This window comes from Dama dama, chromosome 17, assembly GCF_033118175.1.
Source record: "Dama dama isolate Ldn47 chromosome 17, ASM3311817v1, whole genome shotgun sequence".
Taxonomy (NCBI): domain Eukaryota; kingdom Metazoa; phylum Chordata; class Mammalia; order Artiodactyla; family Cervidae; genus Dama; species Dama dama.
Window position 1 is genome coordinate 42607317 of NC_083697.1, and position 144179 is coordinate 42751495.

Here is a 144179-nt window from a genome sequence, read left to right on the forward strand (position 1 = left end):
GTATGTGGACTCCTTAATAGCTTTAGGTTGGCATATGTGTTGGTAGAGGAATAAGAGATAGAAGAGAGGAAAGGAGCAATATAATGGTCAAGGGCAAGCAGGGACTTCCCAGACATAGTTTGGAAACTTCCCAAGTTGTATAGTTAAAAATAAATAATGGTTTTTGTAAATTTCTTTTTCCCAGTTGTGCATTGTCTGATGTGATCATGACCTTGTCAGCAAGTTCTATTTTCACTGTGACTGGAAAACCTTTTACCTCATGCTCACTTTGGGGAAATTTTAGTCCTTACTGTTAAAACTTCTTCCTTCTCTTTGCCTGTTCTCTGTCTGAGAAGAGTCATGGAAAATTCAACTCATTTCTCTAAGAGGTTTCCTCCTCAGGATCATTCTAAGATTTCATTTTATTATATAGATTATATTTTAATAATTACTATTTCCCTTAAAACAAATATTGTTCATTATCGCTTAAACCTAAGTTGTGAGGTAGTATAGTTATGTGAAGCAGTATAGTTGTGATACCAACCTTGATTCGGATGGTATCAATATGATTGAAGTGATAGAAGAATTATATGGAAGTGGAAAAAAATACCTGATATTTTAAAAATGGATTTTATGATATCCCCAGTTTTTCCTATACTATTAGGTGGTTAATATTAATAGCAATTAAAGTTTGCTTTGTTTAGAAACTTTTTCAAGAATTTCAGAAAGTATTTTGAAATGATTTATGGAAATCTGTGCTGTACCACAAATGGGTCCAGAAATGAATGGGTTTGAAATATGGTAACCTCATGCTGATACTCTCAACATGTACATATACCAGATTTGAGTAACAGTGTGAATTACCTTATACTAATTAGGAAAGTGCATCAAAATCAAGATTTACATCTAAAATTGGCTTCATTTAGGGGGAAGATGGGGACATTTGTATATAACTTTTGCACATTATGATATATAGTTAAGCTCTATTCAATATGTAATTAATTCCATGCTTAGTTGTTCAGTCACTTAATTGTGTTTAACCCTTTGTGACCCCGTGAATGGCAGCATGCTGGGCTTCCCTGTCCTTTATCTCCAGGCTATGTGCTTAGTCACTCAGTTGTGTCTGACTCTTTGGAACCACATGGAGTGTAGCCCTCCAGGCTCCTCTGTTCATGGGGATTCTCCAGGCAAGAATACTGGAGTGGGTTGCCATGCCCTCCTCCAGGGGAATCTTCCCAACCCAGGGATCACACCCAGGTCTCCCTCTTTGCTGGCAGATTCTTACCATCTGAGCCACCAGGGAAGCCCAAGCATACTGGAGTGGGTAGCCTATCCCTTCTCCAGAGGATCTTCCCTACCCAGGAATTGAACCAGGGTCTCCTACATTGCAGGCAGATTCTTTACCAGCGGAGCCCTTATCTCCAGGAGTTTGCTCAAATTCATGTCCATTGAGTCGGTGATGTCATCGACATCACCGTTATCTCATCCTCTGTTGCCCCCTTCTGCTTCTGCCCTCAGTCTTCCCCAGCATCAGGGTCTTTTCCAATGAGTCAGCTCTTCACATCAGGTGGCCAAATTATATAATAAAGAATATAGGGCATATAATTAACTAAGTGGTTTTCTCCCAGGGAGAAAATTATCATTGAAAAGATAAGAAAGTACTCACATGAAATGCTTCAGGGAATTAAAGGAACTTAGTTTCAGAGCTAGTATACTCCTTCAATTCACCCATGTGTATTTTGGCAAAAACCTAAAACATGATGAAAAAATAAATTAACCTCAAGTTGTTTAATAGGCAGCTTTTTTGTGACTGTCTACTGAATTAGACATGGCAGCCACAGGAAGCATAGGAAATGAGGTGGGATGGGATGGTGTGTTGGGAGAGAGTGGGTTGGGATGATGTTAGTTCTGTCTTACTGTGTTTCCATGAAGTTTTGTATAAAGTGGGCTTTAGGATGTTTACTGAAACCCACCTACATGGGAAATGTTGTTTGGTTTAAACTTGAGGTAAAATAATCTGCCATGTCCTAGAATGACTGGCTGACCTCAGTAAGCTAGCCAGAAAGACACTATCTCCAGGAGCCTTCCTGCCTCTCACCCCACTTAAAATGTCTTACTTTTATGCCCAACTAATACACCTCTTCTTAGCATCCTTGATCACGTCTTACTCTGTCTACAGCCATGCTGCCATGAATGCACCCGATCTCATCTAAATCTTCTTCTATTTTATCTATAAGGAAACAGCTATTTAAAATATAAGAAGTTTTTCACCAATACAGTATATTAATGCATATATATGGAATTTAGAAAGATGGTAACAATGACTCTATATACGAGACAGCAAAAGTGACACAGATGTAAAGAACAAATTTTTGGACTTGGTGGGAGAAGGCGAGGGTGGAATGATTTGAGAGAATAACATTGAAACATGTATATTAACATATGTGAAATAGATCGCCAGTCCAGGTTGGATGCATGAGACAGGGTGCTCAGGGGTGGTGCACTGGCATGACCCTGAGGAATGGGATGGGGAGGGAGGAGGGAGGGGGGTACAGGATGGGGAACACATGTACACCCATGGCTGATTCATGTCAATGTATGGCAAAAACCACTACAACATTGTAAAGTAATTAGCCTCCAATTAAAATTAATTAATTAATTAAAAAAACAAAACATAAGAAGTTTTTATAGAAAAAAAAAGAAGAAATAAAGACAAAGTCTCTAGCTTTTATATGCATCAGTAGAACCTAGTAGTATCTGAATGGCAATGATCTCTTGCAGGGCTTGCTCCACGGGCATATGGGTGGGCTGTGCTGTCACATAGACCCATACTTAAAAGGGAGACACACTTGATTTTAATGCACTGATGTTGCCTTCTTGAAATTCTTTTTTTTTTTTTTTTTAAGTTTAGTTCTGTATGTGTGTGTCTGTGTGTTAATATAGCAAATGGAACAGAAGCAATGATGAAAACCTTAAAAAAAAAAAAAGAACATTTAAATTCTTCCCTGGAAAAATTTAAATCTGCAAATAAAAATGCTTTACCTATTTTCTTTTTTTTGGGTGTGTGTGTGTTTTTTTTTTTTTTTTTTATTAGTTGGAGGCTAATTACTTCACAACATTTCAGTGGGTTTTGTCATACATTGATATGAATCAGCCATGGATTTACACGTATTCCCCATCCCGATCCCCGCTTCCACCTCCCTCTCCACCCGATTCCTCTGGGTCTTCCCAGTACACCAGGCCCGAGCACTTGTCTCATGCATCCCACCTGGGCTGGTGATGTGTTTCACCATAGATAGTATACATGCTGTTCTTTTGAAATATCCCACCCTCACATTCTCCCACAGAGTTCAAAAGTCTGTTCTGTATTTCTGTGTCTCTTTTTCTGTTTTGCATATAGGGTTATCTTAATAATTATCTTTGAACTTGTGTTTTTAAAGTCAAGTCTGATGGGAAAATGCAGCATGCTCTTGAGCAGATGATGTGTACAGGAGAAAAGAAGGTTTTTTCTAGTTTATTACCTTTTTTTTCCATTTATTTTTATTAGTTGGAGGCTAATTACTTTACAGTGTTGTAGTGGTTTTTGCCATATATTGACATGAATCAGCCATGGATTTACATGTGTTCCCTATCCTGATCCCCACTCCCGCCTCCCTCTCCATCCCATCCCTCTGGTTAGTACCTTTAATAGCAATTTCCCCTGCTTTCTGAATGAGAAGCCTTGCATTTTCATTTATACTGGGCCTCACAAATTATATAGCTGGGTCTTGTCTCTGTAGATCTTTACAGTTTTTATTCTACTGATTGTACCACATCTTTTGAGAGTTTTCTCCTGTAAATGGTCATGTTCACCTATTAAACTTGTATCAAAATGTTTTGTTGCAAACATTCTTCAGACTACTCTGTAGGAGTAAGTTTATGATGGTCATTGTCTTAGTCTGTTTGAGCCACTATAAAAAAGTATCATAGACTGGGTAGCTTAAACAACAAACATTTATTTCTCACACTTCTAGAGGCTTGGAGGTCCAAGATCAAGGCACCTGCAGATTCAGTGCCTAGTAACAGCCCACTTCTGATTCATAGGCAGCCGTCTTGCTGTAACTTCACATGGCAAAAGAGGCAAGGGAGCTGTCTGGGGTCTCATTTATAAGGGCACTAAGTTCCATTCTTGAGGGTACTTAATTGCCTTCTGAAGGTCCCACCTCCTAATGCCATGACACTGGGGATTAGGTTTCAACATATATGATAGGCTCACTGGTCTCTTAGACTCTTTCCACTTTTTTTCTCTTTCTCTCTGTATTCCCTGATTGTTTCCTCTGTCCCTTCTATTCTTCTATTGAGCTCATCCACTGAGTTTTTTTACTTCAATTATTATACTGTTTAGTTCTAAAAGTTCTATTTGGGTTCTTTATATCTTCTATTTCTTTTCTGAGACTTTCTGTTTTTCATTTGTGCAAAGTGTTGATTAAATTGGTCATTGAAGCATTTTATGATAGTTGCTTTAAAGTTATTTGTTAGGTTATTCTAACATGTCTGTCATCTCATTGTTGCCATCTATTGTTTCGTGGCATGTATTTTTTCATTCTGTTCAGGATCTTTTGGTTGAGTCCTAGATATTTTCATAATATATTATCGAACCCTAGATCTCATTTAATTTCTGTTTTAGCTGACCTTCTATGGCTCCACACCAACCAGTGAGTGGTATGCCCTACCTCATCAGGGTCAGGTAGAGATGGAAGCCCAGTTTTCTCACATGGGCTCTGTTAACATTAAATGTTGTGTGTCTGTGGTTCAGCATTACTCCAGGCAGGAGTGAAATTTCTGGCTCCCCAAGTGGTCTCCACTGGCACCCTGGGTGGGTAGCATGATCACTACTGGGTGTAGTGAATGTCTTAACCCTTTAGTAAATCTCCCCTATATTACCTCAGCAGGAAGGGGCTGGGTGGGAGTGGACCCAGGCTTCCCACTTGGTCTCCATTGACACCACAGGACCAGCTCCCCACAGGCTGGCTGAAATGAAAGTTTCAGCTCCCTTTCTAGATTTCTCTGACTCCATCCTGCGGTGGGGTTAGGGACTGGGGCACCTCGTTATAGCCTCTTGAGCGTAGAAATCTGGGCTCCCTTGGCTTGTATGTGTGACACGTGGGGCAGAAGTATAGCCATTAAGGGTTCCCTGGTGACTCTGGTAAAGAATCCTCCTGCCAATGCAGGACACACTGGTTTGATCCCTGATCTGGGAAGATCCCACATGCCATGGGGCAACTAAGCTGATGCATTACAACTACCGAGCCTGTGCTCTAGGGACTGGGAGCCGCAGCTGCTGAAGCCCGAGAGCCCTAGAGCCTGTACTTCACAAGAGAGACAGTTTTGTTACTCAGTTGTGCCTGACTCTTTGCGATCCCATGGACTGTAGCCCACCGGGCTACTTTGTCTGTAGGATTTCCCAGGCAAGAATACCAGAGTGAGTAGCCATTTCCTTCTCCAGAGGACCTTCCCGACCCAGGGACCAAACACAGGTCTCCTGCTTTGCAAGCAGATTCTTTACTATGTGAGCAACCAGGAAAGCCACCACCAACTGCAATGTGGAGTAGCCCCTGTTCCTGACAACTAGAGAAAACCCACACAGCAACGAAGACCCAGAACAACCAAAACTAGTAAATAAATAAATAAGAAGTATAGCCATTATTGTCTAAAATTTTCAGTCTTGCCAGGTGACCCCATTCCTGTTCCTTTGACCAGAGAGTATAGGCTTCAGTTGGGGCTTTCTTGTCTACTCTGGTTGGCATTGCTAGGTTGTCAATATCTTCAGCTCCAAGTCAGAGATATAGGAAGCAAAAAGAAAACCCAGGGAATTTAATAATTTGTCATTCCTTGGGTCCCATGGTTCCTGACTAGTCTGCCTAATTCTCTCCACCTTTCAGCTTTTTCACTGGTTTGTTTTATATGTATGTCCATTATATTTGTAACATATGTCCATATATATTAGTTGTGCTTAGCAAGAGGAATAGGGAAAAGTACCTCTAAACTATCTTCACTGAAGTAGAAGTCATCTATTATTGTTATTTTTAAAATAATTTTAAAAGAGCAACTTTAGGTTCACAACAAAATTGAGAGGAAATTACTGAGATTTCCCTTACACTCCCTCCACCTACATGCATAGTTTCCCCCATTATCAACATCACTCACCAGATGGTACATTTGTTACCAAGGATCAACATACATTGACATATCATTCAAAGTGTATGATAGGTTTCAACCTTGGTGTTATATATTCTATGGGTTTGGACAACTGTCTAATGATGTGTTTTCATAATTATAACATTATACAAAATATTTACACCACCCTAAAAATCCTCTTTGCTCTGCCTATTCATTCCCTCCTTCCCAACTGATCTTGTTGTTCCCCAACTGATCTTGTTGTTGCCATAGTTTTGCCTTTTCTAGAATGTCATATAGTTGGGATCATACATAGATAGCTTTTTCAGATTGGCTTCTTTCACTTAGTAATATGAACTTAAGTTTCCTTCACATATTTTTATGGCTTGAGAGCTCATTTCCTTTTAGTGCTAAATAACATTGCACTGTCTGGGTATATTGCCTTTTATATATCCTTTCAAGCTGAAGGACATCTTGGTTGCTTCCCACTTTGGGAAATTATGAATAAAACTACTATAAACATCCATGTGCAGGTTTTTGTGTGAACATATTTTCAGCTCCTTTGGATAAATTTCAAGGAAAGTGACTGCTGGGTCATATAAGAATATGTTTGGTTGTAAGACTCTGCTAAGCTGTCTTCCAAAGTGGCTGTACCATATTGCCTTCTCATCAGCAAGTCCCTGTTGCTACACATCCTGGCTGGCATGGTATTGTCAGTGTTTTGGATTGTGGCCACTCTAATAGAAGAATGTACTGGTAATTCATGTAGCTTTATTTTGCATTTCCTGATGACATGTGATGTGGAACACCTTTTCATATGTTTATTTATCATTTGGATATCTTCTGTGATGGGGCATCTGTTAAGGTCTTTGACCAATTTTTTGATTAGGTTCTTGTTTTCTCATGTTGAATTTTAAGAGTTCTTTGTATATTTTGGATAATTGTCCTTTATCAGGCATATCTTTTGCAAATATTTTCTCCCAGTCTGTAGCTTGTTTTTCAAGTCTCTTGACATTATCTTTCACATACCATAAGTTTTCAGTTTTAATGAAGTCCAGTTTATGAATTATTTCTTTCATGGACTATGTTCGATGTTGTATCTAAATAGCCATTGCTATCCCCAAGGTCTTCTTAGTTTTCTCCTATTGATCTTCTAGCAATTATATAGTTTTGCATTTTACACTTAGGTTTATGATCCAGTTTGAGTTAATGGTGTAAAGTCTGTATCTAGATTCAGTTTTTTGCATGTGGATGTTTCATTTTCCGTCACCACTTGTTCAAGAGACTATCTTTGCTATATTGCTACATATTATTTTGTTTTTGTTCCTTTGTCAAAGATCAGTTGACTGTGTTTATGTGGGTCTATTTCTGGGCTCTCTATTCTGTTCCGTTGATCTATTTGTCTAGTTTTTCACCAGGACAATACTGTCTTGGCTACTATAGCTTTTTAGTAAGTCTTGAAGTCAGGTGGATGGGCTTTCTTCATGGCTCAGTGGAAAGAATCCATCTGCCAGTGCAGGAGATGCAGGATACTCAGGCTCAATTCCTGGGCCAGGAAGATTCCCCTAGAGTAGGATATGACAACCTACTTCAGTATTCTTGCCTGGGAAATCCCATGGTCAGAGGAGACTGGGGGGGCCACAGTCCATGGCATTGCAAAAGAGTCAGACATGACTTGGAGACTAAACAACAACAATATAAGTGGTATTATATTTTTAACTTCAAATTCTACTTGTTCATTTCTGATATACAGTAAAGCAGTTGATTTTTGTATATTAACTTGTTTCCTGCAACCTCTCTATCATTACTTATTAGTTCCAGGAGTTTACTATTGTTGATTCTTTCAGGTTTTCTGTATAGACAATCATGTCACCTATGAAAAAAAACAATTTTATGCCCTCCTTCTCAATATGGATACCTTCCCCCCAACTTCTGTTGCCTTAGCAAGAACTTCCTACATGACGTTGAAAAGGAGTGGTGAAATAGGGTATTATTTCTTTTAAATGTACACATCACATTTTTTGTATAGTTTTTGTCATTGTTCTGATTTTAGTAGTATTACTGGTGGAAGTAGTGACAGATTTCCTCTTCTTGGGTTCTAAAATCACTGTGGATGGTTACTGCAGCTATGAAATCAGATGATTATGTCTTGTTAGGGAAGTTATGACAAACCTAGACAGTGTATTGAAAAGCAGAGGCATTACTCTGCTGACAAAGGTCTCCATAGTCAAGTTTATCATGTTCCCAGTGATCACAAATGGTTGTGAGGGTTGAACCATAAAGAAGGCAGGGCGCCAAAGAATTGATGACTTCGAACTGTGTTGCTGAAGAAGACGCCTCGAGAGTCCCTTGGACAGCAAGGAGATCAAACCAGTCAATCTTAAGGGAAATCAACCCTGAATACTCATTGGAAGGACTGATGTTGAATCTGAAGCTCTAGTATTTTGGTCACCTGAAACGAACAGCTGACTCATTGGGAAAGTCCTGGATAATGGGAAAGATTAAGGGCAGAAGGAGAAGAGGGCATCAAAGGATGAGATGGCTGGATGGCATCACCGATGCCATAGACATGAACTGGGGCAAACTTCGGGAGGTGGTGAGGGACAGAGAGGTCTCAGGTGCTACAGTTCATGGGGTCGCAAAGAGTTGGATGTGACTGGGCGACTGAACATTAACACATCGACAACAACAACAACAACTGGTTTTATAGGTTAGTATATACTGAAGAGCATAGGGGAGCCAACATCATTATGCACCGGGGCACTGTCCTACCCTCTACCCTGTTCAAAATTCTTGCAAATAGCTGAGATGAATTCCTAAAGGTAACGATATATTTGCATCTCAAAAAACTGGTAGGACCCATGAGCCATCTGGGAAGTCTGGATAGTTAATATATAAGATCATAAAATCAAGGCCCCTGCAATATTGATAAATCAGTACAGCTCCTCTGCCCATGGAATTCTCGGGGCAAGAATACTGGAGTGGGTAGCCATTCCCTTCTCCAGGAGATCTTCCCAACCCAGGTCTCCCATATTACAGGTGGATTCTTACCAATCTGAGCCACCAGGGGAGCCCAAGAAAACTGGAGCGGGTAGCCTATCCTTTCTCCAGGAGATCTTCCTGACCCAGGAATTGAACTGGGGTCGCCTACATTGCAGGCGAATTCTTTACCTGTTGAGTTACCTATGAAATATTACATTAGGCATTTTGTTTCTGAAAATAAATTGTATAATATGGTATATAATTATATACAATAAATTGTATAATATGGTATACAGAGCTTGTCTGATATTGGTTCTAATGGAGCAAGCAACAAGTAAACAAAAAACAAAAAGAGGGTGGTACTTATATAATTAGGAATTAAAGAAGAAGCAAAGGAAACTGATATTAATTCAGCCTGTTTGTTGGGTCAAGCACTGGAACAGGCATTTTTGTAGGTGTCAGGGAATCTAACACAATCCTAGACTATATTAACAGGAGTGAGTGGCCAGAGTAAGGGAGGTCATGATCACACTGTGTGCTGAGATGTGTAGGTGACTTGTGGACACAGTGGGAAGTGAGGAGCGTGCTGACAGGTCATATGAAAGGTTATTGAAAAAAGTTTAATTTGAAAGATGTCAGGTGGAAAGAAATGATTATTCTGCCTAGAACCAGAAGTGCAAGATAGTATGTTCCCTGTTTATGTAAGTATTTAAGCAATGGCAAAATAACCAGCTATTAGGGATGAAAGAAAGTGATCTTTAGCTTTAGGTGAGCATTGGACTAGATGACCTCTGAGATCCCTTTCAAGTATCTAAGTTCCTGTATAGGCCAAGTTAGAGGAAGAATGGCAGACTATTCATGTCAGGGTGCTGGGGGTGAGTTCAGTTCAGTTCAGTTAAGTCGCTCAGTCATGTCTGACTCTGCGACCCCATGACTGCAACACGCCAGGCTTTCCTGTCCATCACCAACTCCCGGAGCTTGCTCAAACTCATGTCCATTGAGTCGGTGATGCCATCCAACGATCTCATCCTCTGTTGCCCTCTTCTCTTCCTGCCCTCAATTTTTCCCATCATCAGGGTCTTTTCCAATGAGTCAGTTCTTTGCATCAAGTGGCCAAAGTATTGGAGTTTCAGCTTCAACATCAGTCCTTCCAATGAATATTCAGGACTGATTTCCTTTAAGATGGAGTAGTTGGATCTCCTTACTGTCCAACGGCCTCTGAAGATTCTTCTCCAACAAAAGCATCAATTCTTCGGTGCTCAGCTTTCTTTATAGTCCAACTCTCACATCCATACATGACTACTGGAAAAACCATAACTTTGACTAGATGGACCTTTGTTGCCAAAACAATGTCTCTGCTTTTTAATATGCTGTCTAGGGTGGTCATAGCTTTTCTTCCAAGGATCAAGTGTCTTTTAATTTCATGGCTGCAGTCACCATCTGCAGTGATTTTGGAGCCCAAAAAAATAAAGTCTCTCACTGTTTCCATTGTTTCCCCAATTATTTGCCATGAAGTGATGGGACCAGATGCCATGATCTTAGTTTTCTGATTGTTGAGTTTTAAGCCAACTTTTTCACTCTCCTCTTTCACTTTCATCAAGAGGGTCTTTAGTTCTTCTTCACTTTCTGCCATAAGGGTGGTGTCATCTGCATATCTGAGGTTATTGATATTTATCCCGGCAATCTTGATTCTAACTTGTGCTTCATCCAGCCCAGCATTTCTCATGATGTGCTCTGTATATAAGTTAAATAAGCAGGGCAACAATATACAGCCTTGACATACTCCTTTCCTGATTTGGAACCAGTCTGTTGTTCCATGTCCAGTTCTAACTGTTGCCTCTTGACCTGCATGCAGATGTCTCAGGAGGCAGGTGAGGTGGCCTGGTATTCTCATCTCTTGAACAATTTTCCACACTTTGTTGTGATTCACACAGTCAAAGGCTTTGGCAGAGTTAATAAAACAGAAGTAGATGTTTTTCTGGGACTCTCTTGCTTTTTCGATGATCCAACAGATGTTGGCAGTTTGATCTCTGGTTCCTAAGCTTTTCTAAATCCAGCTTGAACATCTGGAAGTTCATGGTTCACAGACTGTTGAAGCCTGGCTTGGAGAATTTTGAGCATTACTTTGCTAGCATGTGAGATGAGTGCAATTGCTCAGTAGCTTGAGCATTCTTTGGCATTGCCTTTCTTTGGGATTGGAATGAAAACTGACCTTTTCCAGTCCTGTGGCCACTGCTGAGTGTTCCAAATTTGCTGACATATTGAGTGCAGCACTTTCACAGCATCATCTTTCAGGATTTGAAATAGCTCAACTAGAATTCCATCACCTCCACTTGCTTTATTCATAGTGATGCTTCCTAAGGCCCACTTGACTTTGCATTCTGGTATGTCTTGACATTCCAGACATTCCTGGAATGTCTGACTCTAGGTGGTGACCATGCCATCATGATTATCTGGATCATGAAGATCTTTTTTGTATAGTTCTTCTGTGTAATCTTGCCACCCCTTCTTAATATCTTCTGCTTCTGTTAGGTGCATACCATTTCTGTCCTTTATTGAGCCCATCTTTGCATGAAATGTTTCCTTGGTATCTCTAATTTTCTTGAAAAGATCTCTAGTCTTTCCCATCTCTAATTTCTCCTCCATTTCTTTGCATTGATCCCTGAGGAAGGCTTTCTTATCTCTCCTTGCTATTCTTTGGAACTCTGCATTCAAATGGGTATAACTTTACTTTTTTCCTTTGCCCTTTGCTTCTCCTTTTCTCAGCTATTTGTAAGGCATCCTCAGACTACCATCTTGCCTTTTTGCATTTCTTTTTCTTGGGGGTGGTCTTGTTCCCTGCCTTCTGTATAATGTCTTAACCTCTATCCATAGTTCTTCAGGCACTCTGTGTATCAGATCTAATCCCTTGAATCTGTTTGTCACTTCCACTGTATAATTGTAAGGGATTTGATTTAGGTCATTCCTGAATGGTTTAGTGGTTTTCCTACTTTCTTCAATTTAAGTCTGAATTTGGCAAGAAGGAGTTCATGATCTGAGCCACAATCAGTTCCTCGCCTTGGTTTTGTTGACTGTATAGAGCTTCTCCATCTATGGCTGCAAAGAATATAATCAATATGATTTCAGCATTGACCATCTGGTGATGTCCATGTGTAGTGTCTTCTCCTGTGTTGTTGGAAGAGGGTGCTTGTTATGACCAGTGCATTCTCTTGGCAAAACTCTATTTAGCCTTTGCCCTTCTTCATTCTTTACTCCAAGGCCAAATTTGCCTGTTACTCCAGATATTTCTTGACTTCCTACTTTTGCATTCCAGTCCCCTATAGTGAAAAGGACATCTTTTTTGGGTGTTAATTCTAGAAGGTTTTGTAGATCTTCATAGAACTGTTCAACTTTAGCTTCTTCAGTGTTACTGGTCAGGGCATAGACTTGGATTACTGTGATATTGAATGGTTTGTCTTGGAAATGAACAGAGATCATTCTGTCATTTTTGAGATTGCATCCAAGTATTGCATTTCAGACTCTTGGGTGGATTAGCCTCACAAAACTGAGCACAGATGGTCTTTAGCTTTAATGAGATCCAGACATCAGTAAGAAAGAAAAGAGATATTTCCACTTAAGATAAATTCCAATTATTATCTTAGGAAACAGGAAATTTAGGATTTTATAGGAGAAATGTGTGCAAACAAAAGCAGGATTTAGTTTCTGGAGGGACTATTCGAACAAAAGAGCTCTTGTTTTTGACTAGGGAGTTCAAAAGCAATGGGATATGGGCATTATAAAAGAGAGGCACCTGCTTGTATATTAAAAACAAACAAACAAACAAAAAAACCGCCTATAGGGAGATGTCTCTGAATTTAATCATGAATGTGAAAATAAAAAAAAGATGCTCTCGAGGACTCTGCTAAATTTTCTGTTAAAAACTAAGAAAAAAAAAAAAAGAGAGAGAGAGAGAGGTTGCCATCTAGTGACTGTTTTCTGCTTTACAATTTTGAAGTGAAGCGAAGTGAAAGTCACTCAGTTGTGTCCGTCTCTGCGACCCCATGGACTATACAGTCCATGGAAGTATCCAGACCAGAATACTGGACTGGGTAGCCTTTCCCTTCTCCAGGGGATCTTCCCGACCCAGGGATCGAGCCCAGGTCTCCTGCATTGCAGGCGGATTCTTTACCAGCTGAGCCACAAGGGAAGCCCACTCAATTTTGGAAACTCTTGAACATGGTCCCCTTGGCAGTGGTTTTTTGAACCTGGCTGTGCATTAGTGTTAGCTGGAAGCTTTCCTAGACTTTGGATTCCTGGGACCCACCTGAATCTGAAAGTAGAATCTCTGACATGAGGCTGCTCTATTCTAAAGTTCTTCAGACAATGCTACTGGAGCTAATCTACCACCGTTGTTTGGAATCAACCGTCCTGAGGGCATATTGTGTATGGAATGAAGTGTCACAGAGCCAAATTTCTTTAAAGTGCAGAAGGTTCTTGCTCTTACAACTTGTTTTTAGGAACATGCAACTTGGTGCTGCCTCTATGTACCTCTGAAACTTAAAATAGGCTTAGCATGGCTAGAGTTTACTCTACTACTAAATACAAAGATACAGAACCAAAGATGTTTATTAACTAAAAACTACTTAAGTGTGGGAAATTCTTCAAGAGATGGGAATACCAGACCACCTCACCTGCCTCCTGAGACATCTGTATGCAGGTCAAGAAGCAACAGTTAGAACGGGACATGGAACAATAGACTGGTTCCAGATTGGGCAAGGAATACGTCAAGGCTGTATGTTGTCACTCTGTTTATTTTACTTATATGAAGAGTACATTATGAGAAATGCTGGGCTGGATGAAGCACAAACTGCAATCGAGATTGCCAGGAGAAATATCAATAACCTCAGATATGCAGATTCGGTTCAGTTCAGTTCAGTTGCTCATTCCTGTCCGACTCTTTGCGACCCCATGAATCGCAGCACGCGAGGCCTCCCTGTCCATCACCAGCTCTCAGAGTTTACTCAAACTCATGTCCATTGAGTCGGAGATGCCATCCAGCCATCTCATCTTCTGTCATCCCCTTCTCCTCCTGCCCCCAATCCCTCCCAGCATCAGGGTCTTTTCCAATGAGTCAGCTCTTCGCATCAGGTGGCCAAAGTATTGGAGTTTCAGCTTCAGCATCAGTCCTTCCAATGAATACCCAGGACTGATCTCCCTTAGGATGGACTGGTTGGATCTCCTTGCAGTCCAAGAGACTCTCAAGAGTCTTCTCCAACACCACCGTTCAAAAGCATCAATTTTTTGGTGCTCAGCTTTCTTCACAGTCCAACTCTCATATCCATACATGACCACTGGAAAAACCATAGCCTTGACTAGACGGACCTTTGTTGGCAAAGTTATGTCTCTGCTTTTTAACATGCTGTCTAGGTTGGTCATAACTTTCCTTCCAAGGAGTAAGCGTCTTTTAATTTCATGGCTGCAATCACCATCTGCAGTGATTTTGGAGCCCAGAAAAATAAAGTCAGCCACTGGTTCCACTGTTTCCCCATCTATCTGCCATGAAGTGATGGGACCTTCACGCTTTGCTGTTGCAGCCGTAAAGAGATATACAGATTGCACCACCCATATGGCAAAAGTGAAGAAGAACTAAAGAGCCTCTTGATGAAAGTGAAAGTGGAGAGTGAAAAAGTTGGCTCAAAACTCAACATTCAGAAAACTAAGATCATGGTATCTGGTCCTATCACTTCATGGCAAATCGATGGGGAAACAATGGAAACAGTGAGAGACTTTATTTTTTTGGGGCTCCAAAATCACTGCAGATGGTGACTGCAGCCATGAAATTAAAAGACGCTTGCTCCTTGGAAGGAAAGTTATGACCACCCTAGACAGCATATTAAAAAGCAGAGACATTACTTTGTCAACAAAGGTCTGTCTAGTTAAAACTATGGACTTGAGTTTGAGTAATCGCCGGTAGCTGTTGGACAGGGAGGCCTGGCTTGCTGCAGTTCATGGGGTCACAAAGAGTCAGACATAACTGAGCGACTGAACTGAACTGAATTAAATGGCCATCAATAGGCTTTGGTTGAAAATCACAGTAAATCCAAGCATTGAAGTTCGATGTAATCACTTAAAAAGAATGAGGTATTTCTCTATGTGCTGACACTCCAGATATATCATGTGCAGAAGGCAAGCTTACTTTTAGAAAAGAGCTGATTCTGATGCAAGTAGTATGGAGTTGATCTCAGTGACACTGCATTAGTGAATCGATAGAGTAACAGTTGTGCTTCAAGGCTATGAATTGGGTTCAGTGATTTTCATTTTTAAGAGGTTGCTCAGCTAATTTTGCTACACACCCAAAGTTTGAAATCACTAGCGTGAGTATCTGCCCAGGAACCCTCAAATCAATTTCCTAGTTCTCTTCTAGGTCTGTAGATAGTCCAGACCTTCCTTTGTGTTCACCTGGCCCTGAGTGAATGCTTTCAGTCTGTAATGGAAAGATAGTTGCCTCGTGGATTGTTGTTATCAACAAATGATAAAAATATGATTTAAAGTAAATTTACAAGACAGGCTTCAAACAGGGACCTATAGACAGGCTCTTGCAAAACCTTTCCCAGTATGATTTACCCCAGTGTATAGAGTAATCTGATGACTGTTGAACTGTAGTGAGCCTCGGGTCACGTATAGATTGGTTGTCCTAGCAGCGCATGTCTCTGTAAAGCAGAACAGAAAGTGCAACAAGGAAACAAAGAAGGAACCCAGGGGGCAAGAGGCGAAAGCACCGAGAAGCAAAGTGTCACAAAAGGCTGATTTGCGATGTGTGTGCTGCTTTAAAAATGGTCTTCCCTGCTGGCTCAGACTCTAGTAAAGAATCTCAGATGGTAAAGGTTCTAACCCTAAGTTCCCTGGAGAAGGGAATGGCTACTCACTCCAGTATTCTTGCCTGGAGAGTTTCATGGACAGTAGAGACTGACTGGCTACAGTCCATGGAGTCGCAAAGAGTTGGACACGACTGAGTGACTAACACTTTATGTTTCCCAAAGGCTTGGGTTCTCGGAGATTGTCCCTTGTTATTTAATTTTCAGTTAGTAGCATCTGTAAGCAATAATCCATGAGTCTGCAGTGTTCTCCTATGAAGTTGCCTTTCTAACCTCTCCAGTGTCAGGTTGGTGAAATGAAACAGCCCCTTACAGAGAAGGTCCCTCAGTTGGGCTCACATGTTTTATAACAAGAAGTGGGAGATTGGAGGGATCGATGAAGATGAAGAATATGGTGTGAAAGCCTCCTTGGGCCCCCAAGCCTCCCAGCAGCCAATGAAAATGAGCCTTTGCTCTGACTCTCCAACACATGGTCTTACAGAGATTATTATATAGTTCTTGAAAATATTTATTTGACTGCACTGGATTTTAGTTGCAGTATGTGGGATCTTTAGTTGTAGCATGCAAACTCTGAGTTGCAAAATGTGAGATCTAGTTCCCTGGCTGGGGATTGAACCCATGCCTTCTGTCTTGGGAGCGCAGAATCTCAGCCAGCTAGACCACCATGGACATCCCATTATATAGTTTTGAGTAAGTGAGGGGCCTCCATCATTTTAGTTCAGTCTTGGTTGTTCACCTATCACTTACTCAAAGCATGTGAGAGTAAGCTCTGAATCAGTTTTTGCATGTATTTCTTTTTCAAAATAGTATTTATGGTCTTTCTGATTATAAAAAAAAAAATTCCAGACATAAATCTACAAAGAATATAGAAAAATGTAAAGAAAAAAATCACTTAGAGATGCATCACATTTTCCCTTCCAGTCCTTAGTTTCTAAATATATATTCATATATATTTAAAGGAAACTAGTATTACATTTCTGGAGAAGGTCATGGCAGCTTACTCCAGTATTCTTGCCTAGAGAATCCCATGGACAGAGGAGCCTGGTGAACTAAAGTCCATGGGATCAGATAGAATCGGACACAACTGAAGCAACTTAGCACTCATGCACAGTATTACATTTTATGTTCTGTTTGGTACCCTGTTCTACTAAACCAATATGTCGTTTCACCGCACTATTAAATATTTTGCGGTGGTGTGGTTTAGTCACTAAGTCATATCCAACTCTGGTGACCCCATGGCTTCCTCTGTCTTCATTATATATCTCTATCACAATTTGTTCAGTCTACTATTGAATGATATTAAGTGTTTTCTCAGTTTTTTTCCATTATAAACTCCTGGTTATTTTTTAAAAATTAAATCTGAGTGCCACTGACATTTTGCCATTATTCATAATACTAGCTGTTTTGAAATATCTATTCTTTATCATAGGAGTATATTCTTTCCTGATATTTCATGTTTACTAATAATTTGAAAATCAGAAAATGGATGTTGAGTATTCAAAGATGACAAAGATGACACTGTAGTCTTCCAGTGTCTCAGTTCAAATTTAAAGTCATTTGCTCCCCTCTCCTTTCTTTTAAAACCTCCTATCCAAGTCATCAGTAAATCTCATCAGCTCAGGCAGCATCCTACACACACAGGATCTGACCCCTTCTCGCCATGCCCCTCATCTAGATTATTACAACAGCCTCCACACCTTACCCTGCTCCCACCTTTGCCGAGCTACATTCTATTCTCTGCCACAGTAGCCAAGAGTCATCCTTTTAAGGTGTCAGGCCATGCACTTTTTGTTCACAATGATCAATTGGATTTCCATCTCACTCCTTAGTTTACAGGTTTGGTTTTCTATTCCTCCAGTACTTGGGCTTAACCTCCTACCTCCTTGCATATCCACTCAAATGCTTGCCTCCTTGCATATCCACTCAAATGCTTGCCTCCTTGCATATCCACTCAAATGCTTGCCTCCTTGCATATCCACTCAAACCCAACTGGCTTTCCTGCTGTTCTCAGTACACCAGGCAGAATGCTGCCTCAGGGCCTTTACACTTGCTGTAAATTCTGCCCAGGACTCTTCTCTCCTTCAGGTCCACGTGGCAAGCTCCCTTACCTTCTTCAGACTCTGCCCAAATGTTATCTGCATTCAGCCTTCTCTGACCATCCTATTTAAAATAGCAATTTCTGTCACTTTTCCCTACTTAATTTTTTCCACAGCATTCATCACCAACTAACATACTCTATTTTTCTTTTTTTGTTTACTGTCTCTCTCCCATTAAATATAAGCTCAAGAAAGGCATCTCCAGCATTTTTAGCAGTATCTGGTACATAGTAAACAGTCAACTGAAGGGACTCAGCTCAACTCAAATATTTGTTGAATGAATTAAAAAAATTTTTAATAAGAGAGGAACTTCTGATGTGCTGTGTTACAGGACCTGTGATGTATTATAAGACTGGATTTGCTAATATTCTGGGATAAATTCTTTTGATCATACTGTATGACTCTTTGAAAGTACTTTTACAATTAAATTTGTTTTGGTTTTTTCATTTTTGTTCATAAATGATGTCTGTCTTATGGTTTTCTTATTTTGCTCTGTATTTTTTAAGGGTTTGATGTTAAGGCCATCTTAGCTTCATAAAATGAAAGGAGCAGCTTTCCATCTTTCCCACTCTTTCCAAAACAGTGCATGTATCATGCCAATTATCTATTTGTCAAAAGTTTGAAAGGACATACCAGTAAAGCCATATGGTCCTGAGGATTTTTTGAGAGGTAATTGGAAAATAATATTTTCCAGTTTCTTTTATGGTTAGTGATAAATTCAAGTTTTAAGATTTTTCAGGAGTTGTATGTTTTCAGAAAAGACCACTTCATAGAACTCTTCTACTTTTATAATCCTGAAATAGTTTATCTTATATTTTAAATGTCTGTTTATGTGGTTATAATTATTTTCATTACCAGTTTACCTTAGATTTCTTATTCTTTGTTTGTCTCTGTGAGATCTTTTGGAGGCCTCTCTTATTATTTTAAATTAAAAAATTGTCAAATTAAACTTGTTTAAGGTTTATTGCTAATTTATTAACCTAACAATAGTAACAATATTCTTAAAAATAAAATACAACTTTTCTTTTCTCTTTTTTTATAATTTTTATGTTTTAAAACCTATTATATTTTTTATACATTTATTCCTTTGTTTGCCTTTCCTTCTGTTCTTTTCCCCTTGCAATTAATCTTTAACTTATATAAATCCTCTTCATCTACCTCTATTTAACTTTGCATATCTAGTCTTCCTTTCTTTTCTTACTTTCCTTTCCTCTCAACATTTTGTTAGTTCTATTTTCATTGCTTTATCCCCCAATTGGCACCCTGCTTTGGTTTTGTTTCTGAGTTTGTGCTTTAGTTAGTTTTGTTCTTAACTGGTAAATATAATTTTTGATTTCCTTTTTTCACTGGGTCAGTCAACTGTACTTTATTTTTGTTGGACTACTTTGACTTTGCTCATGGGTGTATATGTATATGTGTATATTCCATTATTTTAATTATTATTTGCATTATTTTGTAACTGCCATTTGTCTGGGGTTCATCTTTGGCTTCTCATTTTTGGATATTTGTTTTAATCTCACTTAATGCCATAACAAACCACTTGTGGAATCTTCCTTCCTTACCAGAGATCAAGCCCTAAGCCTTTGGAGTGGAAGTACTGACTCCAAGACCCTAGACTACCAGAGAATTAACCCGAGGGAGTATCAAATAGTGATAACTCACACAAGGAAAACCACCTGAATACAAGACCTGGCATCACCCAACCACCAGTAGCACCCTGTGCAGGCCTCCTCACCTAAACAACAAATGAAACAAAAATACAAACCCAATCATCAGCAGACAGGATTACCACCTCACTCAGCCTTGCCCATCAGAAGAAAAACAAACAAAGAAAAACTCAGCATAAATCTCACCCTATACAAAGCTTACACAAACCGCTGGACCAACCTTAGGAGCGCAGAAACCAAAAGGAAGAAAGAATCAACCTTGAAGCCTGGGAAAAGGAGACCTCAAACACAATAAGTTAAAGAAAATAGTGAAAAGGCAGAGAAATACTACACAAATGAAGGAATAAACTACAAACACAGAAGTCCAAATAAATGAAGAGGAAATAGGCACACTACCTGAAAAAGAATTCAGAATAATGATAATAAAGATGATCAAAAACCTTGAAAACAAAATGGAGAAAATGCAAGAATCAATTAACAAAGGCCTAGAAGAATTAAAGAATAAATATACAGAGACAAACAACACAGTTACTGAAATTAAAAATACTCTAGAAGGAATCAAAAGTAGAATATCTGAAGCAGAAGAACAAATCAGTGAGCTGGAAGATAAAATGGTGGAAATAACTTCTGAAGAGCAGAATAAAGTAAAAAGAATGAAAAGAACTGAGGAATGTCTGAGAGACCTCTGGGACAATATCAAACACACCAACATTTGAATTATAGGGGTCCCAGAAGAAGAAGAGAAAAAGAAAGGGTATGGGAAAAAATTTGAAGAGATTATTGTTGAAAATTTCCTCAACATGGAAAAGGAAATAGTCAATCAAGTCCAAGAGGCACAAAAAGTCCCATACAGGATAAACCCAAGGAGAAACATGCCGAGACACATGCTAATCAAACTAACAAAGACTAAACACAAAGGAAAAAAAGCAGCAAGGGAGAAGCAACAAGTAACATACAAGGGAAACACCATACACTTAACAGCTGATCTTTCAGTAGAAACTCTGTAGGCCAGAAGGGAATGGCAGGATATATTTAAAATATTGAAAGGGAAAACTCTACAACCAAGATTACTGTATCCAGCAAGGATCTTCTTCAAAATTTATGGAGAAATAAAAAACTTTTCAGACAAGCAAAAGTTAAGAGAATTCAATACCACCAAACCAGCTTTACAACAAATGTTAAAGGGACTTATATAGTCAAGAAATACAAAAGAAGAAAAAAGATCTTCAAAATCAACCCCAAACAATCAAGAAAATGGCAATAAGAACATATATATCAATAATTATTTTAAATGTAAATGGATTAAATATTCCAACCAAAAGATACAGACTGGCTGAATGGATACAGAAGCAAGACCCATATATGCTGTCTACAAGAAACCCACTTCAGACCTCAAGACACATATAGACTGAAAGTGAGAAGATGGAAAACTATATTCAGTGCAAATAGGAAGCAAAAGAAAGCTGGAGTAGCAATCTTCATATCAGACAAAATAAACCTTAAAATAAAGATTACAAGAGATAAGGAAGTACACTACATAATGATCAAGGGATCAATCCAAGAGAAAGACATAACAATTGTAAATACCTATGTACCCAACAGAGGAGCACCTCAATACATAAGATAAACACTAACAGACATAAAAGGAGAAATTGACAGTAACACAATAATAGTAGGAGACTTTAACACCCCACTCACACCAATGGACAGATCATCAAAACAGAAAATTAATAAGGAAACACAAGTCTTAAATGATACATTAGATGAGATGGATCTCATTGATATCTTCAGGACATTCCACCCAAATGCAGAAGAATACACCTTCTTCTCAGGCACACATGGAACATTTTCCAGGATAGATCACATCTTGAGTCACACATTAAACCTCAGTAAATTTAAGAAAATTGAAATCATATCAAGCATCTTTTCTGACCACAATGCCATGAGACTAGATATCAGTTGCAAGAAAAAAACTGTAATAAACACAAATACATGGAGATTAAACAACACATTTCTAAATAACCAAGAGGTTACTGAAGAAATAAAAACGGAAATCAAAAAATTTCTAGAAACAAATGACAATGAAAACACAACAACTCAAAACCCATGGGATGAAGCAAAAGCAGTTCTAAGAGGGAAGTATATAGCAATACAATCCTACCTCAAGAAACAAGAAAAACATTGAATAGACAACCTAACTTGACACAAAACAACTGGAAAAAGAAGAACAAAAAATTCCCAAAATTAGTAGAAGGAAGGAAATCATAAAGATCTGAGCAGAAATAAATGAAAAAGAAATGAAAGAAACGAAGAACACAATTGTAAAGATTAATAAAACTAAAAGCTGGTTCTTTGAGAAGGTAAATGAAATTGACAACCCTTTAGCCAGACTCATCAAAAAAAAAAAAAAAAGAGAGAGAGAAGAATCAAATCAACAAAATTAGAAATGAAAAAGGAGAGGTTACAACAGACAATGCAGAAATACTAAGGATTATAAGAGACTATTATGGCAATAAAATAGATAACTTGGAAGAAATGGACAGATTCTTAGAAAAGTTCAATCTCCCAAGACTGAACCAGGAAGAAATACAAATTATGAACAACCCAATCACAAGCATGGAAACTGAAGCTGTGATCAAAAATCTCCCAAAAAAACAAAGCCCAGGACCAGATGACTTCACAGGAGAATTCAATCAAACTTAGAGAAGAGTTAAAGCCTATCTTTCTACAACTCTCTCATAAAATTGCAGAGGAAGGAACACTTCCAAACTCATTTTACAAGGCCATCATCACCCTGCTACCAAAACCAGACAAAGACAACACAAAAAAGAAAACTACAGGCCAATATCACTGATGAGTGTAGATGCAAAAATCCTTAACAAAAGTTTAGCAAACAGAATTTTGCAACACATCAAAAAGTTCATACACCATGATCAGTTTGGGTTTATTCCAGGGATGCAAGGATTCTTCAATATATGCAAATCAATCAGTGTGATACACCATATTAACAAACTTAAAGGTAAAAACCATATGATCATCTCAATAGATGCAGAAAAAGCCTGTGACAAAATTCAGCAGCCATTTATGATTAAAACTCTTTAAAAAACGGGCATAGAAGGGATCTACCTCACCATAGTAAAGGCCATATATGATAAGCCTATGGCAAACATTATTCTCAATGGTGAAAAACTGAAAGCATTCCCCCTAAGATCAGGAACAAGACAAAGGTGTCTACTTTCATCACTATTATTCAACATAGTTCTGGAAATCCTAGCTACAGCAATCAGAGAAGAAAAAGAAATAAAAGGAATCCAGATCAGAAAAGAAGTAAAGCTCACACTGTTTACAGATGACATGATACTGCACGTAGAAAATCCTAAAGATAGTGTCCAGAAATTACTAGAGCTAATCAGTGAATTTAGTAAAGTGTCAGGATACAAAATCAATACACAGAAATCACTTGTATTTCTATATACTAAGAATGAAAAATCAGAAGAAAAATTAAGGAATCAATCCCCTTCACCTTTGCAGCAAAAGGAATTAAATATCTATGAATAAACTTACCTAAGGAGACAAAAGAACTGTACACATAAAACTATAAGACACTAATGAAAAAAATCAAAGATGATATAAACAGACAGAAAGATATTCCATGTTCTTGGCTGGGAAGAATCAATGCTGTGAAAATGACTATACTACCAAATGCAATCTACAGATTCAATGTGATCCCTATCAAATGACCAATGACATTTTTCACAGAACTAGAACAAAAACTTTTACAATTCATATGGAAACACAAAAGACCCGGAATAGTCAAAGCAGTCTTGAGAAAGAAGAATGGAACTGGAGGATTCAACCTTCCTGACTTCAGATTATACTGCAAAGCCACAGTCATCAAGACAGTATGGTACTGGCACAAAAACAGAAATACAGACCAATGAAACAAGACAGAAATCCTATAAATAAACCCATGCACCCATGGGTACCTTATTTTTGACAAAGGAGGCAAGAATATACAGTGGGGCAAAGACAGCCTCTTCAGTAAATGGTGCTGGGAAAACTGGACAGCTACATGTAAAAGAATGAAATTAGAACACTTCCTAACACCATACACAAAGATAAACTCAAATTGGATAAAAGACCCAAATGTAAGATCAGAAACTATAAAACTCTTAGAGGAAAACATAAGCAGGACACTCGATGACATAAATCAAAGCAAGATCCTCTATGACCCACCTCCTAGAGTAACAGAAATAAAAACAAAAGTAAACAAGTGGGACCTGATTAAACTTAAAATCTTTTGCACAGCAAAAGAAACTATAAGCAAGGTGAAATGACAGCCCTCAGAATGGGAGAAAATAATAGCAAATGAAACAACTGACAAAGAATTAATTTCCAAAATATACAAGCATCTCATACCACTCAGTGCCAGAAAAAGAAATAATCCAATCAAATAGTGGGAAAAAAGGCCTAAACAGACATTTCTCCAAAGAAGACATACAGTTGACTAACAAACATATGAAAAGATGCTCAACATCGCTCATTATTAGAGAAATGCAAACCAAAAGTGCAATGAGATATCACCTCACACCAGTCAGAATGACCCTCATCAAAAAGACTACAAAGAATAAGTGCTGGAGAGGGTATGGAGAAAATGGAATGCTCTTGCACTGTTGGTGGGAATGTAAATTGATATAGCCACAATGGAAGACTGTATGGAGATTCCTTAAAAAACTAGGAATAAAACCACCATATGACCCAGCAATCCCACTAGCATATACCTTGAGTAAACCAAAATTGAAAAAGATACATATTTCACCTTGTTCATTTTTCATTGCAGCATTATTTATAATAGCTAGAACATGGAAGCAACCTAGATGTCCATCAACAGATGAATGGATAGAGAAGTTGTGATCCATATACACAATGGAATATTACTCAGCATAAAAATGAATTAATTTGAGTCAGTTTTGATGATATATACATATCATCATATATATCAGCATATATACAGAATCTAGAAAAATGATTCTGAAGAATTTATTTACAGGGAAACAGTGGAGAAGCAGACATAGAGAATAGACTTATGGACATGGGGAGAAGGGAGGAGAGGGTGAGATGTATGGAAAGAGTAACATGGAAACTTATATGTAAAATAGATAGCCAATGGGAATTTGCTGTATGGCTTAGGAAACTCAAACAGGGGCTCTGTATCAATCTAGTGGGGTGGGATGGGGAGGGAGATGGGAGGGAGGCTCAAAAGGGAGGGGATATATGTATACCTATGGCTGATTCATGTTGAGGTTTGACAGAAAACAGAAAAATTCTGTAAAGCAATTATCCTTCAATAAAAAATAAAATTTTTTTTAAAGTTCTAAAAAAAAGGGGGAGGAGGGGATATATGTGTACCTATGGCTGATTGATTTGAGGTTTGACAGAAGACAACATTCTGTAAAGCAATTATCCTTCATAAAAAAATTAATTAATAAAAAAATCAAATACAGTTGACCCTTAAACAATGCAAAGTTATGGGGAACTCACCTCCTTACAGTTGAAAATTCCTGTATAACTTTACGGTTGGCCCTTGGGATCTGTGGTTCCTCATTCTCAAATTCAACCAACCCTGTGTCATGTAGTGTTATATTTATTGATAAAAATCCATGTATAAGTGGACCTGCACAGTTCAAACCCGTGTTGCTCAAGAGTCACCTGTATAGCAGTAGCCATATTTCTAAACAGGGAGTGTATCTGCTATTCTAAACTCTCTCTATGACTTTACAAAGTATTACTCATTTTGTAAAACAGAATTACCTTTCAGCTCTTCTTGTCCTTACTAGCTAAAGTCTAGATCATATAAGTTATCGTAGATTTACTTGCAGTTATTGCCTAAATCCATCTTTGGCTGCAAAGAATATAATCAATCTGATTTTGGTGTTGACCATCTGGTGACGTCCATTGTAGAGTCTTCTCTTGTGTTGTTGGAAGAGGGTGTTTGCTATGACCAGTGTGTTCTCTTGGCAGAATTCTATTAGCCTTTGCCTGCTTCATTCTGTACTCCAAGGCCAAATTTGCCTATTACTCCAGGTGTTTCTTGACTTTCTACTTTTTCATTCCAGTCCCCTAAAATGAAAAGGACATCTTTTTTGGGTGTTAGTGAGAGAGTCATTTCCTAGGCAGGTTGATAAGAAGTCTAGGGGTCCCCAAGGAGAGGGGGGTCTGGAATTCTCAAGGAGGAAAAAAGGAAGAACTTTTTTTTCTTTCCTCTACATTCCTTAGGATTATATAACAATAATGTATCCTGCCTGAGGACAGTCTCTGGATTAAACCTTGTGGCTAATCCTGTTATCTTAAAATGTAAATTATGGGAGTAGGTCCGGCCTTTACAAGGATTATATAACAATAATATATCCTGCCTGAGGATATAATCACTGCAGATGGTGACTGCAGCCATGAAATTTAAAGAGCTTACTCCTTGGAAGGAAAGTTATGACCAACCTAGACAGCATATTAAAAAGCAGAGACATTACTTTGCCAACAAAGGTCTGTCTGGTCAAGGCTATGGTTTTTCCAGTGGTCATGTATGGATGTGAGAGTTGGACTGTGAAGAAAGCTGAGCACCAAAGAATTGATGCTTTTGAACTGTGGTGTTGGAGAAGACTCTTGAGAGTCCCTTGGACTGCAAGGAGATCCAACCAGTCCATCCTAAAGGAGATCAGTCCTGGGTGTTCATTGGAAGGACTGATGCTGAAGCTGAAACTCCAATACTTTGGCCACCTCATGCGAAGAGTTGACTCACTGGAAAAGACCTTGATGCTGGAGGGATTGGGGGCAGGAGGAGAAGGGGACGACAGAGGATGAGATGGCTGGATGGCATCACCAACTCGATGGGCATGAGTTTGAGTAAACTCCGGGAGTTGGTGATGGACAGGGAGGCCTGGCGTGCTGCGATTCATGGGGTCGCAAAGAGTCGGACAGGACTGAGCAACTGAACTGAACTGAACTGTAGTGCCTGAGGACAGTTTCTGGATTAAACCTTCTGGCTAATCCTGTTATCTTAAAATGTAAATTATAGGAGTAGGTCTGGTGAGGTCTTTATTACAACCTCCAGACATTCTTTGGATTCATTGGAGAGTATATAACTCCATTGCTAACAAGAGCAAGGGGGTACTCTTTCTACTCCCTTCTGATGTCTATGTCAGAAGCTTTCTCTATCTTCTTTATACTTTAATAAAACTTTATTACACAAAAGCTCTGAGTGATCAAGCCTCATCTCTGGCCCCAGATTGAATTCTTCTCCTCCAGAGGCCAAGAATCTGGGCGTCTTTTCAAGGTTCAGCAACAACCTTTCATTAGTTCTAGAAGGTCTTGTAGATCTTCATAGAACTGTTCAACTTCAGCTTCTTCAGCATTACTGGTCGGGGCATAGACTTGGATTACCGTGATATTGAATGGTTTGCCTTGGAAACGAACAGAGATCATTCTGTCAGTTTTGAGATTGCATCCAAGTACTGCATTTTGGACTCTTTTGTTGACTATGATGGCTATTCCATTTCTTCTAAGGGCTTCGTGCCCACAGTAGTAGATATAATGGTCATCTGAGTTAAATTCACCCATTCCAGTCCATCTTAGTTCACTGATTCCTAGAATGTTGTTCACTCTTGTCATCTCCTGTTTGACTACTTCCAATTTGCCTTCATTCATGGACCTAACATTCCAGGTTCCTATGCAATATTGCTCTTTACAGCATCGAACCTTGCTTCTATCACCAGTCCCATCCTCAACTGGGTGTTGTTTTTGCTTTGGCTCCATCCCTTCATTCTGTCTTGAGTTATTTCTCCACTGATCTCCAGTAGCATATTGGGCATCTACCTACCTGAAGAGTTCCTCTTTCAGTGTCCTATCTTTTTGCTTTTTCATACTGTTCATGGGGCTCTCGAGGCAAGAATACTGAAGTAGTTTGCTATTCCCTTCTCCAGTGGACCACATTCTGTCAGAACTCTGTGCCATGACCCGACCGTCTTGGGTGGCCCCACATGGCATGGCTTAGTTTCATTGAGTTAGACAAGGCTGTGGTCCTGTCATCAGATTGGCTAGTTTTCTGTGATTGTGGTTTCAGTGTGTCTGCCCTCTGATGCCCTCTCTCTGTGCCTACTGTCTTACTTGGGTTCCTCTTACCTTAGACGTGGGGTATCTCTTCATGGCTGCTCCAGCAAAGCATGAAGGTCCCATCACTTCATGGCAGATAGATGGGGAAACAGTGGAAAGAGTGGCTGACTTTATTTTTCTGGGCTCCAAAATAACTGCAGGTGGTGATTGCAGCCATGAAATTAAAAGATGCTTACTCCTTGGAAGGAAAGTTATGACCAACCTAGACAGCATATTAAAAAGCAGAGACATTACTCTGTCAACAAAGGTCTGTGTAGTCAAACCTATGGTTTTTCCAGTGGTCATGTATAGATGTGAGAGTTGGACTGTGAAGAAAGCTGAGCACCAAAGAATTGATGCTTTTGAACTGTGGTGTTGGAGAAGACTCTTGAGAGTCCCTTGGACTGCAAGGAGATCCAACCAGTCCATCCTAAAGGAGATCAGTCCTGGGTGTTCATTGGAAGGACTGATGCTGAAGCTGAAACTCCAATACTTTGGCCACCTCATGCGAAGAGCTGACTCATTTGAAAAGACCCTGATGCTGGGAAAGATGGAAGGCAGGAGGAGAAGGGGATGACAGAGGATGAGATGGCTGGATGGCATCACCAACTCAATGGACATGGATTTGGGTGGACTCTGTGAGTTGGTGATGGACAGGGAGGCTGGCGTGCTGCGGTTCATGGGGTCACAAAGAGTTGGACACGATTGTGCGACTGAACTGAACTGATTGGCTATATCTACTCACCATTTTTACTTTGTCCTTATCTGGGTTTCTGGCCCTGAGATTTTATTGGAGCTTTGTTTTCCTTTTAAATTTTTTCTAAACCCTTATTCCTCCCTCTTCTTTCTCTGTTCCCAACCCCCTTTCCATGACTTTCATCCAGACCCATCTGTTTCTTCTTTTCCTTTGGGCTGGCTAATACAATATCTTAACACCAATGATTCTACGTATCAATATCTTGACCTGCAGAGTTCACCTTTTTAGATGTTGTTTTTGAAATGCAGGCTTCATAGTGACTTAAAAACTAATGCATCTTGAGTGCCTTCTTGAGTGAATGTGCGTCCTAAAGACTGAATGAGGGGACCAGGTTGTTTCTTATGAATTACAGCAATCGCTCTTTGGTTGTCCGTACAGCCTGTCTTCTGCCTTCCAACTCTCCCTACCCAGTCCCACCACCACTACCTCCCTGTCGTATTGTTGGAATGATCTTTCTTAAGCTCTCAAATATATATAGTATCATTTAAGGCATTAAACTATCAAGCCCTCATTGTTCATTGGAACTATCAACAGCCCCTCTACATGTGTTACTAAGCTTTGCTCTTTGCTTCAGTGAGAGTTCATCTTTTTCCGCAGAACTCCTTTCCACAGAACTCCTTTAATTACTTTTTTTTATACGATTGAACTTACCACAGTCTACTCTGTATCTTGTATGCCTGTCTTCCTGACTAAATTACAATCTTGATAAGAGCCAGGAACATCTCTTTTCTTCTTTTGATCCCCATGGAGTTTTGTAAAATGTGGTCATTCAGTAAGTGTTCTTCAGCTGAGCTGAATGCCATCCCAAACAGAATCAGATGTCTTGACTGGTTGTAGTTTCCAAGAGCAGTTTAATTAGGGCTAAAAAATCAAAGTAGATATTTACAAGCTGAGAAATCTGACGCAGTGAGGTTGGAGGGAGTAGCAGGTATAAAAATCAATTCCAGAGCCTGCAGTGATCTTTTCTTTTTGGGCACAAGGTGGCAGATGGTACCCATTTCAGTAGTTGCATGGACAGCACCTTGGTGAGGTTGAAGTTTTCTGCCCTATTTTTGAAATCTATGTTTACTTAAAAATTAAAAAAAAAAAAAAAAAAGCGAAGCTAATGCAGCTTTGTGGCTGAAACCTGGGTTTGGATGAAGCAGAGATCCACTGCCTGACTGCAGGTGGTTCTCCCAAAGTTCTGGGCCTTCTGTTTTGTGTGTGTGTGTGTGTGTGTGTGTGTGTGTGTGTGTGTGTGTGTGTGTGTGTTTATATATTCTTTTCTTTTTTTTCCATTTATTTTTATTAGTTGGAGGCTAATTACTTTACAATATTGTAGTGGTTTTTGCCATACATTGACATGAATCAGCCATGGATTTACATGTGTTCCCCATCCCGATCCCTCCTCCCGCCTCCCTCTCCATCCCATCCCTCTGGGTCTTCCCAGTGCACTAGCCCTGAGCACTTGTCTCATGCATCCAACCTGGGCTGGTGATCTGTTTCACCCTTGATAGTATACTTGTTTCAATGCTGTTCTCTCAGAACATCCCACCTTCGCCTTCTCCCACAGAGTCTAAAAGTCTGTTCTGTACATCTGTGTCTCTTTTTCTGTTTTGCATATAGGGTTATCGTTACCATCTTTTTAAACTCCATATATATGTGTTAGTATACTGTAATGGTCTTTATCTTTCTGGCTTACTTCACTCTGTATAATGGGCTCCAGTTTCATCCATCTCATTAGAACTGATTCGAATGAATTCTTTTTAATGGCTGAGTAATATTCCATGGTGTATATGTACCACAGCTTCCTTATCCATTCGTCTGCTGATGGGCATCTAGATTGCTCCAATGTCCTGGCTATTATAAACAGTGCTGCGATGAACATGGGGGTGCACGTGTCTCTTTCACTTCTGGTTTCCTCGGTGTGTATTGGGCCTTCTGTTTTGGACTCATCACTCCATGTCTGCATCAGCTCTTAGCAGTGCATCATGGATGCTGACACATTTAGTGTTTCCCTTAAATGGATGAGGAAAATCAAACATTGTCAGTGTTTTGAATAAATATGCATGAATATTGAGGCTGGGACAGAGGAACTAAAATCTGACCAGAGAATTGAAATGCACAGTTTCCCCACTAGGTAGCAGACTAGGACAGACAACCTTTGAAAGATTTCGCCTGTAATCACCCAGAGAAAACCTTTGTTCTCTCTGTTTTTCCTTTACAGCTCACTGTTTTTCTTTTACAGCACCAAGCATTTTTCATGTGATCAGACCATTCACATGTAAAGGTCTGATATAATCTGGGATAAAACTTGCAGGTCAATTTCAACTTACTTATCTGCAACTTAAATGCTAGTATAGGTTTCTGTGTGCTTCCCTGGTGGCTTAGTGGTAAAGAAACTGCCTGCCAATGTAGGTTCTATCCCCGGGGGAAGGCAATGGCAGATGGAAATATTTTTCTATTATCTCGTGCCTTTCCTCTTGGCCACAAAATGGCTGCTGCACCTCCAGGCATCATGTTGATGCTAAAGAAGAATAGGGTAAGAAAAGAGGAAGGATGGTACTAACTGTACCTGCTCGTACCGAGAAGAGCAAAAGCCTTCCAGAATTCTGCTTCTGTTTCTGATCAGAAGGCTTAGGGCTGATTTCCAGAATGGTATCACAAGGCCATTAGCTGGGAAAGCATCTACACTAAAGGCCAGAAAAAAGAAACAGGCTTGAGATGATTGGAATCAGCCAATGAATAATATCTGCCAAAGTAAGTTTTTACCTTGGTTTTTCATTTGTGCATCTCCTTCTTAAATTCTCCCTCTTTCCCTCCTGCATACCCATTTCCTTCTTTGTTTAGAAAGAGGTAGAACTGAGAAAAGTGATAACATGAAGAGTTGTGTCAGGAAGTAAAATTTGTTCTAGAAGAAATTGTAAACGTGCAACAGAGAAAAGAGCATAGAAGGACATGAAGCAGGATATCTTTATTAGAGCAGAGGAGGTCAGAGGAAAAAGGAAATACTGGCTTGAGCAGAGGAGATGAAGGGAGGCTTTCAAGCCTTAGTCAGTGGATTAATTTCATAACACTGCCTTTGCCAGAGGCAGAACTCATCTTGTTGAGTCTTAAAGGAAGCACCACAGACAATAGACTTTCTTACAGGTCATTTAATTACAGATTATCATATAAGAGATATTGTTTTTCATGTCTACAGAGCAAACAACAAAGGGTTTTGTGATACTCACAACCTATTTTTAAATGATACCTATTCAAATATTACCTATTCCATGAATCCTTAATGAATTTTTTTCCTTAAAAAAGCATCATAACTTTGAATAAAATTTCATAAAGCATCATGAGGATTTCACACTACAACCATTAAGATAGCAAGAGTTCTCCCCAAGAGGCCAGGTCTCCTGGCTTATTCAACTCCTGACTCTGTCCTTCATCTGATCTGCTATCAAGTGGGCCCCCTTTATACTGTTAAGTCACTGATGACTAAGAGTTCAAATCTTTATCCTGCTGGGAATTTCTAGTCACCGTCACTCTCACTGGAACTGTCGCTGTCAGATGACTCACTACTGTCATGCTTTTTAGGGGGGCGAAGCCTCCTATTGGGATGGGAGTTCCTGTAACCCCAGGTGCCTTTGCTTTGTGACCCACCCTTGTTCCGTGTGTAATTATGTTGTCTGTGGGGTACATAATGATTTTTCCTGCTGTGTGTTATTATGGTTCCCTCATTATTGGGACCATTATGGGAACCTATTTCATTTTTAATTTCATTATCAAGACCACGAGAAGGAATGAACTGGCCCTGACCTTTGCTCTTACTAGGAAATCTTTGTTTTTCCTTTGAGGTCTCTTGATTTCTATTAGAATGTTCTGTACCTTTTCTGCTGCTACCTTTGCCATTTTTTGGAATTTCATTATAATTAGTACTTTCAGCTCCATCACTACTGCCATCTTTTCTTCTGTCTTTTGAGGGTACATGAGGGTAATGAAACTCTATTTCCCCTTGATGAGCATTTTGGCTGCTGCCATCCACTCTGTTTCCTTCTTTCCCAGGGAGTTTCTTAAAATCTGTGCTACCTATGATGTCATTGCTGCCCTCCACTAGGCTTACATCAGCAGTATTTGCCTCTTGGGCTGTTTTACCCCTGGTTCCAGTAGTTTTTCTGCCATTCCTTTCTTTCTCTGGGATCTCATTATAACCTGGTCCTTTTGCATCAGGGCTAGTGGTCTCAGTTTCACTTGGGCTGAAAAGCTCTGTTTGAGTATCTGTACCTTCTCGGTCAGGATAAATAGCATCTGCTTTACCAGAAATGTCTTTGAAAGGTGGACCATCTCCACTAAAAGGAGAGAGATCATTATCTCCTCTCCCTTGAAGATCAGGGTAACCACTGCCCTCAAAATCACTGGGGATTTTTTTTACTTTGGGGAGCTGTTTTAGATAGTCCATGTTGTGTTGGATGAGGTGGGTAGTTTTGCTTTTAACCGGAATATTCTGGGCTTGGGAATCTCTTTGGTGATTCTTAAGTTGTGAGGGGGCTTTAGCATAGTTGGCATCTGCTGGAATTTTGCCTAGGACATTCCTGGGTTTGTTATCTTTGTTTTCTTTCCGCAAGAGTTCAGTCACAGTCCTGGGCTCCGTTCTGTGGTACATGTTATTTCTGATGAGAGCTGTGCCATATCCTTGGTTGTGTAGTTTGCGGATAGCAATGTCTCTGTCCTCAGCCCCATGCTTCCCAGTCGATTCAGGATAAATGGACATCTTTAGGTCACTGTGGGCATTTTCTTTGCTACTGATACTGTAGTCTTCATTCATTGACTGTTTATTTCCCGAAAGATTTTTAGATTTTGTGCTTTTGTTATTTTCATTGGTTCCAGGAAGGAACAAGTCTTCCTCTTTTTTCTGGACAATGTTTTCTTTAGGTGCTGGCTCTTGACTTCTCTTGCCAGAATGGGGAAGAGCAATACCTTTGGTTTTTTCTTCCTGCTAAAGTGTAATTTTCAATATAAAGTGATTATTTTATGTTAAAACTTTTAAAATTTAATAATTCTTAGGCCATAATGTTTAAAACCCCACCAGATACTTAATAAAAAGAGTCTTTTAACTCAAAAGAGATTTGTTGGCAGAGAGAATTTTGAAATGGCCAAAGCAGGTTTCACAGAAAAAGAAGAATGAACAAGGCTTTAAGAGTGGGTGAGATTCCAATACATGAAAGGAAAATGGTGACACTATCCTAAGAATAAGTTTCATATTCAAAGGTTTGGAAACAGGAAACATTTGAAAGATAATATGAATAAAACTATAAGGCTGGAGTAGAGAAAGCCTAAAGAGAATGATAAAAAGGATAATCCTAAATAAGAGAAGTAAATTTGGAAATATAGATTAGGGCCTGATTTTAAAGGAGGATCTGAATTTAAGGAAGACAAATAAGAGAAGTAAATTTGGAAATATAGATTAGGGCCTGATTTTAAAGGAGGATCTGAATTTAAGGAAGACAGAGTGTGGTCCTCACCTTGTGACCAGTGAGACATTTCAAGTGAAATGGAGTTCATCTTTCAAACATGATTATTCTCTCTCTCTCATTCTCTCTCTCTCTCTCCCTCCCCACACCCCTATTCTCTCTCTTTGTTTTGGCCCTGGTCTTCAAAGGTATAAATATTTTCCTCTCTTCTTTTTCCTTTTTTTTTTTTTTTTTACAGAGGATATACAAATAAAAGAATGTAGGTAATACTAAGCTTCTGATATTCAAACAAAGGATCTTGCAACAACTGTTGGTGACCCTAGTTATTGTCTGAGAAGGTAATCATTATCTTTATTTTCTTCCTCTTTTGTCATATAACAAACCAAATTAGATAGTCTAGATCAATAGTTTTCAAATTTAGCACTTATCAGAACTATTTGGAAGGCTTCCTGAAACAAAGATTGTTGGACCAGAGTTTGTGATTCTATAGGCTTGGGGTGAGGCTCTAGAATCTGCATTTATGACAAGTTCCCAGCTGATGTTGATGCTACTGGCCTGTAACTACACTTTGAGAACTACTCTTCTAGATCATAAGTTTAAATAATGAAGGCCCAGATAAGAAAAGCTGCTGAGAGAATAATGGGATGAAAAAGAGAGTGGAGAACAAGAGTGTTTATGCTTGTATCTCAATTTTTCCTTTTCGGGGAGAAGGTCTGTAAGGATGCTGCTTCATAGACAGCACCTTACCAAACCTGAGGTACAGCCAAGATGCAAGAAGCTTGAACCACAATGTGGTCAGGAAGAAGAGGGACTGAGATTGATTTTGCCCACTCCCTCTTTCTCTGTGGCACAGGCTAGATATGGAAGCATCTGAGAGTTTTCAGGAGCTTTCCAGAGGGAGTGAAGTGGCTCTAAAAGGAGCAATGTATTTAGATGGAGCATATATACTAGGAATAATGTGAGACATATGTAGACAAAGAGGGATCTACATTGTCCATGAGATCCCGGAGAGGCTGAATCCCCACTGTGCCCTCCATCACCCTGAGACTGTACTGTTTGGCCCTAAGCTGTTGTAGCCAGTGACTTGGCAGGGCAAGCAGTATTGCCCCTTCCGTGTCTGAGGATGCCGTGACTTCCTCTCCACTATTGTATAAGCCGTGTTTGTACATATGGTGTATGGTATGTAGTGGACTAGAGAAAGAAATGACAACCCACTCCAGTATTCCTGCCTGGAAAATCCTATGGACTAAGGAGCCTGAAGGGCTACAGTCCATGGGGTCGCAAAGAATTGGACATGACTGAGTAACCTGGCCACGTTGTAGTGGATGGTGTTAAGCCATACCTGACTCCCTTATATGCATTCTTGCCATCTTAGGGGGAGATGGCGGAAGTGAGGATCTGAGCATTTTTATCCAAAAGAGACTGAACAGTTAAAGATTAGATAAACTTAATTTAAATAGGTTGAATTTAAATTAATTTCTGCATACTCCCTCTGCGTTTATTAACACATGGGTGGGAGCTCTTGAGCAAAAGAACAATTATAGGCAGAATAAATAGCATACTTTCCCTCCACCTCAAGCTTATAAGGTGAGCTAAAATTTACAACACTACATAAACCTTTGAACTGGTGGATAACATGAAATCAAAATAAGAGATATTTATTGAGAGACTGAGACATATAAGAAGTTGGGTTGGTGTTTTATGTTCCAGGCAGTACCTGGTGACTTATTAAATGGCAGAGGTAGTGGTCCTACAGGGTTTAATGAAGTGTGGGGGCAATGTGGTAGGGCAGAGACCTCGTATTCAATCAGGGTTTGCACAGACATACAGAGTGTCAGAACTTCAGGCAGAAGAATTTGGTTTTATTTTATAGAGGATGGGGAGGCAGTGATGGTGTATGAGCAAGAGAGTAACAAGGAGGAATCAGGCTAAGAAAGAACAGGAGTCTGCTGCAGTGTCTGAGAATGAGATGTAATCACTTGGATTAGGATTATGCCAAAGAAAAAAGTTACAAAGAAAAACCTTCTACTGGTGCCCAAATTGAAGAAGGGGAAATGGCAACCCGCTCCAGTACTCTTGCCTGGAGAATCCCATGGACGGAGGAGCCTGATAAGCTATAGTCCATGGGGTCGCAAAGAGTCGGACGTGACTGAGCGACTTCTCTTCCTTTTCTTTAATAACTAGAATGTTGACATGCAAAAGTGAAGGCAAGAAAAAAGATAACTTTTATATTAGACATATTGCTGTTGAGAGGCTATAGAATCTGAGCTCTAAATGCAACATTCAGTTAGAGACAGAGTTGGGTGTCCCAGCCTCCCAGCCCACATCCTTCACACATATGACCTGTGGTCAGCTGGTCTGTCCCGGAACATTTTGTCAGCTAATTGCTTGTTACTTTTCATGTCAGATCATTTCACTTAAGGATATTCTAAATTTTTTTTCAATTTTTTTTAACCTGCAACCAGTAACTAGTATCCCATTTTTCCTGATGGAACAGTCGTTAAGGTTATTTCCTCTTTCGTGTACAACCCTTCCGGGAAAGGAAAGGTTTCCTCTGTATTCACTGAATGCTTTGTCTTCTCCAGGTTGACACGTGCAGGTCACTGTTATTACGTCACTAGGTTCAGATCCGTCCTCAAATAGGAGTACTGTTCTACTTGGAAGTCTGCCTGCTTTTTTATATAAATCTTATTAACATTGGAGGCAGAGGGTAATTATCAAGATAAAAATGATTTATGGGGGTGTCTTCTATTCTTACAAAGCTGGCTAATATGCAGTACCCAAACATTTCAATGTGTAGTATTTTTAAGATATAATTCGAAATGACTTATTTTGGGGAGTTATTATTTACTAATCTTTTATAGCAGGTATATTCTGAAAATAAGTAAGGTTTTCTCATGAGGGAAAATATAATAGAAAAACTTTATGATGAGGTTTTTTTTGGAATAAAAAATATTTTAAACATTTGACTTAAGCCATTGCATCTGGGGAAGTTTTACCTGGACATCTATTCTTTCCTTTGCAACCAAGTTCATTATCTCACTGCTAATAGAAACTTTTGAGTTAAACAGGTACACTATAATAATCCCTTCTTAATTTTTCCCCTTCCTATTCTGAAGGGGGAAGTTTTGTTTTATATTTGATGCTTTTACTGCTTTTGAAACAGTAACATGTATACTAATGAGCTGTGTGAATTTCTTTATAGATCAAACAGATTTCTTTTATAGAAAAGTTAAACAACTTCTAAATCGTGGTATATGATGGCCAATCATTTTGCATTTGCTTATGCCAGTTGACTTCTGATTGCATTGTTGATTGTATGATGGTTGAACAGTGAACGTATCCATTGGCCAATCTGCTTTCCTATATTCTGCTTTCCTATCTCCATGCCTTGGCTCACATTATTCTTTTCATGGAGAACAGTCTCTCCCACACAAATGTTTACTCAAATCCTACTCATCCTCCAGCTGAATTATTTCCAATATATAGCTTTCTGTGAGCACCAGTTTAGGAACTAATCTTTTCTACTCCAAGCCCTAAAGCATGACTTTTGGGGGTACCACTCAGATAGCACTTTCTTTTTCAGGGTATAGTCAATTTTGTAAGCACATTTTATTCTTTTCTAACTCTAAAATCCTGGAAAGAGTTAAGTTTTCTCAATCATTTATCTCACATAATATCTTGAACAATAGGAAGCACTCAACATATATTTGTTACAACCAATAAGTTTAAAAGACACTGAGTCTTACAGATGTTAAATCTTAGAGATGCATTTAAAGAATATTGAGCAGAACAAAATAACATTCTGAAGGGAAACTGCTACTTTTATGGGGAATGAAACCAGATTTGGGGGAAAAAAGTAAATAGTCCTTTTGTTGATGGCATTTTAAACTGTTTCTAGCTCTTTGGCCAGTGAATTTACAAGAAGGGACTGAGTGAAAAGAAGTATTGTTTTACTCCAGTGACAGAGCACTTATTCTTTCTCTTCCAAGCATCCTGACACAGATAGTGTCATCTGTAGAATGAATTTAAGGGACATTAAAATGTGTCACTTTTTCCTAAAAAAGGTCAAAATGATTTCCTTCTAATCCCTCCCCCCATAAAAGCATATGATACAGTATGTCCAGAAAACCTCCTTATAAAGGATCAAACGTTTCAGTGTTTGAAAAGCAGAGACATTACACTGCTGACAAAGGTCTGTATGTATAGTCAAGGCTGTATAGTATGTGTCTTCCCAGTGGTCACATACAGTTGAGAGAGCTGGACCATAAAGAGGGCAGAACGCCAAATAATTGATGCCTTTGAATTGTGGTGCTGGAGAAACTTTACTTTACTCAGAAGCAATAACATGAAAAACTCATGGGTGTCTGGCGTCCACCAGCATCACATGTGCTGTGGCAGGTCTTAAAGCAGGGCAGGGTTTGGGCCAGGGCATGAGGTGGCCTGTCTGTGTCAGGAAGACTCTGGGACCCAGAGGTCCGTAGCAGAGATGCTCTAGGAGCCTGGGACCAGGGAAAGGGACAAAAGCACCAGCCACAGACAGAAACTCCAGACCAGACAAAAGTAAATGTCTCCCTTACAGTTTCTCCCGGTGTTGATCCAGAGCTGGCTCAAGGATAAGGATCACTGGGATTCGACTTACCTTCACATCAGTTTGGTTTTTCCTTCCAGACGAGGTGGAAGCATACTTAAACATATAATAACCATGTTTCTCATGGTGACCCTTGTACGTTATCTACAAAAACACAACATTGTATTAATGTGGATTTATCTTTAACTTAGAAGTTTTCTGGCTCTCTTTTTTTTCCATTTATTTTTATTAGTTGGAGGCTAATTACTTTACAATATTGTAGTGGTTTTTGTCTGGCTCTCTTTTTAATAGTAAAAGATATTTTTAACTCCCGTGAAGTCTACTTATGCATCTAACAGATGGTAGTACTTTTGATAACCACAGGAGGGCGTATGTCAGTCAGCTCCCGAAGAGAGCAGCTTGTTTCTGTCTCTAAATCGGTTTTCCTTGACTATGAGTATGAGTATCAAACAACTCTCTCCGCAGAGTGTATCAATTTTACTATAAATTTCAATGCAAATGGAGAATTGGTAATATTTTCAGGTAGGAGAAGACAGCGGTATGAGGAGAAAGGCGGATTTTACAGTATTCATTCTGGTGTCAAATTGGCAAAACTCACAGCATAAACATTTAGGCTTTTAAGCTTGTAGTTTTTGCCTTTGTAATTTTAAGCTAAGATAGAGAACAGAAGATTGTTAGTTTTTAGAACAGAATTTTCTGAGACTGCCAGGAGAAACCCTGCTAGGCAGAAGTAAACTGCAATTTGGTGACATGAAATGCTGAGAGTTCTTGTTTAACTTTCTGGTTGCATGTGAAAACTAACTCCATGTACAGAGAATTCCTCATAAAGACTTGTTAACTCACTTCCCTTTGTTTTCTCCCTCATTTATTACTTTGTTCTCAGGTACATGCATGGGAAAATATTGTTTGCTAATAGCAACATCCTAGAATTTTATCCCTCTGAAGGAAGAAATCACATGAAGAGAAACAAGTTCCCATTCAGAAGGCTTTTTTCTTTTATATCACACAATATGTGAATTAAAAGTGCCAAAAGTAGGTTGTGTAATTTTCCATTTCCATTCTAGGTACACAAGAATATTTTGACAGTTAAAAATTTCCCCATATTGACTTTTCTCTTTACAGAGTTGGAAGAGGTGTATTTGAGAAGAATAATTCTGTTTACCCTCTGTTCTTCCACACAGTCTTGCTTCGTTTTCTCAGCCTGTGGTTGCAATGTCTGAAAGGAAACAAGAAATAGAACATCACCAAGTATTTCTTCTTTCACTCATTTCTTCAAACAATAAATGTCTCCTTTATTTTTCTCACTCAGTGCTCAGTTCTCAATCCCTCTCTTTGTGACCCCATGGACAGTAGCCCACCAGGCTCCTCTGTCCATGGAATTTTCCAGGCCAGAATATTAGGGTGGGTTGCTATTTCCTCCTCCAGGGGATCATCCCAACCCAGGGACCAAACCCAAGTCTCCTGCGTTGGCAGGAAGATTCTTCTGTGTGCCACCTGAAAAACCCTTTTCTCTCACTGGGTTATTCAATGTAGAAAATCATTCTGACCAAAAGAAGATGGTCACATACATGACATTTGTTTCTGCATTGAAGGAGGGTGCTGACCTTCCTTCCCTAGAGGGAGACAAGTGCTGTCTCTACTAAGAACCTCGTTCAGTATGGGAGAACAGCTGAGTTGGGAGGGGTGGCCCTCCAAGTGAAAAAGCTTAAATGTCATTTGTATCCACTGAAAAATTTTCCCTGGCACGCTGGGAGTGTTTGGTATCAGTGAACTAAAATCAAGAGTTGAGTGAGGTGTGGATTGTATATGCATTGATGGTATAAGTTCAGTCATTGCTGTTAGAATTAGGATATGATGCTCCTGATGGTCCATCAAAAGTGAAACCATAGCCCTGCACCAAAGGGTAAGGAATACACTGGAGAGGGGACTTTATTGTTGCCAGTCACCTGGGCAGTTTTTCTTTCAGGGAAAGGGAAAATGACATTTTGAAAGATTGTATTTTATAGAATGTGATTTATGGGATGACACTATGAACGATTAAGCTTTCCATTGCTTCTACTATCAAAAATCCAGAATCTTACCTAACAAAAAAACTGAAGAAAGTTACTTTTTTTTTCAATTTCATAGTAATTTTTATCCCCTAAGGGCATATTTTATAATTCTACCCTTTATTTCCCCCTCCTTTTGTTGGTTCTTATACGATCATGTGCATATAAATTTAGAGCATTGTATCATTCCTCAGAAATATCAAAAGAGCTTAAGTAGCTCTGGAAATGGGGCTATAGGAGAGAGAAAATATTTTAAAAAATGATATAGGTACCTATTAAGCAAAAGAAAGAAGTGATAGTTTGGGGTATTCAGTATCTTCTTACAGAACATACATGTAATGTGTTAAAAACTTACATGATAGTATAGAGAACCTAAATATAGTTTACAATAATAAATCATGAATTTATAACAAAGTAACCTATAACAAAGTCTTTATGGTCTCATTGCATATTGATGCTTATTAATTAAATTGCATGGCTCAACAATCATATTTTATTTTTTCCACTTAAAATTTTGTTTTTGAAGGAAACAAGAATGTTACCCCTAAATATGCCTTTTAAAAATGTGAACCATTTAAAATGTCTTCATTGAAATTGTTGCAGTGTTGTTTCTGTTTTATGTTTTAGTTTTTGGCCACAAAGCTTGTGGGATCTTAACTCCCTGACTAGTGATCGAACCTGTACCCCCTGCATTGAAAAGCGAAGTCTTAAGCACTGGATCACCAGGGAAGTCCCCTAAATATGCCTTTTTGACATAAAAATTATTTTGAGCTGAAGGCAATTAAGAAGTAGAACATGTAGAAAAAGTTTCCTTTTCTGCCTAAAGGTAGGGAATAAATTCTCCTTTTACTAGAGACAATTTCTTATCAGTCTAGAGATGGCACAGGGGAATATGCAAACAAATCTTGTTAAACTAATCTTAATCTTCCTAATTAAGGAAGATAAGGATTATCTAATCCTATCCTGTTTGTCCTGTCAATTCTTCACAATATCTTACTACTTTGTCTAAATGGTATTAAAAACCTCCTGCCCTCATCATTTCTTTCAGCCCTCATTCTTTTGTGAAGTCTTCCATGTACCTGTAAAATTATAAAACAAATTTGTATGCTCTTCTCCTGTTAATCTGTCTTTGTTGGTTTCATTTTCAGACCCAGCCAGAGACCCAAAGAAGATTGAGGAAAATCTTTTCCTCTCCTAGAGTTTGAATTTGGATTATATATCCAGAACATAGGTAAGTGGCTCAGTATACACTGATTTCTGATACCACCGATCTGTAATTGAATAATTTAGATAATTACCCAAATAGAATCCATTTGGAAGAAAACGTCACATATAGCTATTTGTAATTCCAAATTTGTCTCTGTATCCTTGCCGAACCTCTTTCACTTGAAATCTGCACCCTTCCTCCTCCCACACCCCCTCCCTACCCACTTGGCAGTTCTGCCCTTGAACGTGGCTCTGAAATGGAGATGGCCTTGTTTCCTTCAGAGGAAGAAGACTGGCATCCTCTCTTGACCAGTGGTCAGTGGATTGGTGTTGACATAGCACATTTACTGGAAAATGGTCAGAGATGCCGCTCCAGCTGTCCTTTGGAATGTGTTGCTCAAAATAGACCCATCCTCAGCTGGTGGGATTGAGCTGGGTCAGCAGGACCCACTCCATCCTCCTCATGCCTCGCACGTGCCTCTGTGGCCCTGACTGAGCAACGTCAGTTCTGTGTATTGGGCCTGGCAGATGTCTATTTTAAGCCGTACACACCCCCACAGGACTGCTAGAGCATGCGTGCTGAGAGGGGACCTGTTTTCTCAACTCCTACTCTCCTCAGCGGTTGGCATGGCTCACGCTTGTCAGTGGTTGCTTACCCACTCACTCAGCACCTGTATGTAACTTCTTCTCTGACAACAGAATGACCACTTGCTTCCATGCTTCTCCAACCCTGAGAAGTTAGGATGTTTTTCAGACATTATCTTATGAGCACTGTGTCTCCTTGGCAGAAAATATCTGTAACACTCAGCATTTTCACAAGATGAGTTAGTCACATCCTGAGTGTTTATCTGGGTGAATCAAGGAGAAGAAAAGACACAGAAGGAAACTGGAGCTTGATTTAGGTTAAGCTGCGGGGAACTTCTTTCCATCTTTAGCCTTGCTGATGAAGAGAAAATCACTAGCAGGATCTCACAGTGTTGGAATGTTGCAAGAATTACAGAAAAGCTCTGGTTCCTTTGTGTAGTCTTGCAGTTATACAGTCTAGTTGCTTAGCCATAGAGCATTCAAGTCAAACTCTTTTCAGATTTTGGTAAAATATTGAGAAGTTCTTTTGACATGTTACAATTTGAGTATATTTGCTCATTGGCATTAACTGATTGAAACACTATGGCTGGCTATTGGTTTTCTTGAAAATATTCTTTCTGGTGCTTCTCCAAAGGCAACATGTGGACGTCTTGTAATTCTTACATGTTCGTTGAGGGCCTCCTTGGTGACAGACATTTGTGCCAAGTGTTGAATACTTCCTCTGTGTTTGGTATTTTATTGTAACTGAACTAGGTAAGTGCTACTAGTTTACAAAGATGTTGCTTAAAGGAAAAATAGATAAAGAGAGCAAGAGATTATATGATGTGCAACTGAATTTGTAAATGCTTACTGGTGCTGCCAGGGTCAAGCTGAAAAGGAGCAGTTCCAAACAGAAGATTCGCATCTTTGAGAATCTCTGTAAAAAGACAATAATATTTTATCCTAAAGTATTGCCAGTTATGAACTGTAGTCATAAGAATAAATAAAACACAAAAGTCTATATAAATATCCATCCCCTTAGCAGTCCACTAGTCCATTTCCTTTTGTTTAAAAAAACTGTATATAATTTAAATCTAAGTGTAGAAACTTTAAGAGCTTTCATATGTCTAATCATTCCAATGTGAATGTGAAAATTGTCCAACATTATTAAAACAATATAGAAATGAATTTATAGATATTTATTTAGTCTATTGTCAGCCCAAACTTTTCCCTTTTGTCTTTAGAGAGAGAGAATTTAATTGAATTATTTATATAATTCAGAATAATATTAAGCAAAGAGTTAGTAAACTTGAAGATAGATCAATAGAAATGTAATTTGAACAAGAAAGGGAAAAAAGATTTTTAAATGACCATTTTCTTTTAGCCCTTTGTAAGTGTATTCAGCTTACTCAGGGACCTGTGTGATGATAGCAATGATCAACTCAGAATTCTATGTCTCAGAGAGGAAGTATAGCAAAATTAAGAACTAGGGTTTTAAAGTGAGATTTATGTTTGAATTCTTAACTCTGTTATTTAATAGCCAAGGAACCCTGGGCAAGTCATTTAAACTCTCTAAACTTTGGTTACCTCATTTGTAAGATGTTAGTAACATTTATAGTTATATCTGATGAAAAAACTCTTAGATAGCTCTTTACACAAAGTCTGGCACATGGTAAGTGCTCAATAAAGGTTAGCTATAGTCATTAAAATAAATGAACAGGTTAAAAATAACATTAAGTTAGTATAACAACTCATAACAGACTAAATGAATCTGCCAGAATAGCAAGCCCCACTGTGAGGAATGAAATCTTGTTTGCTATCAGCCTGGTGCCCAAATATATATCCTCATACTCATTAGCAAAGTATATGAAGTGGGAGCCACCTGTGGTCTGGAGACCAAGACAATTTATATAATACCTATTTTAATAGCTAACATTTACTGAAAACTAAAATGAGCTAAACAATGTTCTAAAAATTTGACATGTATTCAATTATTGTAGATAACAATAACCCTATGGAGTTAGGTGACGTTACCAGCCCTGTTTTATAGATTAAGAAATAGACACAAATTCAAATAATTTGTCCCAGAATTCCTAGGTGTGCAGAGGCAGAACCAGGATTAGCAGCCAGGCAATCTAGCTCTAGAGCCAGACTCTACACCACCTTGAATAAGTTTCTATTCTTTTATCTTATTGCAGAACAATCTACATGGAGTTGATATAAAGGCTAATCATAGAATTATATTGGGCTCAACAAAATGATGTTTAAAAGACTAACATTTTATTATGGATAAAGGTACATGTTTATACTTTGGTAAATGTGTTAAGAGAATCTACTGAGTTTGTTTAAGTCTAGAAAGCCAATAGATTGAAAAAGAAAATTGACATAACTTTGGATGACTCATCTGTTGGTTTTGACACTAAGTATTTTACTAATTACCACACAGACATATAACAACCAATATGAAAATTAAAAATTTACACCACTTTTTGGTAGTACTTGAGAGAAAAATACTTTTAATAGGAAAAATAAGCTAAATACTATTGTAATTTTCAATCATTTCAAAGTAAAAACTTTGGTGAAATATATAAAACTATTAAATATGTTCTAAAATCCTGGGCTATTATCCTCTAAATTAATGCAATTTTAAGAACCTTAATCCTAGTCATGATTTAGCTTCTGAGCGTTCTAGGGATCAGGACAGTGTAAGCCATGTATCTAATAACTTATGCTAATCAGTAGAAATATCAGCACAGATGAGGTTTGAGAGCATAAGTCTGATCATATTATCCTTATTCTGTCTTATAAGCAAAAGTATAGAGTAAAATTAAAGTCCTTGAGTCATTGTGGAGATTGATAATATTGGTAGTCAGACCAGAGAGAAAATGCTACCAAGCCACAAATTTTAGTTGTTCATTTCTAGAGCTTAGTAACACACTTTCTTTTTATAAAACAAAACACTAAATATTACATAGTTGTGCCCACTGGAAAATATTTTCAATATGCATTTATTTTCAAAAGCAACATTCCTACCTGAATGGCATGCATCTTAAAAATGTAAACTATGTTATAAGGCTATTTGCTATCAAGAGAGTCAAATTACCTGGGGATCTTTGACCTTCAGAATACCTGGTTTCTTCTGCAGGATTAGCAGTGTTTGGATATTTTGCTGAAATTTAAAGTTTGTTAGAGTACCCAATGGCCAATCAGCACTGGCTCATTTAGCACTAGAAAACAATTTGCTACCAGTGTCCACAGATAACCATAGGGGGCAGAGTAATTTTAATCTAAAAATGTTTTTGTGGTAAAAAGCTGCTATCAAATGTTCCAGAAAGTGGGATAAACAGAAAATATAAATACCTCAGCTTGGTATATTATGTTGTCAAATAATTAAAAGTGATTTCAGAACTATTAGTTCTAGCTGAGTAACCCACAAGTTTACAAACAGAAAACATTGTAGCTATTCTTTTATGTAGAAAGTTTGTAGTTTCAATTGTGCCTGAATGAACTTCAGCGATATTTAAGAAAAATGCATTGAGTGCCTATTATGTGACAGGCATTAGGGAAACAGGTAGGAAAAAGAATCCCGGTCTTCACGGAGTTTATAAGCTGGTGGAGAGATAAGCAATAAACAACATAAATAAGTAAAATACATTATGTTGGGTAGTGACACAGACTCAGTCTAAGAAGAAAAAGCGTTGCAGGGAGATGACAATAACAAGCACTGGGAGTGGGAACATTGGGTGAAATTTTAGATTAAGAAGCCCGGGAAGGCCTTGTTGAGGGGGTGACTTTCCAGTAAAGACCTGTAGACATATGACTTTGTAGTGGAATTACATTCTAGTCAAAAGGAAGAGAAGAGGAGACTTCTCAGGGATAAGAGCCTGCTGACTTGTTCCAAGACAGGAAAGAGGTCAGTTTGGCTGGATGGACTGCAAAGGGGAATAGCAGGAAATGAAGCCAGAGGGGTATTAAATGGCAGATGATGTAGTGCCCCTGGGTCATCATGAGGCTCCTGACTTCACTTGAGTGAGAAGGAAGCCCTTAGAGGTCTTGGGCAAGGGAGGAATTCAAGGAGGGACTGAGTAGGAAAAGACAGAGTCTGGCAAGCAAGCTCTTGTAGTAATCCAGTCATGAGACATTTGGGACTTGAACTGGAAGAAACGGTGAGAAGTGGTCATGTTCTAGATTTATTTTGAAAGTAAAGCCAATAGGAATGACTGATATACTGGATGTGGCTGTGAGAGAAAATCAAGAATCAAGGATGGCACCAAGGTTTTCACTTTGAGCGACTGGAAGAATAAAGTTACTCCATGATATTGTTATGAGGAAAACTGTAGAAGTGGTTTAGCAGGAAACATTGAGAGTTTGGGTTTGTATGTGAATGTTATAAAATGGTCAGTTTTATATATATATAAAATGGTCAATTGACTTTTTCAATGAAACAAGTAGCACATGCATATCGGAATAAGCATTTTTAGGGCAGTTGTTTGGTCCAGTCTGCCTGCCAAATTCATGATTGCAAGAGTTCAGGAGGTTCCATTTAGTTTAAAATATTATACTACCCGGAGGGATAATTTATGTTAGAATTTTATGTAGAAAACATTAATAAAAGATAGTGTAAGAATTTTTTAACTCATGCCAAACAATAAGAACTACCTATGAAGTGGAATGAAGTGAAAGTCGCTCAGTCGTGTCCAACTCTTTGTGACCCCATGGACTATACAGCCCATGGAATTCTCTAGGCCAGAATACTGGAGTGGGTAGCCTTTCCCTTCTCCAGGGGATCTTCCCAACCCAGGGATTGAACCCAGGTCTCCTGCATTGCAGGTGGATTCTTTACCAGCTGAGCCACAAGGGAAGCCCGAGAACTACCTATAGCTTAACACAATTTAGCATACTATAAATGATATGTAATGAGATTTCAATGTAAGCTCCCAATTCTTCTAACTTTCAAAACAGACAAAAACCAAAAGAAAACAAGCGCAACAGCCCTTGGGTAGCTTTAGCTGAGAGAATGATTTCTTTTCTAGTTCAGGCTGAATCCCTATTTTTGCTTTCCCAAGTTCTGCACATCCTCTTCTGAGTGTCTGAAGCTGGTTCTTAAAACACTTGCCAGGATTAGAATTTTAGCTCTTGGGCTGGTGCCCCTGATGATTCACAACCATTTAACCATGAAGTTTAGGGTATTTGAACATTGTCATCGACAGTGGAGATATTTAACTGGTAGCTTTGGAGTCAAACAGACCTGAGTTCAAATGCTGACTCTTACCTCTTGTTTGCTGTGGTCAGTTTCTTAAGCAATTAAATTGAACTTCTGTAGCCTCAATATCTCCATCTGACAATAGAGAGCTTGATAATAAGCTAAACTTTCATTGAGTGATTACTAAAATCCAAGTATTATTCTAAGTGTGGTCTTTAACTCACTTAATGTTTACAAAAACTCTATATTGTAGATACTGTTACTGTCATTCTGATTTCAGTGATAAGACACAAGCAATTATGTGAAGTGACTTGCTTAAGGTCATATATCCAGATAATATAAACAGCCAGAATTTACAATTTGGCAATCTGACTGCAAAGTGAGGTTTGAAAACCACTTCACTGTACCATCTCATAAAGTCAGCATAAATATTAAATTGACAAATGTTCTTAATTCTAAACTAAATGATAAATACATGATAGCTCCTCATCCCACCCATTCTCCCATCATTATATAGTAATCCGGTATTCAGATGACATCCTTCTGTATCTCCTTTCTGTCCTCTATTTTCCTACCATGTTTCCTTTTATGATCATTTGATAAAGGAAAAAAGTAATCAATGAAATAGCGAAAGAAATAATAGAGTTGAAGTTTAAGAGAATATGGTGGGCTATTTTCCTAGACATCGCAAATACTAATGACTGGAATTTCAGCAAAATGTAAAGGATTTGACTGATACAGAAAAAGGCCAACAAGGAAATGGAAGTGAAGGAAAGGAGAGGCCAACCAATAGTGCTCAGTCATCTGTAAGACTGAAAAGAAGCATACAGCTACGTAACACATTCACAAGTTTCTATAACAGTTAGAAAGTCTGCAATGTTTTAAGGCTTTGTCCTCTTCTATAATAATAACTTTATACTTTTGAATGATCACATAGAAGTAAGCACCTGGTATGTGCCTTGTCCGTGGTACAGCCTTAGAAAATATTGGGGTTTTTCACTAATATTATTTTATAGTTTCAGATAGCTCTCAAATATGTTTTCCTTTGTCTTTTCTTCTTTTCAAAAACTTTTAGTGTATAAGAAATTTCCCCTCATTTAAGTGATGAGAAAGTGTTTAATTCTATCTAGATGAATCTGTGTTCTATGAGAGAAAATTCATAGAACATTAAGAGAAAAGTTGACTTAGCTACCGGTCCTACCAAGGAGTAAACTGGGAGTAGCTAAATATATATGCACTCCCAAAGCTAAAATGAATTCAAAGCTCAAAAAATAAAAATGCAACTTGAGCTTTAAATTTAGAACCTACAATTGACTAAAGCAAAAAAAGAGGGAAGAAAAAAATGAGCCTATTTTGGCTGAACGTTTGCAGAGAAAAAACCATGGGGGAAAAACAGAGAATTTGCTGAAGTTCTGTGAAATAGAGATGTTACATCTACTGTCTTAAAACTTGCCCCCTGATTGAGCTTGAGCTTCAAAAACTCAACGTAAATTTCCTAAATATTTTTCTGTGATAAACAGTTTTGCCATAACATTTCTTAGGAACCAAAGATAAAGACCAGGGTTCAGTAAAAAATGTTATCTAGCCTCACACTATTTATATTTAATTGGAAAACAAAATAAAATAAAATTAGGAAAGAATAGAAAAGAACAGGAAATAGACATGAACTCTCTTCTGGTTCTTGGTTCGTGGCTCAAGATGATGCACCTCGCTTGGCTTTCCTGGGCCAGCCTGACACATGGAGTTGATCTTTAAAGAGATTTTTAGATAAAAATAGTCCACAAAACATGTTTAATTTTGTGCTGATTTTTTTATTTCTTATTCTTCACTTGATTGAGAACAATCATATAAAATATGAGCAGACTAATAACCTTCAGTCTGTTCAGTTACCGGACCCTCATCTAGGAGTAAAGCTATGTGTTTCTGTTTTGTCTTGTTTTGTTTTTCCATCTATTTCTGGAACCTCCCACCTGTCTTCTCTGTACTTGTGCTCTAGGTCCAATGATTTTGATGTACATTTTTAAAAACTTAAGATTGTAGGAGCTCTTTTTATCTTGTGAGATGTTGGTTCCCAACGCATTGTTAACACATTCGATAATACAGTTCTCTGTATCATTGCAGGGCTTTAGAGGTATGCATATACTATACATATTTCTGACTAACTAAAATAATGCTCTATTTTCTCATTTATATACACAATAAATATAAAGAGTTTTCCCTCCTGAATCGGGGCGGGGGGGCGGTTCTTCACAGTGTTGTGAATGAAAAAGGGGGACCGTTTTTGAGCATCTCCTCCTTACCATATGGACCCTTAAAGACTTGTCAAGGCTGAAGACTTGTCAAGGCTTTAGGCATTTCATAGAAAAATTATTCCCTTTTGATTTCCAGAAGTGAGTCTGAAATGGGTCTTGTTGAGGCTTGCTGTGTTTTTAGCAGAAGGAAACATTTCTGTTTTAAATATGTTCATTCATGAGGATCAATATTCATCCTGAGTTTTAGAAAGGTCACTTTTTAAAACATCACTTACAACTTTCTCATCTACCCCCAAATTATGTTTATTTTTGGTTTTAAACTTTTTTTCTCTTGGTGTTTGGGAATTTCAACAGAAGTACATACAAATTTCAGCCAGATATGGAACCACAAAGACTCATGGAACCACAAAGAGTCACGAACAGTGTGAAACTAGCTGTGTTCGTTGCTCTAGGCTATTTGTTTACAATTCAGCTATTACTAGCAAAGAAAGATATGTCAATATAATTTTCTTTTATTTTTATATTAGAAAGGTGTCTTATTACACCTTAAAGTGTAATTCAGAGGGTGTGGTTAAAATGTAATTATAATGACACCAGACTTTTCCTTCAGGACATGATGATATTACTGGAAGTAGCTGTAAAATTTTGTTGTGTGACCTCAAGGGGGAAATATCTTTCATTCCCAAATACTCCTTGCCATTTTGTTTTACAAGACCGAATATCCTCTTAAGAGACAGAACATGATGACACATACCAGCTAGTTATTCATTGTATTGGACACATGCTGTTTTCTTACCTAATTTGGGCATATCTACTCTTCTCAGTTTTTAAACTTCATGTTTATCTGTATTGTGTTATCATTTTACTTTAGTTCTTTTCTCATGACTATCATAATTTTCATGAACCCAGATTGTCTCTGTGCTTATTTGTTCTTACTTCAGTTATCTTTTGCCATGTAACAAACTACCTCCAAACTTAGCGGTTTAAAACACCCGCTGATTATTTTCTCTCAAGTGTCTATAGGGTAACTTGGCTCGGCTGTGTGGTACTTACTAGATCTCTCATTTGGGACATTCGCACAGAGTGGGTGCAGGAGTTCTCTGAAGACTTAATTAGGCTACACCATCTAAGATGGTGCTTTGGTGCTTCTCCATATGACTTTCTCCAGTAGAACCAATTGAACTTCTTATATGTGGATCAGGACTTAAAATAACTCCATGAATTAAAAGCTCTTTAACTGAGGCTTCCCTGGTGGCTCAGAGGTAAAGAATCCACCTATCAGTGCAGGAGAAACAGGTTTGATTCCTTATCCGGGAAGATCCTGCATGCTTCTGGCTAACATGGGTCAGCAAACTTTCTCTATAAAGGACCAGATAGTAAATATTTTTATTTTTGCAGGCCGTGTGGAACTCGTGTGCCACAACTATTGTGCCTGTGCTCTAGAGCCTGGGAATTACAAGTATTGAGCCCACATTGTGCAACCATAGAATTAACCATAGTAGTACTGATTTGATAATAACTCTTTCTGTATAGCATAAGTAATGGTTTATGTTATGCTGTTGATTTTCTATAACTATCCTATAGCTAGAATCAAGATTAAGCTTTCCCTCAGCTCGATAAGAGGTGAGACATGCCTGAAAAATCTCTGTCATGAAATTTCAAAAGATAATTAGGATAATAAAAATATTATCTTCAGTATTGTTTATTAAAGATAAATAGCATTTTTGGTGTTTTCAGGTTGGGGAGGTATCAGAAGCATTTTATTAAGTGGCTGCAGAAAAGAAACAACTCACAGACTGCTGTAACAAATACCAGAAATTTTACTACATGTTTTGTGAGTTCATTGATAGTTGGCTTGTATCCAAAGTGATTAACAACAGCTAAAATTTTAAATTGGGCTTCCCAGGTGGCCCAGTGATAATCTGCCTACCAATGCAGGAGACACAGATTCAGTCCCTGGGTTGGGAAATCCCCTAGAGAAGGACCTAGTAACCCACTCCATTTTTTTGCCTGGAAAATCCCATGGACAGAGGAGCCTGCAGTCCATGGGGTCATAAAAGAGTCAGACACAAAGTAGCAACTAAACAACAACAACAACAACAATTTTAAATTAATCAATTCTTTATGGTTATGACTTTACACAGTCATCTAAAATGGGAGTGAGCAAACTATGACCTGTGGGCCAAATCTGGCCCAACATTTGTTTTTGCATATAGAGTTTTATTAGAACACAGCCATGCATATTTATTTACATTGTGTCTATGGCAGTTTTTGCTACAGTGACAGATTTAACGAGTTGTGACAGAGGCCATATGGCCTTCAAAGCCAAAAATATTCATTATCTGGTCCTTTACAGAGACAGTTTGCTGACCCATGACTAAAATAAAATAAAAAGGTTGAATTTGTATTTTTTAAAAAGATAAGACATAGCACAGGGAACTCTATTCAATGCTCTGTAATGGCATGTATATGAAAATAATCTTAAAAAAAGAGTGGATATATGTACATGTATAGGTGCTTCACTTTACTGTATACCTGAAACTAACAAAACATTGTGAATCAACTAAAATAAAAAAATTTTAGAAAAAGAGATAAGACAAATTCTGCACACATTGATGGAGGGCCTATCTTCCTGGACCCTGGAAATTATAAAATATGGGAAGGAAAGCCTCCTGAAAAAAAGCAGAATATGAAAGAATGAAATTTGTATGGAACTTTCATTCTTAGAACAACAAATCAAGTTAATGAGTTTCTAACCCATTGAGTATTTTAAAGATGTAAGGGGAGAAAATATTTACAAGTGCTTGTATTTGGATAAACAAAAGTGATTGTTTCATGGTTTCCTTTTAATCAACGTTGATTCTTTTTTTTAAGTGAAATTCACATTTCTTGACATTAGACTATCCTTTTCAGAAGAGTGTATTTGTATTTTTCTGCTTTTCTTATATCTTTGTTATTTCTTCTCTTTATCATTCAGAGAGATTCACTTTACCTAGAGATGGATTGGGTATTGTTTTGTTTTGTTTTTTTCAATAAGAGGAAGCCAAATGGAAAGAAAGTCAACATTTGGTTTTTCAGTTCTGAAATAGGCTCTTGAAACTTTCAGCATAAGCAGTCATTTGGAAAGCTAAAGCTTTAGTTTTGCAATGTGAAAATCTTTTTAAGAGCGGAAAGGGTGATAGAAAATCAACAGGGCCAACCACAAAACAGGCAGGGTATAGACTTTATGTTTCAATAATAAATTGAAAAGTCCAAGAGGGATATTCGGTGCTCAGATTAAATATGGCTAATTCTGGCTGCCCGCTGGGGAGGATATTGGTTGAGGCATCATGATGGAGGAGGTAAGAGGGACTTGAAGTGAGGAGATAGGCCCTGGAGTAACCACAGGGAGAGGTACAAAGTCATCTCTCAGAAGCAGCTATCTTGTGGCTATGCTAATATCCAAACCAACCACCCCGGAAGTGTGGCATGTGCTGGGAGGCCAGTTAGCACCTCATTGCCTGATGAGGGCCCACATGTCTCCATGAATTGTCTCGCAGAAGTAGCCCTCTTTCATGCCCTAGGACCCTTCTTAGTCCATCCAAACTCCCTTTCCTTGTGTGGCCAGCCTCTTTAAATGGTCCAGGACGCTCCTAAGCCTCCCAAACTTTAGTATTTAGAAGAGGCGTTTGGAGGAGCAGCTCTCTGACAACCTTGTACGTCTCCATGTACACCATATGGGCAAGAACTGACTGTAGTCCAGCATTAGTCTGGGCAAAGTGCCTTGTGATTTCTCCTGGAGCAAAAAAGGATGAGCAGCCAGCTGAGGAGATGCTCTAGGCAGACCTCCTCTCTGTCTTATAGGAGATAATCACAAGGTCATTTCTCATCTACCTTCCTAGTTTCAGTTGAGTATAGGACTTTCAATTTTACCCCTACCTGCCTCGCCTTAGGGTTTAATTGCAGACCTCAGCATAAGTCTTTCTGCTTGGCTGGGCTTCCCTGGTGGCTCAATGGTAAAGAACCCACCTGCCAAAGCAGGAGACATGGGTTCAATCCCTGGGGTGGGAGGATCCCCTGGAGAGGGAAATAGCAACCACTCCAGTATGCTGAGGAGCCTGGTGGGCTACAGTCCATGGGCTGCAGTCTTTTGGGGTCCCAAAAGAGACATGACTTAGAAACTGAATAACAGTCTCCTTGGCTAGAGGTGAGAGCTGGTTGCTCATCAGCAGAATGACCCAGGACCTATGCTGTCTGCCGTCTGGCCTCTTTGGTTCAGGGTCTGCCATGGGACCAGGGACACAGGGAGAGGACCTCATGCTGACCCTGCTCTTGCTCTTGTGGAAACTGCTTGACTCCACCATAGCTCAGTCTCCCTCCTGGCTGAATCCGTGGAATTTCAGTGACCAAACCCAGTAGCTGCAGTTAGATCTTCATGGCCCTGTTAGAATCACACTGCCATGTGGGGATGCTTGACTGCTCAAAAGGGACAAGGTATTGCCCTATTTTGGCAACAGCATAAAAGGAGATTTTCCTTGCTAACTAGCAGTTGCTGTTCTCAAAGGGATTTTTTTTTTATCACCTGAGCATGACATGAAAGCTGTAAAGTTTTATCTTATTAACTCTGAAGGGCAAAGCAGTGAAACATTGTTATGGTTGTTACACATGCTCTTATCGAAAGTTTCTTCTTCTGATTCCCAGATAGATTCACTTATCTTAACAGGGCATCCTTTCTGTATGAAGAAAGAAGCTCTGAGAGGTACCCATGGCATGAACCCTGGACCAGTCTCCTTTCCTCCACTTACCAGCCCTATTGTCTCAGCCAAGTTACTAAAGATCTCTGTAAGTCAGTGCGCTTACCAATGAAATGGAGTTGATTTCCAGTAACTGTAAGAATTAAGTGAAGTAATATATGTAACATACTTAGAAACCAACTGACTCTTAGCAAGTGTCTAATAAACATTACTTATTATATTAATGAAAATTGTGTTTCTGAAATCTTAAGGTGCAAGAGAATCACCTGACCACCTCCACCACCCCCATTTCTGATTTAACAGATCTTGAATGGAGCTCCAGACTTTGCACTTCTAACATGTTCTCTTGTGATACTGATATTGCTCTTCTGATGGCTACACTTTGAGAACTGCTGGGTTAGGATATAATTTTCAGGAAAAAAATTTATAGAAACCCATTAGCAAAGTGGCTTAAAAAAAGAAAGTTAATTTCTAGGGCTTGGGTGTCCAGGACTGGTATCATGCTCCTTAAAGCCAGACCTTTTCCACCTTGTGACCTTGTCATCCAAAGACAGTCACAGATGACTCACCACCATGGTTGCATTCCAGCCATAGGAGGGAGAAATGGGAGGAAGAGAAAGAGAATAACATCTATCTTGAGGGAGACAACCAAGAGCTTGTGCACATTTAATCGTCCCAGAACTTAAATCAAATGGACACATCTAGCTCCAAGGCAAGTGGAAGAAATTAGAAGTTATTCTGTAGCCACCAGCTTAGCTAAAAACCTCCAGGGTTCAGAGAAATAAGGGTGAACAGATACTGATTGGCACCTAGGATCTCAGTCACAGCTACAGACAGCTATCTACCATTAAACAAAAAAAAGAATTTTCTATGTGTAGGAGAGTATAAATATCCAACTTCATTACCACCACCATCTCATATAAGCATAATTTATTTCACTTTTTATCTTTTCTCCATTCAAAGGAGTCATTTGATTTATTCTTGGGGGAAAGATTATCTTTCTCTGTGAAAAATTAAAATGTTCCTCTTCCTTTTTTATTAATTTGCATCAAGTTTCTTCCAGGTGAGCCTTCAATAGATACTATGAGGAAGTACAGAAAATAGAGCTTCTGGTAGGGAAAATCAAAGGGAATTTGGAGCAAGAGGCCAGGGAGGCTTACTAGCTAGAAGGGCAGGAAGAGATTGGAACTCTGACACATAAGTAGGAAAACTATTTCAAGAGAGTGCTTCCATGCAGAAGATATTGCATGATACAGAGGAGAGAGCAGTTATGAAGGGCATCATTAGGGTTTGCCGTGGTGATTTAGTCACTAAGTCATGTCATGTCTGACTCTTTTGACCCCATGCTCTGTAGCATACCAGGCTTCTCTGTCCATGGGATTTCCCAGGCAAGAACAGTGGAGTGGGTTGCCATTTCCTTCTCCAGGGGATTTTCCCAACCCATGGACCAAACCCAGGTCTCCTCCTGCATTGCAGGCAGATTCTTTACTGACTGAGCCACTAGGGAAGCCTCCAAGGTGTGCAGGGACTGTGTTAAATCATAGCCCTCACCAGCCCACCTCCTAGTCTTCATCCAAGAACTTCATTGTCTCCATGGACCCTGGGTAGTCGATGGTATACAGGCCTTACTATCTGATTACCTGTTTGTGCTAGTTTCTGGACTTGGTTTTAATTTTTCCTATGCTACCACTGCATACTCCAAGTGAAGGCTTGCCACAGTGCTCCTTTAGAAATTATGCTGCAAGTCTGAAGGAGATTCCTACATGCTTGAGCAATGGTGGAGAACAGCCACCATTCTGCACTCAGGGACTGAAGTGTACTAACTTGAATCCCTGAGGTAGAATAGTGGACACCCATATTACATGTCAAAAGCAAAGCAAACAAACAAACATAAAAGGAAAGATTAACTGATTTTTGTATATAACAATGAACTAGACTGTGTGGACTGTGTTAGTCGCTCAGTCATGTCCGACCTCTTTGCGACCCCATGGACTATATAGCCCGCCAGTCTTCTCTGTCTGTGGAATTCTCCAGGCAAAAATACTGGAGTGGATTGTCATTCCCTTCTCCAGAGGAACTTCTCAACCCAGGGATCAAGCCCTGGTCTCCTGCCTCACAGGCAGATTCTTTACCATTTGAGCTACAAGGAAGTCTTATATAACAATGAATAACTTCAAAATATGAATAAAGTTCAGAGATTTCAGCAATCCTTTCCAAATCTAAGATTTGATGATTCTATGATATATTGAGTTGGTTTATAACAATGTCACAAATAAATAGGAAAGATTACCTATATCACCTAATAAATATTTATCACACTATTCCCAAGGCGTCCATCTAATCAAAAGTTTTTGCTTACAAAGATTCATTAGGACAAGAAAAAAAAGTTCTATGAATTCTCAAAAGGCAGTTTTTATGGTCAGGTAATTCTATTACAATCAGATACACCTAAGTGTTAAGATACAGGAAAGAAAGAACTGGAGAGGAGAGAGGTTATGATGATCTGGGTATCTCACAATGTATTGGATTCTGAACGGCAATCCAGTGTACACAGCAATGTCCTCGGCAGAGTATACTCCATATGTAGAAGGTGAGGGAACCAAGACTAAGGAAGGAAGCTCTTGATATCACCATCATTCAAGCCCACCTAATTCCAGGTTTCATGCATTTTGCACAATACCAAACAGCCTATATAGAAAGGTATACCAAAAACATCAGAGGATCCTTGCTTTGGAAATGTTCTTTAGGGCTCAAGTCATAAAGTATAGCTGGTCCTAAGAAATTTGTGATAGAGAACAAGGCTTATTTGTTCAACAAGCCCTCATCATTAAAGATTTCTGCCCACTCATGGCTTAACATTCATTCTTAATGAATACATACTAATGAATATAGCATTCCTGATGAACATAGGCTAATGGTTAAGAAACAGATACTAAAGCTAGGCTATCTATGTCTTAACTTCAGTTTTGCCATAATGATCTGATGCAAGCTGCTTAATCTCTTTGTTCCTCAGCCCCTTTGTCAATAATATTGGCAATGACAATAAAACCTACCTGATAAAGTTTTGTGAGGATTTACTGGTGGCTCAGAGGTTTAAGTGTCTGCCTGCAATGCGGGAGACCTGGGTTTGACCCCTGGGTCAGGAAGATCCCCTGGAGAAGGAAATGGCAACCCACTCTAGAATTCTTGCCTGGAAAATCTCATGGACGGAGGAGCCTATTAGACTACAGTCCACGGGGTCGCAAAGAGTCGGACATGACTGAGCGACTTCACCTTCACTGAGTTATCAATAAATGATATTATGGGAATAAATGGGAAAAATTGAATATAGACTGTGTATTAGAAAATATTAGCATATCTATGTTAAATTTCTTCAGAATGAGAACGGTATGACAGCTATATAGGAGAGTCCCTTGTTCTAATACTAAATGCCGAAGTATTAAGGGTGAAGCATTATGATTCCATGATGTCTACAATCACTGTTTAATGGTTTGGCAAAGTATATGTGTGTGTGTATATACATACATACATACATCTTCCCTGATGGCTCAGATGGTAAAGCATCTGTCTACAATGTGGGAGTCCTGGGTTTGATCCCTGGGTCACGAAGATCCCCTGGAGAAGGAAATGGCAGCCCACTCCAGTACTCTTGCCTGGAAAATCCCATGGACAGAGGAGCCTGGTAGGCTACAGTCCGTGGGGTCGCAAAGAGTCGGACACGACTGAGCGACTCCACCACCATATATACATACATCTCCTGGTGAAGGACAGGGAAGCCTGGCATGCTGCAGTCCATGGGGTCGCAAATAGTTGAACAATACTGAGTGACTGAACAACAATAAAGATATGTATATATATGTGTGTGTATATATATGTATATATATATACACACACATATGAAGGTAGGCACACAGAAATAGAGATAAATGTGGCAAAATGTTAACCATTGGTGAATCTAGGTGCTCATGTACTAGTTACCCAACCTTTCTGAAGGCTTGGTTTTTTTCATAATAAAAAATTAGGAGATGATGGGTTGATGTATGTGTAAGAGTTTTCTACCTCATCCCACCCCTACCCTACCTAAAACCAAATCAAATAGGTATGGGGTTGCCAGATGTAACACAGGACATTCAATTAAACTTAAATTTCAAATAATAAATCATTCATTTAGTACAAATATGTCCCAAATAGTTCATAAAGGCCAAATATTGCATGGCACATACTTAAACTAATGAGTTACTCATTATTTATCTGAAATTCAAATTTAACTAGGTATCCTACATTTTTATTCATAAAATCTGGCAAGTCTAATAAAAGCTATTTATCATGATATACATGGCTGAGCCTGCCCACAAGCATGTCAAAATCTTAGTCGAGTTAATTTATCCATGAGAAAATGTCTATAGTCTCTCTGAGTTTTAAACCATAGTAGAAATAAACTTTTGTTCTTTAGCTGAATTGTTCTCCCTCTGGTCTCACCTTTTCCCATCCTGAATTTTTTCTTCATAATTATAACACATCTGAAGGGTTGCATTTTTATTTGTGATAAAATCCATAGATACAATATACATACAGGTCACATAAAAATACATGACAATGATAATTAAACCTAATATACAGTGACAGGTAGTGTGATTAAAAAACTGCACATTTATTGTATACAGTGTCACTAATGTTAGTGAATCTAATCTCTTCAAAGAAGCAGCTCTTGCACAGAATATGTTTTAGCAGTTAGTGGAAACACATTAAAATTACTATTTATAGGACTACAACATCAAAATACTCAGTCACATACTATCTCATGCATTGGTTTACTACTTGATGAATGGCCCTGATTTACGACCTTTCAATAATATACTAGGGAAAAGCAATAAGAAGCCCATTACTTGCAGAAGCAATTACAGAAAACCACTTTGGAACAGTAGCACCATTCCATATTATAAAATGCACATTTATTATATTGCACCTTCCTGAGTTGAACTTTGAAAAGGGTAGCCACACAAAATCCCAGAATAGGTGAACTCATCCCAGTCTGGGCCTTCACTGGTGGCTGTAGTAATCTTGACCATCATAGCTGTCATAGCCACGCCCTTTATAGTAGCTATACTCATCCTCATAGGCTCGATAACTGTCCCCACGAGGATCTCCATTCTCACTTTCATAGATTTCATACCCATTGTCATACTCATTGGTGCCTGTTTGTTCATACTCCCCAGGGGTGGTGGTTTTCCCAAACAGTGGTGGGGTGGTCCCATAGACCTCCTGGGGTGGGGTTGTAGATTTAAACCCACCATTTGGAGAAATAGTGGTCTCTCCAGCCACTGCGGTTCCTTCTGTATTGGCTTCAGTGACACTTTCCTCTTCGCCTTCTTCCTCTCCATTATCCCCACCACTGCTGCCATGGCCATTGTCTACCTCTGTACTGTTGCTGCTGGTGCCATTTATGCCTTGCTCATTGTCATCCACTTCTGCCTCATTTTCTTCCTCTTCTTCTTCCTCTTCTTCTTCATCACTCTCATCCTCTTTTGTAGCCTTCTTTCCTGTAGCCCCAGCCTATAAGGAAAAGTTTGAAAGAATTCAAATCTAGACGTGAAAAACATAAAACTTAAGGCCATTGTTCCATCCAACACAAGCTTTCTGTACTGACATTATTGTACTACATGCAATTTTGAATTGAAACCAGTTTAACTTACAAAAGAACCTGGTGGAGGTTTTAAATTCAGAATTAGTACCTTTGTCATTGGATGCTAATGGAAAAAAAGCCACTTGATAAATAAGTCTTTCCTGTGGGAGATGCTTTCTATAACTTTGCTACCTGCTTTCTCTGCCTTGGAAACCTCTTCCCAGAAATGCAGTGGTATCTCTCAGCACTTTTTATCCATTGCTAAGATGCTTGGCCTTTGTCTTCTGTGATAATGTTGAAAAGTCAGTGTAAAAACATGGGAAGAGATCTTGCCTAGGAAAAGATCTCTCCTTATTTATTTGTAAACAGGGATATTGTACCTGCTCTTACTTTTTCATCAAGTTAATGAAGAGAATATAAAATACTGTATGTATAGTGTCAGGATAACCTCGGACTTCAGTAAAGAAAGGAAAGCAGATTGAACATTTTGGAGGAATTGTTACCTTCTTGGGAAGCCGGATGGCAGCTAGACCTATGTCTCCAGTTCCAGGTGTAATCTCCTCTCCATAGCCAAGTGTGGTAGTGGAAAGGGTGGCATTCTCAGCCTCTGATTCTTCATCTTCATTTTCGTCAGAATCTTCATTCCCTCCATTGTTTCCTTCTTCATTTGAAGTCTCCTGTTGAAAATGTCCAGAGCAAGAAAAAATTATTTTAACTGAAAGATAACTGAAGATTTGTTGGAGTCATGAACCATTATTGCGAAAATAACAATGGTCGATGGTTTCCCTCAGCCATCTTGTCTCCCAGTGTTGACAACTCGGCTTCCTCTTATGCCAGCTGCAGTTCTCACTTCTTGGAATTCAAAGTATTTTTACCCGATTTACCTCATTATGGTGTGTTTTAGATATTTCTATATTCTATTTAATCAATTCAAAAATATTAATGTAATAATTTCAGCACATCTGACTATATGGTATCATAGCATATATAGCTTAGGCTCCAGTGTTCTTGCCTGAAGAATCCCAGGGATGGCGGAGCCTGGTGGGCTGCCGGCTATGGGGTCGCACAGAGTTGGACATGACTGAAGCTACTTAGCAGCAGCAGCAGCTTGAAGTCTTATTAATAACTACTGTGACATGATAGTACATTAATTATTGTATTTGCTGACAAATAAGCTGAGAAATTTAGACTTATTTTCTTATTCCCTAGAGATGCCTTGTAAGGTAAGATTATTACTTATACTCTTTAGAAAAGGAAAGTAAGCTCAGATAAATTAAATAATTAACTAAAGTCTTACGGTGAGTGATGAAACTATATCTTTCTAACTAAAAGAAAAATTGAGCCCTTTTATTGTACCATGATGATTTTCCATGAGGAGGAGGATTTATGTGAATTGCCCACACTACACCTAGGATGTTTTTATTTTAAGGAATTTTCTTTTTTTATAGAACCCCCTCTCTTCAAACAAGTTAATTGCATCTCTTATGTACTATATAAAAAAAGAAGTGAATGTATTTCATTTACTTTCAAGAGTATTTAAAGAAAAAGAGATATATTAAATTCAAAATCCATCTGCTAACATATAAGCCAGTTCTGAGCTATGTGCAGTATTCAAAAGATTCCATGATTTTTCTGTGAAATGAAGAAACTAAACACTCCAATAAATTCTTACTAGTGTATTATGTTATTATAGGAAGATGTTTTCTAAAAATTACTACTCCTCTATGAATATTTTTATCATCTTCAATATTTTACTATTTTGTCTTTACTCCATGTTTTTAGGCAATAAACTGTTGACTGAGTTAATCTCCCAAAATAATTCATAGCTAGTATTGAAAGTCAGGAATTCATACATAGAGAATTTACTTAGTTTAAATTAGTAGTAGAAAAGTGAATTCATTTCAATGCATTTTTAAAGGGATTATATGTTAGGATAACTTTAACTAGGCATCTTATATTTTAAGACTTCAAAACAAACAAACAAAAGCCACATTTAGCTTTTCTTATTACAAAAATGATCTATGTCTGTTTCATCAGATTTGTAAATTTTACTGTTTCAATGAATGCTTGGGACTACTAGAGTTCACCTCAAAACAGTCACCAAGCTAACTTTGTCAAATATTCCACAAACGTCATACTGTTTATTTACTTTTTCATGTTTATATACTTTAGTCCAACAGACTAAACCTTTTAGGGGAGAAAGAGGAAAGCTCTTTTGGGTAAGAAAATATACAGATTGGGTCCTTCACACTTGTTTCACAAGTGAAAAAACTGAGGTCCAGTGGGACAAACGACTAGCACGAGGTCAAAGACATGGCATTTCATTAGCAGCAGGGTCGTGACCACAGACCCAGACTCCCAATTCGTAGGATTCTCTCTATTTTCCCCTACAACACCCTTTCTTTTTCTGGTACTTTAAGGTGGTTCTGCTGCAGTGACTTAAAAGGGAAAGTAGGTCAAACTTTTGATGGATGTATGTGTGTTAGTCGCTCTGTCATGTTCAACTCTTTGCAACCCCATGGACTATAGTCTGCCAGGCTCCTCTGTCCATGGAATTCTCCAGGCAAGAATATTGGAGTAGATAGCCATTCCCTTCTCCAGGGGATCTTCCTGACCCAGGGATCAGACCCAGGTCTCCTGCATTGCAGGTGAATTCTTTACCATCAGGGCCACCAGGGAAGCCCTAGACCTCAAATATCTTTTTGAATAGAAAAATTAACAGTCATTTGTACTTGAGTGTATTATTAACCCACTAGAATGGCTAAAATGGCTGAAAGAAACATGTTGATGAGAATGTAGAGCTGATGGAATGCTCCTGTAGGGATAGTGGGAGTTTACATTAGTATCTTGGCTGTGGAAGCTGTTGGTGGCGTCTCCTCAGGATGAACATATGCAGACCTTTCAACGTAGACATTTCATGTCTAGGTAGAGTGGTCTCCAGAAATGAATGCACATGTTCACCAGCAGGAGTGCTAGAACATTTACAGCGGCACTGTTTGGTCACAGCCCAAATCTGAAAACTCCTTAACTGCCCATCAACAGAAGGTTAGCACATTGTGATACACAGACATGATGAAACACTGATATTGAAAACAAATGACTTACAACTACAGAACCATATGGGTCAGTCTCTGAGGCTGAGAGTGAAAGAAGCTACATGTAAAAGCGTATATGCTGCATGATTCCATATATACATGTGTGTATGTGAATGAAACACAGCAAGAGCCAAAAACAATCTTTCTGATAGGAGTCATCATAGCATTTGCCCTTGGTGGGGTTGATTAATGAATGGAATGGAGCACAAAACACATGCTGCTTTTTCTATAGGTTCTGGGTAAGACTTAAAGTGTTCGATTTCTGAAATTTCAATCATCTACAGACTTACGATAATTGTGTTATGTATATTGAAAGTGAAAGTTGCTCAGTCGTGTCTGACTCTTTGCGACCCCATGGACTGTATAAGCCCATGGAATTCTCCAGGCCAGAGTGCTGGAGTGGGTAGCCTATCCCTTCTTCTTAACCCAGGGATAGAACCCAAGTCTCCCACATTGCAGGCCTGTTCTTTACCAGCTGAGCCACAACAGAAGCCAATGTGTCAATAAAACTTTAAAATGTGAGACTGGATAATTTAGGAGAGGGGAAAAAAATGTATGATCATGAAGTAGAAAATATGCCTAAGCACCTGATCCTGGGAATACAATTCTGGGGACTCTGTATTTAACCTAAATTGCCAGTGAAATTTTAGAGAAGAGATGGGGGAAAAAGAAGTTCTAAATTCTCTTCAGGACGGAAGACTACAAATTTTATGCATGCAGTGTTCCATTATCACGTTGAATGAATGGTCCTTGGAGCATTTATTCCTCTGAAGTTCTAAAACCAAACCACCAAATATTGACTGGGCACTGAATACATATAAGAATCTGAGCTGGGCAGCGTGAAGAGATGCAGAAGAAATTACAGCACTGTTCATCCTCAACCAGTGGTTATAACCTGTGGTCTCAAGGTCTTGGGTCTTGGGAGTTTGCAGATAAGTTCTGAGAGGACTAGAAATGTTCACAGACTGTTGGGAAAATATTGAGTAGGTGAGATTTCATGAGTCCTGAAGGACTCTTAATCTTCTTCCATCCCCAACCACCATTACAACAAATGAAGAACCATTGCCAAAAGGTATGCAATCCAATTGGGAAATCTAGCTGGTAAGGCAATGTTACAGTCACTGTACAGCAAACAGCTGTAGTTAAATGGATTACCCTAGCTTAGTTCTTGTGTAAGATTAGTATGTGGAACTCTGGGCAAAATTTTGTGGGATTTAATAGGTGGCATTTTTCCTGGTACTGGCTTGACATTCTTATAAGGTCTTCCTTTAAAAGCTGTTGGGTTAAATTATGGTACTGAAAATGTTATTTTATGGTTTAAAAAATTAAACTAATTATTTGTCACTTTTAAAGTTCCCATACCACTTTGTTTTCAGGATAGCAGACATTTATCCATGATCCGTTTTGGACTGTCATTGTCCCTTCATAAATAGCACCTAAGAATACCTGAATTTAGAAGGTTCCCAAACCAGTGGATAGCTATAATTGACTATCCAGGAAAATGTACCTAAATAGTAGTTTGCATGGGCAAGGATATTAGCTGTAAACATATTAGTACAATTTCTAGGTTATGTAGAATTTTAGCCATGAACTACACTAATTTGTAGTACTGTATAGGAAGATATTTCTACAGATCTTGAGTATTTGCATTTCTGCAAGGACATGAATTTTATTATTAGATGAAAAGACATGAAATTCCAATTAAAAAGAACAACCCTACTGTGTGAGTCAAGAAGGCAGATGAGGCACTTCCCTGGTGGTCCAGTGGTTAAGAATCTGCCTGCCAATTCAGGGGACACAGGTTCGATCCCTGGTCTGGGAGGATTCCACATGCCACAGGGCAACTAAGCCCATGGGCCACAACTACTGAGCTCACCACAACAAAATAAGCCACCACAATGAGAAACCCAAGCACTGCAACTAGAGTAACCCCACTCACAGCTAGAGAAAGCCTGCACACAGCAACAGAGATCCAGCACAACCATAAATAAATGAACATTAAAAAAGAAAGAAAGGCAGATGACACAATAACACTGTAGAGAATCTAAGACTAATTTTCTTATACTACCCACTCATCAAACTGAATTTTTAAAGTTCAGTCCTTATAAACAGTGCAATACATAAAACAAGTATTGCACTAAGTTTAGGATTATTATGTATTTATCTTTTACCATCACACTCTGTCCATCTATAAATGTAAATAATGCTTTCTTCCTTTTTTTCAGAATCAACATTTCTTCCACTTAAAATGGAGATACTTTTGTATTCATGTACCACTTAAGGTATATAAGTGTACCTGTAATAAGTGTATCCAAACTGTAATAGTGTTTTAAACAGGTCGTTTTAGTTAATTCTAATTTAAATAATACCCCCCTTCTCCAAAATAGAAGACTGGGGGCAGTTGGTAAGCTGGCAGTGGCTATTTGCTGAGTCTAAGCTACAGGAAACTAGTTTCCTATTTATTTATTTTGTGCTGTCTGGTTTGTTATGAAAAAAAAAAAAAAAAAAGACTGCAGAAATTCCTTACCTCTTCTTCCTCCTCCTCTTCTGAGCTATCACCATTTCCATTTTCTTCAGATGAGTCACTACTGCTCTAAAAAATATGTATACATGAATTCATACACATATGAATATATGTACATATGTATTTATTAGAACAGTTCTCAGCTACTGTGAGAAAGATATGAAGAGACTAGACATATACAAAACGAGGTTAGAGAAAAAGGTATATTTTACAGTGACCAAGATATGCTTTGAAATACTCCATTTTTAACTTCAAAAGCATTGACAATATGTTAAAACGTTTTGTGTGTAAAAACTAGAGCAATAAATGGCAGAATGACTTAGCTCTGAGAGAATGAGAGGATCATCTGGTCCAATTTTTTTATTTTACAGAGAAGGAATCTGAAGCTCACAATGGCTAAATTCTCCAACCAGTTCAAGGCAAATCTTAAGCTAAAACATAGATACCATTGTTTCATTTTGTTTATAAAATATGAATGAAATGATAATTCGAATTATTACAAAATATAAGTTGTGTTCTAAGTCGCTTCAGTCGTGTCCAACTCTGTGTGACCCTATGGACTGTAGCCCGCTGGGTTCCTCTGTCCATGGGATTCTCCAGGCAAGAATACTGGAGCGGGTAGCCAAGCCCTCCTCTAGGAGCTCTTCCCAACTTAGGTATCTAATCTGTGTCTCCTTTTCTTCAGCACTGCAGGCAGGTTCTTTATCAGTAGCACCACCTGGATGATTTTCTTAAATGATGAGCTCTCCTGGTGAATTTAAATTGACTTTGACTTGAAATTAAATTTGCATATAATTTTAGTGCCTTTTAATCTAATTAAAGTGAAGTCGCTCAGTTGTGTCCGACTCTTTGTGACCCCATGGACTATAGCCTACCAGGCTCCTCAGTCTATGGAATTTTCCAGGCAAGAGTACTGGAGTGGGTTGCTATTTCCTTTTCCAGGGGATCTTCCCAACCCAGGGATTGAACCTGGGCCTCCCACACTGCAGGCAGACACTTTACCGTCTGAGTCATCAGGGAAGCCCAATCTAATTAAAGCCATTCCTAAATTGAAGTGTGTGTATGTCTATAAAACTTTACGAGAGAAAAATTCATAGAAGAGATATAAGTTGTATAAGAAGATAAAATAATTTACCTATTTAGGAAATTTATGAGTACCATTTCTCTAAAAAGCTCAATATTGAATGAGAATAAATTAAACCAAGGAGTCTATATAAAAATAAAAGTTAATGAGCTTTGCTATGTTTTTTAAAATATTTATGTATATTTACAGTTCTTAGTTGTGGCATGCAGGGCCTAGTTCCCTGACCAGGGATTGAACCCAGGCCTCCTGCATTGGGAGTCCAGAGTCTTAGCCACTGGGCCAGAGAAGTTCCAACTTTGCTACTTTTTAAAAGGAAATGTTAATCCCAATTGAATTTTCCTTCTTTTTCCACAACCACTATTTATCCTTGGTATAAGTAAAAACCCAACATAAGATTCTATCATTTTCTGCCCTTCAAATTTATCTTTGATTCTGATGACTTGTGAAGTACTGTGGGTCTTAGAAAACTTAGCTATAGAAGAACCTTAGGGTGAGAGATCAGTTGAGGGAATATTTATGTCCCAGTACTGCTCAGGTCTCTGCCTGTTGGGCTCATTCTTCAGGTGGCCACGCCATACACCCAGGGAAAGGAATGCTGTCCCCTTGAGCCAAGAATAATCGTGGGTGGAAAAGAGAACAATTAGACTGACTCTTCCACTGCCATGACCTTAATGGCTGTGTCTTCCCTAGCCCAGAGGTGAAAAAAGCATAAGGTTCTATTGAAACTATTTCTGTTTGTTAGTTAAATTAAACAGAGAGAGGACAGCTTATTTGTGTAGTGTATTTTGTCTCAGCAGGAGTGGGTTTTTAATGTAATTAAGATTTATTTGATTTTCATACAACAGCAGGATAAAAATTCTATTCAAGTTCCCATAGACTATAAAGCAGGAAACTCAGGAACTTATCCAGGGACATAAAACAAGGTACAAAAATTTCATGGTCTAAAGGTGTTGAAATCATACTCAGTGGGAGTGTTTTAATCATTTTACAAGCTTCCTCACCCCTAGCTTTCATTCTACTTCAGCCACAATTAGTACCTACGTAAAGACAATTTTAAAACTGCTTTAAATGCCTTGAAGCCTCAGGATTTTTTTATTCTCCTTTCTTTCAGTTAGGCCTTATTACCAAGTTGTTACTAAGTCCTACAGATCCTTCTGGAAGTCTTTCATATACTCCTTCCAACCTCTATCCTTACTGGATTTTTTCAATTCCAGAAGACACATTCCAGGTGTTGTACTGATAATCAGAATCATAGCAAGAGAGGAAGTTGGAAATATGGGCAGTTTTCCCACGTCAAGTACTGTGATAACTGAGATGAGTCTGATAAAAGAAATATAAGATAAAGTCCTTGCTGTCTAAGAGTTCACACACTAATCAAATATTTTAATCATAAAAAAAAGTTTCCTCATTTAAAAACGCTTAGGGTATTAACCTTATTTATACTTCCATTTCTATAGCCAAGGAGATAAACTGCAATAGGCTGACAGCCTGGCAATCAATATATTTCATGCATATTGGTATTCTGGAAATGATTATATAAAAACAAAGATTCCATCTGAATATAACATGAATTTCAAAGCCAATGAAGCTTAATGATTTTGGGGGTGATAATCTGCATACTAAATACTTAATAGACTTAAGAAAATGAATAGTTAAGAGCTATGGAAGCATGTAAATAGACATGCAAGGAGAAACATCTTGGAAATCAAACTTTGTAAAGTGGAACAGTAGATCATCAATACTAGCTCAGACTGTTAGATTGTGAGATATATTTTATTGGATTCTATTTTATTTATTTAATTTAGTTTTTCTTTTTAAAAAAATTTTTGTTGGCATATAGTTGATTTACAATGTTGTGTTATGAATTCTATTTTATTTTTTTATTTTTTTTTATGAATTCTATTTTAAAACAACTCTCTTATTTACAAATTCTATATTGCTTGAGATAGACCTACCTGCATATAGTCTGTAGCAATTTTGAATATTAAAGATCTGCTTAAAAATCTGTGAAGTTTGGGTCTATCAATAAGGAAAAATATAATCTTTCCTAATATCTTTTCAGTGTGGACATTTGAATTGGACCACATGTGTATATCTGTAAAATTTTCTAGATAGGAATATCTCTAAGTATATGATATTTTAGAAAAGTTGAGGAAGGAGTCCAAAATTTGAATGTATTATCATTTCTATTTTGTTTAAGAAAGACAACAAAATTTCAAATGAGCACTGTTTTTTATGGGCAAACAAAAGAATGGAAGGCAATTCTGAAAACCCACAATGCTTGTATCAACTGTGCTCATATTTCTGCGGCTACACACATTCCCCATAATTATTATGGTGCTAGAAATACTTTAAAATGATCTTTTCCTATCATTGTATGAGTTAGAAATAGGTTAGCTCAACATATGGCAGGATGTTATGCCAAGCCACTGTGCTGAGGCATAGTTTTCAGCGTCCTGACTGCTTTTAGTGTCTCAGAAGTCCTGGGTCAGATGGTGCATAATTGGTGCCCTGAACCCAAACTGTATAGTAATAAAAATAGCACAGTGCTTGTTTGTTGTCTATTTAAAATCAGCACCACACCCTCTAGTTTTCAGAACCCTCTTCACAGGTAGTAACCCAGTATAAACAGAAACTCTTATTTTTAGTGGTTAGTTATTTTCTGTTTGTCTACAAATTTTAAGGATGTTTTGTTTTTCTCACAAGTTTTTTAGTTTGCTTCATGAATTTCTCTCTTTCCTTTGCATTCTTGAGCCATTCTTATTCTAGTGAGTTACACAGGTCAAAGGTTAAGAAAATCTTCAGCAATCCATAGATTATCAGGAATTTTGTAATGGTCTTTGTTGTTTATGAATTCATTTCCCCCTAAATTAAAGGACTCTACGTTATTGGATATAAAACAGCTATATGACAGTATTGAATCTACTAGAATATGGCAGTTAGTGGCTGCATCACTTAAATGTCAACAACTGATAACTCTGTCCACTTTGTCAGTGAATTAGTCAAAACACCTGAACTCAATCTTCTGTGGTGTTTGCTTTCATTATATCATTCTAGACTGGGCCCAAATGAGTTTATTCTATGTGAATGTATAGCTCTGCTTTATAAGAAAACTTGGGAATAAGCTTTATTATATTAAAAACAGACTGCTTTAGCAAGTGGTCTTTCTGGCTGAATTTCAGTGAGAGTTGAATTTAGGTATTTTGTAGTTAAATTCAATCCCCTTTCAATTATATAGAGTGAAAAAAAAATTAATGTTTATACTTACTTGAACTGCAAATCGTTTTAGAGCAGGATAAAAGTAGGCATGCTTATAAAGATAGTATCGGGGCCTGTACTTAAATACCTGCATGAACACAATAAATGATATATTCAAGTTTCATGTACAATAAATCTAGAGTCAGTGTAGTCGAACCAAGGAATCATGCGAAAATGAATTACCCCATTTTCTTCAGAATCCTCTAATTTGGCTCTTCGATGCAAATTTTTCATCTGTTTAAAAGAGCAATCAATTACTATATATCCTCTCTTTAATATCAAAAGACAAAAAATGGAAATAACTATAGGTTTTTAGTAAAGAACTTACTGAAAGAGCGCAGGCCATTCCCAAAATGCTGAGCAAAATTAAAACTGTCTTCATTTTGGTGATTGCTTCTGGAATTAATGAAGAGGTAAAGTTAATGAGGAAAACTAAGAAGTAGCTTTTCTTCACATACTAGGAGATGTATTTGTTTTCATTTTTTGTCCAATTAAAGTTTTGACTCACTAGGACCAAATTTCTGCTTTTGTTTTAAAATTGTTCCTTCTATGTAAGTGGTAGAAGATAGACTTTATCCATCTATTTGAATAATCATGAGTTCCATATTTGGTTTTAACCTATCTGATCTGACTTGTAAATGAAAATCCATTTTATCACTGCCAGAGTTTGAATGCTTAGTGTGTTTCACATTGGGGTGAGGAGATCTCGTGATACCATTGACATGGAACACCAGCTGGTGTAGTTATGTGACCTGTTTGTTTTGTTTATAATTAAAAACTAAGGAAAAAATTGAATACATTTGAATGATTACTTTTATGCCAGTTGTCCTACAGGCTCTTTCCAGCACCTATATAGCCTTTAAACTAAAAGTTTGTTTGTACTATGAAGACTGAGAGCCATTTTTCCATGGATATCTTAGAATACTTGAATTTTTATGTGTGTGAAAAATCCATGATATGTGAAATATTATTCTCACAGCATGTAGCACCCCAACATCCATGTTTAAGGATAAATACATGAGAAAAGTTATCAGAGTTCATCTTGGGATATCAGAGGCAATCTCCTCAAATTACATTGTTCTCCAGTTCCATTTAAGCTTATAATCACTGGTGTGGGAGATTGTTATGGAATGGACGTGGGCCTTTCCAGGGTCAGGATGATAGTCATGTCAGTTCTGTGGAGGAATAGAAGACGCAACTCTCAGAATAGGAGTAGTTTGTGAGCAGTCATGGGGTTTGCAGCCTTGCAAGGATCTCAGTTCCATATAGATTTCTCACAGGCAAAGGAGAGCAAACATGAAATCCTATCCTAATTTCATTCTGTTTGATAAAACCCTAATTTAATAAAAGTTGAACAAACTTAGCTGAAAGCCACCAACACACTTAACTGAGAGAGTTCTCCAGAGTGACAGCTTTGGCAATGTTTAAAAGCAGTATGTAATGGTGATCAGAATTTCCCCATAAATACACTGGGAGAAGTAATATTTAAAATGTATGAAATCCATGTCATATACTATATCTGAAAGTAGATTCTGCATTTTATCATCACTGGTCATGATTTATCACATCCTTATTGAGTATCTGAAGCTAAAATAAACATTACACAGAGGAAGGTTAGAGGCCTGGAAAATCTGTCTTGGGTCCTCTGTCACCTGTCTTTGTGGCGGAGTTGGTCTTTGATTTTGCTGCTTGTTAGCTTGCTCACAGACCTGTCTACTTTAGTTCTTGATGGCCACATGGGAATAAAGAGGCTTTCCCCTGAAGGGGACTTGTCTGTTTAAGAAGCTTTCGTTGCTATTGAGGTTCTCTGAATAAACCTTTGAATTTGGCCATTCATGATGGAGCCCACCAACAAACAGGAAGATTACTGCTCTGTAGCTTTATGAAAAGAGTTGGAATAATTACAGTATCTTAAAGAGCTAAAAATGTAAATATGTAGAACTGTAGAAAGATTTTGGAGTATAAAATTTCTCATAACAAACCTTAAAAACAACTAGATGAAAATATAACAGGAATAATATAAAAAGAACCAAGTGATTCACCTAGGCAGCAATCGGCTGTGTACCTAAATCTCATTTTATTTACTTTGTGATTCATCAAAAGCAGAAGACCTCTATAGTGCCCACTACTAACCCAGACAACAATTCAAAAATTTTTAAAGGATTGTTTTGAGAATCTAATTGCAAGTTTTTATTGGGAAGAGTATGATAAACTAACAGCATCATTTATTTCCCTAGTGCTATGCATTTTTCCATTCTGATTTTAGAGCTATAAGATATTAACACTTTGAAACCAAATATATATTTTGGAAAATATTGTTTATAACTGAAGTACAGATTAGGCATAACTGATGGAGAAATCAACATACATTGAGGCACATTTATAAATGCAAAATAGTACTTCAGTTAGGTTACCTTGATGCGTTAGAATGAGTAAAAACAGTTATCTGTGAGGTACAGAGATAGAAAGTAGAAAGCATAATTTTCTAGTTAATGTACATAATAATAAGAGCTTATTTACACGCATAGGTTAATAAACAGCCTTTTCAAAAGAATCTAAAACCTGAGGTACTAGTTTAATGATAAACAAGTGTTATATTACATAGCAATTCTCTACAATGTGTTAATATCTATGTTTAAATAGAATGTTCAAAACCAAGCCCAGAGATGTTAAATGCAGAGTGTCTGATTTATAAGATAATGAAGTTGTTATATTAAACCTTACCTTTTGCAGCCCTGGAGTGAGAAGGCAGGCTCCCAGGAGTGAGTGACACAGATTGAGTACTCTCTCTTCTCTCTCACTCACTCATTCACTTGCTCTTGTGGGCTATAAACTCTTTTTTGCCTTCCCACAGCCAATCACTGTCATGGCCAAAGTGATGTCAGAATGTGGATTCTCACCAGAAAACTCCCGAACTTCCACACTTTTTCAAGACACAAGCTCAGTTGAATAAACATGAACTGTGGTTCTAGTGCCAAGAGGTTTGCATTGTGGAATTTAATTGAAGGTTAAGATGAAGATGAATAGTTTGAGTTCTGAATATATATAAAAATATACTGGATTTGAATTAAAATAAATAGCAAGAGATTTAACTGTTTAAAATTTTCATAATTATGCAAATTTTCACTATGTTGAAAGGAAGGAAAACTTACTGTAATCAGAAATAGTCCTACATTATTAGTTTAGTAAAAAAAAGCAAAAGAAACTAAATAATAAAAGACAGGAGCTGATAAGCAATTAATACTTTACAATCAATTATTTTATGCTATTCAAATATGATTTAGTGACTAATAAATTTGGTATAATTAAATGTCAGAATTTATAAAATATATTTACTGAGATATATTGCTGAGTATAAAATTTATACTAAGTTTTTGAGAATCCTGCTACTGAGAAGCAGGTTGCACTTATTGCGTTGTAAAATAAACCTCTTTAGACTATCTACTTGTATGGTCTTTTTCTGTTGTACAGGAAATGTCACCTCAGTGCATTTTCTTGGGCTTCAGTATACCTCTCTTCTGTTCATTTTCACATTTAATTTTTTTCCCATGGGTATAGAAAACAGTGATTAGAGCTGGCAAGGGTGAGCTGTTGTTATAGAGATGATTCATGGAAACCAGATACACAAGAAACTGATAAACTAAAGTACTGAATTTTTTAATTTGCAAAGAGAAACTTTGCTTAATAGCTTGCATATTCTGCTTGTCCAGTCATTAAACCTTCCTCTAACCGTGAAGTCTACCTGAGAAACCAAAAATTAATAAATACTAGTTTTAAACGTATGTGCCAGTCACCCTGTTAGATGCTTTGGATAAATTGCCTTTTGTTTCAGGAAAGTTGTTTAAAAGATATAGACTCAACAACAATAAAAATAAAAAAAAAATAAAAGATATAGACTCATAGTCAAGACAATTGGATAAGCTCTAAAAATTCAACTCAATCCCATCTTAGTTCAATTTACCAAACTTTAAATTATGGAACTGTCCACTGACCCAGGACAATGGAAAGCAGATGTCCCAGGATGGAGAGCCAAAAACAAGACAGATCCTGTCTTTGTCTAAAAATTTTAGAATCCGCCTCCATTGTAGGAGACACAGGTTCAATCCCTGGGTCAGGAAGATCCCCTGGAGGAGGAAATGGCAACCCACTCCAGTATTCTTGCTTGGAAAATCCCGTGGACATAGGAGCCTGGTGGGCTACAGTCCACGGGGTCACAGAGTTGGACATGAGTGAGCAACTGATGCATGCATGCACTCGTAGATGGATCTGAGGCAGAGCAGTCAAAATATATACAAGGTTTAGAGGCGCTATAAATGTATGGTGTTTTAATTCTAAATGACACATGAGCAATGGAGCTGAGCTGTGACATCAGAATAGGAGTTTACTATCCATAGATAAGATGTTATCAAGAAGGAACAGAAAAAACATTCTTGGGAATGAGTTTAAAGGATATGGAAACATATGAAAAACATACCAACAGTATCTAGCATTCACTGAATTCTCTCATGCTAGTTCTTCACTTGTGTATGTAATTTTACTTATCCTTCCCACACAGAAAACAATTCTATGAGATTATTCCCATCTACAGGTGAGGCAAGTGAGGCCCTGGGATGGTAAGTATGCCCTGGGTTAGATGGCTAATAAATGGGGGAATCTAAGGACCAGAGTCAAGTCCAGTTCTAGAGCCTACTTTTAATCGCTATGTATCCTTGCTGGCACATTGAAAAAACTTCAGTGATTCAATAGATTGGAATATAGTGAGTGGATGTAGGAACAGATGAGCTTGGTCAGATGCGCAAAGGCCAGACGAGGGAGGGGGCTTAGGCTGCACTAAGGGGTACAGACTCCACCATGGAAATGAGAGAATCCCAAAAGATTAAAGCAGAAAAACAATATATTTAGAATTGAAGTTTGGAAAAATCTTTTGTTGATAAGGCAGAGGTGGATTGAGGGAAGTGAGATTGTTGTGGAGAAGGAGAATTTCAAGAAGATATTTTAGTGGTCCAGAAAAGCAACAGTAAAGGTCTAAACTGAAGCAGTAGCCATGGGAAATGGAAAGAATGGAGCAAAAAAAGTGATGTTAAATAGATAAAAGTAATAGGACCCAGTAGAAGTTAGAGAAGTGGAGAAGATTAGGATGATTTCTGGATTTAGGGCTTGGGTAACTTTGAGAACTGGTGCAGCCACATCTCATGCAATTCCTAGCAGAGTTAATTGGTACAATATAATCACTCAGTAAGTTGTTAATAGTATAAGATACAATAAAAGGGGTTGAGAACAGAGAATCAAAAGACTGAAAGTTTGTTCTACCAACAAGTGAACCACTTAACCTCAAGAAGACTTCAATTTAAGCCATCTTTTAAAAATAAGGGAATTTTCCCACCAAAAAAGAACTGACCATCAGTCAGTTGGACCATCATTCCTCCATCACCTGTGGAGCATTCGTCCCAATCAGTAGGACTTGAACCTGATGAAATCTCTATATCTAGAGAAATTATAGGAAACATATGACTATTTAAAATGACATCATTGGGATGCATTCAGCAAAGTTCAGAAAGTGGGAAATTTTATCAGACATATTACCTGGCTTCTGTCTTATTAGCAGCAAAAATTTTTAAAAAAAAAAGAGAGAGAGAAGGGAAACTATAGATTAAAAAGATTTCAGAGACATTTCTAGAGAAATTATGAAACAGAGAAATGTTGACTGCTAATTGCATATTTTATAGTATTAAGAAATTATTGTTAAGTTTTATGTATAATGATATTATTATGTTTTTAAGAGAATTCTCATCTTTTAGAGATTCAGTCTTAAAATATTTATGGATGAAACAGATATCATGGGATGGGGAAAAAAGATGAAACAAGGTTGGCCATAAATTTATAATCATCAAATTGGTGATAAGTCAGTGGATATTCATTATACCATGCTCTTCACTTTTGTATATGTTTGTAGAGGTCTGTACATAGTTGTTTTTTTTAATGGAAATTATTGAACTAAGTGATCTTTAAGACTTTTCCTGTTTCTAACATACTATAATCTCTTATTTTCTATAAATTATTTAAGCTTGATATGTCCTTTCCAGGAACCCTCTAATCTAAATTGGCTGCATTTACTCATGCATGCTAATTGGAACATTCTGAGGAGTGGTGCTAGGAAAAAAAGTCACAGATCTTTACTGCTTTTTTTTTTTAAATCACGACTGATCCAGCAAAACTTTTTGTTGAAATCTCACTATCATAATGGTCTTCTTTATTTAAACAGGTTGTAATGGACTGATTCTCTTAGATGCCATATGAATATATGTTCATCTCATTGATGCCACAACTAAGTTGCACTGTGTGATGAGTCGTTTCTGGTAAAACCCCACACTCATTGTGATGTACACTTCTTTCTTACCTGCCATGTTTACTCAATTATCAAATCTTATTAACACTTCTCCACAGTTTCTTTGAAATCCATCTTCCCTCTTTTCTTGTCGCTTCTGCCTTTGTTCAAGTTCTCATTCCTTCTTGCCAGGTTATGGTAGTAATATTCTAACTCTGGCATGTTCCCTACTTCCCTGTCCCCGGACTTCTGTGACCACAGGATTTAGAATCAAAGATTGAGCTGAAGTCCTGGTGTTGTCTCTTGCTAGCTTTTGACCTTGGGTTAAACTCTCTCAACCTAAAAACTTTGCCCTCAACTTTTCTTTCCAACATCATTTATTACTTCTTGCCTGCTAGAATATAAAGTTCAAGATGCTCTATATAGACTTATGAATAGCCAAGTCTCAGAAGTAGATGGCCACCTGATGCAAAGAGCTGACTCATTGGAAAAGTCCCTAATGCTGGAAAGATTGAGGGCAGAAGAAGGGGGCAACAGAGGATGAGATGGTTGGATGGCATCACTGACTCAATGGACGTGAGTTTGAACAAGCTCCAGGAGATAATGAGGGACAGGGAAGCCTGGGGTGCTGCAGTTCATGGGGTCACAAAGAGTCGGACACAACATAGTGACTGAACAACAGCAACAACAAAGAAGTAGATAAATATTCTAAAACATAGTTTCATGTGAAGTCTCTTTGCAGCTCTTAATTGAAATCTTAATAACCTAGAATTTTCCAGAAGAAATGTCAAAATTTTTTCTTCTCTATCAGAAAAATGTTAAAAATTCTGGGTATGCCAACATTCTGGTTATTACTAAACCCTTCTACTGTTTCTTCCATATCTCCCTCATCCACTCTTTCTCTCTGAAACCAAAAATAGTATGTAGTTTGGACATCAACCCTCATAACTACAGTGTTCTTCTACTGAGCTATCTCACCATCAGCCTGGTTGCTCTTTGATACTTCATCATTGGACCCTTTTCTACCCAATTTAAGGTGTCATACCTCTTTAACCTTTTTATTTCCAGTATGCATTTTGCCCTCCAACCAGGCTTACCAGTTCAACTTTTGCCTAATTTTTTCATCAGTATTTCTCTGGACTTTTATGTAATCTATCAATTGCTATCACTTACTGAATTATAAGCTTGGGTGGTGGGAGACACTAGATACATTTATTTCCATTAGAGTTTACAATCCAATCAAGTTCTCCCTCCCCCCTTATCTCCCAGGCCTCTCTTGTTTATGTGAAAGTCAAGTAATGCTTTTCCTAACCACACTCAATTTCCCAGCAAAACTTGCACATATTCCATAGCCAGAAAAAACAAATACCAAACTGTACCTAATATAAATTCCTATTTAAGAACCATCATATTCTCTTGTGTGGTACTGGCGGTGGTGATGTGTATCCATGTCATCTGTTTTTTATTGTGAGATTCTAGAGGGCAAGGACTGTATCTATTTAAATTGCTATTTACAGAGTCAGGAAAACCACATCTATGGTTATTTACATGAGAGTGGACGTTCTCATACATTGACACCAGGTGAACAATAATGAGATGTATCAATGAATTCCTTGTCCTTTCTAAAGGAGAAGGCAAAATGTTAGCACACAATGTTATTAGCAGACAGTAAACTAAGTAAACCAAGAATACTTACAGACTGTACTCTATGTTGTAGTTCCTGTCTCCAAGGGAAAGTTTCTGAATTTGTCTCCTTCCAAATTTTGAATAAACAAGATTTGGAGAGAGATAAATGAATGAAAGTGAAATCTGGTTGGATCTCTCTACAGCCGTTCGTGGGAGTATATCTCTCTAGTTTACCATCTGCTTCTCCCTATTGGCTTTCTTTCACTGGAATTTAATTTTTGAGTTTCTTTCATAAAACAAAGAAACAAAACCCCCCTTCATCCATAATATTCCCACCTAGCTAGCTACTCATATATTTTTCTCTTCCTCTTCACAGTCAAGTTTCTTAAGAGATACCAGTATTTAATGATATAACTACTTCGCCTTCAGCTCATTTCTCAGCCCACAGCAGTATGGCCTCTGTCCCTATAATTCTGTAGAAACTTAGCTCGTCAGTATTACCAGTGACTTCACTCTGGTTAACCAATGAGTTCTTGCTGATTAACTGAGCACTTTTCAGTCACTTTCTTAGGTAGTGTCTATAGCAGTTGATGCTGCTGACTGTTTTCTCCTCTTTCAGAAGTTCTACCTCCCTCCCACATACATGGTACTGCATTCTCTGGCTTCCTGTTTCCTCCCCACTACTCTCATGTGCTCCTCTTTCTCTAGCTGTCTTTTAAATGTTGATATTTCCAGGGTTCTGTTCTTGTCCATCTCCTCTTCACATTCTCCAGAGTCTTTCTGGAAGAGCTTTTTCACTCCCATAGTTTCACTTATCCTTCTGCTGGGGTTTTTTTTTAATTCGAATTTTCTTCTTGCCTTCAGGGTCATACATATCAAACTTATAATGGAAATATCCCCTTGGAAGTTCCCAGATTATCTCAAATTCCCAGATGCCCTTCTATTTTTTTTCCAATTGTTTATACTAGAAATTTGATATCATCCTTATTATGTCTGTCCTTTACCCCTCCCACCCCACTGTGGTCCTGTTAATTCCACACCCCTTAAATCTTTCTTCCATTCACCCTCACTACAACTGTTATCTTACTTGACCACTGTTGTCTCACCTGGCCTACTACAAGAACCTCTTTATTTTTCAAACTGTGGCCAAAATAAACTTTCTAAAATGCGTTTTCAGTAATGTATTTTCAACATCTGCTTAAAATCCTCCATGACTCTAGGATCCTCAGGATAAAATTTAAACTTCTCAGAGTTGCATAGAAGACCCTTCATGATTGATTTTTACATATGACTCCAGTCCTGTTCCTTTAATTTCCTGTCTCACACTAAGCTCAAGCCATACTAAAGTATTTCATTTCCTTCCTTTTATATCATGTCTCTTTCTCTAGGCTCTTACACATGCTGACTTTGTCTAACTCTGACCAGTCATTCAGGGATCAGTTCTGAAGTCACATCTTTAGGAAACCTGTCCTGGTTCCTGCCCTCACCTTGGCTAGGTTGGTATCTCTTCTATGTTTCCAAAGCACTCCTGTGATAGTAATGACCCTTCTCTATCAGGGCTGATTGCTTATCTCTCATGAGCTCTGAATAGGTTAGGCATTTTTGAGAACAGGATCAAGGTCTTATTTACCATTATATCTCCAACCACTCATCATACTGCCTGATTCAGGACATTTATTTAATAAATATTCTTGAAATAATGGTTGACTAACTAAGAATGAATACCGAAAGGCCATCTATCACAGTGTTTCTCAACCTATTTTTTCCATTATTGTCCAATAAGAAGAAAAAAATAATCTAACATAATATCTCCCTAAATGTGTATGCTCAGTCGCTTCAGCAAAGACTGACCCAGGCATCAAACCCAGGTCTCCTGCATCTCCTTCATTGCAGGCAGATTCTTTACCACTGAGCCACCAGGGAAGCCCATCTACCTACAGAGAGAAATTAAATACTAAGGAATAATAGAATTGAACTTTGAAAGGCTGTGAACCATTGTAATAGCTAAGAGAATGGGGAAGGGAACCAATAATGATTTCCAGAGTGCTGTCATGTCTATATCTATGTATATCAGCCATAGTTAGGAAGGAACACTCTTTTCTTTATGTGAACAGACTGAAGGATTATTTTGATCTCACTTTTTAGTTAATAATTTTCTTATACCTTCTTTGTGTTTTGAGCTGGAGGCAGATTTTTACTTACCAATGATAAGGTTTTGTGCTATTACTTTATTATTCAATTACTTCATGAAAAACCTGAATGTTTACTTTATGAAGTTAAAACACCTAGTATATTTATCAAGTCAGCACATTCTTCAGCAAAAATACCAAAATACTAGAAATACCAAATACAAAAACACCAAAATACGAGAAATGTGTTCTCAGAAATCACCATTTCAGGGATTGCACAATTGACAAATATAGTCTTTTAGTTACTAGCTAGGGCTATATTTTTGGTATTCCTTAGGTTTCCACTGCCTTGGACCTTCTGAAATGACCTGCAATAATGACAGTTTGTGATTCCACAAAAAACAAATCACTGCCAGTCTTTAGTTGTGGTCTTGTGTTATAATTTTGTATGATATGGCTCATTCCGTTGCATCAGCCGTAAAAGTTACAACACAGCTGAGGCCAGCTGTTCACATAGTGGACATTTGTTGGATTTAGTTTGGTATGTTCTGCTTGAATGTGTCCAGTGTAGATTCCTGGGGATACCTGTGGTCCAATGTATTCCAAGTAAGCTTCTCCCTTTTGGAAGAGTAATCTTTATGTCTCATTTTCTTCCAGCTGATTTTTTATCCTCGTATCTGGGCTTTCATCTAGATCCTCTGCCCTAAAAAATTTGTAGTTTTAGGGTTTTTTCTTTTCCTTTTGGTATTTTCTAGTTAATTCGCTGTTTTTCTCTGCTTCCAAATAACTCTCTGTGTTGCTGTCATGGTACTACACCTATAGAAAGAGCTTATTAGATGCAGGGTGACAGATTGAATGACTGATTTTCTTATATTTATTGCCATGGACAAAGTCTTCCTACTATAACAGAATTTGGTATGTAAGTTCTTCCTACTCTTAATCCTATGTACTACCCTAAAGAATAAACTATCAGTTATTTTTAATTAATTTATTTTATTCCTTTATTATTACTATGATTTTGCTGCATCAAGTCTTAATTGCAGCACGTGGGCTCCCCATTGTAGCACGTGGGCTTCTCTCTAGCTGTGGCATATGGGCTTAGATGCCCATTGGCACATGGGGTCTTAGTTCTCTGATCAGGATTTGAACCGTTTCCTGCATTAAAAGGCAGATTCTTAACCACTGGACCACCAGGGAAGTCCCATAAAATATTAGTTATCGAGATTCAAAATTTTAATGCATAAGAAAAACATTTCTTAAAGAGATTTTAAACTCAAGATGGATATCTGTATCGTATTCTCCAGGCACAGCCATGCTCAGAGGCAAAGGATAAGATGACATGTCTCTCCTCAACTTTTAAAATCTAAAAAAAATTAAACAACTTGTACTAAAATCAGATGTAATAAAGTAATGACAAGTTAGCTAATAATAGACCAAGTCAGAAATAAAATCAATCAGATGAAGCAAGAAATTCAACAACTCTGGAAAACATGATCTTCTGTCACTGTCATCACTGTCACCATCAAAAATGTCGAAATGCCTATTTCACCTGATATGTGACAAAGTCTCTCTTTTGAAAGAATAACCTTTATATGCAAAAATGTGAGGGTTTCAGCATTTTTGCATACAGGTATCTAAAAGCCTAGAAATAATTATTCTTTGATAGAAATATAAGATTAAATAACATCTCCAAAAGGCTAAGTTCAGTATTCCCAATAGTAAAAGGAAAATAGTATAATTATGGGATGGTGGACTGGAGAGCCCATTAAATTCAAGTTTTTGTGATATAAATCCACCAAGTTAGAAAATCTTTTAAAACACGTGGAACTTATTTTTCTTGAAATCTGATGAGCTGGCATCAGGAGATGATGTCCTCCCTTAGTCTTGCGGCTTTACGTGTAAGGTGGGGGTCAAGGGATTTGCCTACAATTTCAGGCTGATTCAAAACCAGAGTCAAGTCCTCCTTGTAATTATGTTTTCCTGTAATAGCTCAAGAGGTCCTACTCCACATTCAAGTTCATATTTTATTAAGGTAAATTGGCAGAATCTTTCCTTCTGTTGGTGTTACTGTGTCAGTGAGAAGCCGCCACCCAGGAGAGACCAGGAATGGTCTCTGTGGTAGAAGAAGTGTTGGCCACCATGAGAGACAGAAGTTCCCCAGGGATTTGGATATTTTAAGTTTGGTGGTAGATTCTGTTTAGGAGTGGAGCAGGGGTGGGGGTAGGACGTGGGAACAAAGATAATGGCAGAAAAAGATGGATCTAATGAACTAAACACTTCACTGTGCCTAATCATAAGAAAGGCACACAAATTCAGAACTTCACAAAGCTCTTTCATGGCACTGGTGGGAAAATCTTTTTTTTGTTTCATTTGTTTCCTAGAATAAAATTCATATTTCAAGAGAGAAGTTGGTTAACATAATCTAGACACTTGTCCAAAAATTTGAAGAAAGATTATAATTTTCTAAAACACACTGTTGCTAAGCAATGATATTCCATACACCCAAAGTCTATAGACTTATTTGTCCACTTAATGACCACAAAGGTACCCATGGAGGTCGTCTTCCATTTCCTCCTCCATTTGAGAGGAGGAGCCTCTCAATTTCAATTTTTTCATGAGGTCCAAATTGATATAGATAAGTCAGTAGTAATAGCAGCCATTTTTTCTCTTGGTAAGTCTGTGATGTTGTAAGCCATAGACTCTCCAAAATTCTTATCCATCCATCCATCAATTCATCTATCCATCATTTTCAACAACTGCTAGGTACTAGGCACAATGACAAATGAATACTAGGGATACAAAAATATCCCAATAAGAAGATACAAAGTTATCCCAATAAAACTTAAAAAAAAATTGTCCATAATTTATTTGTGAAGAGTCTAAGCTAAGCTCACTAGTGGCATTTTGATTTCTAAGTGCCTTCTAAGATGATAAAAGAAGCCATCAGACAAAGCCTTTTATAATATTTCTGCATTTGACTTTTTTTTTTCTTTCTCAAAGAACAGATAGCAAACTTAACAAAACTAAAGAAAACAAACACATTCTCAGGAGACTTTAAAGATTCCCACGTGGGTAAGTGTAAACTTAGTTGAAGTGAGAGATTTTTTTCATTGTTTTAAATATATGAAAAATACTTAATCAGCTCCAAAATACATGAATTAATTTCATTTCCAGAGGATCAGAAATCAATTTGCCTGTCTCTTACTACAAGGTTTCTTCTATTTCATTTTCACATTCACATTATTCTTTAGAACCATACCAAAGTTGTAGGCTCTACAAATGGAATTACATTTTTAGCATGCACACTAAGGAAGAAACTGCAGACCCCCTTGAAACTTTCAAACACCCTTATGTATATGGATAACAGTAGTTACTGCAGTATCCAACTAGCTAGACAACACTGTAAAAACAACCATGGTGCTATTTTCAGCTTAACTCTTTAGACGATAACTCAGAATGCCTTTTCATTTTCCTTGTTAATTGCACCATGCTTTGGCCAGGAGTCCTGTGATTGTGTCCATGTAAGGCAGAGTTGATGCAGTGAATTAAGCATACTTGCTAGTATGAACTTAATATTGTTTCAAAGCTGTTAAGGCTTAAAATAGCATCAGAGTCCAGTTCAAACTTGGGGCCTTTAACAAATTTGGTATTTTAAAAAATTAAAGTATAAACACAAATAGTAAACTACATAGATCTTAAGTGAACAGTTCATTAAATTTTGATAATTGTTTATACCCAGATCAACACAGAACATTTGCCTTACTCTAAAAGTTCTCTCATATTCTTTCCTAGTCTGTTCCCTCTGTCTGCCAGAGTCAACCACAAGTCTGCTTTGCATCCCATAGATAAGTTTTGTTATCTCTCTTTTTAAAAAATGTTTATTTATTTGTCTGCACCAGGACTTAGCTGTGGCATGCAGGATCTTCTGTTGTGGCCTGTAGGTTTTTTTAGTTGTGGCCTGAGGGATCTAGTTCCCTGACCAGGGATTGATCCAGAGTCTCCTGCATTGGCATCGTGGAGTCTTAGCCACTGGACCACCAGGGAAGTCCCTGCTATCTCTTGAAGTTTATAGAAATGAAATTGTACAGTAAGCATTCTTTGATTTCTGACTTCTTCCATTGAGCATCATACATTTTATATCCATTCAGTTTGATCATGTATCAGTAATTCACTGTTTTTATTGATGAGTAATATTCCATTATATAAATATGCCACAATTTGACTATTCATACTCCAGTTAATAGACATTTAGTTTGTTTCCAGTTTTTTTCTGGCATGAAAAAAGCTACAGTAGACATTAATGTACCTATCTTTTTATGAACATATGACATACTTAGTTTTAAATTTAAGCTATAATGATATCAGAGCATTGATACTTAAGCTTTAATTAAGTGGCTACCTTGAGTAAAATCAGAGTATAAAAGGGATGGCCAAGGGCCAGCATAATGCACTTAGTAGGTCTATAACCAGGGACAGGGAGGGGAACACCAGAACACACCAAGGCCTCCACACTGCGCTGCCCTCACATCAGCTCTGAGCACTTCACCCCCACTGCAGTGGGAGCTGTCATGGGAAAGTAGACATCAGTTCGAGTTCTACCATGAAAAGACAAGCTTAGAGACACATTTCTTGGGTCAAGTTCTGGCTCTGTAACTTAAGACAAACTGATTGACCACTTTGAGCCTCAGTCATTCTCATCTTTAAGACAAAAAAAACTCCTAGTGTGATGGGTAAAAAACTAGTTAAGGTCACAGCAAATTTAATTTGTACAAAATATAATCAGAGATAGCATAATTTATGTATCATAATGAGACAAGATTCTTTACCATCTGAGCCACCAGGGAAGCCCCAATGAGACAAAATATATTAAGACTGTAATTTGAATCCTAGCTCATACCCTGGGATGATTTAAATTAAAAACATTTTGGGGGAATTCCCTGGTAGTCCAGTGGTTAGGATTCCACGCTTCCACGGCAAGTGGCACTGATTCTACCCCTGCTCAGGGAACTAGGATTGCTCAAGCTGTGTGGCAAGGCCAAAAATACTTTTTGTTCTTGAATGTTGACTAGGCTTGTTGTGGTGACCATTTCACAATATATATGAATATCAAATCATTATGTTGTACACATGAAACTAATATAATGTTGTATATAAATTATACCTCAATACAGAGAGAAAGTTTTGTTTTAATCAGGTGATTCTCTGGTTGAACTTACATAGGGCAAATTGATGGAATAAATTCCACATACTTTGGATAAACCCCCTAATGTTAGCAGCTTAATAAGTAAAATGCCATTTAGGGATCCTTCCCTTCAACTTTGTAAAATGTTCACGGTATTCTCTATCATCAAAATTAATTGCAAAAGGATATCTGTTAATGAAATTTCACATACTTCATCTTTGAAAATGTCTTTCCATCAGATAGATCCAGCCAAATACTGATATCAGTCCAAAATCATGTGATTTTAGTTGAGCATATTCATTACTGGGAAGTCACGGATAGAATTCTGTTAAGTTTGTCTCTTGATATTTGCCTTTTATCCTGTCATTACATTGCAAATTAATCACCTTCAATTGAAGTTAAATGGCAACTCCTCAATCTTAAGTGTTAAATGAATTTTTGTTGTTAAATAAGTTTTAAAATATAAAAATTTTGTTCATGCCTCTGTGGAAGCCTGAAAATGCTACTGGAACTACAGTTTGAACTTGGAAAATATATCTGCTGCAAATTTTAATAAGAATGGAGAACTCACTTCTTGTTTGAACATTTGACAGCCTGGGAAATATAAAAAGCATTGCAGATACTAACCCCAGCATTATGATTATTTTATAATGTATGCAAATGTCAAATCATTGTGTTAAACACTTGAACTGAACAAAGCTAGTGGAGGTAATGGAATTCTAGTTGAACTATTTCAAATCCTGAAAGATGATGCTGTGAAAGTGCTGCACTCAATATGCCAGCAAATCTGGAAGACTCAGCAGTGGCCACAGGACTGGAAAAGGTCAGTTTTCATTCCAATCCCAAAGAAAGGCAATGCCAAAGAATGCTCAAACTACCGCATGATTGCACTCATCTCACACGCTAGTAAATAATGCTCAAAATTCTCCAAGCCAGGCTTCAGCAGTACGTGAACCGTGAACTTCCAGATGTTCAAGCTGGTTTTAGAAAAGGCAGAGGAACCAGAGATCAAATTGCCAATATCTACTGGATTATCGAAAAAGCAAGAGAGTTCCAGAAAAACATCTATTTCTGCTTTATTGACTACGCCAAAGCCTTCGACTGAGTGGATCACAATAAACTGTGGAAAATTATGAAAGAGATGGGCATACCAGACCACCTGACCTGCCTCTTGAGAAACCTGTATGCAGGTCAGGAAGCAACAGTTAGAACTGGACATAGGACAACAGACAAGTTCCAAATAGGAAAAAGAGTATGTCATGGCTGTATATTGTCACCCTGCTTATTTAACTTATATGCAGAGTACATCATGAGAAATGCTGGTCTGGAAGAAGCCCAAGCTGGAATCAAGATTGCCAGGAGAAATATCAATAACCTCAGATATGCAGATGACACCACCCTTATGGCAGAAAGTGAAGAGGAACTGAAAAGCCTCTTGATGAAAGTGAAAGAGGAGAGTGAAAAAGTTGGCTTAAAGCTCAACATTCAGAAAACTAAGATCATGGCATCTGGTCCCATCACTTCCTGAAAAATAGATGGGGAAACAATGGAAACAGTGTCAGACTTTATTTTTGGGGCTCCAAAATCACTGCAGATGGTGATTGCAGCCATGAAATTAAAAGACGCTTACTCCTTGGAAGGAAAATTATGACCAACCTAGATAGCATATTAAAAAGCAGAGACATTACTTTACCAAGAAAGATCCATCTAGTCAAGGCTATGGTTTTTCCAGTGGTCATGTATGGATGTGAGAGTTGGACTGTGAAGAAAGCTGAACGCCAAAGAATTGATGCTTTTGAACTGTGGTGTTGGAGAAGATTCTTGAGAGTCTCTTGGACTGCAAGGAGATCCAGCCAGTCCATCCTAAAGGAGATCAGTCCTGGGTATTCATTGGAAGGACTGATGCTGAAGCTGAAACTCCAATACTTTGGCCACCTGATGCGAAGAGCTGACTCATTGGAAAAGACCGTGATGCTGGGAGGGATTGGGGGCAGGAGGAGAAGGTGACAACAGAGGAAGAGATGGCTGGATGGCATCACCTACTCGATGGACATGAGTTTGAATAAACTCCGGGAGTTGGTGATGACATGGAGGCCTGGCGTGCTGCGATTCATGGGGTGGAAAGTGTCGGACATGACTGAGCGACTGAACTGAACTGAACTGAACATCATATACCAACTGTATTTCAATTAAAAATTACTTATTGATCCCTAATAATTTACATTTTCATTTACTTAGGTGACCAAATCTTACTGATAATTGAAATTTTGTATTAAATACAGTAAAATACAATACTATTCTCAGCTTAAACTAACATTTGCATTTCATTACTTTAATCTACAACACAATTTAATGCATGACTCCTTGAAACATTTCTCATATATTATTTTGTTATAATAATTCTTTATTATGTTCTATAATCCAGTGGAATTCATTGCCTTTTCTATTGTTTTCCTGACTCCTGTACCTTTCTTTTCAGTATCCATTACCTCCTGGTTTGGGCTTTTCTATTATGTCTTTTGGACACCAAAATGAGCTAGAGAGCATTAGTTTTGTCATTAAAATATTGCATCACCAATTTTTACTATATTGTCATTTTTAAATAATGTTGTAAAAGTCAATAGCAAATTTAGATTGTTGACATAACTGTTCATCTTTTATTAGAATTAAGAGTCATTTTAGCTTCTCAGCCTCAGTTTCTATATTTTTTAAATATATTATTTATTTATTTATGTTTTGGTTGTGCTGGGTTTTCACTGCTGCGTACAGGCTTTCTCTAGTTACGACGAGTGGGAGCTACTCCCCTTTGTTGGGTGCTCAGGCTTCTGTTTGTGGTGGTTTCTCTTGTTGTGGAGCACAGGCTACAGGTACACGGGCTGCACAAGTTGTGGCCGGAAGATTCAGAAGTTGCAGCTTGTGCACTCTAGAGAGCTGGTTCAGTAGTTGTGGCTCACGAGTCCAGTTGCTCCACGGCATGTGGGATCTTCCTGGACCAGGGATCAAAACCTTGTCCCCTGCATTGGCAGGCAGATTCTTATCCACTCCCACCAGGGAAGTCCTTCAGTTTCCATATTTTTAATATGAGGATCATGATACCTATTTTAAAGTCCTTATGAGCAATAAGATAGTGCATATGTAATGTCTGCTATTGTGAGTCTTCAATATAGTTCACATCTTGGATGGTTAGGATTAAAGTTAGGGATAGAGTTAGGATTACATAAATGTAATATTAAACACTCCTTTTATAACTTTTGCATACATATATTCCTTTTATCTTGAAACATCTCAAAAAAATTATTGTTCGTATGATAGTTCACTTTCATCATATTCTAGAGAAACACAGATATATAGTTTCCTAAATCTCATATGTATGCATGTAAAGTGTCCTTAATATATACCTTAATATATATGTGTATGTGTGTGTATGTAAGTATAGTATGTTGTGCATATATTTAAAACAACCTTTCCTCTACTGTTTTATTATATCTATAAATATGTTGCCTTTTCACTAATTAAACATTTTAGTGAGAAAATTAGGGAGGAAAATGAAAAAAATATCAGCCACCATTCCTTGAGGCATATCATTCACAGACCATAGAAAAAGAACAAACAGTTTGTGGACCACTGTAGCCAGAAACCAACCATTAGCAAACCAATGCATTTCAAATGCAGAGGGTCACAGGGAACCCACTGTGATCTGCCAACTCCAAGGATCTCAAGAGTGACACCCCATACAGCAGTGTTTTCTTGGGGGGCATCTCGTTAACTCATGAACCACAAAGTTTCATGCTTAAAATGTGGTTGAAAATTTAAGCAGAAACCTGCAAATGAGTAGCTTAGTGTCTTAAAACCATATCTTTAGCCAAATGAAGGTGTGGCCCCATGATGTTTCTCTTTAGATGCCTGAACTTTGAAGAGCAAAGGGTTAGATCACTTATAGGCATTTCTTACATGTATGTAGAGGCTTCTTTCTTCTTATTTTCTCCCCCAAATATTATTTTCATAACTTGGTGAAATGAGAGTCACCTTTCATATTTGCCATGTTTGAACTGAAGACTGCGGTGGTGGTTTTAATAACTCAAAAGTATTCACATGTTTCCACCCTGGAGTTATTCTAAAGAGAAACCACAGTTCCAGAAATAAGCAAACCAAACAAAACAGGAAACTAATGTGATGTCTTTTGGATTGCAGGTAGTAAGGTTACTGGTAAAACAATGTTTGGCTCTGCAAATATATTTCCCCCTGCTTTTAAGATGTAACTATAGTTAGATATTTCTGCTCAGCTTTATTTTGGGGTCCTCTGAATGTCAATGGCAGGTCAGAAGGGTCCTGAATAGAATGAGTCCTGGGGAGCTGGAAGATCTTGCCTGCTTGCCTGCTGTCCTGGTCTCAGGAGTGACATTCTGTTGGACTTTTCTCCTGGTCCTCCTTTGAATCTTGGTGAAAACAAGATTTCCTTCTCTGGGGCTTCCCCCTTTCTGATTTCTTGTCCTTTCTGAAGATCAAAGACTCTAGAGCTTCTTGCTGTTATCACCCTTCTGAAGACTAATAAAGAATGAGTTGTTTATTCATTCACCAAGTATCTAGAGATCATCTACTATGAATATGGTCATAGGATGCTAGGCTAGGAATTCAAGAGTATAAAAAGAAATGAAGCATACAATCTGCAGTCTGGTGAAAAATACTAAATAGTATTTAGTTGGCAGAGATATTGGATTAATAAATGGTATTAGTTTTCCATTTGCAGTAGATCTCCCCTCATGATTAATTTACACGAGTTACTTTTTCTTGCAGAAAGAGTTACTGTAGTAAGCTGATGTGTAACAAGCACTATCCCAGGGAAATCATCTGTGTTTGGGACAATAGAGTGGAGTGGGAGTTAGGAAGTGTTACGATAGCTATTGCAGTGCTTGTGTGGGAGTAGATTATTTTAAGTTAATGCAGTGGTGGGAGGGGAAAATATCCAGTTGGCTTGGAGGCGAGTACCACTGAAGGTACTATTCTAAGGACATTTTCCCTTTTCTTGGACCATTTAAGAATGGTGAACCAAGGACTTTGAATTTTAACCTAGTGGGTAGAAAAGAGCTTGTAAACTAAAATGTGGATTCTAGTCTAATATAAGATAGCCGAGGAACCTATATAGCTGGACAATGTTGATTCTGAACATACATTTCTACAGCTTCGAGGGGAGTTTATTCCTTAGTAGAGTAAGAATGTGGTAAGTTTTGTTTATTTGTTTGTTTATTTGGCCACACCACACAGCATGTAGGATTTTAATTTTCCAACCAGGGATTGAATCCGCAGCCCCTGCAATGGAAGTAGAGTCTTAACCACTGAACCTCCAGGGAAGTCCTAGAATGTGGTCATTTTTGAGCAAGCATCATTGGCTGTGGGTCTGAGTTCTTTTTCTGACACACAAGTGCGTGCACGCACACGCACACACACACACACACACGCGCCCCTCTGGATATATGACCATCAGCTGTGCTCAGCTGCTTCATCAGTCGTGCCCAACTCTGCAACCCCATGGACTGAAGCCCACCAGACTCCTCTGTCCATGGAATTTTCCAGGCAAGAATGCTGGAGTGGGTTGCCATTTCCTCCTCGAGGGGATCTTTCTGACCCAGGGATCGAGCCCGTGTCTCTTGTGTCTCTTGCACTGATAGGCAGTATCATCAGGAGTGCCAGGATATAAGTCTTGAACTAGAGTATTCAAGGGCCAGAAGGCCTGCTTCTGGGTTTAGGGAAATTTGATACAGCATGGATTTTCAGAAAAAGATGGGTGAGGAGTTTACATCCCAGAAGGACACAGTCTCCTGGAGTACTGAGGCCCTACCAGCTGAATACATAACTTTTGCAGACATGACTGCATCTCTTTTAGCCTACAGTTTGTGTCAATGAGGGTAAGCTGTATCTTTGGAAAATTCAAAAATTGGATTTCAAAGGTAACCTAGGAATATAATTAAAGTAGATTTAATTATATTCTGTCTCCACATGTTTAGAATAAGCTTCAAAGTGGTTGTGACTCTTGAGCTAAGCTCAGAAATAGCATGTAGAATATATTTGTCTGTAACATTCTTTATGCTTTTTGAAAGTTAAGGTGAAGTTTACAATACATAAAACTAACCACTAAAATTTGGCAGTTCAGTAGCATCTCATGTATTCACAATATTGTGCAACCATCACCTTTATGTATTTCCAAAATATTTTCATCACCACTGAAGGAAACCTGACACCATTAAGCACTTCATGGCTTTTCTGCATTCATACTATTTTCACCTTCCTAAAGGTGCTCCCATCTCCTGGTCCTGTGTGAAAATTCAAACCAGTTTATGCTGGAAACGAAAAATCTGAAAAAGGAAATGACACAGAAGGAAGGCTAGGGCTGGGACCAGAAGCTCAATTTAATGCCATGTTCTGCCTTTAGTTAGAATTTTTCTTGGAAGACCTGCATGCTGGCCGTAGGCTGTGGTCCTCTGTTTTACAAAATTTTTACTTTCTGTATGTGGGAATAATTTTACCTGAATGCATAATGCAAATTGTATTATAAGTGCTGGTTATTTTAAGTTCAGTCTTGTTTTTTGCATTTTTGGTTCTCATTTTTCCCTTCTGTCTTACATAACCTGGTCCTCTCCCACATAAACCATGTTCCCATTCATAGCAACTTAGTATGTAGCCTTATACTTCTTCATCATGCTCATAGAATCCTGTGGTTGTGGTTTAGTCACTAAGTTGTGTCTGACTCTTGCGACCCCATGGACTGTGGCCTACCAGGTTCTTCTGTCCATGGGATTTCCCAACCAAGAATACCAGAGTGAGTTGCCTTCTCCAGGGGATCCTCCCAACCCAGGGAGTGAACCTGGATCTATGAATTGCAGGCGGTCTCCTGCATTCCAGGTGGATTCTTTTCCGACTGAGCCACCAGGGAAGCCCATAGCATTCTATATATGTCATTTGCTCAGTTGTGTCTGATTCTTTGCGACCCCTTGGACTGTAGCCCACCAGGCTCCTCTGTCCATGGGATTTCCCAGGCAAGAATACTGGAGTGGGTTCCAATTTTCAATACAGATTTTCAATTTTGTTGCTATGGACAACTTAATCTTTCCCGTATCTGTGGCTATGAGTGATTTCTCATTCTTAATGTCATGTATTTTTTACCCTCAATTTTTCTAAGTTATGCTCATCTGAGAGTGGGTTAGCTACCTCATTTGTTTTAATAAACCAATACTTTGCATATATACTTCTTGTTTCTATTTAGTATTTTATTATGCTTTATTTAGGCTTCCCCTGTGGCTCAGCTGGTAAAGAATCTGCCTGCAATGAGGGAGACCTGAGTTCGATCCCTGGGTTGGGAAGATCCCCTGGAGAAAGGAAAGGCTACCCAGTTCAGTATTCTGGCCTGGAGAATTCTGGGGACTGTATAGTTCATGGGGTCACAAAGAGTCAAGCATGACTGAGCAACTTTCACTATGCTTTATTTGTTTCATCTTTTTATTTAAATAATTCCATCTGCCCAATAACTTTGGATTATTTTATGCTTCTTTTTCTAATTTCTTAACATGAATACTTTGCTCCTTTTCTTGGTTTTTCTTCTTTAAAAATTAAGTCAATCACAGCTATGGATTTTCATCTCAGTTCCATTGGTTTTCAGAATAAGAATTCCTCTTCATTGCTCTCTTGACATAATTTCAGTTTAATTTCCTGTTTGGTTGAAGAATTTCCCAAGGTAATGATTCTTTATATTCACATCATTAAAATTGTGGTGATTTTTTTCATTGTTTATTTCTAATTTTATCAGATTATGCTAATCAAATGTATTTCTTTTTCTTTGGGATGGTTTTGGTCACTGACTCCTGTACTATGTTATGAACCTTCATTGATGGTTCTTCAGGCACTCTGTCTACAAGATATAATCCCTTCACTCTGTTTGGCACCTCCACTGTATAATCATAGATTTGATTTAGGTCATACCTAAATGGCCTAGTGGTTTTCCTACTTACTTCAATTTAAGCCTGAATTTTGCAATATGAAGTTCATGATCTGAGCCACAGTCAGCTGCAGGTCTAGTTTTTGCTGATCATAAAGAGCTTCTACATTTTTGGCTGCAAAGAATATAATCAACCTGAAATCAGTATTGACCGTTTGGTGATGTCCATGTGTAAAGTCATCTCTTGTGTTGTTGAAAAAGGGTGTTTGCTCTGACCAGTATGTTCTCTTGACAAAACTCTATTAGCCTTTACCCTGCTTCATTTTGTACTGCAATGCTAAACTTGCCTGTTACTCCAGGTATCTCTTGACTTCCTACTTTTGTATTCCAATCCCCTATGATGAAAAGGATATCTTTTGGGGTGTTAGTTCTAGAAGGTGCTATAGGTCTTCATAGAACCAGTCAACTTCAGCTTCTTCAGCATTAGTGGTTGGGGCATACACTTGGATTACTGTGATGTTGAATGGTTTGCTTGGAAATGAACTAGATCATTCTGTTGTTTTTGAGATTGTGTTTTGGTACTGCGTTTTGGACTCTTTTGTTGACATGAGGGCTACTCCCATTTCTTCTAAGGGATTCTTGCTCACAATGGTAGATATAATGATCATCTGAATTAAATCCATACATTCCCATGCATTTTAGTTCACCGATTCATAAAATGTTGATGTTCACTCTTGTCATCTCCTGCTTGACCATGTCCAATTTACCTTGATTCATGGACCTAACATTCCAGGTTCCTATGCAATATTGTTCTTTACAGCACTGGACTTTACTTTCACCACCAGACATAGTCACAGCTGAGTGTCATTTTCATTTTGGTCCAGCCACTTCATTCTTTCTGGAGTTATTATTATCATAATTGTCCTCTCCTTTTCCCCAGTAGCATATTGGACATTTTCTGACCTGGGAGGGCTCATCTTCCAATGTCATATCGTTTTGCCTTTTCATACTGTTCGTGGAGTTCTCACAGCAAGAATACTGGAGTAATTTGCCATTTGATGCCCCAGCGGACCACATTTTGTCAGAACTCTTCACTATGACCCATCCATCTTGGGTGGTCATACATGGCATGGGTCACAGCTTCACTGAGTTATGCAAGCCCCTTTGCCACAACAAGGCTGTGATCCATGAAGGGGCAAGAAGGTAAATTGGTTGTCAGAGAAGCCCTTACAAATAACTGGGGAAAGAAGAGACATGAAAGGCAAGGGAGAAAGGGAAAGATATACACAACTGAATGCAGAGTTTCAGAGAATAGCAAGGAGAGATAAGAAGGCCTTCTTAAAGGAACAACACAAAAAAATAAAGAAAAACAATAGAATTGGAAAGACTAGAGATCTCTTCAAGAAAATTGGAAATATTTTCATTACATGTAAGGGAATATTACAAGCAAGGTTGGGCATGATAAAGGACAGAAACAGTAAGGACCTAACAGAAGCAGAAGAGATTAAGAGGTAGCAAGAATACACAGAACTATACAAAAAAGGTCTTAATGACCCAGATAACCACAATGCTATGGTCACTCACCTAGAGCCAGACATCCTGAAGTGTGAAGTCAAGTGGGCCTTAGGAAGCATTACTACAAACAAAGTTAGTGGAAGTGATGGAATTCCAGCTGAACTATTTCAAATTCTAAAAGATGATGTTGTTAAAGTGCTGCACTCAATATGTCACCAATTTGGAAAACTTAGTAGTGGCCCCAGGACTGGAAAAGGTCATTTTTAATTCCAATCCCAAAGAAGGCCAATGCCAAAGAAAGTTCATAATTGTACTACAGTACAGCTATGCTCATTTCACATGCTAAGGTTATACTCAAAATCCTTCAAGCAAGGTAGGCTTCAGCAGTATGAACCAAGAACTTCAAGATTACAAATTGGGTTTAGAAAAGGTAGAGGAATTGGGAATCAAATTAACAATATCTGTTGGATCATAGAGAAAGCAAGGGAACTCCAGAAAAACATCTACTTCTGCTTTGACTACCCTAAAGCCTTTGACTGTGTAGATCACAACAAACTGTGGGAAATTCTTAAAGAGATGGGAATAGCAGACCACCTTAGCTGTCTCCCAAGAAACCATTTGTATTCAGGTCAAGAAGTAACAGTTAGAACCATACATGGAACAATGGACTGACTACAAATTGGGGAAGGAGTGCAACAAGGCTGTGTATTGTCACCCTGCTTATTTAACTTATATGCAGAACACCATGTGAAACGCCGGGCTGGATGAATCACAAGTTGGAATCAAGATTGCTGGGAGAAATATCAGCAACTTCAGATATGCAGATGATACCACTCTAATGGAAGAGAGTGTAGGGGAACTGAAAAGCCTTTTGATGAGGGTGAAAAGGGGGAGTGAAAAGCTGGCTTAAAATTCAAAATTCAAAAAACAAAGATCATGGCATCAAGTCCTATCACTTCATGGCAAATAGAAGGGGAAAAAGTGGAAGCAGTGACAGGTTTTATTTTCTTGGCTCCAAAATAACTGCAGATAGTGACTGCAGTCATGAAATTAAAAGACACTTGCTCCTTGGAAAAAGAGCTATGACAAACCTAAACAGAGTATTAAAAAGCAAAGACATCACATTGATGACAAAGGTCTGTATAGTCAAAGCTATGGTTTTTCCAGTAGTCATGTATGGATGTGAGAGTTGGACCATAAAGAAGTCTGAGTGCTGAAGAATTGATGCTTTCAAATTGCGGTGCTGGAGAAGACTCTTGAGAGTCCCTTGGGCAGCAAGGAGATCAAACTGTCAATCCTAAAGGAAATCAACCCTGAATATTCATTGGAAGGACTGTTCCCGAAGTTGAAACTCCAATACTTTGGTCACCTGATGTGACAGGCCAGCTCATTGGAAAAGACCCTGCTGCTGGGAAGGATTGAAGGCAAGTGAAGAAGAGAGTAGCAGAGGATGAGATGGTTAGGTAGCATCACCAATACAGTGAACATGAATTTGAGGAAACTCTGTTAGATAGTGAAGAACAGGGAAGCCTGGCACGCTGCAGTCCATGGGGTCGCGAAGAGTTGGACATGACTTAGCAACTGAAAACAAGAACAAAATCAAATGTAAAGTATAAAATCCCTAAGTCTTAATTTTTAAAATTTTCTTTGAGTAAGCACACCGTTAATTTTTGTAAATGTTTCATAGACAAAGAGAAAAATGTAAATCTCTACTATAGGGATACTCAATTTCTCCATGTCTTTGTTAATGTTTTTGACTATATTGCCATCCTATTTCAGAGAAATATAATTAAAGTCTTTAACTATAATCATATTTTTATCACATTTTCCTTGTCTTTTAATACTTGAATTTATACATTTTGTTTCTATAGTGCATGGTATAATCATGCAGTTCCCTAAATTATGCTTTTAATTGTTAAATAATCTCCCTCTTCATATGATTTAATGTATTGTGATTTGGGGGAGCTGCTCAATAAATAGCATCCCTCTTCTTCACCTAAGAATAACAAAGTAACAAATAAAAATTAATGGATCGTATATGCAAAACACCTTCCTCATTTGAGGGCTCAGTACAAAATGAAAGTATGAATCTCTTTGTTTAAAACTAATTTGAATTTCAAGACAGGGATAGCATCTCTTTGTTTAATACTAATTTGAATTTCAAGACAGGGATAGCAGAGCATAAACCAAGCCCAGGGATCTGTAAGCACAGAGACCTTCTAAGTGTGCAACTGTTAGGAGGCAAGCCATATATATGCAATCAGCCTTGGGTATATGGAAGTCTAAGTACCAATGTGGTTACAGTGGAGCCAGTGTAGGAGAATGTGTGAGAGTAAAATGCGCCTGGTAACTCAGACTTATTCTGCTGGTGACCAATAACACATTTTCCTATCAATAGTCCAATTCTGTCAATGTTCAAAAACTTCATAACTTTCAAATCTGGTAGTATGTAAAACTATGTTAAGTGATGGCATATCATAGATAATCACGTATCATAAGAGAAAGTTCTGAGTAATGACATTTAGTCTCCTCTCACCTGTTTTTTGGATGTTCTACTTTCTCTTAACTTTTGCAAAAAGATTTGCTGCTGAGTCATGGAAGCTAGATGTCTCAGGAGGTAATCTTGCCTTCCTTCTCCACACACTATGAATAGCACAGGCACTGGCCATGTGCACTGAGCTCACAGCAAGCAAGAGCTGGGCTTTAACCCTGTAGTGAAGATGCCATCCCCAGCGATGAGAAGGAGCTTGTCCTTCACAGCAATTACCTTCTTGGCTTTTCTTCTGAGAAGATAAGTGAAGGACTCAATTAGTGTCAACAGTGGTGGGGTGTGTTTATTTTTCATGGTGTGGACACCCAACTTCTGGGACTAGTTCTGAGGTCAGTGTACAAGCGGCCACCCAATGGTTTCTTTCTTTTTGGTCTTTGTTGTCCTGGAGGAGTTAGGACTAAAAAAAGTAAGGGTCATGAATTGCTGGAAATATGGCATATTACAAAGGGATTTAAATGCAGTTATGTGATATACCAGTTGTGCACATGAATTCCAAGTTCTCATACTGAGCCAACTGCTGGTAGCAGTTATGCTGTTGATAGGTTCAGACACAGCTTTGAGATTCGCAATATCTTCTGAGACATTCTAATATTATTGAGTTGTATGCTCTAGTAAGTCAGGAGAAAAGGAGAGAAGAATGAGTTCTGTCAGTGATTTTTAGCCAGTGGATAGGAAGACATTTTGGACAAGAAAATGGCAACCCACCCCAGTATCCTTGCCTGGAAAATCCCATGGACAGAGGAGCCTGGTGGGTGCAGTCCACGGGGTCGCAAAGAGTTAGGCATGACTGAGAGACTAATGCTTCACTTCAAGAAGATATTTACATATCTCAAGAGCCAATGAATTACAAGCTTCAGTTAAATGTGAGCTGCTGAATGAGGATTACAAACTAGCTTTACTTGAAAATTGGGAATAAAATAATTCAAATCCGAGAGAATAAGTATGTACCCAACTTTTCCTTTGTGTTCAGAGTCATTGATATAGCAACTATAAAACAGTTCACTGTGGACTTTTGGACTCTGTGGGAGAAGGCGAGGGTGGGATATTTCGAGAGAAACATGTATATTGTCTAGGGTGAAACAGATCACCAGCCCAGGTTGGATGCATGAGACAAGTGCTCAGGCCTGGTGCACTGGGAAGACCCAGAGGGATCTGGTGGAGAGGGAGGTGGGAGGGGGGGATCGGGATGGGGAATACATGTAAATCCATGGCTGATTCATGTCAATGTATGACAAAAACCACTACAATATTGTAAAGTAATTAGCCTCCAACTAATAAAAATAAATGAAAAAAAAAAAACAAAAAACAGTTCACTGTGTGCCATCACTGTCTTAAACAAGGATGTAGAGGCACCCTAATTGATACCACTGGTACTTAAAAACAGACTACAAATCAGCATGCTGAGAAAGAAACCTAACAATATATGAACTCTTCAAGAAGACTTTAAAGCCTTCACCTTGAAGAATGTGCTTCCTGAATTTTTGTGTTTTCAAAATAGATTACCTCTTTTCTTTATACATGAAATACAGTTTGGCTTTGTAGGAAATCTTTGGGTCATATTTTCTTTAAGAATTTTATAGATTTTGCTACATTACCTTTTAATGTGTGATTTTTGTTGTCAAGAAGTCTGAGAGCATTCTGACTCTTTTTTTCCCTTGTAAGTTAACTTGGGAACTTACAATCTGATTTGCCTGGATACCCAAAGGATTCCCTTTTTTTGAAGTCCAATAAACTTAATATTCTTCAGGGTTGACCATTTTTTATCAACTTGATAAAGTTCATGGGAGGTGGCTGCTGTGTTTTCATACAACCTCATCTTTTTAAAATTAAACTTTTATATAATTGGTTTGTAGTGCTGTGTTAGTTTCAGGTGTATAGCAAAGTGATTCAGTTACACATATATCCATTCTTTTTCAGATCCTTTTCCCATATAAGTTATTATAGAATATTGAGTAAAGTTCCCTGTGCTATACTGTGGATCCTTGTTGATTATCTATTTTATGTGTAGTAGTGTGTATATGTTAACCCCAAGCACCTAATTTATCCCTCCCCCTCACCTTTCCCCTTTGATAACCATAAATTTGTCAGTTCTCTCACTTTCTGCACCCCAGCCACACTGACTTCCTTTCTCTTTCTTAAACCCCCAAAGCCCTTACTGCCTCGGAGCCTTTGGACATCCACTCCTTCTGTCTGGAATACTGTTCTTCACATCTTCACCAGCCAACTTCCACAAACATCTCAGATCTCGGTTCCTTGTGCCTGACTTTGCCAGCCAGTTAAATCCTCCATTGTTGGTCTCAAAGTACCAGGCATTTCTCCTTCACAGAAATGATCACAATTGAATTGTTTACTTTGCAATTATTTTATTACCTCTGCCTTTCCCATTAGGCTCTCAGGTCAATGAGCAGTGAGAATAAATCTGTACCTACATTTTATCCACAGTGACTCAGGCATACAGTGCGCCATCCAACACATTATTAAGTGACTTTAGAAGTCTTCTTAAGTGAGTCTTACCTCCAGTAATAATGGTTGGCACTCTTTGAGTACGTACCCTATGCCAGGCACTGTTAGAAGCATTTCTGACATGTGTTAGCCTATTTAACTCTCCCAACAACCCTGTGAGATAAGCAGTGCTATTATCATCTCTGGTTTTCAGATTGGAAAATAGGCATAAGTCTCACACTGCGTCAAAATGCTCAGAGTCTGTGTCCACAGCCAGCCTGCATGCCTGGGAAGTCTGTTCCAGATAAGCTGCTGCACCCACTGAAGAAAAGCAGTGCTGACTTGTTTCATGACAAACTAAATTTAATTCATATTGAATATTAATTATAAGATAATAGAAAGCTTGCATACATACATTAAATTCTCATTGAAGGATGCACATTCTCCATTCACTTTTTAAATAATATATCCATTCATTTGTCTAATGAGTGTGTATTAAGCACTTATCATGTGCCAGAATGTGTGTGAGAAATTAAGAAATATAAAGAAGAATGAGAGAGTCTTTGCCCTTGAGATGCTCCCGGCCTGGTGGGATTAGTAGAGACATAAATCATTCAGGATAATTTTATAGGAATAATGATGAAGATGTTTAGAGTGCTGGGAGCAAGGAGGGAAGACCAAAACTCAGTGTTCCCTAGCAAGGGGTGTGATGGTCAGGAAAACAACTGGCCACCTCTTGGAGACTCTATAAAAATGACTAGTTAAAGGTGTGTGCTCAGTCCTGTCCGACTCTTTGCAATGCTGTGGGCTGACTGTAGCCCACCAGGCTCCTCTGTCCATGAATTTCTTAGGCACAAATACTGGAGTGGGTTGACATTTCCTTCTCCAGGGGACCTTTCTGACCCAGGGATCGGAACTGCATCTCTTGTGTCTCCTGCATTGGCCCGCGGATTCTTTACCACTGAGCCATTTGAAGTAGGCCCCTGTTAAGGATTCCTAATACCTGTTACTGTCTGTTTTTTTCACAGCCCCAGTATGTTTGCAGGGCTGCCAAAACAAAACAATTTAAACCACGTGGCTTAAACAACATAAGATTTTTCTTTCACCATGCTAGCGGCTGAAAGCCCAAGATCAAGATGTCCAGGGGTTGGTTCCTTCTGAGGAGAATGAAGAAGAATCTGTTCCATGCCTTTCTGCTAGATTTGTATGGTTTGCTGGCAAACCTAAACTCTGCAAAGAATCAAAAACATCATTCTACTCCCTTCAAACCTGTCTTGTTTCAGCGGTTACATTGTATTAAGCGTAAATTTATTCATTCTCGTTGTAGTATTTCTATAATGATTGCTCTTCAGTGATAAATATGAATTTGATTAACTATATCTAAATACGTAGAATTCTGCTTTATGGAATCCCTCCCCAAAATATAGGCATTCTTGTCCAATTTCAAACACCTGGTTATTGTACACCAGAAAGCACGACAGCAACAACAATTTTTAAACAGGCAAAACTTACTGTGTCCTGTAGGGCTTCCCAAGGCGGCTTAGTGGTAAAGAATCTGCCTGCCGAATGCAGGAGACACAGGATATGTGGGTTTGATCCCTGGGTCAGGAAAGATCCCCCTGGAGAAGGAAATGACAACCCACTCCAGTATCCATCCATAGAAAATTCTATGGGCGGAGGAGCCTGGCAGGCTACAGCACACGGAGCTGCGAAGAGTCAGAGACTCTTACCCTCTGGAAGGAAATAGCCAAACCTTCCTGGTCTTTGAGGATAGTCTACACAGTGTTTCTTTCCTGCTGCCTATGTCCTTCTTTATTTGATCAATGCCCTTATTCTCGAATTTACTTTCTTGGATTTTTCAGATATATGTGTTGTCAAAGAATCTTTTCCTTATACGCTCTCTTCTCTGTGTCTCATTTCTTCCTCTCTTTAACCCATCCATAAACCCAAAACCCACCAAAATATGGCTGATCTGTTTCAACACACTGCTATATAATATCTGTAAACAGCATGAAGGAGGTTGCACAGGCACGTGGACTCTTAGCTCTGGGAGGCATGAGTAGCATAAGGAGCATTGAGCTCTTCACCATCCACTGTCCACGGTCCTGTGGGGCCTCACTGGGGCAGGCGCATCCCTACAGTCCCCGCCGGTGGAGCCTTGGTACTAGGATCCAAGCTGCCAGGTCTCAGATCCTAGGCCTGAGCAGTCAGCCTGTGCGGTGGTCTCTGGTGGTCCACACTCCACATTATGATTTTGAGCATATTCTTGTGCTGTATTCTTGTGCTTCAGTTGCCTCTTCTGGTCAACAGGCCCTGCTCAGGTGCATCAACTCCTACACTTGGAGCTTCTTAAAATGTCAGGCTTATTAAGGTGCAACTTACATATAATAACATACAATTGGATGAGTTTTGGCAAATGCATACAGTGCTGGAACCATCACAATTGATTAATAGAAACGATGTTTTTATCACCATGAAGTTTTATCAAGCCCCTTTGCACTCAATACCCTTTCCCATCCCCAGGCATATAATAAGAAATGAATATTTGATGAACAAATTTTAGTTACCTAGTACACACAGTGAGTTCTAACATCCAATAACTGGAACTCAGTCCAAGTCTCACAACAACAAAGAAACCCATCATTTAATCCAGGAAACACAAAATACATTGGGGGCTAAAAAAAAAGAACAACAGAAAAGGAAGCAAAATTCTCTGAGGAAACTTCAGTATACAATACATGATCAGATAAGAGAAATCCATAAACAGAGAGAGGAAAAAAATCAAAGATTTTTGGAATATCATTATATTCTCAAAAGAAAAACAATTTAAAACATCTGAAGTAAATCTGACTCAAATGCCACATAACCCTGAGTGTGAAGGAGGTCATGGAACAAGCTTAACAAGTCTCCACGGCATACTACAAACTGTCAGTCTGCCAGCCAATGGCACCATCATCAACTGGGAAGCTTTTTAAAGATAAACATTCTAAGCCCCTTGCCTGTGTATTTTTATTTAAGGGGTCTTGCATGAGGTTCAGGGCTCACTATTTTTAAAAGCTTTCTCAGTCCATGATTCTGCCAGCTGTGGAAACTTCTTCCTAACACCTTCATCCCTCACCACCTCAGTGCACACTTTATTTTTTTTCTTACAGAAGAAAATAAAGCTTGGTGTATTTCTTGAACTTGGAGATGCATGGCTGAAGACAGAAAGTACCTCCCGTTTTCTTAGTTGTCACAAACTTCTGTGACTGAGAGAAACGGATAATTGCCAAGCTTAGAAACACCTGGAAAGAAAAGAGGTGGTTATTATAAAAATAAGCACCTGCAGACGGTATTTATATGGTTTAGAGGAAAAATCCAAGCTATAATAAAATTAATTACTGTTCCACAAACCATCCTATAGGAGGGTTTTCTATGAAAGGGGGATTCAATGTCACCATCCAGCTGTGTGCATGGCAGGGAGCTAACAGCTGTGGCTGCTCTTAGAACCTGCATTATGTGATAACCTGGAGGGTCCAAAAAGGTTTACCCACCCAGGAGTCACAGAACACTGGTCTTCCTCGAAAGCTTAGTAGGTGGTCCACAAAGTAAATATTTATCATGTAATTTTTAAAACTGCTATTTTCTTCATCCTTTTTCGGTGTTTCACAAGGAATATTAGCAAACTAAAGGCCCTTAATGGTCCTGCAATCAAGAGCCCATTAATTTTGTCCATTCTACTGGTTCCCAAATTTATTTGACACAGTTTACTTTTTACATAAGATACAATCTTGGAAATGGTGCTCCAGACATTATCATGGCAAATTTTGTAATTCCAATAAGATTAACAAAAAGTAAATTGGTGATCATCTATGAACAAAAATGAGCAAAGCCTTAGGATAATTTGGAATAATAATATTTGATTGTTAACATTGATAATAACACAGTTCTGGGTCAAGATAGAGTATGTAAGCATATTAGTAACATAAGTGACAATTCAAAGAAAATATTGTAGAAATTTAAGACAATCTACTAGTTTAAAATATTTTAGCAGTCTTTGTCTCCTTAAAGTTATCAGGATAATTTAAAATATTGTTACCTACTCATTGAAGTAATTCCTAGTGTAATTGAAAGTGGAGTCTGGCTGCTGGCTTCTCAAAAGCTAATAAAGAAGCAAAGTTTGTGGAAAGGAAAGTTTGTCTTATTTTGGATGCCGGCAACTGGGAGGAGGTGCTGTAGGCCACACTCCTGTCCAAGGCTGATTCTCCCTACTGACAATCTGTGGGCAAAGCTGTGGGCTGAGGGAGGGAGCTACATGCAGAAACAGCAGTCAGCTCTGACTAAGCATCTTGAAATTGATCATCTTCTGATCAGTATCACCTTGATTGTTTTAAGTAGTTCTACGGTCAGTTTGTTCCCATTTCCTTGAGGCCAGTTCTTGGAATTGTGGCAGCTTTTGTCATGGCTACAGTCTGGTCACCATGTAGTTAACTTTTTCCACCTGGTAGAGGCTTCAGTATCTATAAGACAGCTCACAGGCTATGGCTCAGAATATTATCTACAGCCCTTCAGAAGGAACTAAAGGTCCTTGACTATGCTTAATGACTAAACCATTATTATGTGGTCTGCTTTGACTGTTAATCTTTGTTTCTGTACTTTCTCACTTCTCTGACTAAAATTATTCTTTGGCTAAAGTTTTCCCACAGATAAAAGGCAGGTGAAAGACATGGAGGGCATGAAGGCCCATCCTGTTTCACTCGTAGCCTTTTCTCACTCATGCCAGTAGCATACATGCACTTAAAAGCCTGAAGTTCATGTTGTTCAACATCCAGTTTACTTTTCCAGATGCATCTCCCACTGTTTGTGTCTTGCTGTAGCTTGCTACACAGTACTCCACAGCACTTTTAAATATATAATGAAGTTTTAAAAATTTTACATGACTGCTCATACTGTCATCTTGGCCTGGAATGTCCTCATCACTCATCTCTCAAATCTCCCCCCAATACATCTTTCCTTCTGATCTCCTTCTTAAACCACTATTGGCCCTTGTCACATCATACTAGGCTTTAATCTGTCTCTTCCACTAAACTGTCAATTCCAACAGGATAAGAACTAAGTCATGTTTACTTGGATAGTGTATAGGATTTTAGTGAGTTTTCTACTGTATTTAAATTTAGAATACTCTATAACATAGTTCTTTCCCTAATTGAAACACATCCTCCAGTATTCTGAATTAATGATATTTGGTGTGCTGTGTGCTCAGTCGTGTCAACTCTTTGCAATGCTATGGACTGTAGCCCGCCAGGCTCCCCTGTTCATGGGATTTTTCAGGCAAGAATACTGGAGTGGGTCCCCATTTCCTCCTCCAGTGGATCTTCCCAGCCTAGGGATTGAACCCACAACTTCTGCATCTCCTGCATTGGCAGGCGGGTTCTTTACCTCTGAGCCACCTGGGCAGCCCCCTGATGAGATTTGGTAGAAGATTTCAAACAAGTCTAGACCTCACAGTGTTTCTTCATCTAATGTTTCAAACCGTTTGGAGATCTAATTGATCACAGTTTGTCAAAACCTAGTCATGAAACATTGAGGAGGCTTCTGTAGACACAAGTCAGTATTGTTATCCTTCTCACTTAAAGGAGAGGAAACTAAGGTACAGAGACATTAAGCAGTTTATCCAGTGTTACACAACTTGTGAGTGGTAGAACCAGAATTCACCTTCTAGATTCATCTTGATGGGCAAAACAGAATCAGTAAATGCCATGGGTGTGGGTTTTCTAGAACTAGTCTACCTGTGTTCATAGCCCAATTCTAATAGCTTTGTGACCTTGGGTAAGAAATTAACTTTGGTGATCTCATCTATAAAAATACCTTGTAAAAAAAAAAAAAATACCTTGTAGCAGTTTTAATCGGAGTGAGTTCTTTGTTGTGCCAGTCTGACTGCCTTAGGTTTTACCTGCTAGGGTGAGTTCCTTTGTCCAGTCTTCCAGGGCTATTTATTTTCTTTTTTAAGATTTTATTTATTTTTAGCTGCTCTGGGTCTTTGTTGCTGCAAGTGAGCTTTCTCTAATTGCAGGGAGCAGGGGCTACTCTTTGTTGCTGTGCAAGGACTTATTTTGGTGGCTTCTTTTGTGGAGCACAGGCCCTAGAGCTCTGGCTCAGTTTCTGTGATGCACGGGCTTAGTTGCCCTGCAGCATGTGGAATCTTCCTGGACCAGGGATCGAACCCACGTACCCTGCATTTATAGGCAGATTCTTAACCACTGGACCATGAGGGAAGTCCCAAGGGTCATTTCTGAGAATAGCGAAGGATTTTTGGTGGGAAGATCATACCACCATACTTAACATACTTAAGACTCTGTGACCTATTGTCTCTTGAAATTGTTTTTGGGTTGAAAAATCCCAGTGTCCTATGAGAAAGGCATGTGTTTTTTGCAACACAGTTCCCTTAAAAATTGGAGAAGGGAATGGCAACCCACTCCAGTATTCTTTTTTTTTTTTTTTCTTTTTCCTCAGTCACATTTTTTATTGTTGTTTTATTTTTTATATTTTTAAATTTTTTTCCTTTATTTATTTATTTTTTTTTCAGTGGGTTTTGTCATACATTGATATGAATCAGCCATAGATTTACACGTATTCCCCATCCCGATCCCCCCTCCCACCTCCCTCTCCACCCGATTCCTCTGGGTCTTCCCAGTGCACCAGGCCCGAGCACTTGTCTCATGCATCCCACCTGGGCTGGTGATCTGTTTCACCATAGATAATATACATGCTGTTCTTTCAAAACATCCCACCCTCACCTTCTCCCACAGAGTTCAAAAGTCTGGAGAATTTCATGGACAGAGAAGCCGGGTGGGCTACAGCCCATGGGGTTGCAAAGAGTCAGACATGACTGAGTGACTTTCACACTTCACTTTAAAATGTAGTCAGCTGATTTTTATATTTTTTCAAAACTTGTATCAATGACAGAAGGGTTTTCTATCACACTCTGAATCTCAGGTTGAAGCAGGGCCCCATACTCATGACTTCTTTACAATGTAAGTGAAAATTCTGTCCTTTCTCCTAGTTTTGAGGTTTACAGAATCAGCCTCAGGTTCTGTGATAGGCCAGGCAGTGGTGGTGAAATGGAGCAGATTTGTCCTGGATCTGGACTCTCCTCGGCTGTATTCCCACACATATGCTGGTCAGTGAGAAGCACTGAGTCTTTGGACTGACCAAGGCTTTGCAGCAGAGGGTATTTATTTATTTATTTATTTATTTTGAAAGAGGATCAGTGCTTTCTAACTCTTCTGCTGTCCCCCAGATAGCTCCATTTCAAATACGCCACATCCCTCATTTTCTTCAACAATGCACTTATTTTTTGTAGGTCTCGGGGAATTTGGCAGTTGCCATTCAGCTAGGCTTTGGTCATCACGAATTTCCTTAGCTAGCCTCAGGTGGAAAATGGCTTTTCTTCATGAGAGTATTCACTTAACTGGTGTCCCTTATCTGCTTTCCAATAGGCCTACCTGAAGGGAGCTCCTGTCTCTGTAGCCCTTGCTGGAGGCAATATTGCCTACAGCTCCTAAATATACAGGCATCCCGCCAGGTTGCCAACAAGTGTCAATGCTTCAGAGTCAGTGGGCATGAAGTCTGAGTTCCTAGAGTCAGCAGAACGGTTTAGCTGCCTGCTTTGCCATAACACGATACCTGTGGTTCCCCATTGTCCTGCATGAAGAGCAGTGGAATCCTCAATTCTTCTCATCTGGATTCATTAAGATACACATGTTGGGGTCTGTCTTTTGCAGCGCCCCATTTCTTTTATATCATTTCTTTTTTTTTTTTTTAATTTTTTTATTAGTTGGAGGCTAATTACTTCACAACATTTCAGTGGGTTTTGTCATACATTGATTATATCATTTCTAATTAGTACTTTTTGCTTACAAGGAAGTGAATCCTTGTAGCTAGCCTAAGAAAATAAGAAATTTATTAGAAGGATATTAGGATAATGGATAAAACTCAAAGACTTTTGCAGCCAGGCTTTAGGAACAGACCGAAATCAGGAACTCAAAATTGTTCAAATTCTCTCCATCTCTCTTTTCTATCCATCTCTGCAGGTCAACTTCATCGATCTTTTTCTCTGCATCCCAGCTGTCTGTTTCCTGATCTACATTTCAAAGGAGGAAAAAAAATGTAGCCAGTTATGGCTTTGAATTTTTTAAGTTTTAGGTCTAATCATCTTTTACTCTTTCAGCTGTTGATGAAGAATTTACTGCTGCTGATACAGAGACAGAGAAGATGAGCTCAATAAACCAATCAGCTATGACAAAAGAGTCACAGTGCAGGGTCACTGTGCAGGAATAGGACAGTAAACGTGTGACTGCAGAGAGTGATGTACAGGATGATTCTTAGAAAAAAGATGCTGAGTAGACAAAGTAATATGTACCCTGTTGTTGAATTGTTGTAGTGATGTTGTAGGTAATGTTGTCAGAACAGGCAGAGGAATCTTGGATGGATTCACCTTCTGTCTAAGGGGTCCATTCAATAGTGGTATAACTTGTTATAATGTATTTAGAATAGTGGTAGCAGACAGACATGGCTATTCACAAATTCCTATCTAATGAACTGAAAAATTAACAGAGGTCTCTATCAAATTCAGTAGGAGAATTCAGTTTTCCATGTTTGCAACAAATTTGTGATCTGACAACTTGGTTATTAGTCATTCTTCAAGACTTTGCTTTTTCTCTATCTAAATGAGGGGTACCTCCCTGTGATACAAATCTCCTCACCCAAGTGTAGAGTCAAAAGAGATGAATAGGATAAACCAGCTATATTAAAATGTTCCCTGGATCCCTGCAGAAAATCAGGCCAACCTATGGTAACACTTTTGAGACAAGATACATCCTTGTCATCTGGTCAATCAGTTCCTTTAAGTCAGAGTGTTATGCAAGTGCTTTCTTGTTCTTTTATGTTTCCATGGTAACTTATAGTTAGTCCCTGAATCTGACCAGAGCATCTTTTTCCCATCCACCACAGCATACTTTTACCAGGAATTATCATTTTTACTTCATAAAAGTAAATACATACGGTGCATGGCATTTTTTTGAAGAGAGGGCTGAAAATAATAATAATGTGCTTGTACTTGCTATTTTTAACTACCTCTCCCCAAAAAACCACTCAGTACAAACAACTGCTTGACCAACTCCGTCTGGGAAGAGCAGATTTAGAAAGAAGGGAGACATTATAGACAGTACCACATATGAGAAAGAAAATACAACGTCTCAGCCTGATACACTGTGGGATGCTGCAGGATGTTGACTCACTTTGCAACCATAGTCCTTTGTGAATGTAGAAAGAAAACTAAATAGTCCTTTACGCAATGAGTTCAGTTCAAACAAATCTCTCCTAACCCTGCATTGCTACAGGACTAGATGTCACCAATGTTAATATCTGTATTGGACAATCTGTGTAATTATTTTTCCAAAAGAGCAGACCAAACAATTTCTCAAGTAGAAAAAACTCTGTACACACAGTCCTCTCCTGTACAAGCAATAGGAATAGTTGGACAAATGAAAAAAAGCAAGAAATATTGATGACATTTTAAGAATAAACATGTAGTTCCTCCCCCAAAAAAGAAGATATTTGCAAATAGCACAACCTGCTCAACTAGCAGACCAATAGGGCTAGATCCAAACATCCCATCCATCTCTCCTGAGGGAACTTTGAGTTTTCTTGAAGAAAAGTTCCAGTTATAAATAAATGTTCCAAACATCTCTATAATTACTTGTTACTTTTAAAGTATTTTCTGGGTGAAAATTCATTTTACCTAAAGCATATTTTACAACTGACCAGTAGTAACAAATATGGTCCAAGAAAAGTATGTTTTTATTTTAGGTAGGAAAAGTTATATAAACATGTCTCCCCTTCTACAATGTGGGGTCATTTCCTAAGTTCATTCTCTCACCAGAGCGATCAGAGGCTGACACATAGGAACAGAGATCAGGAAATGACCTCTACATCATTCACTTCACCATAAAATCTAAAATGAAAGGACCCTTTCCACTCAAAGAAAAGTGCTTTTCACAAAGAAACGTGTTTGAGGAAACTAATGCCCACTTTTTTATGTCTTTCAGCTCCTGATTTTTGGCCTCTGGAGGATGCATGTAGTTCCAATGAGGGAATCCTTGGAGAAGAGAGAATAGGCACTTTTTATTTGTTTGTTTTATGGTCTTTGAACAGCCTGGATGCTTCCACAGTCATTTGCTCAGGAGTTCAAAGTGTGAATCATGGGTTTTCCTGGGTTTTCTGGTCCTGTACAAACTGCCAGTTCTGATGATATGGCTTTAGGAAAACATTCTCTCCCTCTGACATCTAATTTCATAACATTAAAAAGGAGTGTGTGAAGTGATTGAATATGTTTTAAAGAAAAACATAGATAACTGGCTTTTTAAGATAACATAGTCAGAATGGCTAACATCAAAAAAGGACACAAGTAACAAATGTTATTTTGCACGGGTGCAGAGAAGAGGAGACCCTAGTTCACTATTGGTAGGAATGTAAATTGGTCTAGCCACCGTGGAACACAGTATGGAAGTTTCCCAAAAAACTAAAAATAGAACTACCATATGACCCAGCAGTATTACTCCTGGATATATATGTATTAGAAAGAAACAAAAGCACTAATTCAAAAAGATACACGTATAGTGCTCATAGCAGCATTATTGCCAATATATGGAAACCACCTAAGGGTCTATCAACAGAGGAATAGATAAAGACAGTGTGATACATATGTACACAATTAAATACCATTCGGCCATACAAATGAATGACATGCTGTCATTTGCAGCAACATTGATTAACTTGGAGGGTATTATGCTAAGTAAATCAGATAGAGAAAGACAAATATTGTATGATATCACTTGTATGTGGAATGGCTAGTTTGTTATAGTATACAACAAACTAGTGACTATAACAAAAAAGAAGCAAACTCACAGATACAGAAAATAAACTAGTGGTTACCAATGGGAAGAGGGACAACATAGCCATGTGGAGTGGGAGGTACCGATTATTGGGTGTAAGGCTCAAGAACCTGTTGTACACTACGTCCTTGGGAATATAGCCAATGTTTGATAATAACTGTAAATGTAAATTAATCTTTCAAAATTGTATCAAAATAAATTTTAAAATAAGATAATATTTCCCGGGTTCTTGTTCTAAATAAAATTTTTAAATTTATGATAGAAACAAATGAGGTTGATATAATAAATATTTGTCACGTTTTTATATGCAGTTAGTCTAGAGCTTCTCTTCTTATAATAAATATTTTTTAAGATGAAATTAACACCCCTAGGGCTTCCCAGGTGGTGCAGAGGTAAAGAATCCATCTGCCAATGCAGGAGCCACAAGAGACACGGGTTCAATCCCTAGGTCCAGAAAATCTCCTGGAGTAGGAAGTGGCAACCCACTCTAGTATTCTTGCCTGGAAAATTCCATGGGCAGAGGAGACTTCTGGGCCACAATCCATGGGATTGCAAAGAGTCGGACATAACTGGGTGACTGAGCACACAAACAGTATTATCTTTAGATCAGTACTGATTCAGAGGCAAAGGACTTTTTTCCCCATAAATATCATGACATCTAATGGGAAGCTAAACTTTTCAATTAAAAAAATTCTAATTCAAATAAACATGAAAGTTTATTTGTAGGAAAATATATAATAGAACTATCATTATAATTTGCTCCTTTTCCATCATCTGGCTATTTATTAAATACTCTTTTGTGTCCAGGTTTGTGCTAAGTTCTGAAGAAATGTGAAAGACACATAAAATGACTTAAACCTCAATGCACTTTCTGTGTACTTGGGGGAAGGGATGCAAAACACAGTTCTTAGTATATCATTTAGAAAACCTATGATCCTTCTTTTACCTGCCCAGTGACAACATTACATCCTCCCACAGTATTTAGGGGCCTAGTCTACCATGTACGTGATCCTCACAGCTTTCTGTGATATACTCTAATGTCCAGGCAACCATGGCTACTTGTTACTTTGTGACAGCCCCTTACCTAGCTCTGAGCTCTGTGCCTGTGTTCAGGCAGCACCTGTCAGTAAGAACCCACTTTGTTTCAACACCTCCTTGTCTTCTACCTCAGTTCAATGGAATCATTGTCTCCTCCTTACTCCCTTCTAGGTAGAAGTAATTCTTCCCTTGCCTGAATCCTTTTAGCTCTATTTCTCATTGTGTTTTTCTTATTCAACACAATATTCTAGATATTAGTATATATTTCTTATTCACCCCACTAAAATTATCCTAAGGCATTTCAAATAGTTGTTTATAATAAATACCTCTACATCCATTGCCTAACTCAGTGTCTGGTTTATAACATGCCCTCAAACATATAGTAGTTGAATAGATGAATGAATGAATAAATGAGTACTGGAAACAGCTAGGGAATAATTAAGGACAATAATTGGGTAGCAATGGATGCAGAATACTAGAAAAGTAAAAGAAATTGGAAGGAGAGAGTAAAGTAGCATAAATGTGGACTGGACTAGTCTAAGAAAACCAAATGGAAAATTTAAACCTGATTTGGGCCTTTCAGGATGATCATGGTCAAACAGTAGAAACAAAGTAGCTAAGAATTATTGGGCCTAGAAGTCTGGCTAGAGGAGGAGAACAAAGGAATCAAAAGGTAGGTTGTCAGAGGAAAGTTTCAGGCCTTACTTCATGTAAGGCTGAGCAGAAAACGTACAAGCCACAAGATAAAACCTGATTATCTGGAATCCCAGAAATTAAGCTATGCCTCTAGGACACAGGCTGTTTGCAGAGAAATAACACTTTCAGTTGAGAAGGGCTGGGTTTGATTTTGTTTTCACTATCTATTGTTTTTGTTGGGTATTGGATACTCCAACCCTCCATTTTCTCATCCATAAAATGGGAATTTTAATTCCCACCCAACTGGGATTTGTGCAGATTAACTAAGATGATATGTGGAAAGTGCTGGGAACACAGGAGATCAGTAAATGGCAAGTCTTATTAATTTGCTCTGGGCTCCAATTTGAATACTTGTTAGACAGGATTGTCTCTAAGTCCATTTGTGGCCAAAGCATCTCTGAGACTTGAAGTCTGTTCCTAATTGTTCTATAAGAAATCTTTTTGGAGTTGAGGTAGAGACTCTAATAGAGGTAATAATGATTATGATGACAAAAGAACTTTTAGCAGCTGATATTTATTGAGTGCCTATTATGGACTAGCAACCATGCTAAGAGTCTCATAAGAATTATTGCATTTTATTCCAACAAAACATATATGGAAAACAAAACAACTGGTACTGGTATTTGGGCTTTTTCACAGGAATTTTCTCGGAAGAAAGTGTGTCAGGATCTCAGGAATCCCTGTCAATGGGAATATAGCAGAAGCCAGAAGAGGGAGTCCAGGGGCAGTGAAAAGTGAAGTTACTCAGTCGTGTCCGACTTTTTGCGACCCCGTGGACTGTAGCCGACCAGCCTCCTCCGTCCACGGAATTCTCCAGGCAAGAATACTGGAGTGGGTTGCTATTTCCTTCTCCAGGGGATCTTCCCTACCCAGGGACTGAACGCATGTCCAGGTGCAGTGAAAAGGCACACCAATTCAGAGGCTTACCCTGACAATGGAATCCAGGACATAGTAGTTAAAAGGTATGGTAATCTCATATCTGATTCAAGCAGGCCTCTACCCCAGGGACTCCAATCCTGCAAGCATCCAGGGTACAGGCAAAGCCAGGCAGACATGGGGCGGCACTGTGATTCTTAATGGGACCGTTGTGGTAGCAGGACAATTCAAGAAGCAAGATACGGCCTCCTCGGGAAAGGAATTTGACAAAAGTTAGGTGGGCTAAAAGGATCCCATCTCATGGATTAAGGCAAAAATGGCAAACTTTTTGTCTCTTGTACAATTTCTGAGCAAGCAAATGGTCATCTAAAGCTTTCTGTTTGAGACCAAATTTAGGCTAAGCAATAAAGAATATAAATAAAGAATATCATGATCTATTGGTGATGTCTGCCATGAGTACTAGGGGGAGACGTGGCATCAGACCAATTCTGACTCTTGGGTTTAGTAGAAGAATCAAGCCAGACTTGAAGAAAAAGGAAGAAGGTCTATATAAAAAGGAACTGTTATAAAGGGATAACTTTTAGGAGAGGCTAGGAAAGAGACACTTGGGGCCAATCCATCTAGTTCTGAACTGAATAGAGGGAATATGCCTAGGTCAATTAAATATATCTCTTTTCCCCAATCTGTTGCCTTCTTAAGAATTGACTGTAGTGTTCTAATACCCCAGCTGTCCATGTACGCAAAGTAGAGGCTTGGAGTTAGGTGTCCCATGTTTCCAATTTGCTATTTATAAAGCTCCATGAACTTCTCAGGAAGGAATTCAATATGCATTCTCAGGAGATATGCTAAGTCGCTTCAGTTGTGTCCGACTCTTTGCGACCCCATGGACTGTATGTAGCCTGCCAGGCTCCTCTGTCCATGGAATTCTCCAGGCAAGAATATTGGAGTGGATTGCCATTTCCTTCTCCAGGGGATCTTCCTGACCCAAGGATCGAACGCTTGTCTCTTATGTCTCCTGCATTGGCAGGCAGGTTCTTTACCACTAGCGCCACCTGTGAGGTAATGATATTGAAAAAACAAATACATTATATATATATATATATATATATATATATATAGAGAGAGAGAGAGAGAGAGAGAGAGAGAGAGATAAAAGAAAGGTAAACATAAAGGAAGGTAAACTTTTTTTTTATTATTTTCATAACAATTTGGTAGTGCTTTTGTTTGAAATACATCAAAATAATGATTGTATTTTGCTAAGAGGCCTTTTTCATGAACTATATTTTTAAATTTAAATATAGTTGCATCTATTTATTTAAATAAGAAAGAACACAAATGCCAGCAAAAAGAAGAAAACATCTCAAAAGTCTTTCAATATATATTATAGCAAATTATTCTTTTTTTTCAAAGTGAGGAACAGAGAGGTGGCTATTTGAACTATTTTTTTCTCCTTGAAACCACATTCCTGTGGCATTACTCAAATTAAATCCTGCAGTCATTGAAAGTGGAAAGAGAAAATGACTATATTAAAACCAAACAGAAAATGAATCTGGATCTTTTTATTATATTTTTCTAGGTCTGTAACTTCCCAACCTGTTCTGTTTGTGAAAATAGACAAATACAACTCTCCACAAGAAGAAACAGCTGTCAGTCTCTCAAGCCGTTTCTTAAAGCAGACTTGTTTTGAGGGACTGAGTTAAGGTGACTATATGTAGAAATGCCTATTTGAAAGCTCTTGTTCTATTTGTGTGGTAACCTCCCAAGTTATGTCTTACTCTATGAGAAAAAAAGAAAACCATGTATGAAACAGGTTTTTAAACATTCTTTTATAGAAAAGAAAAAGTCATGTCTGAAAAGAAGGCAGTATACTTAGAATGATTGCATAGTTTTCCTAATTGTGTCTTTTGATTTAACAACTTTTGAGCAATTTTTTAAAATACCTGCTATATTATTTGACAAAACAATTCTATCAACATGAATAGGGCAACAAGCATGGTGTATTATCTACAAAGTGAACTTATGGATAGAAGGCAAAAAATAATAACGTAAAAACAAAGCAATAGTTATTATCTTCATCTTTTGTGCATGCAAATACATATATACATAGAGTACATTTTTTCCCTTTCATTCATTTACTCACTCATGAATAAAGCATTTTTTTAGTGGGTTGGATTTTGTCCTTTCTCCCAAAAGATAAATCCACCCAAAATTTGTTGAATATAGCCTTATTTGGGAAAAAAAAAAAAGGTCTTTGCAATAAGCTAGGAATCTTGAGATGAAATCATCCCAGATTACCTGGGTGGACCCTAAATCCAATGACAAGAGACATACAAAGGAAAGAGACAGAAAGGAGAAGGCCACTGAGGCAGAGATTGGAGTTTGCAGACGTAAGCCAAGGAACTCAAAGAGCTACCAGAAGCTCGAAGAAACAAGCAAAGATTTCCCCCTAGAGCCTTTGGAGAGAGTCCTTGATTTCAGACTTCTGGCCTCCAGAACTGCTAGAGAATAAATTTCTGTTGTACCCGAGCTTGTGCTAATTTTTTGGCAGCCCTAGGAATCTAACACAGTATCTCTGAACACATTTCATGTGCCATGTATATTGTCAGGCAAGTATACATCTGTGAGTAAGATATCATCTTATCATCTTGCCCTGGAGGGAATCACAATCTGGCACATGAAACAGACATATAACAATGTATATTCTAAGTGAAGTTTAGACCAAAGGATGGTGGGGGTCTCAGTTCCTGAGAGCTTCCATTGTCCATGAGTGCACTGTAGAGACTCAGGTACCTCAAGATGCCAGAGATGCAAGGAGAAGCTTCCTAGAGGAAATAGCATTTTAGCTAATCTTGAAGAGATGGGTAGAAATTTTCATGATGAAAGGTTGGAAAGCAGGCTGTATTGGAGATAGAAAACTGAAGGAAAGGAAAGTGTGAAAGACACAAAAATGTGTCAACGAATAATAAAGACATTTCAACCTTGTCATGAGCCTTCTCAGATGATGCTGATGAGCATAATCCAAAGGGTTGTAGATCTATAAGGACTCTAGAGCTCTGGCAACTTTGAAGAATGGGAGTCCCCATGCAAACTGGGAATTTATATGAAACAAAAATAAACTTCTGTCTTGTAGATCATTGTTTTTCATATCCTGATCAAATTAGATGAACTTATGTGTGTGTTAGTCACTCAGTCATGTCTGACTCTTTGTGACTTCATGGACCATAGCCCACCAGGCTTCTCTGTCCATGGAATTCTCCAGGTAAGAATACTGGAGTGGGTAGCCATTCCCTTCTCCAGGGGTTCTCCTGACCCAGGGATCCAATCCAGGTCTCCTGTACTGAAGGTAGATTCTTTACCATCTGAGCCACCAGGGAAGCCCAAGATGAACTTACATTCTCACTATCATCAGTCTGGAAGAGGAACTGGGATGGGGGGTATTGCTGATGGGAGAAAGGGTTAATTGGTTATTAGGTAGTGAAAGTGTAGTTAAAAGTAGTATGAGAGAGAGAAGAGAGCTGGATTGAAGACAAAGTCCACAGGACATGGTAATCAATTATATACAGAGGGCAAACAAGAGGAAGAAATAAAATGTGATTTCAGTTGCAAAATGAGGCATTGGGGTTAATGGTAATAAAGATAGAGAATAATTGGAGTAAAATCATCCCCTTCATGGATCACAGCCTTGTTGTGGCTAAGGGGCTTGTATAACTCAGTGAAGCTATGAGCCGTGCTGGCAAGGCCACCCAAGATAGACAGGTCATAGTGAAGAGTTCTGACAAAACGTGGTCCACTGGAGGAGGAAATGGCAAACCACTCCAGTATTCTTACTGTGAGAACCCCATAATTGGGTCACAAAGAGTTGGACATGACTCAGAGACTGGACAACAACAAAGACTTAGGAAGAAGAGGCATAAAATAAGACGAAGCAAGCCATTGGGCGCAGCAATGAAGAAAGCCTATTTTTTGCTAGTTTCCTTGTCTGTCGTTGGCAACTTGTTCAGTATTCAGTGAGTGTTTTCACACGATTTCCTCAGTTTCATACAGCCTCTGTCAAAGACTGCAGTCACCTTTACTGTTTTCTTTCCACAAAGCTCTCAGGGTAAGGTAACAGTGAACCTCCAATGGGCTTTGGCACTGAGCTACTTGTTTTTATTTTTTACTGGTTTAGAAAATCATGATACTATAATAATAGGTATATGTTATTATATATTTATTAAAACTCATAGAATGTACAGTACAGAGAGTAAACCCAAATGCCAGTTATGGACTTTGTATGACAGTGGTGTATCAATGTTGGTTCATTGATTGTAACAAATGTACCACCATGGTACAAGATGTTGATGGTGGGGGATACTGCTTGTCTTAGGGAACTGTTGACAGAAACCACCCACCTTGCCCACTTGCTTGAGTTGTTTCATACTAAGGAACATGGTGCTGTGCTGAAACCTAACTGGGAGAATTCAGGAGGGGCCACAAGAGGGAGGAGATGATCAACCTCTCATTAACCCTCACACTGGAATCCATCTTGGCTAAAAGGTGCACACCACCAGGAAGGACCCTGAGTCACCAAATAAGGACCAACCAGTTTAGTTGGTAGGCGAGAAACAACCTGGTATCCCCATCACCATGAAAACCTGAGACTGCAGGCCATATGGCAGAGCAGTTTTTCTGGGTTCCTTTACCCTGCTACTCTCTGCTTGAGTGCCTCTCCCAATAAAGTCTCTTGCTTTGTTAGTACATGGGTCTCCTTGGATAATTCATTTCCAAATGTTAGATGAGAGCCCACTCCTGGGCCCTGGAAGGGATCCCCCTTTCTGCCACACACATATGTGGAAATGTGGAAACTCTTTTTTTATGCTCAATTTTTCTGTGAACCTAAAACCACTTTAAAAAATAAAATATTAATTTTAAAAATACAAATGTGTGCCTTTCTTGAAAAACAGTAAGCTGCCCTGCACTTTTTATTCCAGTTCAAGGAAATCAATTATTTTCTTTTAGAAAAAAAACCAAATGCAGGAATTTCAGTTTCCACATTCTCAAGTATTTGGAGTTATAATAAAGACATTTTGGTAACTATTATAAACATCCATTAGGCATTTCGAAGGTAGTAAGCCCATAGAGATTGCTGTATTTTTCTTTGTGGAAAGTAAATAAACAACTTTCATTGAGAGAACAGCTTTGGTTATATAAGTTTGTTTAGAAATAGAATAATCAAGCTAGCATGGTTTTTAAGAGTCTGGCCCTGGAGTTACTACAAGGAGATAAAACCAGTCAATCATAAAGGAAATCAGTCCTGAATATTCATTGGAAGGACTGATGCTGAAGCTTGAAACTCCAAGACTTTGGCCACCTGATGTGAAGAACTGATTCATTGGAAAAGACCCTGATGCTGAGAAAGATTGAAGGCAGGAGAAGAAGAGGATGACAGAAGATAAGATGGTTGGATGGCATCACCGACTTGGTGAACATGAGTTTGAGCAAGCTCTGGGAGTTGGTGATGGCGTTCTGCAGTCAATGGGGTCGCAAAGAATTGGACATGACTGAGCAACTGAACTGAACCTGGAGTTACTAACCTAGTCAATTCCTGGCTCTAACATTAATCAGATATGGGTTCTTGGGCAATTCTTTGATACATTCTAAATCTTATTTTCTTCATCTCTAAAATGAAATTAATAGGAATACCCACAGTTCATTGATTTATTGACAAGATTGAATAAGAAAATGTATGTAAAGCATTTAGCATAAGGCCTGACACAAGAGACTGCTCAATAAATATGTGTTTTTGTGATTAGAGGATATTTTCCAGTCACCAAATAACTAATGTCTTAGAGGACATTCAATCATTTACTGAGCAAGAAATGAACTGAGTTCTGAAAATCCTGACTTCTGGTTCTAGTTATGATTGAAGGAATAGATATTAGACTTACTCTCCTGCAATTAACAACTTTGAAACTGGGAAGGGATAAAAAACACGTGAAGTAGCTCTTCTCAGGCTTGGTTAACAGACAGCTCAGGGCTGTGATTCTTGAAAGACACGAAGCCCAAGTGAACACCAAGTTCATTCTGATTCATGGAGTGCAATTTCCAAGTTGTGATCCAGGGAAATGGAGCCTGAACAGACAGCAACAGTCTTGCCAACCATATGACACAGAGATTAAAGTTTGGGACTACTGAAGTAGCTGGGATTTGCATCTCAGAGCACCAAAAATAAGGGTGCTTAGAAAGATGGCGGAGCCTGGCGGGCTGCCGTCTATGGGGTCGCACAGAGTTGGACACAACTGAAGCGACTTAGCAGCAGAAGAAGAAGAAGAGAAGCACCCAGAAATCTACACTACTGTTCTCTTGAATCTTTGAGTACTTGTGTGTACATTTGGTCAAATTCAGAGAGGCCTAGTAAGGAGTGGCTACTTTGGGGCTGTGAGCTGAATAGAAATCCCAGAGAATACATAGTACTGGGAGACAATGGAATGAACGCCAACAAGCCAGCGCTAAGGCCCCAGAGGAATCATAGTTTAGAAGGAGGACTCCTCCAGCCCTAGCGTTGGGGATTATCTGGCCCTACTCTAACAAAGCTTAAACCCAAACCTTAGGTAAAACATGCTGAGCCACCATTAAATTAATTATGTGCCAGAATAAAATCCAACATCTTTACAGGAAGGCAAATCTAGAATCTGAACAATATAACATTCCATTGTCTAGCATGAAAATTTAAAAATTACTAGACATGTGAAGAATCAGAAAAATATAACCAAAATAGGAGGAGGAGAAGGCTGTAGAAACAGATCCAGAGATGACAGACACGTCAGAATTCTCAGACAATGATTTCAGGCAACTATTACAAAAGTGGCCAAAAATCTAAAGACAAAGACAAATAGATGAGTAAACAGCTGTGGGATCTCAGTAAATAAATAAATGAAAAATAAAAGACAAGAAATCAAATGAGAAGTGCAGAACTAAAAAATAAATCTGAAATTTAAAGATTTGTGATATCTTAACAGCAGTTTAGATCCTACAAAAGAAAAGATTTTGAAGGCAGATAAACAAAAACTTTGCAAACTAAAATATACACAATAAAGAAAAATAGGCTGAACAAAAAAATGAATAGAGTTTCAATGGCCTACAGGGTATTGTAGAGTCATATAACATTTGTGGAATAGAAATCTCAGAGGCAGAAGAGAAGTTTTGGCAGGGAAAAAAAAAAAGTGTTAAAAGAAATAATAGTAAAAAAAAATCCCCAAATTTAATACAGTAAAAATAAAAACACAGAGAACATTGTCCATCTCCAAATAACGTCCCCTAGGACAACCATTCATCTCTTCAGTAATAACTGAACATTTTAAAACAGTGTTGAAAATCCCAGATTCTCATTTTGGCCATGATGAAGGAATAAGTCACAAACAGGATAAACACAAGGAAAACCACATCTAAGCATACTGTAGTACAATTGCTTTAAACAAAATTAAAAATAAAAATTTCAAAGCATTCAGAAGAAAAAGACATAATACACACAGGAAAGTAACAATAGAATAATCACTACATTCTCATCAGAAACAGAGCAAGCCAGAAAACATTGAAATGGCAGTTTTTAAAATGCTAAATAAGGAATAAATTATGAATTTAAAACTGAAATCAAGCAAAATTTTTCATCAAAACTTTAATCCAATGAATACATTTTCAAATAATCTAAGTGATGACCTGTACTACAAGATGTGTTAAATAAACTCATTCAGGTTAAAGGGAATTATGCCAAAATTAGAAACTCAAATCTACCTGAATAAATAAAGAACACTAAACATTTTTACTCCCTTAATTTCTTTAAAAATAAATGAATTATTTGAAATATGAATAATACTATGCTGTAGAGTTTGTAACGTATAGAAGTGAGATACACAACAAATAGTGCAAAGAAGCAGGGAGAGAAATGGAAATACATTTATATATGGTTTTTATGTTATATGTGAAGTGTTATTCTGTCAATGCAAGGTGTAGGCTAAGGATGCAAAATGTAATCCCTAAAGAAATAAAACAGTGAAATGCCATAGGCCAAAAGAGGAGCTTAAAATGTTATATTAAGAAATGCTCAATTAAAAAGAGAGGAAAAGATGGAAATAGAAAAATGATAGATGGGGCAATAGAAAACAAATAGTAAGATGGTTGACTTAAACCTACCCATGTCAATCATTATGTCAAATGTAGAGGTACTAGACAACCAGTTAAAAAGCAGAGAAGCAATATCCAACTATAGGCTGTTTTCAAGAGATTCTCTTCCAATATAGAGACATAGCTTAAAAAAGTAAAAGGATGGAAAACAAGATATACCATGAAACACTAAGCATAAGAAAGCTGGAACGGCTATATTAATATCAGACAAAATATCATTTATAATAGTATCAAAAATAATAAAAACTTGGGAATAAACTTAACCAAGGAGGTGAAAGACCTGTACACTGAAAATGATAAGACATTGATGAGAGAGAGTGAAGAAGACACCAATAAATAGAAAAATATTCTGTGCCCATGGATTCAAAGAATTAACATTATTAAAAATGTCCATACTACCTAAAGCAATCTACAGATTTAAGGAAATCTCTGTCAGAGTCCCAAGGGCATTTTCTCACAAAAATATACCAAATGATCTTAAAATTTGTATTGGACCACGAAAGATTCTAAATAGCCAAAGCACTCTTGAAAAGCAAAGCTGGAGGCATTATACTTCCTAATTTCAAACTATATTACAAAGCTATAGCAATCAAAATTGCTATAGGTTTGTCATAGAAAAAACAGGCACGTGGCCAGTGGAATAGAACGAAGAGCCCAGAAATAAATCCATGGATATATGGGCAACTAATATTTGGCAAGGGCAACCAGAACACACAATGGGGAAACAATAGTCTCTTCAATAAATTATGCTGAGAAAACTGGATATTCACATGCAAAAGATTGAAACTAGACCCTAACAACTCAGAAAAGTTAACTCAAAATAGATGAAAGACCTGAAACAATAAAATTCCTGGAAGAAATGATAGGGAGTAATTTCTTTGACACTGGTCTTGACAATGTCTTGGATAAGACCTTAAAAATGCAGGCAACAAAAACTAAAATAAACAAGTGGGAAACTAGAGAGCTTCTGCACAGCAATGGAAATAATCAAAAAATTGAAAAGGCAACATACAGGATGAGGGAAAATATTTGCAAACCATATATCTAAGAAGGGGTTAACATCCGAAACATACATAAAACTTAAATGACTCAATATTAAAATGAGATTGTTTTCCAGAGTTTCTATTGTACACTTTTTATGCTAAGTGCTTTTGTATTATGACTCGATAGGATAATATCAGTGTTTTAAGTAGTGTCACAGATATTGAAGAATTGCCTGATAAAACAAAATGCAATTCATGCATTTCCCAATTGATCTATCCTTTCACAGCTATCACTTCCTTTTGTTATAGGTGTAAAGTAATCTTCATAAAGTAGAAGTATTCAATACAAGGTCAGAATATGAAAGAGAGTGCCTGTTTTTATTTGTCCGAGACCCCGGCTAACCCCAGATATACATTTTCTCTTTAATCTTTTCCAAATTAATCTTTCTCTCTACCTCATCAAAATGTATCAGTCAAGGTTAAAGGAAAACTGTGGGTCTATATTTAGATGAGAGACTTAAAGAGGTACTTGCAATAAGCTATTATAACTACTATTGTTACAAGTGGTTTTGTTGGATTACAGAGGGAGTCCTTGAAGTGTTTTCTAAACATAAATCAACTTCAAAACATGTTTTCCCACAGCTAGTATATCTTAACTCTCTTAAACACTGGAGCATTTCAAGTGCAATGTGAAAACTTTCAAGTTGCTTTATATACACTTACGCTTGTCAAAACATAATAAGTATTCATTATTGAATTACTTATTCAAATAATTACTTATAGGCAAGTGTTTTCCTGAGCTTTTCCTCTTAAAGGAAGTTAAAGTAAAAAGGTCAAATTGTAGTCAGACTATTTAATTCAGAGTGGTAATTTGATCAGATCTCATCTTAAATTATATTTTTCTCTAGAACTTTATAGTCATTTCTCCCACCTCTTCATTCTGTATCATCCTTTGCAACTGTATTAATCTGCCAATATTGCAAAGTTTTAATCAAAAAATTTTAGTAAAATTGATGAAAATATAAACAGGTTTAGAAATTTGAGAGTAGGCCTGAAATATTATTCACATCATATTTATATATAAAACATATATAATATGTGTATATATTGAAAGTTTTTGCCTTAGCAAAATATTTCAGGTTGCCATAGTCTCCAATTCCTTTTACTTGGAAATGGAAGAGATGTGAGTTGCCTATAATTGACAGTCTCCACAGCATCCTTGCTCCCTTACCATCTGGATTTGACCAGTGGGAAGCAGCATACCAGGAAATCAACTGGTGGGATTAGAGAGAGGACAGGGTATTAATCTGCCGCTCCTTCGCTGTCCGACTGTGGTTTGGACAGTGGTTGCCAAAACCCATCAGGCAGCCTGTGTCCGACAGCCTCTCTTCCCAGAGCTTAACCTGTTCCCAGGCTTGGCAAGACTATTTCATCCTCTTGAGCCTTCAGATCTATGAGTGGTAACAATTTCTCATTGTTGCTGAAACCTAACTGCCTCATCATCCCTTGTTGTGTTTTACCGCTGCCCCTACTCTTGTAAACAATCCTTTCATTAAGTGCTCTCTAGTTGCATCTTTTTAAGGATGCCACCCATTTCCTCCTTGAACATAGACTGATGTGCTCCCAACGTGACCTCAGGAAATAGACCCTCAGTGTAGATTATTAATTGGTTGCCATGAGCTCCAATCTCTTTAACAAGAGGAAAATGTGCACTAGGTAAACTATAGCATGCAAAGTCATTGGCTTAACTAGAATTATCACCAACAGTAGTACGGGGTAGAGCAACCATCCCTAACCACTAGGCCACTGACTGGTACAGATCCATGGACTGTTAGGAATCAGGCCACACAGCAGGAAGTGAGTGGCAGGTGAGCCAGCAAAGCTTCATCTGTATTTACAGCTGCTCCCCATCACTCAGATTACTGCCTGAGTGCTTCCTCCTGTCAGATCAGTGGTGGCTTTAGATTCTCATAGGAGCATGAACCCTACTGTGAATGCTACATGCGAGGGTTCTAGGTTCCGCACTGCTTATGAGAATCTAATGCCTGATCTGAGGTGGAGCTGAGGTGGTAATATTAGTACTGGAGAGTGGCTGCAAATACAGATTATCATTAGCAGAGAGGTTTGACTGCACAGAGACCATAACCCCATCAATGAGTGGCAAGTGACAATTAAGCTGCATTTGGCGGCAGGCTTTATAATGGCAGGTGAGTTGATGCACTTCGGTTGTACAGCCGCATCTAGTGGCGGGCTTTAAGTCAGAATCGCATTTTAGTCTGCACGCGGCCTGCCTATTATTTCATTTACCGCTTCCACCCATGCCTCTTTCCCACACTCTGCACTTGTCTCACATTTTGGTAAGCCGACAAGCTAACCCTAGCCAAAATGAGTAGGAAACAAACACCACTGGGGAGCTACTTTGAAAAGGAGAAAAGACCCAATGATGTGACAGAAAAAGACGCTAAGAGTGCCAACACAAAGAAAACTGCATTTGAAAGAAAATACCGAGTCCTACTTAAGTTACAGGTTCATTGCAACAGGTGATTCACATTCCCCAAGCCTGCTTTATATAATATGTGGAGACTAGCTATCCAACAAAACCATAAAACCTTCAAAACTGCTTCACCACATGGAGGCTAAACACCCTGCCTTAAAAGACAAGCCCTTGGAGTTTTCCAAAAGAAAAATGTGAACATGAAGAACAGAAGCAACTATTGAAGGCCACCACTTCATCAAATCTGTCTGCACTGAAAGCATCATTCTTATCGGCTAACCACATTGCTAGAGCTAATAAGCCTTTTACTACTGGTGAAGAGTTAATCCCGAGGACCTTTGTCATGAGCTTTTAAGAGAGGCTACATTTCAAAAGGTAGTACATGTTCCTCTTTCAGCTAGCACCAAAGCTAGATGAATTGGTAAAATAGCAGAGAATGTTGAGGCACAACTGTTAGCAAGGACTAATTAACGTATCACCATGGCATACAATCCAGGTTGACGAGTCTACCAATGCTGACAAGGCAACAATGCTTGTTTCGGTGCGATTTATTTTCAGGAGGATGTGCATGAGGATATGTTATGTGCACTTCTGTTGCCAACCAACACCACATCCACAGAACTATTTAAGTCTTTAAATGACTGCATATCAGGAAAACTGAATTGGTCATTTTGTGTTGGTATAATGTACAGACGGAGTGGCTGCCATGACTGGACAGCTTCCTGGTTTCACTACTTGGATCAAAGAGATTGCTTCTGAATGTGAGTCTACATAATACGTGATCCATAGACAAATACTGGCTGGCCAAAAAATGTCCATTTTTTGAACAAAAAACTTAACATTTTGCAGGGTGCATTGCAAAACTTTGCAACATTTTGCAGCTCTGTGAGGAGTTGGACACAGAGTACACACATCTGCTCTTATAGACAGAAATGAGATGGCTTTCTAAAGGTAGATCACTGGCCAGAGTTTCTGAGCTATGAGAGCTGCTCCAGAGATTTCTTTCAGAAAAACAGTCACCACTGGCATCATACTTCAGGGACACAGAATGGGTTGCAAAACTTGCTCAATTGTATTACATATACCCTGCTCAAGGAACTCAATCTGTCACTTCAGGGGAGAACAATCATTCAAGTCAGCAGATAAAGTGGCTGTATTCAAAGTTAAACTGGAATTATGGAAGCAACAAATGAACATTGGGATTTTTGACATGTTTCAAACATCAGCAGTGATTTGAAAGAGACTGAGCCAAGGCCTTCTTTGTCTGATCTGGTGCATGATCACTTATCTCAGCTTTCAGAAGAATTTGAACATTACTTCCCAATCACAAAATACCCTTGAACTGGGAAGGAATGGAACCGTGACCCATTTGTGAATAAACCAGGCAAATTGGGGCTTCCCAGGTGGTGCAGTGGTAAAGAATCTGCCTGGTACTGCAAGAGACGCAGGTTCAATCCCTGGGTCAGGAAGATCCCCTGGAGGAGGAAATGACAACCCACTCTAGTATTCTTGCCCGGAAAATTCCACGGACAGAGGAGCCTGGCGGGCTACAGTTCATGGAGTCACAGAGTTGGACATGACTGAGCCACTGAGGACGCACCCAAGGTAACTGACTTTGTGCTGGAAGAGGATCAACTACCTGAGATCACACATAATGGTGGTCTTAAAAGTATGTTTGAGCAACTTCAAACCTCCATCCATTCTGAATTAAAGTTAAGGCAGACTATCCTGAGACTGCCACAAAAGCACTAAAAAAAACTGCTTCCGTTTCCAACATCCTATCCTATGTGGAATATAAAAAATACAACAAATGAGTGAATATAACAAAAAAGAAGAAAACTCACAGATACAGAGAACAAACTAGTGGTGACCACTGGGGAGGTGGGAGGGGAAATATAGGGGTTGGGGAGTGGGAGGTACGAACCATTGGATGTAACATAGACTCAAGAATGTAAAATATTGTACAACATGGGAAAAATAGCCAATATTTTATAACAACTATAAATGGAAAATAACCTTTAAAAACTGTATTAAATTGTTAATAAATAAAAAATTTAAAAGATTCAATATTCTCAAAGAATATTTGAAAAGTTAGATATGATTTTCTCTTTTACTTAAATCAATGTGCTTTAAAGATCTGGAGAAATATAAATATGTAAAGGAGGTGGGGAGAACAAATTGTGGCACCGCAATTTATAGCACAAACATGTAGACACACAATAAACAAAAAATCCTGATCTGTTTATTCAGTTGTAACGTGCTATATTAACAGAGATCACAACTTTCTTTGTGAATCATCAAATATGCATTCATGGCATCATTTTCAAAGGCTTATGTTCATTCCCAACACAAAATGTTTATCCACCCTCCATTGCTGCCTTTTGTTTATTTCCAGACGAATCTGTGATACAAATAACGTCATCCTCTTGATCTTTAAGGGTATGCAGTCTCAGCTCACTTGGGGTCAGGCGGTCATCCCTCACTCCCCAGTGGTCCTGTGGGTCAAGTGGGCCCTGAGAGGAGAGGGGACTAAAGGATGTTAAGGACTAAAGGTCCTTTGGAATAGATTGCTATGGGCGACCCCTCACATACTCTAAACCCACCATGTGATTTCCACCAACCTGGCAGCATCCCCTCCAGGCAACAACAAGGCCACGCTTATTCCAGGAGGGGCTCAGCCCCTAGGAATCAGGCTCAGAGAACCTGCACTTCTGGAAGTTCTTACCCCGAACCTTCACGCTACTCACTGGTCTCAGATGTGCTATGCCTGATATCTCTAGCTCAGTGCTACTGAATACAGGTCTGAAGGAGTCACATTAGCACCAACAAAAAACTTGTTAAAGATGCCATTTCATGAACCCCACAGGAGAATCACAGTTAGTCTAGGGCCCTGATTTCCACAAAATTTGTGTGCACTTCAAAGCGTTGAAAGAAATGTTTGCTGTGTGGATAAGTATTTAGCAATAACACCTGTCCCCTCCCCACAGAGTCTACTGATCTGAGTGGGAGCATCTGCGTTGTTTCAACACCAGGTGATCCTAAGTTAGGCCCGGTTTAAACACGAGGCCTGCGGGGTACATGGGTGAGAGCTGCGTCCAGTCTTCAGTCCTTTTCCGTTTGGGGAGGCATTGGTGGCTGCTCTACATGGGATGAGACAGGCAGGGCGGTGTAGCCCACTTGCTTACTCTATGCTGTAGCAGAGTCTGGGGGTGTCTGTGTGAGGGGAGAGCACGTGCAGACAGGAAAGAAAAACCTCACAGTTTTTCTGTGAGAAAAAAACCTCCAGAAATGAGCTCCATGCAGGAGCTCATTGTTCCTGAATCTCTCTTTTTCAAGCGGTCAGCCTTTCAGGGTTCTTTTGCCTGTGGGTGCAGTGGGAAGAAATGAAGGAGCTCTGTGGACGCCATTGAAGTCATTTTCAAGATACTGATGTGGTTCTCAGCATGACATCAATGAGAAAAAAACACAGAGCAGGAGGAAGAAAAGGAGAAAATGGCATCATCTCAGGTAAGTGTCCTGTCCTGGGTTAGAGGCTGCGTCTGCTTTTCCTCCTGAAATGTTACAGATTGAGAACCTGTAAACCTTTCATTTTCTTCTTCTGATGTTTCTGTCTCGCGAGGCTATTTTCCACTACTTTTTCCCCCTTCCTACGATAGTCAAAGTCAGCTCTTCACTTCTCCCATGTGTTCCTGAATCTTTGCCCATTGTCTGCATCCAGGCTCCCCACAGAGCATGGAGCATTCTCGCCATGAAGTAGTGACCTTCAACTATCGAAATTATTCCTTTTGTGAAAGAGCAACATGAGAAGGCATTAATATCCAAAACTCCCTATGGAATAATTTCAGATGTTGAGATACTAGTGAAGAAGGGAAAGTGGAATGGTACTGTACATCTGAATGCAATGTCAATTTACCACAACAGGATTAAGAAAATGCACTTTTAAATGGGATGGCATTAGTGGTCCAGATAAATCAAATTTCTGGGGAAGAAAACTAATTAGGAGGGATTTGCTCTGTATGTTGATAAGAAAGATTATTTGAATACAGTATTAGAGTCAGAGAACATGGGGGGTGTATGTACACTGAAATTTGTAAAACTGACATTTTTTTTCATGGTAGTTTCAGATTATGATTTTCTTATGTATTTTCGCCCAGAATACCACAGCAGTGATAATGTATCTCATGTCATTCAGTCCTGTGATTATCATTTGTCCTATTACACCTGAGGTTCACCAGTTCAGGTGCTTTCTGCAACATTCCTTTGCTATGAATTTCGTATATTTTACCTTTGGTAAAGGTTTCGTGTGATTCTCTGAGAAATATACATAAATCATCATGATAAATCTGGAAACTCCAATTTTCCCCCCTAGTTTCCTTTTGCCTCTAGTTTGCTTTGGAAAATGAACACCTTCACATTTGTTTAATAAAGATACTAGCTTTTCAAGTTGTTGTAATCAGTCAAGACTTACTCTTGTAAGTTTCTATTATACTCTACACTCATGCAACAGACATACTCTTCTTTCACTTCTTTGTATTTTCAAAAGAGTTGATAAGAATCATATTAATGTATGCTCAGTAGTATTGTTTCTGAAATATACCTCAACTCAAATGGTAAATATTTTCAGAGATATCAAAGATTCAGAAGCAATAGCTCTAGCTTATTTTATATCATTGTATTTATGTATTTATAAAATGTAAAGTGTATCATCCAAAAAATAGATTATAAGATTTATCCAATTTAAATAGTATTCTTCTTTAAAATTTGGTAGAATTCACCAGTGAAGCCATCTAGTTCTGATATATTTTTGTTGGGAGCTTTTTGAGAACTGATTCAATCTCCTTAATAATTTGGTCTGCTCAGATTGTTTTAAATATTTTCTTCATGATTCAGGTTTTTACTTTTATTTTTTTAATTTTTTCTTTGGCTCGCTGATTATTTAGAAATTGTGTTGTTTAATTTCCACATACTTGTAAAATTTCCAGACTCTGTTCTCTTGTTCATTTCTGGTTTTTTACCTTTGTGATTGAAACAATACTTAGTATATAAGTGATGTAAATAGAAAGACAAATAACTTATGTTTTAGATTCTGCACAAAGTGATAATATGACACAAATTAACCTCAAACGAACCTATCTATGAAACAGAAACAGAATCACAGACTGGTGGTGGTCAAGGGGGAGGGGTTGAGGGAGGGATAGAGTGGGAGGCTGGGGTTAGCAGATGTAAGACTTTATATATAAAATGGATAAACAGCAAGGTCCAGCTGTATACCACAGGGAACTACATTCAATATCCTTTGATAGGAGCTTCCCTGGTGGTGCAGTGACTAAGTCTCCATGCTCCCAATGCAGAGGGCCCGTTCGATACGTGGTATGAGAACTAGATCCTACCTGCTGCAACTGAGAGTTCATGTGCCACAGCTAAAGATTCCACATGCCGCAACCAAGACCCAGCACAGCTAAAAAAAATAAAGAAAAATAAACATTTTCAAAATCCCATGGTAAACCATAATAGAAAAGAATATTTAAAAAGAATGTGTGTATATACATGTGTGTGTGTGTGTAACTGAATCACTAAAAACAAAATACATAGTATGATATAAGTCTTCTTAAATTTGCTGAGATTTGTATAGTGAACTAACAAATAATCTGTCCTGGAAAATGTTCGGCGGGCAGTTGAGAAGAATATGTATTCTGCTGCTACTGGATGGACTGTTCTTTTTGTCTGTTAAGCCCATTTGGTCTAATTCAAGTTCAGTACTGCCTTATTGATTTTCTTTCTGGTTGGTCTATTCATTGTTGAAAGTTAACTATTAAAGATCGCTACACGTATTTTTTTTCTATTGTCTATTTTTCTATTTAAATCTGTTAGCATTTGCTTAACACTTTAAAGTCTTCCACTGTTAGTATATATTTATTTATGATAGTCTTCCTGATGAATTGACAATATTATCATTAAATAGTGACCTTATTTTTTTCTTGTTGCAGTTTTTGTCTTAAAATCTGTTTTGTCTGATCTAATTCTAGATCCCACTGCTTTCTTTTGGTTTCCATGCATTTGGAATATTTTCTTCTAAAGCTTCACTTTGAGCCTATTTGTGTTTTTAACACTGAAGTGAGTCTCTGAAAGGCAGAGTGTAGTTTGGTCTTGTATTTTTATGTATCCAGCCACTCCATGACTTTAGACTCAAGAATTTAGTCAAAACAGAATATATTTAAGTTTGCAGTAATTTACCAATCAGTATGCCATCTTATTGTTCCCTGGGTGTTTTCTTGTTTCTCTTTTCCTCTTTTGTTACCTTTGTGAATTGGTGATATTTTATAGTGGAATGTTAGGATTTCTTTCCCTTTACATTTTCTGAATATACTATAGGTTTTTGCTTTGTGGTTCCATGAGGTTTATGGAAAATGTCTTATAGATATAAAAGAATTTTATGTTGATAACATTTTAACTTCCATCACATGCAAAAATCTCTACTTTCTTTATCCCCCTCCAAGAATTTTTGTACATGGTGTTACGGTTTACCTCCTTGTGTATTATTTATACATTGAAATTAGTATAGCTGCGGTTATCTCAATTTTTTAATAACCTAACTGGTTAACACACCACCATATATATGACAATTTTAAAGCACTCTTACCTTAATTATATTCTTAGGTTGCAACTTTTTTTTTTTTAGGTTGCAACTTTATTGTGTATTCTCATATGTTCTCATGGTACTGTTTGGTTTCCTTCTATTCTACTTTGAGGAACTCTTTTAGAATTTCTCTCAAGACTGATCTAGTGATGATGAACTCACTCACCTTTTCTTTTTTGAAAAGAGTTTTTAATCTCTTCACTTAAGAAGGACAATTATGATGGATAGGATACTCTTGGTTGACAGACTTTGGGTTTTGTTTTGTTTTTTGAGCAATTTGAATTTATCATCCCACCCTCTCCTGGCCTGTGAGATTTCTGCTGAGAAAGCAACTTTTAATCTTATGAAGATTCTTTTGTAAGTTATAAGCTTCTCTCCTCTTGCTGCTTTTAAAAGTCTTTGCTTTTGATGGTTGACAGTTTCACTGTAATGTATTTTAGAGAATTTTTTTTTTAGTTAAGTTTGTCTGGTGCCCTTATGAGCTTCATGCCCTTGAATATCCAAATCTCTCCCCTGACTTGGAAAATTCAAAGCCACTATTTATTTAAATAAGCCTTCTGTTTCTATCCTTTCCTTCTAAGACTCCATAATTCATAGAATGTTTCTTTTGATAGTGTTTTTAGATCACATAGTCATTCTTTTTTTTTTTTTTTCTTTTTTTATTATTATTATTTTTTTTTTCCAGTGGGTTTTGTCATACATTGATATGAATCAGCCATGGATTTACATGTATTCCCAATCCCGATCCCCCCTCCCACCTCCCTCTCCACCCGATTCCTCTGGGTCTTCCCAGTGCACCAGGCCGGAGCACTTGTCTCGTGCATCCCACCTGTGCTGGTGATCTGTTTCACCATAGATAGTATATATGCTGTTCTTTTGAAATATCCCACCCTCACATTCTCCCACAAAGTTCAAAAGTCTGTTCTGTATTTCTGTGTCTCTTTTTCTGTTCTGCATATAGGGTTATCGTTATCACCTTTCTAAATTCCATATACATGTGTCAGTATGCTGTAATGTTCTTTATCTTTCTGGCTTACTTCACTCTGTATAAGGGGCTCCAGCTTCATCCATCTCATTAGGACTGGTTCAAATGAATTCTTTTTAATGGCTGAGTAATATTCCATGGTGTATATGTACCACAGCTTCCTTATCCATTCATCTGCTGATGGGCATCTAGGTTGCTTCCATGTCCTGACTATTATAAACAGTGCTGCGATGAACATTGGGGTGCACGTGTCTCTTTCAGATCTGGTTTCCTCAGTGTGTATGCCCAGAAGTGGGATTGCTGGGTCATTGTCTTTGTTCTCCTCTGAGTGAATTATTTTCAGTTTACTGTCTTCTATTTTGGAGAAAAGAACTAAAGAGCCCCTTGGTGAAATGAAAGTGGAGAGTGAAAAAGTTGGCCTAAAACTCAACATTCAGAAAGCTAAGATCATGGCATCCGGTCCCATCACTTCATGGAAAATAGATGGGGAAACAGTGGAAAAAACAGTGGCAGAATTTATTTTGGGGGGCTCCAAAATCACTGCAGATGGTGGCTACAGCCATGAAATTAAAAGACGCTTGCTCCTTGGAAGAAAAGCTATGACCAACCTAGACAGCATATTAAAAAGCAGAGACATTACTTTGCCAACAAAGGTCCGTCTAATCAAGGCTATGGTTTCTCCAGTGGTCATGTATGGATGTGAGAGTTGGACCCTAAAGACCATAAAGAAAGCTGAGCGTGGAAGAATTGATGCTTTTGAACTGTGGTATTGGAGAAGACTCTAGAGTTGGATCTCCTAGCTGTCCAAGGGACTCTCAAGAGTCTTCTCCAACATCACAGTTCAAAAGTTTTAATTCTTCAGTGCTCAGCTTTCTTTATAGTCCAGCTCTCACATCCATACACGACTACTGGAAAAACCATAGCTTTGACTAGATGGACCTTTGTTGGCAAAGTAATGTCTCTGCTTTTTAATATGCTGTCTAGGTTGGTCATAACTTTTCTTCCAAGGAGCAAAATTCTTTTTTAATTTCATGGCTACAGTCACCATGTGCAGTGATTTCGGAGCCCAAAAAATAAAGTCTGTCACTGTTTCCACTGTTTCCCTGTCTATTTGCCATAAAGATATAGGACCAGATGCCATAATCTCAGTTTTCTGAATGTTGAGTTTTAAGCTAACTTTTCACTCTCCTCTTTCACTTTCATCAAGAGGATCTTTAGTTCTTCGCTTTCTGCCATAAGGCTGGTGTCTTCTGTGTATCTGAGATCATTGATATTTCTCCTGGCAATCTTGATTCCAGTTTGTGCTTCATCCAGTCCACATTTCTCATGATGTACTCTGCATATAAGTTAAATAAGCAGGGTGACAATATACAGCCTTGACATGCTCCTTTTCCTATTTGGAACCAGTCTGTTGTTCCATGTCCAGTTCTAACTGTTGCTTCTTGACCTGCATACACTTTTCTCAGGAGGCAGGTCAGGTAGTCTGGTATTCCCATGTCTTGAAGAATTTTCTACAGTTTGTTGTGATCCACATAGTCAAAGGCTTTGACAGTAAGCAGAGCAGAGGTAGATGTTTTTCTGGAGCTATCTTGCTTTTTTGATGATCCAGTGGATGTTGGCAATTTGATCTCTGGTTCCTCTGCCTTTTCTAAATCCAGCTGGAACATCTGGAAGTTCATGGTTCACGTACTATTGAACCCTGGCTCGGAGAACTTCGAGCATTCCTTTGCTAGTGTGTGAGATGAGTGCAGTTGTGTGGTAGTTTGAGCGTTCTTTGGCATTGTCTTTCTTTGGGATTGGAATGAAAAGTGACCGTTTCCAGTCCTGTGGACACTGCTAAGTTTTCCAAATTTGCTGGCATATTGAGTGCAGCACTTTCACAGCATCATCTTTTAGGATTTGAAATAGCTCAACTGGAATTCAATTGCCTCCACTAGCTTTGTTCATAGTGATGTTTCCTAAGGCCGACTTGACTTCGCACTCCAGGATGTCTGGCTCTAGGTGAGTGATTACACCATCGTGATTATTTGGGTCATGAAGATCTTTTTTGCATAGTTCTTTTGTTTATTCTTGCTACCCCTTCTTAATATCTTCTGCTTCTGTTATGTCCATACCATTTCTGTCCTTTATTGAGCCCATCTCTTTGCATGAAGTGTTCCCTTGGTATCTCTAATTTTCTTAAAAAGATCTCTAGTCTTTCCCACTCTATTGTTTTCCTTTATTTCTTTGCACTGATCACTGAGGAAGGCTTTCTTTTCTCTCCTTGCTATTCTTTGGAACTCTGCATTCAAATGGGTGTATTTTTCCTTTTCTCCTTTGCCTTTTGCTTCTCTTCTTTTCACAGCTATTTGTAAGGCCTCATCAGACAACCATTTTCCCTTTTTGCATTTCTTTTTCTTAGAGATGGTCTTGATCCCTTCCTCCTGTACAGTGTCACGAACCTCTGTCCATAGTTCTTCAGGCACTCTTTCTATCAGATATAAACCCTTGAATTTATTTGTCACTCCACTGTATAGTCGTAAGGGATTTGATATAGGTCATACCTGAATGGTCTAGTGGTTTCCCCTACTTTCTTCAATTTAAGTCTGATTTTGACAATTATCTCAGCATAATTAGCCAAGGTACATAAATGTTGAAATGGTACAATTTCCTTCTTTCTAATAGCTGAATAATACTCATTGTGTGTATGTATTCGATATATATAGATAAATGTGCAGGTACAGATATCACATATTTCTTATCTATTCACTTGTTGATAAGAACTTAGGTGGATTCCATAACTTGGCTATTGTGAAGAACTTGGGTCACTTTCGTAGCTTGGCTATTGTGAATAATGCTGCAGTAAATATAGGGGTGCATATATCTTTTCAAGTTAGTGCTTTTATTTTCTTTGGATAAATATCCATAAGTGGAATTGCTGAATTATATAATAGATCTACTTTTACTTGAGAAACCTTCATATTATTTTCCATAGTGGCTACAAAAATTATATCCCCACTAACAGTTCACTTGATCCCTTTTGTCCACATCATCATCAAGGCTTATCTCTTGGTTTTTGATGATAGCCATTCTAACAGTTGTAAGATAATATCATCAGTATATTATTATTGTGGTTTTGATTTGCTTTGTACTGATGTTTAGTCATGTTGAGCACATTTTCGTACATGCATTGGCCATTTGTAGATCTTTTTGGGAAAAAAATCTATTTTCTTTACCCATCTGTACATTGAATTGTTTGGTTTCTCATGGCATTTTTTGAGGTTTATTTAAATGTATTTTGATTGCATGCCCCCAAATGAATATATGGCTTTCATTTTTTTCCCATTAGTGGGTTGACTTTTCATTTTATTGATTGTTTATTTTGTTATATGGAAGTGTTTAAGTTTGATTTACTCTTGGTTGTTGACTTTTGCTTTTGCATTTTTTTATGCTTTTAGTGTTATATCCAAAAGAATAATCATCGAAACCAATGTGAAGAAGTTTCTTACATTTTCTTTTAAAACTTTTATGGTGTCAAGCCTTGGGTTCAATCTTTCACGTTCTTGGTTAATCTTATTCCTAAGCATCATATTCTTTTTGGTGCTATTGTCAATTGGGCCTTTTTAACCTTTTCTGATAGTTTCTGTTAGTGTGTCAAACCACAAATGGTTTTTTTATGTTGATTTTTATATCCTGTTGCTTACCCTATTTAATAATTAGCATTGAACAGTTTTTTGGAGGCGGCATATTTAGGACTTTGTAGATATAGAAACGTCATCTGCGGAGAAAATTTAGCTCTATCTTTGTGATTTGGATGTATTTTATTGCTATCTTGCTCAGATTGGGAATTCCAGTACTGTATTACATAGAAGGGACAAGAATCAGTAAACTTGTCTTGATCCAAAACTCGGAAGAAATGCTTTCATGAGTCATAATTCAATATACTATTAGCTTTGGGTTTATCATATGACTTCTAATGTGTTGAGGTATATTCCCTCTATAACTAATTTATTTTTTAACATTTCTTTTATGTAGTTAGTTATTTTTGGCTATGCTGGGTCTTCATTGCTGTGTGGGCTTCTCTCTAGTTGCAAAAAGTGGGTCTACTTTCATTGGGTGTGCAGGCTTATTTTGGAGCACAGGCTATCGGGAACAAGGGCTTCAGTAGCTGTGGCTCCCAGGCTCTGGAGCACAGGTTCAATAGCTGCAGTGCATGGACTTAGTTGCTCCGCAGCATGTGGGATCTTCCCTGACCAGGAATTAAACCCGAGTCTCCTGCAGTAGCAGGGGGATTCTTTACCACTGAGCCATAGCGGAAGCCCCTGTAACTAATTTCTTGACAGTCTTCGTCATAAAAGGAAGTTGGATTTTGCCAAATAATTTTTCTGTATCTATTAATATGATCATTTTCCCCTTCATCCTCTTTATATGATGTATCATATCTATTGATTCACATACGTTGAGTCATCCTTGGATCCAGGCATAATTCCCACTTAATCATGGTGAATGATCCCTTCAGTGTACTGTTGAATTTGGTTTGTCAGTATTGTGAGTATGTCATCTATATCTTTCAGGGATATTGATCTGTGTTTTGCTCATAGTGCCCTTGTCTGGGCTTAATGTTGGGGTAATTAATGCCTCCTAAGATGGTTTGAAAGCGTTCCCTCCTCTTTCTGAAAGTACTTGAAAAGTCTTGGCTTTAATTTCTCTTTAAATATTTGGTATAATTCACTAATAAAACCATCTGATCCTGGGATTTTATTTATTGAAATATTTCTCAGTACTGTTTCATTCTTTTTATTCATTACTGGTCTGTTCAAGTGTTCTATTTCTTAACTATTTAGTCTTGCTAGGTTGCATATTTTTAAGAGCTTGTCCATTTTTTTTCTAGGTAATCCAAGTTGTTTGCATATGATAATAGTGCATATGTGCTTATGATAATAGTATTATTGTCCTTAGCCTTTCTGTGGCATCACTGTAATGTTATATATAAGTGTGTGTGTGTGTATTCTTTTTCTTAGTTATTCTAGCTAGCAGTTTGTCAATTTTGTTTATCTTTTCCAAAGAAAACTCCTCAATAATATTTCTTCTATTTTTGCAGTTATTTGTACCATTATTTGTATATCCATTATTTTTAAAATTCTTTTCCCACATACATCATTACAAAGTTTTAAATAGAGTTTGCTGTGCTATAGAGTAGGTTCTTCTATTATTTTTACAACTGTTCTAATCATTATTATTTCATTCTGCCAACACTAGGCTTAGTTTGTTCTTTTTCTAGTTTCTTTAGTTGTAAAACCAGATTCTTTACCTGAGTTTTTTCAGAGAAAAAAGATTTTATTCCTTACATCACAACAAGCATGAGCATAATATTGCATTGGTTCTCCCATCCCAGTTCTTATTGGGATGACAGAGGGAACCAGTTGGGTGCTACACATGTACTCCGTTGTGTTACACTGAAGAACACTGAGTTTGGGGACTCTGCTGCTTTTAAAATGAGAGGTTAGTAAGCTTCCTGTTTGTCTGAGGGAAAGACATTACCTCATTCCTCAAGGCTGTTCATTACAAACTCCTAAGAAATGGCTCAGGTGAAATGCTGTTAGGGAATTTTCCTTTTTTATAACTGAAGAATAGTTGACATACAATATCATGTTAGTTTCAGATTTACCACAGAATAATTCAGCTTTTAAGTATATTACAAAATGATCACCATGTGAGTCTAGTAACCATCTGTCCCTATCCACAGTTATTGCAATATCATAAACCATATTCTGTATTCTGTATATTAAATTCTTGCCAAATTTTATTTTATAAATAGAATTTTGTGCTTCCTATATAGAATTTTGTGCTTCCTATACCCCTTCAGCTATCTTGTCCAACACCTACTCAACTCCTCGCCCTCAACCACCAAATTGGTCACTGTGTCTGTAAGACTGGCTTTGTTGTTTGTTTTTGGATTACACATATAAGTGAGATCATGTATTTCTTTTTCTATATGACTGACTTCACTTAGCATCATACTCTCTAGGTCCACCCATGTTATCAAAAGTGGCAAGACTTCATCATTTTATGGCTGAGTAATATATATAGCTATATAAGTATAAACATATCTATACATATTTATGTGTCCATTTGTATATATAGATCTAACTCTGTATATATGTATATTTATGTATCTATTAATATATGTGCATGTATGTGTGTTACATGTATTTTCATATGTATATATATAGTCACTTTTTATGCATTTATCTATCATTGAACATTTAGGTTCCTATCATATATTGGTTATTGTAAGTTATGTTGCAACAAACACACAGTGCATATTATCTCTTTAAATTAGTTTTTTGCTTTATTTTGTTTTCTTTGGATAAATAACCAAAAGTGGAATTGCTAAAATCACATGGCACTTTTTTTTTTTTTTTTCATAACCCTCTGTAATGTTTTCAATAGCGGCTGCACTGGTTTCTATCTTTAGCAACAGTGTATGTGAGTTTTCTCTTCTCCATATCCTCAGCAACACTTCTTAAATGCTGTCATTTTCATTGTAGCCATTCTGACAACTGTAGGGTGGTACTTTTTGGTGTGGTTTTGATTTTCATTCCCTGATGATTAGTGATGTTGAGCATGTTCCCTTGTGCCTTTTAGCTGTATTTTCTTTCTTTTTGGCAAAATATGTATTCAACTCCTCTCCCCAATTATTATTGTTTTTTTAATTATAATTTATTTACTGTGTTATATTTGTTTGCTTTAGAGCACAGTGATTATTTTTTACAGATTACACTTGATTAAAAGTTATTAAAAGATAACAGCTATAATTCCATGTCCTATACAATATATTGATATTGATATTTTATACATAGTAGCTTGTACATCTTAATCCTATACCCTTAATTTGGCCCTCCCTCCTTACCTGTCCTCACTGGTAACCACTAGTTTGTTTATATATCTGTGAGTCTGTTTCTGTTTTACATACACATTTGTAATTTTAGATTCCACATATAAATAATACCACAAAAAGTGTTTTTGTCTGTCTTCATTAAGCATAATATTCTGGAGGTCCATCCACATTTCTGCAAATGGCAGAACTTTACTTTTTATGGCTGTGTAATATTCCACTGTACATATACACCATATTGTCTTTATCCATTTGTTCATGAACATTTGGTTTGCTTTCATATCTTGGCCATTGTCAATAGTGCTGCTCTGAACTTTGGGGTTTATGTATTTTTTTGAATTAGTGTTTTTATTCTTTTTCCTAGATATGTACCCAGGAGTGTTATTGATGGATCATATGGTAGTTCTATTTTTAGCTTTTTGAGAAACCTCCATACGATTTTACATAGTGCCTGCAACAATTTTCAATCCTACCAACAGTGTACAAGGGATCACTTATCTCCACATCCTCTCTTAGATTTGTTATTTGTAGACATATTGATGATAGCTATTTTGACAGGTGTGATATTGATATTTCATTGAGTTGAACTTCTCTAATGATCAGTGATGTTGAGCATATTTTCATATGCCTTTAGTCACCTGTATGTCTTCTTTGGAAAGATGTCTATTCATCTCTTATGACTATTACCAATTGTGTTCTTTGTGTGTGTGATCCTGAGTCATAGGAGCTAGTTGTACATTTTGGATATTAACCCTTTGAAATATCATTTGCAAATATTTTCTTCCAATTTGCCCTTTAAATTTTTATTTTGTTGATTGTTTACATTGCTGTGCAAAAGCTCTTAAGTTTATTTAGATCCCATTTGCTTGTGTTTGCTTATTTTTTTGCCTTAGAGGCAGGATCCAAAAATATACATATATATTACTACAATTTCTGTCCGAGTGTTCTGTCTGTTATCTTCTGGGAATTCTATGGTTTTGTGTATTACATTTAGGTCCTTAATCCATTTTTAATTGATATTTGTGTGTGGTGAGAAAATGTTTTAATTTCATTGTTTACATGTAGTTCTCCAGTTTTCTCCGTACCATTTATTAAAGAGACTGTCTTTTCTCCATTGTGTATTTTTGCCTCCTCCTTACTGACTGACTTTAAGTGTGTGGATTCCTTTCTGGGCTCTCTATTCTATTCTGATGATCTATGTGTCTGTTTTTGTGATTATTGTAGCTTTTTAGTCAGGGAGTATGCTATCTCCAACTTTGGTCTTTTTTTCCTCAGGATTGCTTTGGCAATACGGGTATTTGTGGCTCTATATTTATTTTAGGATTATTTATGCTAGTTCTGTGAAAATTGTCATGAGTATTTCGATAGGGCTTGCTTTAAATCTGTAGGTTGCTTTGAGTAATTGGGCTATTTTAAAAATATTAATTCTTCCCCATCCAAGAGCATGGAATATCTTTTCACTTATTTGTGTCGCCTTTCATGTCCTTGGGCTTCCCTTGTAGCTCAGTCAGTAAAGAATCTGCCTGCAGTGCAGGAGACCTGGGTTTGATCCCTGGGCTGGGAAGATCCCCTGGAGAAGGAAATGGAAACCCACTCCAGTATCCTTGCCTGGAAAATCTCATGGACAGAGGAGCCTGGTGGGCTGCAGTCCATGGGGTCACAAGGAGTCGGGCACGACTGAGCGACTAACACTTACTGTCCTTCATCAATGTCATATACTTTTCAGGACATAAATCTTTCGTCTCCATGGTTAAATTTATTTCTAGATATTTTATTATTTTTGGTACAATCTTAAATGTTTTTTCTTAATTTCTAAAATTATTATTAATGCATAGAAAAATAACAGATTTCAATATATTATGTATACTTCAAATTAACTGAATTTATTTATGGCAATAATTTGCTGAAATCCTTAGGGTTTTCTCTACATATTATCATGTCATCTGCAAACAGCGACAGTTTTTCTTCTTTGACAAATTGTATTCCAATTTTTAACTTTTATTTTTATCTTTCTGCTGTGGCTAGGACTATTAATACTGTGTTGAATAAATGCAGTGAGAGTAGGCACCCTTGTCTTGCTCCTGTTCTTGGAGGAAATGCTTCAGCTTTTCATCATTAAGTATGATGTTAGCTCTGATTCTGTCATTTATGCTCTATATTTTATTTATTTATTTATTTTTGGTCTCACCACACAAGCATGCAGGATCCTAGTTTCCAGATCAGGGATCTAGCCTGAGTCCCATGCAGTGGAATAGCAGATTCTCTACCACTGGACCAACAGGGAAGTTCATGTCCTTTATTATATAAAGGTATGTTGCCTCTGTATCAACCTTGTTGAGAGTTCTTATAATAAATCAAATTTTGTTGAATTTTCCTAAATGCTTTTACTAGAGGTATGAAGATAAGCATATGATTTTATCCTTTGTTGTGCTAATCTGGTGTGTCACTTAATAGATTTGTATATATGGAATCATTCCTGCATTGCTGAGATGAATCCCATTTTGTTGAGGATTTTTGCTTCTATGTTCATCAAAACTACTGGCCTGTAACTTACCTTTTTTGGTAGTGTCTGGTTTTCATATATGGGGGATGCTAGCCTCAGAAAATAAGGAAGCACTCCTTCAATTTTTTGAGCTAGTTTGAAAAAGATAGGTGTTAATTTTGCTTTAAATGCTTGGTAAAATTGATCAGGAAAGCCGCCTGGCCCTGGACTTGTCTGTATTGGGAGTTTTTTTTTTATTACTGATTCAATTTTATTTGTAGTAATTGATCTGTTTAGATTTTTTATTTATTCCTACCTTGGAATAAATTTATTTATACCTTGGAAGATTTATGTTTCAAGTAATTTATCCACTTCTAGGTTGTCCAACTTGTTGGTGTATAATTATAATAATCTCATGATACTTTATTTCTGTAGTATCTGTTATAACTTCATCTTTTTCATTTCTGATTTATGTACACCCTCTAAGATATGACTTTTGTCTTTTATTCTTACAGAAGCTTAATAACGGTTTGATCCAGTCCCCTTACTCTATATATACTTTTTCAAGTGAGATTTTTACTTTTCTGTATTTTCTTGTTACTAATTGGTGACAATTCTTTTAAGGTTAAGTAAATTCCTTCAACATTTCTTATACTGTTGCTTTATTATCAGTGATTAACTCATTTAGCTTTTACTAGTCTGGGAAACTCTTGATCTCGCATTCAATTCTGAATCATAATCTTGCTGGTAGAGTATTCTTGTTGTGTGCATTTTCCTTTTAGCACATTGACTACATCCTGTCATTCCTTCCTGGTCTGCAAAGTCTGCTAAGAGTCAGCTGATAATCTTCTGGGAATACCTTGCCCATAACTAATTGCTTTTATTTCACTGCTTCTATGATCTCTCTTTAATTTTTGACATGTTAACTATAATGTGTCTTGGTCTGAACCTGTTTGTCTTCATCTTTTGTTTGGTACTTTGTGTTTCCTGGACCTGGATGTCTATTTCCTTCCCCAGGTTAGGAAAGTGATCAGTTATTATATCCTCTAATAAGTCCTCTGCTCGTTTTCCTCCTTTCCTCTTTCCGGGCCCCCTATAATGCTCATGTTAATATTTTTGATATTGTCTCAGAGGTCTCTTTATCTATTGTCTTAATTCATGTTTTTCTTTCTTGGGTTATTTTCACTACTGTGTTTTCCAGATGAGTGATCTCTACTTCTGTATCATATAATCTAATATTGTTTCCCCCTGGTGTGTATGTATGTATGTGTGTATTTGTCAGCTACTGTATTTTTCAGGTGTTTGGTTCTTATTTATATATTTTTTCCTCTTTGTTGAAGTTCTCACTATGTCCATCTATTCTTCTCCTGATTTGGGTGAGCATTTATAATCATTACTTTGAACACTTTTCCTTTTTAAAGGTAGAATGCTTATTTCTATTTCATCTAGTTCTTTTTCTAGTGTCATGTCTTTTTACTTCATTTGAAACATCCCCATCTTTCCCCCTATGTTTCCTATTTCTCTGTGCATTTCTATTCACTAGGTTCAGTTCATTACATATCCTTGTCTTGGAGACATGGCCTTATATAGCAGATGGATAGGGCCCAGCACACCTCCCCTCTGGCCAGCAGAACCAGATGCTGCAGGGTGTCCCCTCTGTGGGCTGCATGCACCTTTCTATTACAATGGGGCCAACTACTGTAGACTAGTTAGAAGGCTGTGTTGGATGCTGGTCTAAATTGACATGAAGGCCTTGTATTATGTGATTGTGATGGGTGTGCTGGAAGGCAAGGCAATCCCCATTATGGGCGGCTGTGTGGCGCTCCAGGTGCATAGATGGACTGGGTATCTGGTTGCAGGGCCTTGTAGTACAGGAGTGCTGGAGGCATGGTTGTCGATGGGGCAGGCCCTTGGCACTCATCAGCTACAGGGAAGACTATAAATGTGGCCTGCCAGTGTCCATCCCTAACCAGAGTCTCGGCTGCCTCTCACCTTTCTAAGAAGCTCTCTGAGATGCACAAGTAGGTGTGACCCAGGTATACTTCAAATTATTGGGTCTTCATAG

The 144179-nt window shown here is 38.0% G+C and overlaps 2 protein-coding genes across 4 annotated transcripts; both read right to left on the minus strand.

Annotated features, from left to right (window-relative positions):
• Nucleotides 1-32135: 32135 nt before the first annotated feature.
• On the minus strand, nucleotides 32136-43408 carry MEPE (matrix extracellular phosphoglycoprotein). 3 transcript variants are annotated; one of them, XM_061164767.1, is made up of 4 exons: nucleotides 43355-43408; nucleotides 39828-39881; nucleotides 38717-38809; nucleotides 32136-33596 (listed from the first exon to the last, which is right to left on the minus strand). In XM_061164767.1, exons 1-4 carry the CDS (start codon nucleotides 43406-43408, stop codon nucleotides 32136-32138), a joined length of 1662 nt encoding a protein of 553 aa, XP_061020750.1. The 3 variants fall into 3 exon arrangements, with proteins under 3 accessions (XP_061020750.1, XP_061020749.1, XP_061020751.1); XM_061164766.1 differs by having other exon boundaries at nucleotides 32136-33599; XM_061164768.1 differs by lacking the exon at nucleotides 38717-38809 and having other exon boundaries at nucleotides 32136-33599.
• A 16303-nt stretch (nucleotides 43409-59711) lies between these two features.
• On the minus strand, nucleotides 59712-70637 carry IBSP (integrin binding sialoprotein). Its single transcript, XM_061164765.1, has 6 exons — nucleotides 70584-70637; nucleotides 70439-70489; nucleotides 70266-70343; nucleotides 65917-65982; nucleotides 60798-60971; nucleotides 59712-60224 (listed from the first exon to the last, which is right to left on the minus strand). Exons 1-6 carry the CDS (start codon nucleotides 70635-70637, stop codon nucleotides 59712-59714), a joined length of 936 nt encoding a protein of 311 aa, XP_061020748.1.
• Nucleotides 70638-144179: the final 73542 nt, after the last annotated feature.

What these genes read in the sequence shown, in the direction of transcription:
- MEPE (XM_061164766.1), bottom strand. Translation starts at nt 43,408, where the DNA reads ATGCGAATCTTCTGTTTGGAACTGCTCCTTTTCAGCTTGACCCTGGCA. An exon ending in GCTTGACCCTGGCAGCACCA is followed by an intron (nt 39,882 to 43,354) that starts GTAAGCATTTAC and finishes GTTTCCTTTCAG; the next exon opens with ACATTGCAACCACAGGCTGA. An exon ending in AAAACCAAACTGATGTGAAG is followed by an intron (nt 33,600 to 38,716) that starts GTAAGTCGAATC and finishes ATTACACTTTAG; the next exon opens with CAGGAAGAAAAAACCAAAGG.
- IBSP (XM_061164765.1), bottom strand. Translation starts at nt 70,637, where the DNA reads ATGAAGACAGTTTTAATTTTGCTCAGCATTTTGGGAATGGCCTGCGCT. An exon ending in AGGATTCTGAAGAAAATGGG is followed by an intron (nt 70,344 to 70,438) that starts GTAATTCATTTT and finishes GTGTTCATGCAG; the next exon opens with GTATTTAAGTACAGGCCCCG. An exon ending in CCATCCGGCTTCCCAAGAAG is followed by an intron (nt 60,225 to 60,797) that starts GTAACAATTCCT and finishes TTTTCCTTATAG; the next exon opens with GCTGGGGCTACAGGAAAGAA.